The following is a 121,896-nucleotide window of genomic DNA, read 5'->3' on the forward strand; positions in this document are numbered from 1 at the left end:
TGAGGCGGTGGCTTTGGCCCACGGGGGTCCGAGGTGGGGTCCGTCTAGCCTTGAGGCTGGGGTGCGCGGGCAGCGTTGCCCCGACCCCACTACGCTGGCTCTCCTAGATTGCTTCAGGGTTCCCTCTCTGTGCCCTGATTCTCAGCAGAAGTCTCGGGATGCTCTAAAACCGCAGGGCACGAAGCCAAGTTACTTCACGAATAGGAAGGCAGCAGGGCAGGAAGGAGGGTTCTAGAGCGGCCAGACGGGGAGCCCAGCCTGTAGGCATCACCTGACCTCTTGGGGGGCCTGAGGTCTTGATCCTTGAAATGGGCAGGATCACAGGACTGGGGTCACGTGCCTCTTGAAGCGGTTGAATGGGACAACACGCATGTGTCACACGCTTAGTACAGGTGCCTGGCACGTAGGAGAAGTATGTAAGTGTTGGCAGTGACCGTGATGACGGTGAGAGCCAAAGCATTAAAACTGAAGCCAGGAAGTGAACCACGTTGAGAGGGAGAGATCTGTGAAGGAAACCCCGGCCGTGGAAGGCGTTAAAACAGAACCTTCTCTGCAGCACCTTAAAAAATAGAGGAGAAAAGTCCAGAGGGGAGATTTCTGACCGTGGGCAGAGAAGGGGCGAGGCTGAGGGGGTCCGGATGTGGTTATGTCCCTCTTGCTCAGGGACACGGCGTTTGTCCCCGACAGAGCCTGGCTTTGAGAAAGGAAACCTTGAAAGGAATTCACCTACCCTTCCCCGTGCTCCCTGTCCCCTGGGACCGGTGACGAGGAGAGGCACTGGTTTCCCAGGTGGCCCAGGGCACCAGATCTTCCACACCCTGCGCTCTGGTCCTGAGAGCAAAGTCCTGCTCCCGGAGTAGCGCGGGGCGGCGGGATGGGGGGTGGTAGGGGGGTCGCCCATGGCAGGTTGGACCACAAGTGAAGGCACACGAAGAGGCCTCCTTGGCATCTGCCCCGTTGCTTGCCCTGAATCCCTTCCAGCTGATCCGTTTGAAGTGTAGAAAAAGGACATTGACTCCAGCTGGCTCTGAACCTGGGGCTCTGCGCAGCCCAGCCCCAGACAGCTGCAGCTGAAGCGTGCGTTGGATCCTGGTTTGTGCCGAGCAGTGGGAGGCAGAGACCTCACCTTTCCCCTTCCTCCCTCCCTCCCTCCCCTCCTTTCTTCCCTCCCTCCCTTTTTCCTTCCTTCCTTCCTTCCTTCCTTCCTTCCTTCCTTCCTTCCTTCCTTCCTTCCTTCCTTCCTTCCTTTCTCCTTCCTTCCTTCCTTTCTCCTTCCTTCCTTCCTTTCCTCCTTCCTTCCTTCCTTCCTTTCTCCTTCCTTCCTTCCTTCCTTCCTTCCTTCCTTCCTTCCTTCCTTCCTTCCTTCCTTCCTTCCCCCCTCCCTCCCTTCCTTCCTTCCTTTCTCCTTCCTTCCTTCCTTTCTCCTTCCTTCCTTCCTTCCCCCCTCCCTCCCTTCCTTCCTTCCTTTCTCCTTCCTTCCTTTCTCCTTCCTTCCTTCCTTTCTCCTTCCTTCCTTCCTTTCCTCCTTCCTTCCTTCCTTCCTTCCTTCCTTTCTCCTTCCTTCCTTCCTTCCTTCCTTCCTTCCTTCCTTCCTTCCTTCCCCCCTCCCTCCCTTCCTTCCTTTCTCCTTCCTTCCTTCCTTTCTCCTTCCTTCCTTCCTTTCTCCTTCCTTCCTTCCTTCCTTCCTTCCTTCCTTCCTTCCTTTCTTTCTCCTTCCTTCCTTCCTTTCCGGGTGCCCCACAAATTCTTTCTCAAAGGCGGACCTGGGGGCGCCTGGGTGGCTCAGTCGGTTGAGCCCGTGACTCTAGATTTCGGCCTCAGGTCATGATCTTGGAGGTTCATGAGTTCAAGTCCACGTTGGGCTCTCCACGCTGGCAGTGTAGAGCCTGCTTGGGATTCTCTCTCTCCCTCTCTCTGCCCTTCTCCAGCTCCCTCTCTCTCTCTCTCTCTCTCTCTCTCTCTCTCTCTCTCAAAGTAAATAAACTTAAAAAAGAGCAGCACTGGGGGTGGGGGGCGGGAGATGTGACAGAGTACCTGTGTGTCAGCCACACCTTGGGGCAACTGACAAAACATTCACCAGCTCACACGTCCTTTCGGAACAGCCGCGTAACCAGTGGATCTGGACTGCTGTCCACACTGGCAGACTTGAGTGCGGATCGGTGTGGACCCACGTTCCTTCCGTCAGGGGGGCCCCGAGACAGCGGGTTGTTGGTGGAGCCACAAGAGCCCTGGGTACAAGCTGGAAGGCGTAGTGGGGTCGGCCGGTGCCCGAGGAAGACGGCGGGTTTCCAGGAACACGCAGGAACTTCGTGTCATGAGCGCACAGAGGGGATCAGCAAGGCCCCCCGCAAACACAGACCTGGAGCCAAAGGGTGGCCAGGGGAGAAGGGAGTCAGGAGTGTGGACCCGTGTGGCCCCGCCACCCGGAACTGATGGCTGACTGGCTGGGTGAGCGTGGGTGAGCGCACAAAGTGGGGGACAAGGTGGGACAGAGGGTCTGCCTCCCGCCAGCAAGACCCCGGCTGGGAACCGTAGAGTGCTCGCGCGTCCCCGGGTCTCCGGGCTGAGAGCCGCCCGTCCGGAGGGCGCCCGGGGCCTGGCACAGACTGGCCGGTCTTGTCACGTCGCTCTGGCCAGCTTTCCACCTGCCTGCTGTCCTTTCTGCCTTAAGCTCCGTCGCCTTTCTCTTTGGGAAAAGTTTGCAGAACTTTCTGACTTCCAGTGATTTGCATTTCATGATTGTCTAGGGAGCGTCCGGGTGGCTGTGTGCAAAGGAATTACTCTCTTTCTTCCCAGCGGTGAGGGAGGCAGAAATTTTAAGACGGCTTTAAAATGGAGACCGATTATGCAGGAATTTGATCCCCGGGTCATTCGCCTTAAACCCAGACCGCTGCATTTTGTGTGGTGCCTGGTAAACTGCCAGGGAGCTCGCTAATTTACCAGGTAATGACAGTCAGAGAGAATGTTCCTCTTGCCCCTGGAGAGATTTCAGACACAGCCAGGGTGGATTTACCGTTATCAATTATGCACACTTTTCAACAAGAAATGGCCAGCGGGAGCCTCTTTTTTTTTAAGGAGCGGGTAGTGGCGAGCGAGCCCCGCAGCAGCTGCCTGAGGGCAGGAGGGAGGATGCTTGGGGTTTTTTAAATGAGGGGGAGATGTTTGGCCTTTAGTTTTCAAATTGGACACATGTCAGAGGAGAAAAACACACCTAGTAAAAATTTTCCAAGCCTGGCCAGGGCCGTTTCCAGGCTCCGGGGAGGCCTTGTGTCCAAACTGTCTCCAGCACCCGGCTCTCCTGGGCACAGTGTCTCTTGCGACAGCCGTGGAGGGTCCTGTGGCCCAGGGCCAGGGGGGCGGTCCCCGTGATGGGGCGCTTCCCCTTCAGGCCTCCCACGGCTTCACGGTCAACACCCACCGGTTCACCGCGTGTTTATCTGGCCCTTACCACACGTCCTGCGCAAAGAATGCAGACAGGGCAGCCGGGCACCTGTCCTCGGACGGCTAAGGCCCGGTGTGTTCAGGGGTGTGGATCCTTCTGCAGGTGACCTAGTTTTCATTGTTTTTAAATATTTTGATAGTCTGTGCATAATTCACTCGCACCTTCTATGCAGCCCCCAGTGCAGTTGTCTCTAGACACATTTGCTGCCTCTCTCTCTGCCCTCGGACTAGATGGGGTTCTCATCCCGACAAGTTTAGAAAAAATGGTCACTCCTGCTTTGTGCCATACAAGCGTCCCGTGCGTTGCCACTGTATGAGGACTGTTGAGCAACAGCTTCAGTGTTGGCACGACCTCTCTGGGATGTCACGGGCACACATCCCAGTTGAACGTGAGCAGATCAGGGGCACCTGGGTAAGCACCCAACTCTCGGTTCCAGCTCAGGTCGTGATCTCACGGTTCGTGGGGTGGAGCCCCACACCGTTAGCGCGGAGCCTGCATGGGATTCTCTCTCTCCTTCTCTCTCTGCCCCTCCCCCGGCTCATACATGCGCGCTCGGGCACAGACGCCCCCTCTTTCTCTCAAAATAAATACGTAAACATAAAAAAAGATGAGCAGATCATTCAAGTGCTAATCCACGGTGTCGTTTTGCTTTTTCTCCCTGGTTCCCCGCATCAGTGGTGGCCATTGCGAAGTTCCCCTTTAGAGGTGGCCCCTTGATTATACTGACCCGAGAGTCACTACAGCAGACACGGAACAGTGAGCTCTGGGTGTGTGTCAGCCCCTAAAAGAGGCTTCAAATGGCAAAGGCCGGGTCTACACCTAAAGCCGGCGTAGTGTCATTGCCTTCCGGCGGGCTCGGCACAGCCCTCCGGCTCCAAACAAGTTGTGGACGGAGGACACAGTTTGAGCCTTTCTCAGGAAACTGTTTTCCTAGGTCAGATCATCCCAATTGAAGCATCAAATTTGGAAATACAAGGTAGTTCGGGATCTATCTGTGCGTCTTTCCATATGTCATTTGTTGTGCGTGGAATTCACATTTTTACGTATTCTGAGTACAAACCGTTATCGAGTGTACATTTGTCAGATATGTTCTCCCGGTCCATGGCATAGCTGTCATTTTCTTAATGTCTTCTGAAGTGCAGAAATTTTTAGTGAAATCTAACATCAGTTTTTTGGTTTTTTTTTCATTTACGGATCACGGTTTTTTGTGTTTGATTGAGAAATCTTCAGCACAAGATCACAAAGATCCTCTCCTAGAAGTTTAATAGCATTAGGTTTTATATTTGGGTTTATGGTTTGTTATGATTTGAATTTTGTCTATGGTATGAGGTCTGGGTCAAGATTAGTACTAACATTATTTGCATTTGGACGTCTAATAGTTCCAGCACCACTGGGTAAAAAACCACCTTTATCCATTGAATTGTGTTGGCTTTGCTGAAAAGTAATTAGCAAAGGTAAAGTTACCTTTGCTGAAAAGTAATTAGCCATATCTGTGTGAGTCTATTATTACTGGTCTCCATACTGTTTCTTTGATCTGTGTGTCTGACCTTTCACTAACACTCATGCTGTCCTGACTACTGTAGCTTTGTAGTAAGCCTTGAGATCCATTTGTTCTCGTTCAACATTGCTTTAGTGATTATAGTTCTCTTCCAGAAATACTCCCCATATAAACTTGAGAATTGTGTAGAACCTTCAGAAACCTTTGTTGGAATTTTGGATGGAATTGCATCAAATAATGAGGGGAGGATTGACATTTTAACATTATTGAGTGTCTGAGTCCATGAACATGGTATAACTCTCCCATTTAGTTCAATCTGATTTCTTTCATCAGCATTTTGTAGTTTTCAGCACACAGATCTTATTCTGTTAGCTTTATATCTTGAGTATTTCATTTTTATACTGGTGTAAACGGTACTTTAAAATTTAATTTCCAATTGTTTATTGCTAGTATCTTGAAAGTCTGTTTTTTGTACATTGATTTTGTATCCTATGAATTCACTAAATTTACTTATTATTGTAACCTTTTCAAAGATCTTTGGTACTTCTATGCATATGATTACATCATCTACAAATAGAGACAATTTTACTTCCCTTTTAATTTGTATGCACATTATTCCCTTTTCTTGTCATATGGCATTATCCAGGACTTCTGGTATGATGTTGAATAGGAATGCTGAGAATGGACAACCTTGCCTTGTTCCCAGTCTTAGGGTAAAGTATTCAGTCTTCCACTATTAAATATGATGTTAGCTATAGTTTTTTTGTAAATACCATTTATTGGATTGGGGAAGTTACCTTCTATTTCTAGTTTGCTTAGAGTATTTATCATGACTTGATGTATAGTCTTGTTAAATGCTTTTCCCGCATCTTTTGAGATGATTATATGGTTTTTCTCCTTTAATATAATATAGTAGGGTGAACTACATTGATTGTTTTTTGAATGTTGAATGAGACTTTTCTTTCCCAAGCAAAACCCCACTTAGCTATAATTATTACTTTTTTCATGTATTGCTGGATTCAGTTTGTTAACATTTTAGTGAGCATTTTTGCTTCTATATTCATGAGGGCTGTTGGTCTACAGTTTTCTTGTAATGTCTTTGTCTGGTTTTTTGTATCAGGGAGAGGCTGCCTAACAAAATAAATGCTATTCTCTCTTCCTCTATTTTCTTTTTTTTTTTTTAAGTTTATTTATTTTTGACAGAGATAGAGCATGAGCATGAGCTGGGGAGGGCCAAAGAGACAGGGAGACACAGAATGCAAAGCAAGCTCCAGGCTCCGAGCTGTCAGCACAGAGCCGGACATGGGGCTCAAAGTCGCAAACTGTGAGATCATGACCTGGGCTGAAGTCGGACACTTAACCGACTGAGCCACCCAGGTGCCCCTCTCTTCCTCTATTTTCTGAATGTTTTTATAGCATCGGCATCATACCTAGTTCAGAATTAGGACTATTCTATGGTTCATATTCTCTGGTCTGTCCGTTTCTTTGTTCACTGTGTGTATTCAGAGCCTCATTAAACTGTAAGCTTATTCGAGGCCAGAGAACCGCCCCTCACCCTGCCTTCACCATCATGTCTATAAACTACACCACAGACCTTTATGTTTTATTAAGGTAAGATACACGTGAGAGGAAATTTACTGTTTTAGCCGTTTTTAAGGATACACTTCGGTAGCAGTCAGTACATTCACGGTGTTGTGCGACCTTACCACTGCCCGTGTCCTGAGCTTGTTTCATCTTGCTCAGCTGAAACTTTGTCCCTGTCAAACACGACTCCCCACCCCTCTTCCCACACCCTGGCTCCCACCCTCGTTGGGAGCCATCTACTCGTCTCTATGAATTGGATGACTCTAGATACCTCCCGGAAGTGGGCTCATATGACATCCATCCTTCTGCGTCTGACTCATTTCACTTAGTGCAACGGCTTCAAGGTTCACCCATGTTATAGCAGGTGTCAGGATTTCATTCCCTTTTAAGGCTGAATAATATTCTATTGTGTGTATGGACCACATTCTGTGTATCTACTCATCCATCAATGGACGTCTGGGTTATTTCCATCTTTTGGCTACTGTGAGTAATGCAGCTACAAACTTGGGTCTGCAAATACCTGTTCCAGGGTCTGCTTTCCCTCATTTTGGACACACACTCAGTGGAACAGCTGAACCGTATGGTACTGTGTTTACTTTTTCAGGGAACTGCACCCAGCAGATACACCATTTTACCTTCCCGCGAGCAATGCGCTAGGGTTCCACTGTCTCCGTATCCTCGCCAACACCCGTCATTTGCTGGGGGTTTTTTATAATAGCTATCCAAATGAGTATGAGGTGGTATCTCATTGTAATTATACCATGGTGCTTTGCGTAGAGCTTTGCCCCTAGTGGAGTCTCATTGCTTGAAATCAAGAGGCTAACGAGGGGAGGGCCCCGCCTCTGGGCAGTACTGGATGCCATATTTACTTAAAGTCAGTATGGAATGTCACCTCTCTCCATTTACCAAATCTACGCATGGGTCCAGAGAAAGTTCCACCCGTTCAGCTTCCAGTAAATTTAGCTTTGGAGCACGTGGTAAGCTTCAAGATCTTTGAGGAAGAAAGCTTTCTTTGCTCCCCAAACAGAGCCCCAGGCAGGGTGGCCAGAGGAGGTACCCTGAGAGTCAAGAGATCCCAGCTGCCATTGGGTATCTGGCACCAATGCCCTGGGTGACAGAGTACGAGCCCTCACCTCTCTAAGACTCAGTTTCCCCACATTGCGCACTGAGCAGATCCGATCAGAGCAATGGTTCCCAACCTTGACTACATACTACAGTCACCTGGGGAGCCTTTAAAAATCTCCATTCCCAGGCCTCACCTTGGGCCACTTGTAGGTAAACCTCTAGGGATGGGACGCAGGCCTCACTATTCCCAAAGCCCCTTCGATGGTTCCAGGGTGCGGCCAAGGGCGAGACCTGGGATTAGACCGTGGTTCCCTTACCTGCCTGAGCGTGTGAGTCGCCTGAGCTGCTGATCTACAAACACACCCGTCCCGGCCCCTCTCCTGGAGGTTTTGCTTCGGCAGCTCTTGAGGGGGCTGCCCGGAGTCTGTGTTTCAGACACGTTCCCCCCAGTGATTCTCGACATCAGACAAATCCCGGAACCGCGGGATCGGAAACTGCTTCTTCAACCTTGCGGTGCGACCTTCCCCCTCCCTCCCGAGGCCTCCACCAGCCCGAAGCTCTGCACAGCCCCCCCAATCCCCAAAGTAGGTAGTGCCCCCACCCCTCCCCCCCCAGTGAGTGAGTGCTGGCACCCCCATACTACAGCAGGAGCGCTTCTGCCCTGCGCCCCGCTTTGGGTATTCTTGGCCACCTCTGCCGTCCCCGATCCCCGTCCCCGGGCCGTGTGATTATAAACGAGCCACAGAATGCACAACGCAGGCCGGGCGGGCCGCACGCTGGCTTGGGCTCCCCACTCCAGCCCACCACCCCGCTCTGGCGCCGTGGCTCCAGGAGCCTGGCTAATCAGAAGCTTCCAGCATGGAAGCACGGCTCCTTCTCCAGCGAGGCTTCTCCCAGCGACGTGTTTCAAGTACCAATTTGGTGTCCTTGTGCCTCTGATCTCGCCAGCCTTTCAGAAGTCATTCCCTTGAATGACGACAAGCAGTCTTGATACGCTGGGTTAAAAATCTTTCAATTGGGGCTTGTTTGTTTATGAAGCAACATCAATTATCAGGGATTTCCAAACTGGCTCCCTTTCTACTGGCGTCGGCATCCAGAGTGGCACCGTCAGCCGCCAGCCACGGTGACAGCCGTGTTTCGGTGTTGCTGTGGGGCCTCGCAAGTCTCGGGGGTGGGAGGGGGGCCCTGCGTGTTTGGAGCGTAAGGGATAAAAAGCTCGTTGAAACACCTGTGCTCCCGTGTGCAGACGCCCCCCGATCTCGCTTGTTTTATTTGGTGGCTGTTATTTTGCAGCACGTTGTGGATGGAAATCATTATCAAGAACCCGCGCGGGGAAGAGGTGGGCTTGCGAGGCTCCCGGCCCCCCCAGGCTGCAGGGGAAACCACCGCGCTCGCCCTGCGGAGGGCGGGCAACCGCTCTCATCAGGCGCCCGGGAGGGCCTTCTTGGCCAACTGGGCAGGAGCAAACGTAAGCAAACAGCCTGGGCAGAATGAGGGAGAGAGAAGAAAGGCAGTCAGAGAAACTGCCTTGAAGGAGAGAGACTTTTGCTCAGGGACTCACTTTTTTTTTTTTTTTTTTTTTTTTTTTTTTTAAGTTTACACGTTTGGCAGAAGCCAGGGGCGTCGGGGAGACTGGGAGTATTAGGTGTCCTTTGGAGAACAGTTGCAGGAATCCCAGCTCAAACCAGCTTAAGCAAAAGAAGAGATTTATGTATTCGTGTCAGGGAAATATTGAGGGGTGTGTCGGCTTCAGGCACAGCTTGATTCAGGGCCCCAAACGGTGTCTCTGGCCACCTGTCCCCGCTCTCTCTCTCTCAAGTAGGCTTTCTGTGGGCCAGGCCCCAGGCAACCCCGGGTCCCCTATCATCATCTCAGCAGCCCCAGCAAAAAGGAAGCTCCTTTCTGGCAAGCCGTGGTGCAGCCCCTCATTGGCCTGGCTTGGATCGGCTTGCTTGCTGATTGTGCCCAATTGCTCTGGGCACAGGGAGCCCGCGCCCTGACTGGCCACGCCCGGGCCTTCCTGGTGCGTGCGCAGCCCTGCAGCCCCGGGATGAGTTAACTTCAGACAAGTCACAAGGATGAGAAAGGATCAGGGTGGCTCCCCGGGGAGAGTTGGAACAATCAGCAGGCATCTGTGAGCTCAAGGAAGCAGCGAGCGTATCCACCGTGCACAGCAGGAGGAACAGCCCAGCTGTGCCCCTGTCCTCGGTCGGCCACGGCCACGTCCTTCATCTCAGTAAAACGGGAGGCGTGGACGCAGATCAAAGTGACTCATAACCAGTAAAAATACTTTTTTTAATGTTTATTTATTTTTGAGAGAGAAAGAGAGAGCACGAGCAGGAAGGGGCAGAGAGAGGGGGAGAGAGAGAGAGAGAGACAGACCTTGAGGGGGGAAGGGGCAGAGAGAGAAGGAGACACAAGCCGAAGCAGGCTCCAGGCTCTGAGCTGTCGGCACAGAGCCCGACGTGGGGCTCGAACTCACAAACTCACAAACCTGATGGTGACCCCGCTGAATCCCGTGTCGCAGCCCACACAGCGGGCAGGTCAACTTGGGAGCTTACTGTGATGCTTGGCACACAGCGGACGGCCAATAAATGCACGTATGAATTAGAGGATGAGTGAGTCAGCAGGGAGCGAGCAATGGAATGTTCCAGAAGTTCATTTTTTCTCAGCCTTTATTTACTTTTGAGAGAGAGAGACAGAGCGCAAGTGGGGGAAGGGGCAGAGAGAGAGGGAGACACAGAATCCGAAGCAGGCTCCAGGCTCCAAGCTGTCGGCACGGAGCCCCACTCAGGGCTCGAACCCACAAACCGTGAGATCATGACCTGAGCCGAAGCTGGGCGGCTAACCGACTGAGCCCGCCAGGCGCCCCAGAAGTTCATTTTTTAAAAACAAACTGGGATGGTTTCACACCAGAAGACGGGCCCGGATTAGACCTGAGGGCAGGTGCCGTGAACACTTGGCCCTTTGCCAACCCCCCCTCCCTCCCCCCCCAGAGCACCAGCCCTTAGCCCTGTCCCATCTGCCAACCCTGGTGCCATGGCTGTTGGGGCTGGATGAGTCCTCGTGGTGGGGGCTGTCCCCCTTGTCCCAGGATGTTGAGCTGCGTCCCTGGGCCCCACCCTTTAGCTGCTAGTAGCATTTCCTCCCCTGTTGTGACAACCACAAATGTCCCCTGTGTTGCCAAATGTCTTCTCGGGTGAAAATCACCCGGGGTTGAGGACCTCTGTCCTCGGGTTTTATGTAAAGAACGGGTCCCATTGCCAAAAGGGGGGATTGGGCCATCTGCACTAGGGATTTCCGGGAGACCTGGGTTATCAGAAGGGGGCGCCCTGTCTTTCCTGCTGGGCTCTGATCTGGGCTGTTGACTTTCGAAGGCCCTGCTCCCTTGGGTCCAGGGCTCCTTTGTGAAAGAGGGAGGGCACGGGCAGCCAGGGAGCCCGAACTCTCGAGAAGGCTATCCCGCGATCGTAGAGATTACGCTATGGCACCACCTGCCACGTGTGAGCCCCGAGCGTGCGCAAGCCCTGCGCTGAGCTGGGCACACGCTTTGTGTCACCAGATCGTCAGCACCAGGGAGCGATCATTAGCCCCATTTTGCAGCTGAGCAAACGGAGGCTGAGAGGGTGTGTGAGTGGCCCGAGCGTCACACAAAAAAGTCCATGGTGGAGGCAGACTGTAACCAGCTTCCATGGCAGGGGGGCCTCGCCCGTATCTCTCCCTGGTGACGCTGGAGACCTTGGTCCCCGGAGCCCCTGAGAGGCGGCTCCTGGGGCTCCACTCGCACGCGGGGAAGGTGCCGACCCCGCTCTCAGGTGCCGTGAGGCCAGCCGGGGTCCTCCCCAGCTGACCGTGCTGTCGTTCTCTCCCCGCAGGGTGTTTTTCCTGAACGTGCCATTAGATTCTATCATCGAGCGGCTGACCCTGAGAAGAATGGATCCCGTCACGGGAGAAAGGTTTGTGCCAGGCTCCCGGTGGTTGGCCGTCTGAGGGCTCAGCCGAGACCACTGCAGGATGGGTCTGGGGCTGCCGCTGACAGAAGACTCTAGAAGGAGGGTTCATCCAGCCAGTTCCTCTGGGCAGTGCCTGTGGACCCTGTGCCAGGAAATGCATGTCCGACGCGAAATACCCTCCCCGTCCCAAGTAACAGTTCTGACCCCGGCATGGGAAGTGGCTGGATTGGGCAGGTGTCCCCGGGACGCTTCCGAAGGCCTCTTCTCGCCAAGACGCACTGCAGATGTGACTGCAAACCAGTTCATCTGGGGGCCGACCCACGGTCACGGGAGGTGAATTGTGAGCCTTATTCTGCGGTCCGGCCAAGTGCAATGACTGTGTTTGCGTTGAGACGCAGTTGAAAGTCCCCGCGATCACTAAGAGCTAGAAGCATCCATCCTCCCTGGTACGCAGGCCACATTTCTTAGTCCCCCGGCCACGTTTCTGGGTCGGGACTCCGGAGTGGGGTGGGGGGGGGGGCAGGAAAGAAATACCAGGAATTTTCTACACCATAGGCTGATGTCTTATCCTTGGTGCCGAGGGACGGTCTCGCCGACCCAAGTCAAGCACAGTGGCCTTCATGTTGCCCTGCCCCTGGGTCCCACCCAGCAGTGACTGTCTGTGGCCCTTGCTGTCCCCCGCACTCACATTTGTTGTCACAGTGCCCCTCTCCCCCACTCGGCCACGAGCGCTATGCGCACGGAGCCAGCGATCGTCCCGCTTGCCCCTCTGTGCCAGGAGCAGACATGATGCCAGAGGGGCAGCAGACGCTTGGTAAATACTGTTTGGAGGGAAGAAGGAAAAGGAGGAAAGAAGAGAAGGAAGGAAAGAAAGGAATTTGGGGGGTAATATATTCTACTCTGTCCGCCGGTCACCGACCTGCACCCTCACCCCCGGGGCAGGGACCACTCTTCGGGTGCTCCAGGGGGAGCACCTGGGCCCCACCACGGGTGTGCACCCAGCTGGTGTGCCGTAAATGTTTGGTGGCGGTGATGGAGACTGATTGGGTCAACGGTGGGACAGAAGGCCCGTTCTCCCCCCCACCCCCCGCCCTCTGGGCGGGGCCACAGGTCACCTGCTTCCCTCCTCTGTCGTAGGTACCACCTCATGTACAAGCCGCCCCCGACCGTAGAAATCCAGGCCCGCCTCCTGCAGCACCCAAAAGATACCAAAGAGCAGGTCAAGCTCAAAATGGATCTGTTCTACAGGCATTCCTCGGACCTGGAGGAGTTCTACAGGCAGGCCATCGCCATCAACGGGGACCAGGACCCGTACACGGTCTTTGAATACATAGAGAGTGGGATCATTAACCCCCTGCCCAGGAAAGTCCCCTGATGGCTTCCCAGGGAGACAAAGTCAGCCCCCACCCCAACCTCCCGAAACCTCAGCCAAGCCAATAAAGTGTGCTGGGTGCAGTCTCGGGTGTCCTGGAGGTGAGGACGCTGGAAGGCTGCCCTGTTTCGGGGCCTGGGAACACAGGGCGGACAAAGCCCAGGGAGGCAGTGGAGCACAGCAGGGCTCCGGGCTGTGCGCCCTCGGACGAGGCACCGAACCCTCGGAGCCTCGCTTACAGCCAAAGCCGGGGTGGTGACCGTCCCTGCGGGAGGGGTGCCCGGAAAGCCCTCAGCCAAGTCCCTGGCACACGACAAGCTCTCAATAAATGGAGTTTTAAAGAGCCACCACCTCGGGGGCCCCTGGGTGGCTCAGTCCGCTAAGTGTGTGACTTAGCCGACGGCGCCCCGCCTGCCCCCCGGCGCCCCGCGAGGAGATGGTTTTTAAATTTCACCTGCCCTTTGCTAACTTAAACAGGAACAGCCACGGGTGGCTTCGTGGCTGCTGTGCTGGACTTTGCAGTTCCAGGCACACGGGACTGTTTCTGAGGATGGGCTAGAGCCGCTTAGAAGGCCTGCTTTCAGGCAGCGCCTCTGGGGCCGGCACGGCTTACAGCGCACGGGTGTAGACAGCAGGCGGACGGCACCGTGCACTCCTCTTGCATGGGCTCCCCCTCCTCCCATTATTCCCTCTCCTCGTCACGTAGGCGATGTGCCCATCAACAGAAAAGCACGCTGAAGCCACAGAGGGGAAGGGACTTGCTTAAGGTCCCCTGGACCCACGGCCACACCCGAACCTGGTGTTCTGGAGCTCTCTGCCTGTGGGGCCTCAGCGGGCCGGGCCAGCCGGGCTCTGGGGATGCTCGCTCGGGTGCTCCGGGCCTCACCGGTGAGGCCCCTTCTAGCCTGGGGTGGCCCGAGTCCCTCCGGCAACGATCCGATCCTGGTACTGGCCGTGGTAGCCAGTAACCAGGACGGCCAGTAGCTGGTACGCAGGGGGCCGAGCCCTGCCCCCTCGCCCCTGCCTGCTCCCCTGCTTCTGTGGGCAGGGCGTGCCCCAGACCTGCCCCTGTCGGGCCTCCCGGGGCTGGGCCCTGTCCCAGAGGTGGCCTGTCTCCTCACCTCCGCACCTTCCCTTCGGCTGGGCAGCTCAGCCCTCAACCCTCTGTCCTTGCCCTGTTCAGGCACCAGGTACCGCCTCCTGAAACTCCAGTCGGGGGCCTTCCCTTCCCTTCCCAGTCCCCACAGGAAAGAGGGTGTCTACCCTGAGAGTCCCCCCCCCCCCCCCCCCCCCAGGCAGCGGGCCCCTGCCCATTGTTCCAGTTCCAGACCACGGGGCCGGGTTGCGAACACTAACCCTTACGCCTACTCTAGCCCTCTGCCTGCCGGATCCCAGAGAATGTGGTCTCACTTTACCTGAACTCCCCACAAAACACCATTTGGACATAAACCCTTAGCCAAAGACTTCATAAAACATTCGCTTCTTTAGCTTATGTAGTAATGCGCATTTTGCCGATGACCTCCTCTCTGGGCCCGGCCACACCGTTTCCTCTCCGCTTCCTCCACCCGCCGTCTGCCCCATCAGAGCAGTTCTGTGCGCTCTGAGCCTGCTCTGGGAGGCAGGTGATGTCGCCACGGGTATGGGCCGTGTACCGAGCAGCCTGGGTCCCCGGGCAAGTTCTTTCACCTCTCTGAGTCCTTGTGAAATGACAGCAAAATAGTCATTGCCTCCTAGGCAATGCTGAGCGAGAATCGCGGGACCAGCTAATGCATATTAAGGCCAAAAATAGGGCAGGACACACAGTGCGTGCTGTCACTCTGTCTCACCTAATTCACAGCTCCCCCCAGAAGTCAGAACTATTTTTATCCGTAGGCGAGGATACTGGGGCTCAGACAACTTAAAAGACTTGCCCAAGGCTGCACGTGGCAAGGAGGGCTCAGCCCTCCAAGTGCGCTCGGCGGAGGTCGTGGGCACCTGCTTTCTCGGCTGTCTGTAGGGGTGGCTCGGGGAGGAGCTCCACGTGGACCAGTGTCGCCGAGCGGCTGGGCCGCGGGCGGCCGTAGACCCGGGGATGGCGCGGGCTACGTGGAGATGCTTCGTTGAGATGCACGCGCGCGCGGGTCACGGGCGCGCCCCTCGGGTGTCCGGCGGCCTGGGGAGCACCGCCAGGGTTGGCCCAACACGCTCCGGCTGCTGTAGATCGTGTAGGTCGCTTCCCCCGGAAACTGGAGCAAATGGCATTCATCGCCTCCCGGCCACCGCAGCCCCTCCCCCGTCGCTTTGCACAGCAAGGCTTCCCTGCCCCTCGCTGGGCTGCGGACCGGCTCCTCTTTGGATTGCAGCCCTCTGCCCCCTCTGGCTGGAGTTTATTAGCATCCAGTTCCAGCCCAGGCCATGCTGGTTCTCGGGCCGCGGGGCCCAGAGAGGCCCAGTCCCAGGCTTGGAGGGCAAACGTCCCGCTAATTTCTAGATCCCCCCGCTGCCCTTGAAGCTAACCACTGAGGTCTGACAAAGGGTAACTTGGAGGGAACAGCTCGCTTTCCGCCCTGTCACTAAAGGAGCGCCTCGGTTCCTTTCCAAGCGCGTTTATCGGAAGTTGTCACCACAAACTGTCCCCTCCGCTAGCGCGGGCCCCCTGGCTTACGGGGCTGTCTCTGTGCCTGTCCCTTCCCCCCACGACTCCCCAGGCAGCGGAAATCCAGGTGGTGCCTGCCGGAGGTACCCTGCCGCCTCCACAGGTGTTTCTGCTGCGGGACTGGGGTTACACCTGCTGGTCACCCTGAGCCGGGCCAGCCAGCTTCTCTGTCCCAGGAATCTGGGGAGAGAACCGAGGGTAGATGCCTACTCTCTCCTCTTGCTCCTTGTAGGAAGCAGAGGATACCTGGGGTCTGCCCGGCCCGTGCACAGCACAGCCACAGAGAGAGAAGCAGGCACAGGTCACCTCGGGCACTCAGCGGGCACAGCGTGCCTCCTGTGTGCCTGGCACCGGGGATGGAGCAGAGGAGGGAGGAGGACGGCATGTCTGCCCTCGTGAAGCTTCTGTGTTGCAAAGATGAAGGAGAGAGAGATGAGAGAAAAAGAGAGACCATCTGATTTCCGATGGTTCCTGACTCCCATCTCTGCCCTCGGGTCCCACGTCTTCCCAGCATGCTCCCCTTCTTTTGCATCAGGGGTCAGACCAGGTTCTGTGGCCCAGTGGTGTGGTTAGGAGCAGACTAGCTGTGCGCCCAGGAGGCAGGGGAGGCAGGAGAGGCTCCGAGGCCAGGACTCACGGCAATATCCTTGGGGGAGGTGAAGGTGACCCGGAATCTGGGCTGTGAGGCACAGGTGAGGATTCAGAGGCACAGGAAAAGTGACGTATTAGCTGGTCGTGGAACATGCTTCCATTTTTAAAAATAGAAAAAATAACCGTATTTGTATCATTGCAATGTTACCTGTAAGATACCCAAACGGTGTCACATAGGACGCGGAACTCCTATCCTTGCCACAGTAAAACCCTTGAGTGCCATTCACTAGAGGTGAGTAGAGGCAGAAGTTTGGGGTGGATGGATGGATGGACGGACAGACGGACGGACAGACAGGCGGCAGTGGGGCGGGGGGAGGTGGGCAGATGGATAGATAGGTGGGTATGAGCACCAACGAGACTGTATTGTGTTTACTGCCCTGTAAGCTCCCTTTAAAACAAAAATGTGGTAAGAACACTAAGCCTGATGACATCTACCCTCTTAGGAAAATTTTCAGTGCACAATACAGTATAGGTAGCTGTAGGCACGATGCTGTCTGGCAGCTCTCCAGAACTTTCTTACTGCGCAGCTGAAACTTCACACCGGTGAACAGTAATGCCCCACTGCCCCTTCCCCAGCCCCGCCCCTGCCATTCTGTCTCGAGAGGTTTGACCGGTTCAGGGAGCTCCTGTAAAGGAGATCATGCGGTCATCTGTCCTTCCGCAACTGGCCATTTCTCTTAGCGCAGGGCCCTTCCATGTTGTCGCGTCCGGTGCCTTGCTTTAGCAAAACAGCTCCTGGTTTTTTTCGCCAGTAAAGCTCTGACCTGCTGGTTTCGTTGGTCATTCCTTCCCCCGAGGGCAAGAGGGGCCAGCTCAGGTTTCACAGCTGCCGGGTCACTTCCATTTAACCGCAAACTGGGTTTCGGTGAGGCCCCAGGCGGTAGGGTCCGGTTTTTCCTATCAAGCTCCTATTTCCTGTGCAAATCTTTTCCAGCCGATACTGGGCCCGGAGGCCAGAACGAGGACATGGCAGCTAACCTCCATGTCACTAGCCAGTGACGCGCCAGCCCAGGACACTCCACTGGTCTCCAGGTACAGAGGCGGGACCCCCACGTGCGGACCCGTTCACGGGCCCAGGCCGGAGGTACCGGGGCCACTGCACCTGCTGCTTCGCGTTCATGGGGAGGTCGCACCTGCAGATAGGCGGGCATGAGGACCTCATCTGCAGTGACAACTTTATGCTGTCTGCAAGGCCACTAGACGGCAGAAATTCCGTCATCACAGGCAGTGGGGGGCAGAGGCGCGAAAATGAACCTTCCAGCCACTAAAAAAGCAACTTTATTGAGATAGAATTCACATACCTTAGAATTCATCCACTCAAAGCGGATAACTGGTCTTTACTATATTCACACAGTCGTGCAACCATTCCCCCTAGTTTTAGAACGTTTTGTCAGTCCCAAAGAAACCCTGCGCCCATGAGCGGTCACCCCCTTCCCCCACGCCCAGCCCCTGGCAACCACTAGGGTCCTTTGTGTCTCTCTCTGCATGTGTCTGTTTTGGACATCTACAAATGGAATCCCACAGCACGTAGCCTTCTGTGTCTGGCTTCCTTTGCTCAGCATATTTTCAAGGTGCAGCCGTGGCGTAGCGGGGGTCAGCTACTCAAGTGGAGCGTCTTCTCGTGTGCTTACTGGCCATCTCTAGACCTTATTTTGAGAAACTGTTCAGGTCCTTCGCCCATTTAAAAACTGAGTCTTTTTATTACTCAGTTAGGAGTTCCTCATATATCCTAAGGTTTTTTGGTTTTTTTTTTTAACGTTTATTCATTTTTGCTCGAACCCACGACCGCGAGATCATGACCTGAGCCAAGGTCGGACACTTTACCACCTGAGCCACCCAGGCGCCCCAACCCTATATATTTTAGATAGAAGTCCTTGATCAGGTGTACAACTTGCAACGATTTTCTCCTGTTCTTGTTGCCTTTTCCCTTCTTTTTTTTTTTTAATTTTTTTTACATTTATTTATTTTTGAGAGACAGAGAGAGAGAGAGAGATCACAAGTGGGGGAGGGGCAGAGAGAGGAGGAGACACAGAATCGGAAGCAGGCTCCAGGCTCTGAGCTGTCACCGCAGAGCCCGATGCGGGGCTCAAACCCACGGACTGCGAGATCATGACCCGAGCCGAAGTCGGATGCTCAACTGACCGAGCCACCCAGGCGCCCCACCTTTTCCCTTTCTTGATGGACATTGGTTGTGGCACAGAAGTTGTTCTTTTTTTTTTTTTTTAAAGTTTATTCTTGAGAGAGAGAGAGAGAACACAAGCAGGGGAAGGGCAGAAAGAGAGAGGGGGAGACACAGAATCAGAAGCAGGCTCCAGGCTCTGAGCTGTCAGCACAGAGCCCGACGCGGGGCTCAAACTCACGAACCGTGAGATCACGACCTGAGCCAGTCTGACTCCCAACCGACGGGGCCACCCAGGTGCCCCAGCAGCTGTTCGTTTTGATGAAGTCCCATTTATTTTTCTCTCTTGCCCCTCGTAGTTTTGGCACTGCATCTAAGACTTCACCGGATCCAAAGTCACAAAGACTCTCCTATTTTCTCCTGGGAATTCTGTAGTTTGGGCTCTTAACATTTAGGTCAGTGGTCTGTTGGGAGTTAATTTTGTTGTCGGGTGTGAGGCTGGAGCCACCTTCATTCTTTTACGGGTGGGGATATTCTAGCCACTGAAGAATGTAACTTGTCCCTCAGCAGCCCGCTGGGTGAGGCGGATCTGTCCAGGGCAGCCGTTCAGCAGGGGTGGATCATGGGAAATGCTGACTAAAACGAAGAGTCCTGGGCTTCTTCCCTACAGATCCAGAATCAGCAAGTTTGTGTCGGCCTGGAGATCTGTTTTGCTAGCAAACATCCCTTGTCGATCCAGGGTCTGTGGGCCTGAACCTTGAGGTGCGCCGCGTTGTTTTTGTGGAAGATCCTCGCGGTGGGAACACAAAAATCCAAACGTAACCGGAGACTTCCATATCTGGCAACGTGGCAGATGAGATATCCTGATGACCCCTCTGGACACAAAGCCCTAGTGGTGATACTCTGAATGAAATAGGGGGAAAAAAAAAAAACAAAAAAAAAGCCTTCTAAAATTATAACCGAGGTGGCAAGAAAAAGTGGAAATACACAGAGGCGGAAAACGACAAGAAAGTACCAGTCCAGAGACGGGTGAGCCCGGCAGACGCCCAGAGCTTCAGGGACAAAGGTCTCTGCTGGGAGAAGGGCCAGCGCGGCGTCCCCACAGGTCTGAGAGACCCTGGGAAGAAAGATTTGTGACGCGTTGAATACACCAGGCAGGGGTCGGGGCCCAGAATAGGTGAAGGACTGCCACGGATTACCAAAACCCAAGCGGCCAAGTAGAAAAGAGGAAACAGGGGCGCCTGGGTGGCGCAGTCGGTTAAGCGTCCGACTTCAGCCAGGTCACGATCTCGCGGTCTGTGAGTTCGAGCCCCGCGTCAGGCTCTGGGCTGATGGCTCGGAGCCTGGAGCCTGTTTCTGGTTCTGTGTCTCCCTCTCTCTCTGCCCCTCCCCCGTTCATGCTATGTCTCTCTCTGTCCCAAAAATAAATAAAAAACGTTGAAAAAAAAAATTAAAAAAAAAAAAAAACAAAAGAGGAAACAGACAGGAGCAGGTGTTTCACACAAGAAAACGGGAACGGTTAATGAAACGTGAAAAACGCTTCCCCTTGTCAGTCATCAGAGACCTGCCGATCGATCACAAAGTCACAGTCACAGCCACAGCGAGGCCTGCTCTGCCCGTCGTGCACACACCCCCCACTAGGTTTCGACACACAGAGCAAGGAGGGGACTCTCTCCCACCTGCCCGGCCGGGGTGGGGAGGTGGGGGAGGGAAAACCCGTCTCCCCACTCTGAAGACACCACTGTGGAGCCCTGCGAAGTAGCTTCTACGCCCGCCACCCTGGGACCTGGCGGTTCCTCCCTCCCCACGGCATTTCCAGGAGAACCGCACAACAAAGACGGGTGCCCGGAAGCTCGTGGTTCTAATCGTCGGAGCCCCGAGCTGGAAACAGCACACGTCTCCCATCAATTGTGGTTTGTTTTTGTTTTTGTTTTTTTTTGGTTTTTGCTTTTTTTTCATTTAAATCCCAGTGTAGTTAGCACGCAGTGTATTAATATTGGTTTCGGGTGTACCACCTATCGACCCAGCACTTCCCTGCGTCACCGGGTGCCCGTCACAAGCGCCCGCCTTCATCCCCGACACCTGTCCCCTCATGGCCCACCCACCTCCCCCCTGGTCGCCACCTGCGTGTCCTCTTCAGTCTGTTTCTTGGTCTGCCTCTCTTTTCCCTTTGCTCTTTTCTGTTTCTTAAATTCCACGCGAGGGCGATCACATGGTATTCGTCTCTCTGCCTTATTCCACTTGACATCACAGCCTCCAGCTCCACCCATTGGTGACAAATCATACGCGACGAGGTCAGCTGTGGGGGGGCCCCTGGCCGATGACGGGCGCGGGGACCCTCTGGGCCGAGGCACCCATCCCCTGTCCGCCCGCATGGTGGGCACGCTCACAGCTCCACACCGATGGTTTGTGGCCTCTGTTGTACGTATTCTGTGTTGATCTCTAAAACTGAATACGTTTGAAACAGGCTTAAGTGGCAACACCCACAGGTGACCCACGAGAAACAAATGAGAAAGGCACGACGGGGCATTTTGCACAAGGAAACGCAAACAGCCAATCTGCGCCAAGAAAGCTCAGCCGTGTTGGTGGCCAGGAAATGCTCACTGTCGGGGGGATAGTGTCACCCGCTCCTTCGCTGGCAGCAGTCGAAACACCTGCCTGTTCCTGTTCCCGAGAGGACGTGAGCAGTGGGGGTGGCGGGGAAGGCGCGGTGGTGTGGGACAGCGTGGGGGCCCCTGGAGAAGTGGGGTCAGTAGCCTGGGTGGCGTGAGTTGATAAGCTGAGAACCCTTCCTGCCGCCCCTGTGCGACCCGGGCCGGGCCCCACTTTGGGGGGCAGTTTTGCGCCTCCGGGGACACGTGTGGCTGCCAGCCTGCGGATGAGGTCGACGAGCAGAGAGGACAGAGTCGGAGAAGCAGAGCTGAAGTCACCCCTGACTCAGGGTTCTGCCGCCGCCATGATCTGTACGTTGTCGGGGTGACGGTAACCCCCACAGCCCACCTGAGCCACAGGACTGCTTCTGGTGAGTCTCACCGGGGCAAGTGGCAGGCGGGGTGGGGGGCGGGGGGAGGCTTCTGCTGAGAGTGATGCTGAGATCCATCTGGAAGGGGAACCCCGGGATTGGGGACATGACCACAGAACGGGGTTCCAGCCTGCTGCCTCGGCATTTTTGGTTAAAATCAAACGGTCCCCTCATTGTCTGCTGGGCCGTCCCACTGGTAAGGACCTCCTGGTTCATCAGCCGTTGTCACGGAGCCCCGGGTGACAAGGCTGCCGGGTGTGGTGGGTAGAGCACCTGACCTTCAGCAGCTCGGTGCCCCCATGGCTGGGCCTCTGCTCTGTCCTGATCTTGTCACCTTTGACGCCTGGAAGGCCAATCGCTTGGCAGGAACTCTGACCTCACGCCCGGCCTAAAGGGGACGGTCACCACCGAGCTGCTCGCTGACCCCAGCGCCCACCCCTTGTCGTTAGCCTGAGGGGCGTCCTCTGGCCTCACGGAGCCCGTTCCCGAGTGCTGCCCATCTGTCCCTTGCGCTGTCATGGAGGCCGTGCTGGCACTGAGCACCAAAGGCTACTGCGGCCTGAGGCGTCAATCGGCCACCATCGTCGTACAGGACGGCGTCTAGGTGTCCTCGCCAGGGTCCCCCAGCGGGCTCCCACGCCCGCAGGCTTCCCTGCAAGGCCTCTGGTCTCCCCCCCTCTCAGCCCAAACTCCCTGATTTCCGCAGCCCTTTGGGGAGGCCGCCGTGTCCCCCCATGGCAGTGACTGTGACTCCCCACGTGGGCAAGGCCGAAATCAACCCCAGTGTTGACCTAGAGAGGATGAGGGGGCTGAAGACAGATCTGGATGAGGGAAAATTCCGTCTTGTGAGGCTGCGGGTGACCTTAGCAAGGCCTCCTGGCCATCAGAGATGCTCCCCCTTAGCGAGGGGGACGGAACCAGTCTGCTGGCCGACGGGATTCCAGGGAATCTGGGGATTCAGGTCTTTTCGGGTCCTCCTCCCGGATCTGAGTTACCAGGAGCCCGGCTTGAGGCCGGGAGATCTTGCTCTGCGTGCACACTTGTCGGCAGCTCCCGGGACGTCCCACCAGCGCTGTGCTACCTCTTGCCGACTGACCGGCAAGTGAACCGATTCCGGAATCCCATCTCGAGCGGCTGCTCTGTAGGGCTGCCTCTGGGACCGATCGCTTTGCTTTCACTGCCCCCAGAACAGGCCGTGAGAATGACCTGTGATCTCAGGTCCCTGCTCCCCGAGGGGGTGTTCATTTCCCCCGCACCTCTGGGTGCGGCCAGGCGAGCCCCCTGTGCTGGAGAAAGGCCTCAGACCCACAGAGAGCCATCGATCTCGAGGCAGGAAGCTCAAATCCCAGCCTCGGCACCCGGAGCACGGTTACCGAAGCTGCGGACAAATTGAACAAAGATAGGAGAAGCAGAGAGAACAAAAGACATTACATTTAGGGGGGAGATTGCTTAAAACCATGGAGGCCAGAAAACAGTGGAACCAGAATTTTAATGTGCTGGGGAGCTGGGGAGAAGAAGCAGAAAATTTTCTCCCTTGCTATATCCTGTGAAAATCTTCTCCAAAGATGGGAGTGGGGAAAAAAAAGAAAAAAAAAAAACCAAAAGAACCATACATATGAACCACTTTAAAAAAGAAAAAAAAAAAGAATTAAATACATTTATCAGGCAAACACAAGCTGAGCAAATTGGTCACCCTCAGGGCTGCACCAGGGTCGTTGCTAAAGGAGCCATGGGCACGGGGGCAGGGAATGCTTCCTGGATGTGCAGGAAGGGACACCAGCACTGCGCACTGAAGGTTTGTGACCCTCCAGACTCCTGTGCCCAAGCCCCGAGAAGATACAGCAGGGACCTCCCGCCCTCCCGCCGTTCACCCACACGGAGGCCGCCCGCAAGCCCAGGAATGAAACCCATCCTGTGGGCACCTCCGCCGTGCACTTCCCAGACCCCTGAACCCACTCCCCAGATTGCCAGAGCCAAGATGAGCCACGGTTTCAAAGTACCGTGTGCCGGGCTGATCGCCTGTGTAGAAGGAAAATCTATGGCAAGGGGCCTGAGGGCCGGGGGGGCAGAGACAGAGTGGAACCTCAGCTACCTTTTCCATCCCTTAAAAGCTTCTGTACTTTATAAACTTTTAAATATTTTCCACTTTAAATATTTATCACTTCTTTTTTTTTTTTTTTTTTAAATTTTTTTTTTTAATGTTTTTTATTTATTTTTGGGACAGAGAGAGACAGAGCATGAACGGGGGAGGGGCAGAGAGAGAGGGAGACACAGAATCGGAAACAGGCTCCAGGCTCCGAGCCATCAGCCCAGAGCCTGACGCGGGGCTCGAACTCACGGACCGCGAGATCGTGACCTGGCTGAAGTCGGACGCTTAACCGACTGCGCCACCCAGGCGCCCCAATATTTATCACTTCTGAGCAACATGGTTTGTTTTTCTGTCAACCCTTGCTTTATTTGGATCCCTTGTTCATTTACATTTCATGTAATTAGTGCTGTACTGGGTGTAAATCGATGATCTTAATTGCTTTTCATTTTCCCAGCCTAGTCCATCTTAGGTTTCTGTCTCCTGTTTTGGGTTATTTAAAAAAAGTTCTAGTTTTCCCCTGTTTGTTAGCTGAATCATACACCTTCTTATTATTCTTCAGGTGGTTACTCCTGCCTCGTCTCAGAACCTCGGGACTTGGTACTTTGTACCTGGTGTCCGCCCGCCCCTTGCCCTCCAGCTCTCCAGTCCTTGCAGCTTCTTGGATCTTCCTTCCACCCCCCACTCACCACCACCCCCCCCCCCCCGCCCTTTAGCATTTCCTTTAGTGCTGATCTGGCGGTGATGCGTTATTTCCCGTTTTTGCCTGAAAACATCTGACTTTTCATTTCTTTAAAAATTTTTTTAAAATTTTTAAAAATGTTTTTACTTATTTTTGAGACAGAGAGAGACAGAGCATGAGCAGGGGAGAGGCAGAGAGAGAGGGAGACACGGAATCTGAGGCAGGCTCCGGGCTCTGAGCTGTCAGCACAGAGCCTGACGTGGGTTCGAACTCACAGAGTGTGGTATCATGACCTGAGCTGAAGTCGGACGCTCAACCGATTGAGCCACCCAGGTGCCCCTCTTTAATAAAAACTTTAATGTTAATTTATTTGTGAGACAAAGAGTGTGAGCGGGGGAGGAACAGAGAGAGAAGGAGACACAGAATCGGAAGCAGGCTCCAGGCTCCGAGCTGTCAGCACAGAGCCCAACACGGGGCTCGAACTCACGAACTGTGAGATCATGACCTGAGCCGAAGTCGGGAGCTTAACCGACAGAACCCCCCAGGCGCCCCTGTACTTTTCATTTAAAGGGCATTTTCATGGAGTTGTGGATTCTAGGTTGGTAGCTGCAGTCTTCCCGCCCCTCTGCAGCCCTCCCACTTTCCCGTCCGCATCCGGAATTCTTCTTGAAGCCTTACTACTGCCCCTTTTAAGGTACCTTCTCTTTCTGCTCCTTTTAAAGTGATGTCTTTTTCTTTGGCTGCTTCAAAGCCTTCTCTTTGCCTTTGATTTTCAGCAGTTTTACTCTTACTTTGAGGAGGGTCATTCATTTGCTCATCCTGTTCCGTCTCTCGCTTTGCTCTCGGCAGGGCTCCGAGTTACGAGGTCTCTCGCTTTGCTCTCGGCAGGGCTCCGAGTTACGAGTTTGTCGCTGCCGAAATCCTGCAATCAGAACTTCGTTTGCAAACTCACCAGGTCCTACGTAGCTGACGTCGCCGAGGACATACGGTGTCCCACGCCACACCGAAGCTCTGATTGCTTCCTCTTACGTTCCTCGTACCTTTTTCTGGAATAAACCAAAGGCACACTGAATGGATTCTGCCGTACTTGCTACCGGCGTTTCTTTAACACCCACGGCTCTTTCCTCCTCCTCTGCTCGTGCCTGGGCATCACTTACCGCTGCTGGGGATGGTGCTGGGCCTGAGGAGGTTTCTAGACTTTGCTACAAACCATGTGAACCTGACAAAGTATGCACACGATATACAAACAATTCTTTTATTTATTTATTTTGAATAAAAAAGTGGCCAAGATAATACTGCGGCTCTGCATACAAAACACCACATGTTCGAGGTCGTTCCACATTTACAAAACTGCCGTTATGTACAGCACCGGATATTCACAGCAACTTTACTAGAAGCATACGAGCAACTGAGGGGCGTCCAAAGTGGGGAAAAAGCTAAAAACCAACCATCTTTCATTAACTGCAAAACCAGCCAACCAGCTGACCGGTAAAGGAAACGAGTACCTGTTAGGTTTTCCTTCTTCAGCAGTGACTAAAGAAAGACTGCCCCGCAGGGCTGTATGCCGACAACACACCCTCCACAACCTCCTCTTTGTTTTTTCTCCGCTCTTCTCCACTTCAAACTTGTCCCGGCAACCTTTGCCCTAGTATTAAATCAAAGCTCAGGACACTGGGATATGATCTTCAGGAAAAGGCGGCCAACGAGTGCTGATGATACGGCGTGGCCTGGTTCAACCCAGGAAGCCCAGTTCGAACCCAAGCGGGACTGTGGCCCTCTTCGGGTTGGCAGTCTTTGCAGTTTTGAACGCGCTGGAAAAAGGGAACCATGCTCCGTCTTGAAGGTGGCAGGAAGTGACTCATCCTACGCATCAGGAGCACCTACTCCGTGCAAGGCACTTGACATTAGGTGCTGCAGGAACTACAAGATGAAGCAGACGGTCCCTGCCCTTGAGGAGCTTACAATCTAATCATGAACACTATGTACATATATACAGTGCAGAGAAGCAACTAATGTTTCTGGATGCGGGGTATTCCAGGCCAAAGGTGTTCCTGTTCTTAAAGTTTCCTTTAAATGCCAAAAGTCGAAACCACACCACCCAACCAGATGGTAAGCACTGAGAAACTCTCTCTATATAACCTGAAGATTTTAGATGCCTGTTCTTTTCATTAAAAAAAAAAAAAAAAAGTCCTATGTGAACATACATATAATTCAAAGCTGAGCACGAAGATTAGCACAGGCATTGGGTAAACATAAACTATGTATCACTATACACAACGCACTAATTTTTCTATGCGGTCTTGTTTCTGTATAAACAGGTTTGATATTCATGTTCCTTTCGTAAAGTACAAATCTGAGTCAAAGTCCTGAAGAAGCCCTCATAACCCATTTTTGCTTTTAATTTTGCATTAGCACCCAGACCAAAGCGCGTGACACCCCAGCAGTCTGGTCGCCAAACGTAAAACCGATAAAGCACGAAAAAGTGTCTCGTGGCCATTTTGCCACCTCTTCCGGGGTCCAGCCTGACCACCTTACGGGATCTTTCTGCGAGAGTAAGGGGATGTCGTGAAGGCTAGGGAAGCAGATTTTTCCCATGGAAACGGACAAGATTTAGAGTGCCGAACTTTAAATGAACCTCCCCGGCCCAGTTACGGCAGCTCACCTGGACGGGCTCCGCCTGTACCGCGTCGGGAGGCGGGCATCATCTTGCCGCCTTTTCAGCTCCCGCCCAGCCTGGAACGAATGGCACCGCCGTGTCGGCCATCTGAACAATCCTGCCCTGAATAAACTCATTCACCGACTGGGACCTCAGGTTGTGTATTAAGACCCGCCCCCCCCCCCCCCCCCCGCCCCGAGTATAATTATAACTCAAAAAAAAAAGCAAGGTAAGAAAAGCTGAGTCACCTAATCAGATAAAGACACTGGGGGAGAAGCAGTCATATTCTAAAAGGAATAACTTCTTTATAGCATATTTTTTTTAACAGCCATTCGCCCCTTAAACTGATTGGTTTCCACAGCAAGTTTTCAGAAGCAGCCCTGCTCTAACACACAGTACATTTGCAGAGGGAGGCCGCAGCCTGCCTGCCAGACTCAGCCTGGCTAGAAGGCTTGATACTGATCTACAGCAGCACCTGGGAAACGAGTGCCCAGTCGCCTGAAAAACCCCGCTGTTTCATCAGGACAGTGACGCTATAGTATTTCAGACCATTGGAAACAACTCTGTATTTTGCAAATTTGACTTGATTCCGCTTAAGGACAGTCAGGTTTCACATGCTCTGTAATCACTTAAAAAGTTTTTTTTAACGTTTTTTATTTTGAGAGAGAGAGAGGAAGAGACAGCGGGGAAGGGAAAGAGAGGGAGACAGAATCCCAAGCAGGCTCCGCGCTGTTGGTACAGGGCCCGATGTGGGGCTCGATCCTATGAACCGTCAGATCATGGCCTGAGCGGAAATCAGAGAGCCGGACACTAAACCGACTGAGCCACCCAGGCGCCCCGTGATCACTTTAAATAGCAGGTATCATCTTAGCATATGTGAAGATCGTAACTCCCCAAACCTTTCTTAGCCTCAAGAAAGAGCGGTTTGAAGTTTAATAACTATCAGACCTGAGACACACGCCTACTCCTCTCGAAGCTGTGCATGCTTCCACTAAGGACTAACATGAAAACAAGTCACCGCAGTTAGATCTTTTAGAGGCACCCGTAAAACCGACAACCTTGAGGGACGAGGTTAGATTCTTGAGACACGCCGGAGCCTCACCAAACTGTGCAACTCCACGGACACACTTGGGAGCGTGTGAGCAGAAAGGTGTGTTCGTGATTGATCACGGGAGCCACGCGGACGCCCTCAAGGGTCCACGAGGGGCTAACATTAAGACATTCATTCATTTCTCTGCCTATTGGCTGTTTTCGCCACCCAATCTCTTTAAAAAAAAAAAAAGGGCAGAATAGATCTTTCCCTTGGAAAAACATAGGCCGGCTGACTTCTCATACAACCCATTCAGCTTGGCGTCACCAGAAGTTCTGCTTGTCAGGACAATGCTGGCTTGGGGACGGGGGTGGGTAGAGTAAGGAGCTAACATTTAGCAGACTCTACCCCAAAGCCCAGCCAGGAGCTGCTGAGCACTCTGCCATGGAAATAACCAAGAGTTTCGAAGAAAACCAGATACGGTTTACCAAGCTAACAACTAACACTGTTACCCTTAGAAAGAAGTCACCGTGTGATGCCGTCTCTTCTGGGAAGGGAGACCTACCGTGTGATTTAATTTGTACAGATTTTACCACTGATCTGTCGTTCTTTCAAGCATGAAATCTGCTAGCTCTGGACGTGTCCTAAAGCTGAGAAAACCAGAGGAAGGGAAATCAAGAGGAAGGACAGGCAAGAGAGAGGAATCAGGAACAAGAAGGCTCTGGACCTGGACCGGTGGCGTGAATTCCTGCGGTAAAGTCACTAAACTCGGAAGCGGTTTGACTGTTGCAAGCGGAGCAGGTGTTCCATAAAACTCCCCGTGACAAGCACCAATAACCACCAACTTCTTCTGCTTCTTAGCTGATAGTGTTGTAGTTACAACAGAATACATTTCAATATTCCATTACTACCCTTTAACATTCCATTCACCTGATTAACCCACGACACTCGCTAACAGGTCCAACCCGCACGTTTCAACATTAACATTCCCAAAAACTTCTTAGAGAGAGGCAGAAAAATGTCACACTCAACCACACGCTTCGCCAGTGGTTCTGATAAGTCCTGACACTGAAAAATAATTGGTAGTTCTGGCAGATATAATAGTAGGCAGAGGCTGCGTGAAGTCTGGGTGGTGGACACATGAGGATTTCAGAATGAATCTCGAGCATAACAAGCTATCAATTTCTTATCTAGAGTAATGGGGACAAATTAACCCCGGGCGGAAAGAGCGCGATCCAGGTGTGGCTATCAGACTCCCGAATGCAACGTGTTGTAGCTGAAAAGGCCTAACTGCACACAGTCTTTGCCCCCGTGCTCCCAAGCAGTGCAACACCGTGGCCTCTACCGTTTCTGCCACTTCTGAAACGGTTGTTACAGTGACAGCCGAGAGAAACTCAAAATCCACTAACCAGATCAGGCAGATGTGAGGAAGCACGGAGGGCATGACAAGTTTAAGCCGCGAGAGACAATGAGCCGGAAGATTCCAGGGGTCACCCCTGTGTTCCCAAGGTCCCACTGACCGGCGCTCTGTCATCAGGTGCTCTCTTTGTGAAGTCGGAAGCGGACTGCGTTTGTGATGCTGCCACGAGCTCACACCAGCCTCCGTGGCTGAGGGGGTGGGCGTGGAAGAGGGGGAGACCGCCCAGCTCCACGCAGAAACGCGGGCCGAGCAGGGGTCGGGTGGGCTTCAGAATCTGAAGAATGCCCCCAGGCCTACTTGCGCGCAGAGACAAGCCAGGTTCTAGCCCAACAGTTGCCATGCTTATTCCTACATAGACACACAAAATAATTTGGGAGACCCTTCTAGTTAACTCCCAAGAGTTAAATTCCCCCCAAATGTACAACTGTTTTAAATGAAAACTTAATGTAAGTTTTAAAAGGCAGCAGCACAGAAGTCCCCAATCGGAACAAATTGAACACTGACCCTGGTTGGAACCAAAAATATGCGAAACTAAGCATCCCAGGATTATGAAAACTGCAATAATTCCTTGACATGATCTCAATTTTTACCCTCCTATTTGCTGTCATGTCAAACAGCTACAGGCACAAACGACCACAGCCACACCGCCTTCTGAGCTGTGTCACCCACCCATGACCTTAATGCCGCCTGATTCTTTCCTGAAAATCAACTTAACATGCCGGACGCTGGCATCTGGATCAACACTATTCTTGAAGTCACCAAGAGGAGAAAGATAAGCAGAAGACTCCAGAAAATACAGATTTGAACACAGGAGACAAAGCTAGAACAGGAAACAAAAGACATTTCAAAGCAGACTGGAAGCGTCTCTGGAGGGCTCTTGGCTCTCAACATGCGAGCGGAGGGGCAAGAATGCAGTGGTGTGGGGGGCGTCCGGGGGCATCTCGTCCAAACAGCAAGTGTTTCTGAAGCGAGGACAAGAGGTCTTTCTCTGAGCAATCACAAGAAAGGCAGGAATAAATGTCAGAATAAAGGCCAGACAGCATGTGACAGAAGTGACAATTTCACATTTTGTATTTCCTATCCAACTTCCCAGAAATACGCACCATTTCGAGCTGTGGGCATCGCAGTCCTGTTGATTAGCACCAATCCCTAGGACACTTATTCTGTAAACTGGCAACACTGTGATTCCTGAATGTCCATCTTTAGTTTTAAATTTTAAGGCCAATTAATGTCTAACATCTCCTCTTAACAGCCCAGAGGAAAATACCAGTATTACAAATACCAAGGACCTTTATACCGAGAAGAAATTCCCAGGCTCCCGTCAACTGAGCCGCACACACCTGTGGCACCAGAGCACGTCTGGGCTGCCCACTGCTTTCTGGAAGTTTCCTGGAAGTCTTTAGGTGGACTGCACGTTCTCATACTGGATATCAATGAAATGTCTGGACATGTCAACATTAAAAACACTCCAAGTTTTAAGGAGAAAATATTCTTTTTCTTCTATGTACAAAAATCTCACGTAGGCTGTGACAGTCAGTCTGAAGCAGGGAGGTGTCACGGGTGAACGGGAATACCAGATGTCCTTTACATATTAAGGACAAAGGGAGCTAACATGGGAGCTCACTAAAAATAAGTCACAATTATTAACTTAGGAGAATCACCTGATCTTTTGACACATTAAAGCCAACTTTAGTCTTGGCTTCAACCTCTTAAAAATCCAGTTCTATGAGAATGGTTTCAATATGCACGAGGAACAGGAATCCTCGGGATACAGATCTGTGGCTGTTTGTTCGGAACAAAGCATCAGGACCCTGTGCTGTTTCCGACACTTTTAACGTGTGCCGGAATACCGCGTACCATGCACCACACGCTTAGGCTCTCTGGAGCAGCAGCTCGGCACCAAGGCAAGCGTTAAGCCCAACTTGGTCCAGCGAGGCCCTTACCCCAACTCTCTAGAAGAGATGGTTCTGTTCCCAGAGATGATAGGGCATTCTTGTTGTTCAAACTGCTTCAGTCAAAACACTTGAAAAGTAAGTGTTCCTCACTGGGTGAGGAGGCGGGGGGCTAATGTTCATCTCAGAATGACTTAAAATCTCTGCATTCAGTTGTTTTAAAGAAATCCCTTAGTCCCCGCAGACAGAGACCGTGCTTCAGAAATGAGTTCCCAGGGCCCTATCTACACTCCTGGAGAGAACCTCGCCACCCGAAGGCCGGGATCAGCCAGCGCGTCCTACGTCTTCAAGCCAGAGGGCATTTTCTGTAACAGAGTACGTGCCCTTCCCATCTTCCCACCGCTGACGTTCAGAAGACGGGAGAATCGCAGAAAGGGCAAGGGCTTTGCAGTAACCTCTTAATCCAGTCAGGATCTGCAAAGGAAGACAAGTGGCATTGAGTGTCGGCTTCGGAGCGGGTGGGCTGAGGCCTGGCCGGACAGCGTGAACGCACAAGAGGCCTGGTCCTGGCTCTGCGTCCTCAGAGCACCTCGCGCCAACATCCTACACCAGCTGGACTAGATCTGTGCCTCCCAAAGCTAAGTGTGCGATGAAATTTTCATCCCTCTATGATGGAACAGGAAGAGAAGGGTAATGAATGAATGATTCATACAGCTAAACTTACTCAGTTCAAGGACGGGACTATACTTTGTTCTGGGAACATAGCCTTAGTACACTGTTAATGCTAAATTTTTTTAATGTTTATTTATCTTTGAGAGAGAGAGAGAGAAAGAGCGCACAAGCGAGGGAGGGGCAGAGAGAGAGGGAGACACAGAATCTGAAGCAGGTTCCAGGCTCCGAGCTATCAGTCAGCACAGAGACCGATGCGGGGCTTGAACTCACGAACCTCAAGATCATGACCTGAGCTGAAGTCGGACACTTAAATGACTGAGCCACCCAGATGCCCCTAAGATATCCTTTTATAAAATTACAGTAATGGTATTTTTTTTTAATGTATTACTTGGAAAAAAGCATGACCACACTGGCTCAACACCGTCTCCCCCTTTAAAAACTCCCCTAATCTGTAAGTGCTTTATTGTACGACTGCTCTCCAGACCCACAGATTCTCATTCTTCCTCAAGCTGTATGTAGCTCAACTCAAGGTCAATTTGGCAGGTGTATTTGTTTCTCTGATTTGTCTCAATCTTTTCCTGATTTCCTGTCTAAACATACCAATTCTCAACTGCAGTGAGTGTTTAAAGTTCCCTCTAATTTGTCTCAAAATAACGCAGTAAGAGGAGGAAAGCGAATGGGGGACTACAGATGAAAGAACAAAAAGCCACGAGCTGGGGTGCCTGGGGGGCTCAGTCGGTTAAGCGTCCCACCCTTGATTTGGGTTCAGGTCATGATCTCCCAGTCTGTGAGATCGAGCCCCGCATCGGGCTCTGTGCTGACAGTGTGGAGCCTTGCTTGGGATCCTCCCTCTCTGCACCTCCCTCGCTCACACTTTCTCTGTCTCAAAATAAATAAGCATCAAAAAAAAAAAAAAAAAAAAGGCACAAGCTGACAATTTCTGAATGATGGCTACATGAGGATTTATTATACTCTCTACTTTTGTATGTGGCTACATTTTCCATAGTTGTTCCATAGTAACAACTTAAAAAGAACACAAGCTGCCAGCACACCAACTTCTCAGAATGAGACGTTAGCCAGTTCGGAGTAAAAATCGAGAAAAAGGGCATAGTTTTGTGGAGAATGTTTTGTTTTAGTTCATCGAGACCACAAATTTCCCCCAAACATGTAGATAATGATATACGCTTATGTCTAGTTAGCCTTTTTGGTTAGAGTGCGATGTGACGTGAATGAGCTTTGGGTCATGAATCTGACGTTCGTGTGACTATTTAAGTCACTAATTCCTTGCCCGCTTCTATGATCTTACTTCCAACTCATCATCTCAGAAATGTGGGCTTTGTCACTGGGCCCATCAGGAAAGAGAATACAGGCTAACCAGGAAAATCCCGTCATGGCTTTTAGAAGAATGAGTCCAAGCACATACCGAACATTCTGGCTTGGCAATGCTGTCTTCGTATACCTCATCATTTGTAGAATCTCCCCCCAAATATAATCTACACGTGCCACCTGACACAAGCTCTGACATTTTTCTGAATGAATAATTTGTTTGCAGGAACGGAACAGCAAAGTGCAGCCCTACTCGCACACCAACATGCAGTAACTATGTCCTTCCACATGACATATTCCGGTTATCATTTTTTCACTAGTTGTGGTTTCATGAGAATACTGCAAAGAGCAGAATGAGCCTGCTGACGGTCCCTAGTGGCCTCAGATGCTGCAGGGTGGGGCCCGACCCGAGCTGAGTCAGTGCCACCCTCCCAAGGCTCGGCAAGCACTCACCTTCTGGAGCCGGGTGGCGGGCGATGCTGTCATGGAGCAAACACCTTCTGTAGATCAGACTCTGGCAGGACTGGTAGGTTAAGAAGCACCTGAGAGAATACAGACTGGATCGTCAGGAGCAACTCGCCACACAGTTCCCGTAAAACCATCCGCTAACCAAGTAAAGCACGTAAACGGTGCTCACGCGCACGGCAACAAGGTAGCCCTCTGCACACCTGCGCTGCCCCACCCTTAGTGAGGGTCCCCGCTCAGGGGCAGGTTGCCGAGCCAAGACATACAAAGCTTCCAGTCCGGTCGCTGCCACTTCTTGTTGGCCATTTGCGTCACCGGGAAAGAGTTTACTCTGTCCATACCTGTCCATATTTTGAATTTCTGACATGTTAAAAAAGACGATCAGGTATCATATGGCAAATTATTCTTGTATGTGATTTTGAAGATTAGATCTAAGCACTGTGTTTAAGGACGTGACAGTACAATGGGGAAAACCTGAAAGGTACAGAAGACAAAGTTAATGGTGCAGACAGATGGGACGTGAAGAGACGTCCCCAGGTTCGGCCCTGTCCTGTGACCACTCGCTAAACACCCATCAGGACCAGGCTACAAAGGGCAGGCGGAATGGGTACCTACCAAGGACCAGGCATTGTTCTAGGAACAGCTGTGGACACAAAATTCCCCGTCCTCATGGAGCTTTGTATCCCGGACGAGAGGGAGAAGCAAACAGTAAACATCTATGAAGAGGCGGTGACTGCTAGGGAGGACAACAAGGCAAGGAAGAGCGACAGGCAAACCAGGAGGCAGGGGACGCCAGCAGGGGTCACGGTTCCAGGTAGCGTGGCCAGGAAAAAGGCCTAACCGAGAAAGGAATGCCTGAGGAAGCCACGCGGACACCGGTCAGAAGAGCATTGCCAGGCAGTGGCAGTGCAGACATCCCGGAGGAGGAGGGGTGCCTTGTGTACCTGAGGAGCACTGAGGCCAGTGGGCTGGAGCGAAGCAAGCGAGGCGGAGAAGCACAGGAGAGGAGGTCAGAGAGGGGATGGGGGCCAGGCTGTGCAGTCTTGGTCACTAAAGGGGTTTTGGTGTTTACTCATCCCAAATGGGCAGCCTCTGGAGAGTTCTGAGCGGAGAGAGGGGTGACATGAATGGATGAAGTCTCAGTAGGGTCACAATCATGGCCACACTGACGACAGACCGGAGGGCATGGGAGGAGGCGGGGACACCTGCTGGGAGATAACTATGTCACCCTGGCAAGGGAGGATGGTGTCTTCACCAGGACTGGGGAGGCGGAGGCAGTGAGAACAGGCTGGATGCAAACTGGAAACGCCTGTTAAACGTCCAAACACAGACACTGCACAGGTGGTCGGACACGAAAGTCTGGCTTTCGGGGGAGAGATTCAGGCTAAAGCTCTCTCCGTTTAAGTCACCCGCGGACAGGTGGTGTGTGACCGCCAGGGGAAGTGCTGACAAAGGAGAAGCAGGTCCAGGATGGATCTCCAGGGGACGAAGCAGAATCAGCAAAGACAGTAAGAACGAAGCGTCAGAGGCCGGAAGGAAACCAGGGAGGATGGTGTCCAGGAAGCCGGGAGACGCGGGCGCTTCAAGGAGCAAGCCGGGGAGTGACGCCCGGTGTCGAACGCGGCTCACGGGTCTGTCGGATTTGAGCACGCCAAGATGCCCTCTTCCAGTGAGAGCAGGAAGACTTCCACCTTTCAGCATAAAGTCAGACCCAAACGAGTGCACGACCTCTTTTATATTCCACTAACTTTAACAGATACTACTTTTGTAATACTTCACAATTTTAATGCTCCTTCAAAGGAAAACCGTATCGCCAAAATAAAGAAAGCCCTCTGTATGTCAGGCGGTAAAAACATGGTCTTTAGAGAGCATCTGGCCTTAGGAAGACCGATGAAAAAAGTCTATGCCTGGTTTTTTGGTAGTGGCTTTTCTCCAACCGAGTGGCAGGGGCGACATGTTTTAGACCCACACTTTACCGCGCTCAGTGCGGCACAAACCTGGAAGAGGTGCACAAAGCAGGGGCTGGCTTACAATGGCTTACCGGAGCCAGATGTGGCCATTGGAGCAGACTGCCTGTTTGCGATCTGTGAATGGCAAGATCTCTTTACACAAACTACAGTGCTCAGGGAAGGTCTGTTTGTTCATCTTCTTTGAGATGTGTCCAATCAGCACCTAATGAGACAAAGCAGTCGGCAATGTTTAGTGGGGTGAGTGTAAGACTTGTCAAAGAAAAAGCCTACTGACCCAGTGGAGGAAGGAAAACATATGCCGTATGGACGGGAGATCGGCATTTCCACGCAGGCCGCTCATGGTGTCTGAACGTGACAAAGCCAGGCCTTCTCCACGTGCTGACTAGCTGAGTAAACTAAATTCATTGAGGGACCCTCTGCTAACAGGGTGAACGCTAGCCACTAAAGAGAAAACTGTTCCGAAAATCAAAATCTTACCACTTGCCTTGTTTTAGCAGCTTCTGAAACCAGGAATTCAGAGTTCTGTTAGAAGACAAAGTATTTAGCTATTCTTTATAATGACTTAAGAAGGGAAAGCATAAAGTCTACGGGTGAAGTATTCTGTGAAATGCTAACTTTGTAAGATTGTACAAACGTCCGTTCTTTAAGACAGGCTTACAACGTATAAGCAGGATTAAAAAATAATCATTTCCCTTTCTGATAGCCCCAAGACCCATGACCAATCTGATCTAGCAGCCTGCCATCTGTGAACCACTGGGCCCCCCTGCAGAGGGGCGGTGGGCCCCCCGTGGAGAGGTTGACAGCACAGGCTCTAGAGCTGGTCCCTATTTCGGCTTTTCTCTGCTTCGTTAGGATCACAGCACAGGAAAAATCAAAGTCTAAAAAAAGGTATCTACTTCATTACTTTGTTGAAAAAACCCCTTCAGTGGCTACATCTTTTGCAGGCATGGATACAACGAGCCTTTAGAACTTCCTCGTCTTACTAGGAGATAAGGTCCTTCCGGCTTTTTAATCCATTTACACTTAAGTTCTGGCAGAAGAACTCACATTCAGCCACTCACTAAAACTGGCTCACTGAAGTTCTGAAGGGTATCTTAACAGCTCCAAAGGGTGTCTGACCTACTCAGTACGTAGTTTACAAATCTAAAGCCCGTTACCTTTTGGCTTTCTAGGTTTTTCAGCCTTAAGAATTCTAATTTATGGTCCCTTATGCAGGCGACAACCACCCCTCCCTTCTTTTCTTTTCCGGACAGGTCAAACACGCTGACAGTGGTATGACAAAACGTACTCCGGACTCCTTCAGGAGAGACGCACTCCAGTTGTACACAAGGAAGAAGTGCTTCCACGTTTGTTCCCACTAGCCTTGATTGTGCAAGCCCAACTGTATTAGTGTAACTCCTACATTCCCAGTGGGGGAGATACTGTTCCTTCCAAGGGGCAAATACTTATTCTTGGGAGGACAAGAATTCTTACCCTTTTTATCATAAAGCACATTGATGTATATAATCTGTATCACAAACATACGCACAATGTAGCTGTAGTATTAGTAGGGTACAGGCAAGAACAATTAGGGGGAAAAATACCTAAAAATGCCGGGGGTGGCGGGTGGCAGTGATAGTCTTAACTCCACCAACATATCAGGCTGAGGATCTCAGAAACAATTTGTAATTACTAGATCAATGCGCTAGGTTTGAAAGGTTCGTTTCATGTATATAGTGGGATTTTTTTAAAGACATGAAATGTAGTGTTTAATTTTTTTTAATGCTTATTTACTCTTGAGAGAGAGAGAGAGACAGAGCATGAACGGGGGAGGGGCAGAGAGAGAGGGAGACACAGAATCGGAAGCAGGCTCCAGGCTCCGAGCCGTCCGCACAGAGCCCGACGCGGGGCTCGAACTCACGGACCGCGAGATCGTGACCTGAGCCGAAGTCGGACGCTCAACCGACTGAGCCCCCCGGGTGTCCTGAAATGCAGCGTTTCTAATCAAACTCAGTTTTACCGATAACAGAGGTGCTATCTTCCCTCCTTTCCCCTGGCTCTGTTGGAAACACGTGACTATGCCAGTAGCTTCCTGTGCTCATCGCCCACCTGGACAATTACCTAAACTATGACCACCAACTTCCACCACGTACTTCCCCAAATGTTTTGTTAATCTTTCACCGACTCTTGTAACACTCCTGCTAGGTCCACAAAACTTCCTCGCAATTCGCAATTGGGAGCACAATGGAATACTTTTTAAGAGCGGACTTTCGGAGATGAAAAATCAGTTACATGAACAGTACATTGTAACTACTCTTGAGATTTTACTGTAGGTATCCTAGGCGTAATAATTTCAGGGTGGATATGCACACTTTCCAACAAGAAAATGCAGCAAGTAATTTGTGAGTGGTTTAACATTAGGCATGAAGATACCTGAATTTACTACCTTCGATTTTATTTTATTTAAGTTTATTTATTTATTTCGAGAGAAACCGTGCACGCAAGGGGCGCAGAGGGAGAGAGAAGATCCCAGGCAGGCTCCGTGCTGATGCGGGGTGTGAACTCACTAACCGTGAGATCATGACCTGAGCTGACATCAAGAGTCAGGTGCTTAACCGACTGAGCCACCTGGGTGCCCCTACTGCCTTCAATTTTAAGACTCTGGGCAGTGAGAAGAAGTGTCGGTCTAAAGAGTAAAAAGGAGCACGGGCTTTTGTAGTTCTGAATACGTTCGTATAAAGTATATTCCTTGAAACACAAGTTCTTCAGGATTTTAGCAGCTATTACTTCACAAAGAAAGGTTCCCTGATGTCAGGGTAACAATGAAGTACACAAAGTCAAAGGGTTTCTTCTCTGCAGGAATTCCCAGAACCATCAAAAGGATAAGGTACACTGGGAGCCTCTAAGTGGAGGACAGAATGTAACCCTATCGTTCTATCAGGGAACTTGAATTCTGTGGAATACGTTTCGGATAAGGCTCTAAGATGCTTCTAAACCAACATACAGATTAAGCCCAGTTTTTGTAAAAGTAAACATTATGAGCAATAATTTGCTTACTTGACATGCGCTTCTTGACTACATCAAAAGGCCTCGTCAAGTCTTCCCAAATGTGCGCAGTCCCTGTGTGGCCACCGCCGCCCCGTCTCCCAACCCCAGAACCTTCTGCAAACAGGGAGGGAAGCAAGCAGGGTGTCACATTTGCCCTGCTGTCACTGCCCAGTCACATACGACTCGCTAAACGAAGCCTCCTCCGGCTCATCCACAGCCGGGGGATCTCAGCCCGCAAACCTTGCTTATCCATCAGGCTGCGGTGGGAGGAAGCATCGAAATGTTTTTTGTATGATTTGCAAATGTCCTCTGCATTAATCCACGTTTCCTATTTATTCTCCTGCACCTCACGCCAATCAACTCCTTACAAAATACCGAAGTCAAAGTTGGGTTAGGAATTGGTTTAGACCACTTCTCCCTCATGCAGAAAGTAGACCTCTTACCGTTCTCGTGCTTCCGCTAGAAACACCTACCCGTGCCGTGCGGTCATCGTACTCCTCGTCAGACATCAGAAAGTTGCAGAGGCCCCTGGTGGGGATGCTCGTGTTCTCTGTGATCCAGGTGTGCAGGTACACTTCTCCTAAGACCCGCTTCATGTGCTCCCTGGTCAAGTGCATTTCCACACCTTCGATCTTCCCTTGGATCTCCAGGAGCTTCTCTTCCATCGGCTCCCGGCCCCCGGCGTCTCCAGGGGTCAGCGAGTCGTCGATGGGGTCCTCGGGATCGCCCTCTCTGCTCCTCTCCTGAAGGCCCTGCCTACTGGCCTGTCTGGAAGTGCCTTCCTCTTGTTCCTCCTCGGCATTGCCCATCCCAGGGGAGTCAACGAGTAAGATTTTGGAGTCCTCGTGGGACGGTTTCCATAATGCTTCTGAAGGGGTTTTCTGCATCGACTGATACAAAATCCTCAAGAGGAACAGTTTGAAACGCCAAAAATACGTGGCCCCACTGCTTTCGATCTTTTTTTCCAAAGCTTCTTGTAAAAACTGCGGGATGTGTTTATCTTTTAAAATCTTCCAGCGAACCAGATCTATTAAATCAACCTGCTTGAAGAGATTCTGAACGGAAGACTCCAGGAGCTGAGCAGCTGCCTCTTCAAAGGTTTTGAGAGTTACGAACTGGACCTGGTAGTTTTTGTTAACGGGGTGGAGGCCGTTGACCATGCCCTCGGTCGTAATGACGGCCAGGTACGCGCCGCAGGGGCTCACCGCTATCCCGTGCGTCCTCACGGAGCCAAACACATCCGAGAGTTTAATTAGCTGGTGTTCAAACTTTAACGCCACATCTGTGAAAATGGGAATCAGCTGCCTCACCTTCCCGTCACTGGAACACGTGTACACCGTCCCGTTCTGCTTGTCCGCAGTCATGGAGACGATCGGCAGCGAGTGAAGGCCTGTGACGTGGGAATTGTGAACATTGAGGCCTGCTTTGGAGATCAGAAGAAGACACCAAAACACGTAGGATCCTCTTGCTGCCACCACCAAGCTACAACTACACTTCTGGTAAGGGTGATAGAGCGGGACACATTTAATGCTGTGCACTGGCAACTGGTCCATCTCTTTCCACAAGACAACAGGCTGCCTTAGAGTGAAATAGCCTTTAACTGCTTTGAGATTGACGGGCAGGATTTTTACGGGTCCAAAAGCGCTCCCCACGATAAGGCCGCTCATTTTCCGATTATTGTGCTCATATTCCCACCAAAACAAAACACTAGGAGAGTTGATTCCGGACTCGATCGTGTTGCACGATGAGATGGATTCCTTCCCTATGAAGGGCAGCTGAAACTGCCACACGGCAATGTCACCGTTCTCGAAGAGGACCGCCAGGAGCACGCTGCCTACGTCCCGGCACTCGTTGTTATGCTTGACCTGCTGAGTGGTGCAGATGCCCGACCACTCCATCCTGACCGGAGTCTGCATGCTGTGTCTCCTCTGAAACTCTGCGAAGTCCCCGAGATTCCCTTCCGGAGCCTCATTTTTAGAGAGCCTGTAACTGGTCTCGTAGAGACGTTCTCCATAAATCTCTGTCAGATCGACCAGCTGGACCCACTGGAGTCTGTTGAGGTTAGCCTGGATGGTCAGGCGATTGTCCATGGTCAGTGCCGCCAAGAGGCACCTGCCATTTGCATCACAGCCCATGGGGGACCAGCTAGTATATTTGAATCCCCTCATCGGCGGCAAAGCCTTCCCCTCAGGGTTGAACACCCTATCCAACATGAAAGTCTGACTGACTGTGGGGTCTTTCGAGGTGGCAAACTTCTCCTTACACTCAGCAACTTCTGCTTTAGAGCCAACCTGAAAGTAAGAGATATAAAAACTATCAGATAAATATTTCACTCTAAGAGGAATATATTTACATTACTTAGGGTACTGAGTGATTCATCGGCGTCGACTAGGTCACGTTCGCATATACAGAATTTTGTATCAATTCTCTTAATTTTGAAAGACATACGTTTAAAAGATCAAGTGCGTGTCTGAAAGTGAGTACTTACTCAAGAAATAAAGATTTTTGTTTTAAGAGTCAGAATAAATGTTGCCATGATTCATAGCCTGGCTCCCACATTCTTTTTAGAACTGCCATAAATAACGGCCATAACAGCAACGTACTTGATCTTTAAAGCATTTAGAGCACGCAGCTGAACTACTCACAAAACCATAAACACGTTACATATTCGTGAAAACACATACCCATATACATCTTTGATACAATTGGATATTTGGGTTTTTACAATTTTTTTGTGATACAAACGCCAGCTTTAGGTTCTATCTAAAATTTCATCCAGAAACTATGCCGAAAGCCAACTCCAACTGCTACATCCACTGTTTCTATAGAATAATGTCCACTCTGGTTAGACTACTTGCCACTCCTTGAATATTCCGTCCTCTGCCTCCCTTGGCCCCTTCTCTGGAATGCTGTTTTCCTATCTAAATCCCATCCATCCCACCAGATCTAATTCTCTCTCTGAAGCCTTCTGAGATCATTCTGGCTTTCACCCATCACTCCCTTCTCCGAGTTTGTGACATATATCAGTGGTGCTATTTATTTAGTGCTTAGCTGTTTGACTACAAGTTCTTAACAGAGATTTTAAAGGGACATTAAAGACAAAGGAAGAGATAAATGACCAAAAGAGAGTGGTTCAGAGCCAGGAAGGCTAGAACAAAACAAAGCAGGAGTCAACTGAACTGTGCTTTCTGTGGATATGTGAGGCAGGAAGAGGAAAGGACTTGACCCCACTGTCTTCAGGGAAATGGATCCAGAGAAAGAAAGAAGAATCTTTCAGATTTAGTGACAATCTCCTTTTACCTAGAGGCTGATCTTCAAATTGGAAAGGGTAGTTATTAGATGATTACAAAGGAATTAAAGCCTAAGACATACATAGACCTAATAAAAGTCACTTTAAATGAGTTTAAGTCCCCAAACCCAGAGGAATTACACTCCAGGACACAGGAAAAACTTGGAAGATGTTGCACTCCAAACCACTAACTAGTCCTCGGTCAAGTTTGAACTGGGAACGTGTCAGAAAACCAGAGTGCAATTAACAGTTTTAAAGTATCCCCTAAACAGTAAATGGGTAACAATCGCAGACCATTCAGTCTGCTGGGGAATAAAATTCTTCAATTACTAACAAATAAAAGGTTTGTGTAGACAGAAGGGATCATTAGAAACCAGCACTGGAGAACCAGAAAAATCTAATCTTATTTTCTGTCGAAACTGCTACATGACACAATAAATAAGCATAGAAAGGTAGATACCACGTTGTCCACCAAATGAATTAGACGACTAACTTCCTAAAGTGTGTTACGAACAACACCACCCCCTAAACTGTCCCTTGAAGTACGGCTGTGTGGCCAAGTCCTGGGAACGCTGTTTGCTACACAGCATCTCACTCTGAAGAGTCTCAGGAGCATGTTAGATGCCTTGGCCAAGGAGCTACTGAGAGCCTTACCTAGACTTTTTGTTTTGTTTTTAAAAATTTTTTTTTAATGTTTATTTATTTTTGAGACAGAGAGAGAGAGAGAGAGAGAGAAAGAGACAGACAGACAGAGCTCGAGAGGGGAAGGGCCAGAGAGAGAGGGAGACACAGAATCTGTAGCAGGCTCCAGGCTCCGAGCTGTCAGCACAGAGCCCGATGCGGGGCTGGAACCCATGAACCACGAGATCATGACCTGAGCTGAAGTCAGACGCTTAACCGACTGAGCCACCTGGGCACCCCATTGTTTTATTTTTTTTTAAACAACAGAACTTTTTTTGGGTGATGTCCTCCTTTATTATCCTAAAGAATACTCTGGAATCATGATTTAGAAAGGCATTTAAGGTAGCCTCTTGGACACATTTACGAACATGCTGGAGAAATGCAGACTGGAAACTCCAATTAAACGGAAGTGTAGCTGGCTAGCCTGTTGATAAAATAATGCTAGCCAGAGCCCAGAGCTTTGTATGGGTAAATAAAATTTGAAATATGGCAGAATGAAGCACAACATAATGATTGAAAAATCTGTGCTATGAGGCCAAGACTACCTGGGTTCAAATCCTGGCTCTATCACATAGCTTTGTGACCTTGCACAAATTGCTTAAAACTTCTGGCCCTAATTTTCTCATTTATAAACAGAGAACAATAATACGAGTCTCACAGAGTTAGGAAGTACAAATAAAGATGTAAAGCGCCTTTTTTTTTTTTTTTTTTTTTTTTTTTTGGTGATCAAGAGTCTCTACTGACTGGGGCAACGGGCGGCACAGTTAATCCTGACTCATGATCTCACAGTTGTGGGTATGGAATCTCTGTAAGATTCTCTCCCTCCCTCTCTCTGAATCAGTCAATCAAAAGAATCTGTACTGACTGAGCCAATCAGGTGCCCATAAAGCATCTACTAACCAATGCTCAATAAATGTTAGCTATGATGACGACAAATACTCTCTCAGGATTAAGTGTTAGTGAGACCTAATAAAAGGATGCAAAATGCAGATATAAAGTCGTCCACCAAATGAAGGGAAGAGATAAAGTCATTCACAAACCTTGTAATACTGTAAGCGAAGCAATAACTGTTAGAGTAGGTAGATTTGCTACAAATAAAAGCCACTGAAGAACTAAAAGTAAGCTTAGCAGCAGAGGATGGAATCAAAGCACCTCTTGGTCCCACTCACTGTAGGAAGAACTCTTGAGAGGAGAGAGAGCAGCTTGGTTCTCAACCAATGGAGAAAGCCCGTGCGGTTTCGTGTATGCGTTTGAATGAGTACGCTGTCCCTCCGAGGAAGTCTCCAACTCACAACACCAGCCATCAAATGAAAACAGCAGCCAGATGCTCAAGGAACACACACCACAGAGAGGAGCCCAGCTCCCGGGGGACCACACCCAGCCAATCATTTAATTATATACCATCCTGTTCCCAGCTGGCCACTATTACTGCTAATAGCTAATTCCTTTGTAAGTACCTAATGAATAGAAATTCACTTGAAGTTACTCAACAGGAGGCTTCTTGAAGGCAAGAATAGGATCCCAAAGACAGCCAATAGTTACTTAATGTGGAGTTAATACTTTCTCATACTTGTAATGATTCATACAGAATAAAATTAGTTATACAAACATTAGAATTTGCAATTGTATCCAACTAGATGATGATTCACTAACTCAGCAGTCTAATGGGAAGAGAAATTGCAAATCGTTCTTTTTGTAAAGTTTATCTTGAGAGACCGAGAAAGCAAGAGTGGGGGAAGGGGGGGAGGGGGAGGGGGAGGGGGAGAATCCCAAGCAAGCTCCACGCTGTCAGCACAGAGCCTGACAGGAGGTTCAAACCTATGAAACTGCAAGATCGTGAAAACCAAGGGTCGGACGCTTAACCAACTGATCCACCCAGGCAGCCCGCAAATTATTCTTAAATCCCAGTTCTATTTTTTCAGATCATTCACTTCTAGCATTTTCCTTTATATCATACAACCTCGGTGCCCAGGACAGTAACTTGCAAATAGCAGGTAGTATTTGTACTATTATGTAACTGCATACGTTCCTGAAAGAAATTCATAATCTAAATAAAGGGTCATAGAGCAAAAGGTCCAGAGTGGCTCAGGATCTAGCCTTGCAGCAGTGCCATACCTTAAACTGATCCAGGCTGCAGACTGGCCCACCTTTTGAATCAGAGCAAAGGCAAGCTGGACAGCACTGAGCAATTTAAATTTTTTTTTAATGTTTATTTTTGAGACAGAGAGACAGAGCATGACTGGGGGAGAGTCAGAGAGAGGGAGACACAGAATCCAAAGCAGGCTCCGGGCTCTGAGCTGTCAGCACAGAGCCCGACGTGGGGCTTGAACTCACGGACCGTGAGATCATGACCTGAGCCGAAGTCGGCTGCTGAACCGACTGAGCCACCCAGGCGCCCCAGCACTGAGCAATTTAAATCCTTAGGCACTGCCAATGGGTAGAGCCATCAAAGTACTGATACCATCAGAATTAGAATTAGAATCCTACCATCATACCCCAGGGATTTACCCTACAGAAGCCTCTTTCAGAATTTCAGGGACAACTCAGCATTCATTCACCAAATGGTCGTAGTCTAATAAGACTGCTGACGGATGGTTTGTGTGATGTGCATTCCAAAGAACAGCACAGGAGGAGAAGACGCCACTAATTAACTTTGGACAACCCATCAATTACAAGAGGAACACAAAAGATTTGCTCTTACTTGTTAGACAGTTGTGCAACCAACGAGAGTCTAATTTTTATCAGAATGTTCTGGATATCTTCATGTCCATAGCTACAGCATTAATCCAGACCTGTATTCCTTCATACCTGTATGACTGCATTTATTACTTTAAGTACAGCATGTCGGGACCTGTACTAAGTGATTGTACGTGTGTGTGTGCATATATGTGTATCCACATATACATATGTACATAGATGTATTTAATTTAATCTGCCAAAAAATCTAAACAACACAGGTTTTAGCAACCCCCTTGTTGAGAGTGTCCTATCTTGCTATTTTGTACCAAAGCCCAATCTCTTCACCTCTATTTTATACTGACCCCAACAATAATTTTCTGCATTCTGGGCCCACCAGATTCATATTCCTGAACCATCCCAGGTCAGTCCATGTTTATGAAACCGTTACAGCCCTTCAGGCTTCTTAGAGTGAAGCCAACTTCTTCAGACCGTCAAACTTCCCTAATGGGCTTCACCTCAATTTCCCTCCCTAGGAGAGCTCGGTCGACCCACCATTACTTACACAAACAATTAAGTACATGCACGACTTAATTATGTGTGTAACACGGACAGCTCATTCTGTTGTTTGGAGGCCCCTCTCCCATGTTCCTCTTTTGAACCAAATCCTACGTTCTTTCAGGACTGCTTCAGACTCACCAGCAGATAACACTCCCTGACGTACATGCCTCCCTATTTCTTCCAGTCTTTAAATTCTCTCTGCTAAAGTATTCAATCTGTGTCACGCTGGACACACACACTTAAGGTTTTCTCTAGTTCATGTGCACATGAACATCCTTAGAAACAGTAGGGATGTACCTTTTAAAGCCCCTTTCTTCTGCCTCCCTCCCTGTTTCTCAATTTCACAGTAGTACCAGGGTCTACCTGATTTGTTTACACTCGAACTAATTTGTTCGTATCTTCTCCAAGATCTTACAGGGTTTAGTCATCCCAGTTTACCAATGATCTAACTCGATGACATGTTGTTTGCTTAAAACTTTCAAGTACGCTAAAAAAAAAAAAAAAAAAAAAAGGGGTGTGGGCTCCCTGCACCCTACCCACAGTGACTGATTCATATTTAAAATTGGTGGTGCAGGGGCGCCTGGGTGGCTCAGTCGGTTAAGCATCCGACTTCGGCTCAGGTCATGATCTCGCAGTCTGTGAGCTCGAGCCCCGCATCGGGCTCCGTGCTGACAGCTCGGAGCCCAGAGCCTGCTTCGGATTCTGTGTCTCCCTCTTTCTCTCTGCCCCTCCCCTGCTCATGCTCTGTCTCTCTGTCTCAAGAATAAATAAAACATTAAAAAAGTGTTTTTAATTGGTGGTGCAGAGAAAGCTTCCAAACCCTGTATGCGAAAGTCACATAAATACATTCTCTGGGCATAGACACAGATCTTTACAGTGCGTATCACTCTCTGTAATTACAGTAGTTCCTGTTCACAACTTGCCAAAGAACGTAAGCTCCATGAAGGCAGGGACCTTGTTTTGTACACAGCTTTATTTCCAGAACCTAGATAGCACTAGGCCAATACATGGTGCTATTCAAACATCTGCTCAATGAGGGAATACACGTTTTATAGACCACATCTAGGCATAAAGATCTATAAAGGAAACAGGGCAAGTTTTTGTACTTGAAACCACTAATGAACGATAAGACTTCCTATTTGGGGAATAAAAAACAAAAACAAAAACAAAAACAAATTGGAAAACAGTGATCTCCCAACAGTAAAACTAGGAACCCGAAAGTTCTGCAGGCAAACTTAGTTGGTATGAAGCTGAAAGCACTAAATCTACAGAGACCTTGAAGTTTAAGAACTGCATTTACTTCCAGAGGCTTTTCATGCTACATCCCAAAGATGTTCAGCTACAAAAAAAACCGAAAGTGCTCAGCGGCTCAAGGTGAGAAGGACCATCCATATAAAAAGTCGGCTAAGACAGCCGAGACCCTGAAAAGGACCAAATTTTCTTCAGAGCTGAAGAGGCACCAGAGGAGGGCACGTCACCGTAAACAAAGCGAGCGGAGGGCCTCGGGGGAGTCGATTCCAGACAATGGGAGCAACTGTGGAGGCAAGGTCTGGGGTTGGGTCAAAGGGGGTGGAGTCTCAGAAAGCACCAGAGAGTAATCTGCGCCAGCAGTGGGGCAGACGCAGGGCCGCAGGCAGGACCTGGCTCGGAGGAGAGCTCCCGGGATACGAGAGTGTGTGTCGGAAGGGGGTGGGCGATCTGGAAAGCCGGGAGCAAACGGCCGCGAGGTTTTTTGTTTGTTTTCCAAAAAACGGAGACCCCAGCCACTCTGGACGCGACGAGGGGAATCCCCGGAATAGGCGCAGGCCGAGATTCCCCCAGGGACCCGTAACGCGGCCGCGGGAGCGCGGCAGGAGGAGACCCCGGGGCTGGGGCCCAGGGGGTGACTTACTTTGAGGAGGCAGCTGTTGAGAGGAGCGGGCACCGAGGTGCGGTGGATAACCAGGTCCTGGCCCGGGTTGTGCACGTCGCAGATGAGCTCCAGCACAGCGATGCTGCGGGCCGTGGACACGGACACGCGGTGGTCCTCGGACCAGGCCAGCGGCTCCAAGCCGCTCACCGCATACTGCAGCTTCACGGCCGGCTCCCGCCGAGTCACCAGGAAGCGGAACGCGGCACTGGGCCCGGGGGCCGCGTCTGCAGCCGGCTCCTTCCCGCCCGCCTCGCCGCCCCCCTCGCCCTCCTCCTCCTCGGGCGGCGCAGGCCCGTCGGCCGCGAGCCCCACCCGGGCCTTGTCAGCCGAGCTCATCTCCCCTCAAGTGCAGAGGCCGGATCCCGGGGCGCGCCAACCTCGCGCCGCCGTCCCGTTGCCGCCTCTTGCGCCGCCGCCGCCGCCGCCGCCGGCCCCCAGCGCCCTCCGCAGCGGCTTTCTCCCCTCAGGCCCAGAGCGCCGCCGAGCCAGGAAGGACCCCGCCGTTGCTAGGCGACCCAGCCCTGCCAGGTGGCCAAGGCGCTGCCTGTCTGGAAAGCGCGCCTCCTCGGCGGGCCGGACCGAGAAGCGCCCTGACTCGGCCGCAGTGGCCGAAGGGCAGGGAGCCTCGAGGGCAGCCGAGCCCCAGGCCCCTGTGGAGGCCTCCTGCACCACTGAAGTGCTGAGGGAGCGGTAGCGCGGCGGCAAACGAAGGAAACGTTGGCAAGATGGCACACGGCCTCTGGTCTCTCAGAGACGCTCAAAGAACTTCACAAGCGCGAACGCCAGAGTGTTCGGTGGCATCGCCCGCCACGGGCCGAGCCGCGAGGGACTCCCCGCGCAGCGGCCGCCGCGGCACCCGGAAGGAACGCGGCCGCAGGAGCCGGCGGGGCAGCTGCGCGGGGTCCTCGCGCGCCGCCCACGTGGGCCCGGGCCGAGCCCGGTTCTCCCGGTCCCGCCGCGCCCGGCCGTGCCCGCGCCTCGCCGCGCGCCATGGCCGCCGCCGGCGGGCTGCTCCTCCGCGCTGCCGAGTCCCCGGCCGCCGCCGCCCCCGAGGCGCTCTCGGGACCCCGCCGGGCCCAGGCGAGGCGGGTGAGTTCTGCCCCGGCTTCGGAGCCGTCCGCACCTGAGGCCCGGCCCGCCGCACCTCGCGAGCGGCCGCCTCGCCGCTGGGTAGGGTTTGGAACTGCCGCCGGAGTCCGGGGCGGTGGTTGGGAAGCGGGTTATCTGGCAGATTCTGGAGGAGTCGCACAGGGGCACGTGTCTGAGACCGAACATCACCCCGCGGGGATGTCCCAGGAGGGAGCGGCGCGGGCGTGGAGGGACGCCCGCAGGCTCTCGGGCTGCGGGTGGCAGGGGTGAGCGGCGGATCCCGTCGCCCCCCCCCCCTCCAAGTTAGGACCTGACACCCGGGCGAGTGCCCGCCCGGCCTCTTGCCAGCCTCGCCTCTTTGTAACTTGTCTCAGCCACCGTTGCCTCAACCAGGGGTCGTTTGTTGCAGGAACGAGGACTGGAGACTAGAGATTTTCTTCATGAACTTGCAAAAGTGGCCTAGATTCTCATCCACGGGCAGTGGGGAGAGAGAATAACGGAGCATCAGTGTACTCCGCTCACTAGGGAGGGGAAAGGTGCCTTCAATTTCAACCAAGCCAGAGCTGGAAACTGGTTTCTGGGTCGGTTGACTTCTCTCCTGGAAAGGAGGAGGGCTGCAGGGCAGAAAGTCCCTTGTAGAGTCGGAAGTTACAGGACCTTGGGCCAAGGAAGGTGTGTGTTTTCTCCAAAAAGCAACAGGTGATTCCGTTGACGGATTGGTTGCTGAAGGTCAGTTCATCCAACGTGTTGAAGCTGAAATTCCTCGAGTTGGTATTAGGGTTTCTCTTTGGTGATTTTTCAGTGATAATCAAGCTTTAGGATTTAGACGTTTGGGAATTGGAGTTTTCAGCTAGCCAGTGGGGTAGCCACTTTTCTGGGAGGAGGAAGGGGAAATACCGAAGAGCCCCTGGGACCCTGGGGTCTGGGTAGGACAGACCTGAGATTAGAAGCCAGCTTTGCAGCAGGCTGATGTTGTAACCTTGCAGGGAGGTCTGATCCTCACTTTTTCTACCCGTAAAATGGGAACAGTAGTTTCTACCTCGTATGAAGTTATTTATGAGGAGTAAATGAAATCATATACATAAAGATCCTATGTATTTTCTTGCCCACAAAAGCACTTGATAAATGCCAATGATAGGTAAAGTCGTATTGGCACCATTTTGAGTCATGGAATTGCTACATCCAGAGGCCAGTGGGGGGATTTGCTTGTGCCATACAGGAGCCTAGTGACAAGTGGGAAGCACTGTTGAAACTGTCGAGCGCCTGGCTGGCTCAGTCAGTGGAGTGTGTGACCCTTGATCTTGGGGTTGTAAATTCGAACCCCACATTGGGTGTAGAGATGACTTAAAAATAAAATCTTAAAAAAAAAATTCCCAAACTTTTTTTTTTTAATGATTGTTTATTTTTGAGAGACAGAGTGCAAGCGGGGGAGGGGCAGAGAGAGAGAGGGAGACCCAGAATCCGAAGCAAGCTCCAGGCTCCGAGCTGTCAGCACAGAGCCTGATGCGGGGCTCGAACTCACAGACCGTGAGATCATGACCTGAGCTGAAGTCGGATGCTCAACCGACTGGGTCCCCCAGGCGCCCCCCAAATCCCCAAACTTTGTTGAGTGAGTTGAATAAATAAAAATAGGGTGTCTGGTTTTATGATTGCCTGGACCACTGCGTCAAAGGATATGTATTAATAAGGTCATGACAAGGGTCTGCGGTGCCCTTGTCTGCATCTACATTTTTTATGTCTTGAATGAGAATTATAGATACGTTGATCAAATTTGCCAGTGGCCTGAATTTGGGATGAGTAGCTAATATTCTGAACTTGGAAAGGCCTCAACAACGTAAGTTATGCTATTTATAACACCATGTAGAATGTTTTCTTTCTAAAAATGTTTTTTGATGATTCAATTAATACAAGTTTATTGTAGGAAATTTGGGAAGTGTGTTAAAGAAAAAAAAAAAAAATCCCCATAATTGCCATACTCCGATATAACTCCGGTTAACATTTTGGTGTATATCCTTCTAGAAAACAACTCAAAAGAGGGACCAAGCTGTATATGATGTTTTCTAACCCAGCTGGAATTAAAAAATGGTATTATAGCACAACGCTCAGGAGTCCTGGCTGTGGAATCAGTGCCTGAGCAAAGCCTGTATCGCTTGGTGACCCTGGGACAAGTCGCCTCCTGTTGCTGCCTCAGTGATCTCATCTTAAAATGGGATGATAGCAGTACCCACCTAAGTACTTAGCGTCTTGCCTGAGCTGTAGTGTATTTGTTAATGTCAGAGGTGTAGTAGTAGGCTTTTAGGCCCAGGTGGGCTCCTAAAGGTCATCTGCCACAACCCCCCTCGTTTTACGGGTGCAGGACCGGAGACTCAGAGGAAGGTGATTTGCTTAATGTTGTCGAGCAGATGTTTTAGTAGATTCAGGTATGTTCTTTGCTCAGATGCCACCTCCTGAAGCACTTCTGTCTCCTGGCCGCCTTTCCCTTTGCCACAGGCCGTGGGAAGCTTATTTTGTGCTTTCACGACCCTTTGTGTGTATATTTTTTCTGAGTACAAACAGATTTGAGTTTGTGGTTTTATATGTTGATCTCTTCCACTAATCTGTGAGTTCTTCAAGGGCTTGGCTACTTGTCCAGCCTTGTGTTCAGAATCAAGCTGCTTGATAGCCACTATGTACTGGGGTGTTTTAAGTGAACGTGTTGTGGATGTGGGGCAGAAAAGCTAACAAGTAGTGGAATGGTGTCCGGCCTATGGAGAGGGATAATTCTATTGGGTGTTGTTCATCTTGTAAGTATTTATTGAGCACTTACTTTGTGCAGACATGAGTTCATACAGGGGATTCAATGCTCTACTGGACAGACTTGTCCGTTTCCTTATAGAGTTTGTGGTTTAATGGGAAGATGGACACCACATAACAAATTACATTTTGTGCTTGTTGTTGTATTGAGTGCTATAGAGAAGAATAAGGGTGCCAGGAGAGCCAAGAGTAGGAGCCCTGGCTTGACTACGTGGAGAGAAGAGGTCAGGAAAGGTTCTTCTGAGGACCCAGTAAGCCTCAGTCTGAAGGATGAGTATGTGTTAACCAGCCAAAGTGAGGGTTGGAGACATGGGTATGGGAATAGCATGTGCAAAGGCCCTGAGGGAGGAAGGAACATGGTGCCTTCTAGGAATTAAGGAAGATCAGGACAGCTGAGACTGGTGAGATGGGCAGAGGCCAGCTTCTAGAGGGCTTTGTAGATCATATTACAGGTTTTTTAATTTTAGCCTAAGAGCAGTGGAAACCCTGTGAAATACCGTGCTTGATTCTGAATACTTGCTTTTATTTTTTAAATTTTTTTCTTTAACGTTTATTTATTTTTGAGACAGAGAGAGACAGAGCATGAACGGGGGAGGGTCAGAGAGAGAGAGGGAGACACAGAATCTGAAACAGGCTCCAGGCTCTGAGCCGTCAGCACAGAGCCCGACGCGGGGCTTGAACTCACGAACCGCGAGATCATGACCTGAGCCAAAGTCGGACGCTTAACTGACTGAGCCACCCAGGTGCCCCTCTGAATACTTGCTTTTAAAGAAAAGTTGACCTGAGCATAATAGGTGACTGGGATGATAAAGGATTGAAAGTTCATGTCCTGTTTGGGATATTTATTCCAAAGAAGAAAGTAAAAGATTTACACGATGTGTGAAGGAATGTTATGTCCCAGAGGAAATAAGCTTGTTTTGTGTTGCTGCAGAAAGCAAACCTCAGACCAGTAGAGAAATGATCAAGGGGCGGCTCTTGTCTGAACGTCAGAAGCCGCTTCCTAACCCCTAGAATTCGGTCTGCCTTGGTGGATGGAGAGCAGTAAGAGGAGGTGTGTAGGCAAAGCCTACTGCAAGGCCATCTGGGGGACGGTGGTAGAAAGTCTGTTCATGGTGGGAGTGGCCTTCAGGCCTTTTTATGCTCTGAGAGTCCCTAGTTCCATAAATCAAGGAAAGTCTGCACATTTCAGTCTGCCTTGCAAATGATTCAGCAGACCCGGAACTTGACTTCATCTGTTTCTTTACTCTGAACATTCATGAACTTGGGACTTTGTAAAAATAAATTTGTAAGATGAAGGTTATTTTTAACCTAATTAGTAATACTTAACTTTATCAACATTAAATACTCAAAGTTGTATTTATTGAATTATTTGGGTCCAGGAGTCCTGTGGTGCCAGGAACAAACAGCTATGTTATTGGTAGGTTAGCCTGAAGCTGACAGTCATGGCTAAAGCAAGCTGATGTGTAAATGGAATTCATCATTTCGAGCTAAGGGGAGAATAACATTCCAAGAGAAATGAAAACACCAGGATAATAAGCACTAGCTACTCACGGGATGTTTTTGTATTCGTGTGTAAATTGGAAGAGAAGGCAGAAAGAAAACAAATTTTTTTCCAAAGAAAATTGGATGCTGCTTCTCTTAGGAGAAGTTTGGACATGGTGCAGGTAGCCAGATTCATGTTATGGAAATGAGAAGCAACAGGCAAAAAAAAAATATCGAGCGTTGTAGCCTGCAGCCGACTATCAGATGGGGAACTGAAAGGCAAAGAGAATTGGAAATAATTGTGGTAGAAGTGATGGATGGAGTAGAATTCTCATTTGGAATGGAAACGGCGAGTAGGAAACGTCTCCAAGCCATCTGAATCTGGGGGAGCAGCGTGAGGGGAGAGAGTGACAGCGATCCAAGCACTCTGGCTGGGGTAGAGCGGTAATGAAGGTTTCTGCTTCCTGGGCATGAGCTGGGATGCAGCCTCCCACGTATAGTCACCAACAGGCTTTGTTGGTGGAGAGAGAGGATGCGCTCCCCTCCCCTGTTCTTGTTGTGTAGATGGACATCCAGGGAAACGGATTGATCTAGCGGGCACACTTCACAAGGTGGGTTCTCTCTTCCCTTAACGGAGACTCCCATTTGGTAATGTTCAGCCCCCAAAAGGTTTCTCCCTTCTCTATCCTTACCCTCATCTTGGTTGAGTTGATAGTTAAGATGGATGGTGAGGTCTAGGGGATGAATGAGCTGAGATGTTTGGGGGTTTGGTTTCTTTTTTTTTCTTTTTGGGGGGGAAAAAAGCTGAGTCAAAGAATCTGATTGCAGACCCTAAACTGTTGCTCGACATATGGGGCGTAATGATCTCTGCAGGGAGAGAGGCAATTCTGTGGGCAGTCAGGCTTCACTGTGAGGTCTGTCTTCATGGACTGATGCATCTCTTGTCGCTCTTTCCTTTTGGGAACAACGCAGCAAGCAGAGGCTACCAAAAGAAAGTACCGAGCATCCAGTGAGGCTCCCCCAGCGAAGCGGAGGAACGCGGCGGTGTTTCTCCCAGCCAAGAAAGCTGCTGCTGAAGAAGCACAAAGGACTTCTAAGGGGAAGGCACAGAAAACATTTTCTCCGAATGAATCTTTGGTTGGTGTGAGCGGTAAAAACCGAGAGCAGAAACCATGCATTAGGACTTCTTCGTTATTTAAAAATAACCCCGAAATTCCAGAGCTCCACAGGTATGTTCAGGCACAGATGCACTTCGGGAATAAGAGGAGTGAAGTGTATTCCGCCTTTTGCTCTGTTGATTGGAACTGATGCCCGGGTTTTGTTCGTCATTTGCAGACCTGTAGTAAAGCAGGTGCAAGAACAGGTGTTCACCTCAGACGCTTTTCACCAACTGGACCTCCACCCACATTTAGTAAGTAGCTCTCAGTGTCTCGTGTGGTCGGTTTTTTCGATGTGGTTATTCATTCGGAATGTCTAGAGAGAAAAAGAGTGGTTATCTCTGCTCCCAGCTACCTGAGTGAAGTCAGACTGATGAGATGCTCTTCTGGGATAATCCCAGTGAGCTTACGTTACTCTTCACTGTCCCAACCTCCGTCCCCACCCACTTTTTAAGGAACCAAACACTCCCCTCACCTAATTCAAATTAGGCCAGACAGTTCACCTAATGTGCCTAGGACAGGCTCCCAGTCATGGGTAGATGCGACGCGGAGGCTGATCTGGATGGGAGAGGGGACTGAGCTGGCATCTGTGTCTCAAGGGTAGCCTGTTACAAAGAATTGAAGAAGACGGGGCTGTTTTAACACACGTTTTCTACAAACAGATGGGCCCTTTTTTTTTTTTTTTTTTTTTTTAATTTAACCATGAGTGAAGTTTCTGCTCTTATTTATGAGTAAGGAGAGAAAAATGCGTTAACTTTTAGGGAATCTGGTTTTCCTTTGCTCCTGTAGTCACAGCTCACTTAGTCCTTCAGGGTGCCTTACGTAAGCTGTTTTCGCACCTACGGGTTTGAGCAGGGACATCGAGCAGGGTCGTGCTGTGGGCATTTGGGGATGGATAACTCTTTGTCATGAGCACTGTCCTGTGCGTGATAGGATGTCCAGCAACACCCGTGCCTCTACTCACTTGATTCCAGTGGTGTCCCTGGCCCCACTTGTAGCCACCGAAAATCTCTCTAGATGTTGCCACCTGTGTGGGCGCAGGGGTGGAGCGGAACCACCCCCAGGCGAGACTCACTGGGTTGGAAGAACTTGACTTGAACATAGTCATCAGTTTTTTCCCAGTATCTTCTTTTTTCATTAAATGGGTTTTTACCAAAAAGTCAGAAGTTAAAAATATTTATTTTTTGTGTTCTCTTTTAGATTTCCACAATAAATACGGTCTTAAACATGACTAGCATGACCAGGTAAGGAAGGGTTCGAGGCCAGTCTTGATTTTCTTAAAACTTGGATGGCTATAACCAGATGAGATCTGAATTATCTGTGGCATACAGAGCACATTTTTGTCTTGGTGTTAGAGAACACTGCCAGATTGCTGCCTATCGAGGGCCTGACGCATCACTTAGCCACTCAGTTCCCTCACTTGTTAAATGGAGAGACTGAGTCCCCATCTACTCCTGTTCTCAGCTCTAAACTTGTCCAGATGATGGTCTCCATGTGATCCTGCTGCCGTCCATGCTTCCCTGAGAATAACATGTCCACGATGCAAAATTTCTCATGTCATTGTTTACTAGTAAGAATTAGAGGCAACCAAAAAGACAGGAGTAGGTATTTGATTGGATAGAGCGGGATATTGAAAAAATTTTTTGAATGTTTAATAATGACGGTTCTGGAAAACGGAATAATAAAAGGTGTAGAGCAGAGGTGAACTTCCTTTTTGTGAGCACCTATGCGTGTTTACGTTTTATTAGTCATCACATTTTACTTATAGGTGCAAATTGATGAGTATTGAGGAGTGAAATAAGGAGCCCCCTCCCCAATTTTTTTATTCAGTTTCATCGACCAAATTTAAATGAATTCTGTGCCCTTTTTGTTGTTTGTTTTTAAGTACACATGTGGACACATCCTAGTGCACCTTGGTGTTCTGGAGAGTGCGAAGAGCTCCAGGCTATCAGGATGGCTCACGAGATTTCTTGTACCCTTTGGCGTGGGTCTCTTTCCACAACGTCTGCCACGGGAGGCAGGTGCATGTGTGCTATGCTCTCGTGGTAGCTCCAGCTTGTCATCACGCCTGTCCCTTTGTTTTTTGTTTTTTTTTAAATCAGTCTGCCAGAATGGCCAGGCTCTGGCTTGCCTCAGCATTTTCAACTGAGTTCCAGAAATTTAATTGAGGTTTTACTCCTCCAGCCGTCAGAAGCTCCTCAGCAACTTCGCTCGAATGTCTCGATACTCCAGGGTGGCAGTTGGCAGACAAGCGACGCGTGGGGGCGGTTGCGATCTGTGTGTCCTGCTTCTCTGCCTGTAAACACGACAGAGTAAAACATTACAGACAAGCGTGTGTTCTCTCTTTTGGGTGGCCCAAGCGTTCAGAAGCAAAGTATTCCCGTGTTGCTGGAGGGCAGAGATGCTCTGGTGAGGTCTCAGACGGGCTCAGGTCAGTCATCATTTAACTTCTGTCCTTCTTCCCCCGCTACCAAGGCCACAGTCACCTTGTAGGTCACGTCGCGAGATGGCTATCTGTGGTGGCGGCTGCTTTGCTTTTTGGGGGGAGGAGGGGAGGCCATGCTTGCTCTCGATTAGGGCCCTGAATTTGTTCTTGCGGCGAAAGGAAGGGGGTGGCTGGTGGTGCTGTGATCAGGAGTGATCCGGACCTGGCCAGGTTCTGCTCTCGCTCTGCCCAGTCCACCGTCTGTGGCTCGAGCTGCCCGTCCTCCCTCCAGTGGGGGATAAATAGTTTCTTAGAATAAAGCATGGTTCAACATGAGCACGCACTGATTGGATGCTAGTTGTTTTGCTGCAACGTGGAGCACAGATTTTGCTTGTTCCACATCGTCTGTAGACGTGTTCTTGTGAGCCTCTTGTGCCCTGCATGGGGCTAATCAGCTGTTCTCCACTTCCCCCCAGCTCAGCCACCCACCTGGTGGCTTTTGCCATTCCTTGGTTTCTTCCTGGTCTTTAGAGGCTAGCTCTGGGGTTCAGACTGGCTTCTAAACACCTCGAGCTAACTTCTAAACACCAGACTGCCCACATCATTCACTTGACCAGGAGGCTCATTGGAGTGATTAAGGATGACTTTAGAGGAGGAGTTTTCTGGCTTTGAAGGATAGTCATCCAGTTGAGCTTTTGTGTAACTTGGGAAATGTGTCATTGTCTCCCTTCTTGGCTGGAGAAAGGAGCTGAAGCTGCGGGGTGTTTTTGGAAGTAGTGCGTTCACAGAGCAAAATTGGGAGTCATGGCAGGGGGGCAGATGCTGCCTTTACCGCTCTTGGATGTAGGACTTAACACTTTTCCTGTCCCTGGCTTTTAGTGCTGCCCAAAGATAGCAGAGACCGTTTTCTTTACTGCCTTCGTCCTCCCTCCATCTTCTGGGGCCTGTGATTTTAATTGCTTCTGTACTTTTTTAAAAGGTAAAACGCTTGCCTACTGTATCCCTGTGGTCCAGTCTCTTCAAGCAATGAAATCAAAAATACAGGTGAGTATAGTGTGTTTCTTTTACTGCTCATGGTACGTAAGCAACCATGGAACTGAACCAAAGCAGTACCACTGGGACCAAAAGACTGTTTTCATTTAGCGTTGTTTTCTTGCCTCTTTTTTAATTCATTCATTGATGTTTATGTCCTATAAACATGTTGCATCTGAAGACTGTGCCCAGAGTAGAATAACTGTATTTTGTAATCATCACAGCACATCCAACAGGGAGCGTTTGTAGAATCAATGCTCCTTGTGTGTCATACACTGTGCCGGATGCTTTGCCAAAGTGTCATCTTCTCAAATCCTAGCTGCCGCCGCCCCTCCCCCCACCTCCCCAGGCCCAACAAGTTACAGGTATTTCTGTTCATCTAATTTTACAGAAAGAGAGGCTCGGGAACAATGGTGGAGTCTTGTCTTTAGTTGGGAGGCACATTTAGTTAGCGTTGGGCCAAAGGGGCCAGAATTGGGTTCCCTAGGAGGCCAGTTAACTGCCAGGCTCCGGAGGCACAGGCATCATCTCAAAACCCCGCCCAGAGTCCCACAGATATGTCCCTGGTTATCCTCAGTAGGAAGGACAGGGCGAGATCTGAAATAGGAGGTGAGGTGGGTGCCCAAGCAGCTGAGAAGAGCTGATTGGTTACTTTTCTTCTCCGTGTGAACACACAGAGTTAGGCGTGGACCAAGCCTGCCTGATACTGAGGGACTACACAAGTAGCGATAGCATTGGGTTGCAGCCCAGGGGCTAAAACCTATGCCCACGGGACAAATGGATACAAATAAGTTACTGAATGAATAGAGAAACGGGAGAAGGAAAGGCCTTCCTTCCAGGAGACTTCCTCCGGACATCCACAGAAGTGACGGAAGTAGAATGTCGCCATCTGGCAGATGCCTTAGTTGTACCGCCCCCACAGGGATCGGCATGCGCTGAAAGGAGTGGATGAAAGCGGCATGAAAACTGGGATATTTACTGGGTCTCCAAGCATCTCCCTACAAGACCCCTCTTAATCCCAAAGGGGAAGACAGCAGTTCTATGATGGGGAAGATGGGGAAGCCTGGCTGTCACCGCCTTCACCCCGGTGGTCAGCGTGGGCATCACCACTGCGCAGATGTGCTGACCTCACGCACCTCCCTCCAGAGAGGTGCCCAGAGGGCACGACGTCCCTTCTGTGGCTTTCTGGCCCAAATTTAATCATGAGCAAGCATCAGACGAACCCGAGTCAAGAGACATTCTGCAAAGTGACTGGCCATTACTCTTCAAAAGTATTACTGTCACAGAAAAACAAAACAAAACAAACACAAAGAAATGCTGAAGAACTGCCCCTGGTTAAAAGCGGTGAAGGAGACGTAGTGGCTAAATGCAACCATGTGGTTCTGAATCGGATCCTAGTCTGGGGAAAGGACGTTAATAAGTCAGTCAGTGAGATCGGAGTACAGTTTGTAGATAAATTCACTCATAATAGCTTATCAGCGTTGATTTCCTGGGTTTGATCCTTGTACTGGGATTTTGGGAATCGATACTGCCTAAGGAAGCTGGGAGCAGGATAGAAGAGCGTTCTTTGTATAATCTGTGTAATTTTTTTGTAAGCTTAAATTCATTTCAAAGTGAATATTTAAATTTTACTTAAAATTTATTTACATAATTTTAAATCAATAAAACCAAAGTCCGGGGCGCCAGGGTGGCTCAGTCGGTTGAGCATCCGATTTCCGCTCAGGTCATGATCTCGCGGTCTGAGTTCGAGCCCCAGGTCGGGCTCTGTGCTGACAGCTCAGAGCCTGGAGCCTGCTCCGGATTCTGTGTCTCCCTCTCTCTGTTCCTTTTCCACTCATGCTTGCTCGCTCGCTCGCTCTTGAAAAAAAAGTAAAGATTAAAAAGAAATTTTAAAAAAAACCCTGAAATCCTACACAACATCCAAGTGATGGAACCTTACATAGCCATTAAAACTGGTATTTTTTTCAGTTACCGTTTGTGAACTTGACAGGTGTTTTTAGACGTTAATCAAAAAAGGGCAGAGGAGGGGCGCGTAGGTGGCTCTGTCGGTTGAGCGTCCGACTTCGGCTCAGGTCACCATCTCACCATCCGTGAGTTCAAGCCCCGCATCAGGCTCTGGGCTGACAGCTGGGAGCCTGGAGCCTGCTTCGGAATCTGTGTCTCCCTCTCTCTCTGCCCCTCCCCTATTCACGCTCTGTCTCTCTCTGTCTCAAAAATAAATAAACGTTAAAAAAAAAATTTTTTTTTTAAAAAAAGGGCAGAAGGGGGCGCCTGGGTGGCTCAGTCGGTTGAACGTCCGACTTCGGCTCAGGTCGCGATCTCGCGGTCCGTGGGTTCGAGCCCAGCGTCGGGCTCTGGGCTGATGGCTCAGAGCCTGGAGCCTGCTTCCGATTCTGTGTCTCCCTCTCTCTCTGCCCTTCCCCCGTTCGTGCTCTGTCTCTCTCTGTCTCAAAAATAAATAAACGTTAAAAAAATAAATAAATGAATGTAAAAAAAAAATTTAAAAAAAAAAGGTGGTAGATTCAAACCCAATCATATCAATAACAACAGTAGATACGAGTGGTTTAAACATCCCAATTAAAAGGTAGAGATGGGGGGCGCCTGGGTGGCTCAGTCGGTTGAGCGGCCGACTTCGGCTCAGGTCATGATCTCGCGGTCCGTGAGTTCGAGCCCCGCGTCGGGCTCTGTGCTGACAGCTCGGAGCCTGGAGCCCGCTTCGGATCTGTGTCTCCCTCTCTCTGACCCTCCCCCATTCGTGCTCTGTCTCTCTCTGTCTCAAAAATAAATAAACATTAAAAAAAAAAAAGGGCAGAGGATAAAACAGTATGTACTGGGTGATCTGGCTGCATAAATAGTACTGTGTGTGTGCGCGCGTGTGAAGAGACAAGAAAGATACTTGAACTGCTGATACCGATTTCCTCTGACGTGGACGAGTGAGGAATGTATTTCCTACAGGGGACCGATGTTTTCTTCCCATTGGGCACCTCACAGTAAGATCATTTGTACAAAGGACTTGGCGTTGTACCGCTACCCAGCTGGAGAGGAAAGGCCAAGTATTGCAACGATGTGGTAAAGTGTCATCCGTTTATACGTGTTAGGACAGTTCCCTGAGAGCAGCGGGTTGTTATTTCCACACGTATCGTTGAAGAGCTTGGGACTATTTGAGCCGGAACGGGTCCTGTGGTTCCAGCCCCACCGTCTCGTCTCATAGGCCCGTGGACCGAGGACGAGAGAGGTGGGATCACGGACCTGAGGCAGGCGGCGTCCTGGGTCTGAGCGTGTCCTCGGGCAAATCGTTCCATCCCTCTGTGCCTCAGTGACGTCACCGGTGGGGTGGAGCCGACGGCAGCGCGTGTCCGCCGGGGTTGCCGCGAGCTTCTGAGCGGACGCACGCGGACGCTTGGGAAGCATCACCACGTGGGCGCGGGGCTGGTTTGCAAGGCAGTGATGTTCTCTGCTGCTCTACAGAGACGTTCACAAGCCACGTGGTGGTTTTTCTTTACCGCGTGTATTTTAATGTCAGTAACGGCTCATTCTATTCAAGATTGAAGTTTTCTGTACGAAGAGTTCTCTAAGCCCAAATTTAATTCACTCGTTTCAAGGAATATTCAATAGGGACCCTTGGAGTTCATTGTGAAATGATTTGACCCGTAAAAAACCGATCTGGAGGGAGCAGGAAGCTCAAGGCCCCCAGCAGAGTCTTAAATTACTTTGGCGATGGAATGAGAACGGATTGCCTTTCTGTGTTTTCGCTCTTTTCGGTTATTTGGGCTCTGATTTCTTTTTTTTTTTTAAACAACACAACCATCCTTCTTTGCTCACTTCTGCCCTGAGAGGAATTGATTTTTCTTTCTTCTTCTGCGTGTAACACCTTTTGAAATGTCAGAATCTCGTAACGTCACACTGTGGCACGCTGATACCGTTGTACTAACATGTTTACCGTTCTTGCCTGGGCCTCAGCACAGCCTCGCAGACTTGACGTCGAGGACAGGCGGCTCGAGTTTGAATTCCAAATCCTTTCCTCCTTGTGGGTAAATGTTTCCAATGCAAAACATGAAATCCATACTTGTAATTGAACCTGTTCTAAATCCACACTTAGCTTCTGCCCTGACACGGTTTTGATTAAGTCCTGAGTGTCTGTGAGCACTTTGGAGGTGCAAGTCACCACTGACTTTGGGGCCTTTCTCAGGGTACTTTTTGGGTTTTTTTACACGTATATTTTTAGATACAGTGTACGCGTTACAAGATCAAAAGAGTACCAGAAAATACACGGTGAGAAGTCAGTCCTCACCGTCCCTGTCGCCCGCATGGCAGGGCTCTCTGGGGACGCGATGCCCTTGTGCTCGTCTGGTGGCCCTCCCAGGGCTGGTCTCTGCAGAGAGAGCGAGTGCGGGGGCGCACAGGCCCCTTCCCCCTCAGCCAGAGCTTCTGTGTTTCTTTCTGTTGTGTTTGGGGGATAACACAGGAGGTTGCTTGCTGTACATGATGTTTGTGCCTTGCTGGTTGGTGCTCACTTAACACGCTTTGGGATGGCTTCTTAGCAGTACTGTGCCCACGTGCCTTGTTTTTTCACGGCCGTCTGGTGTCCCACTGCATGGGGGTACCCCGAGTTAGGGCGTCAGCCCCTCACTGGTAGCACTTCCCTTCCATCCAGTATTTCACTACAAACGAGACTGTTACAAATACAGTCTGTAAAATAGTTTGCTTTTTTACGTACACTTACGGGTGTATCTTTTAAAGAAACCCCTGACGGTGGGAGCGGCATTTTTATTCGGTGGATGACGCCACAATTGAACTTTTTTTTTTTTTTAATTTTTTTTTTTTTGAGAGAGAGGGTGCAAGTGAGTGAGGGGCAGAGAGAGAAGTGGGGCTCAAGCTCATGAACCTCACCCTGTGTGGGGCTCGAACTCACGAACTGTGAGATCATGACCTGAGCTGAAGCCAGATGCTTAACCAGCCGAGCCACCCCGGCGCCCCGCCCCCCGCACTGAACTCCAAATGGGTTAAGCCACTTTGCGCTCTTCCCACGGCGGAACAGGAGTCCCTGCTCACCCGTGCCCTAGTGACACCATCGGCTGCTTTGTTTTGCTCATTTGACAGTGGAGTTGAGCATCTCTTTGCATGTGTAAAAGCCATGTCTTGAATTCTCACGTCCATAAATTAGCTACTTGTGTCCTGCCTCCATTTTTCTATGTAAGTCGTTGTGGTCTTTTTGTTTTCATTTTTTCATTGAATTATAGGCCTTATGTGAACTAAGGAAAGTGGCCCTTTCTCTCCCTTCATTTTGTCGTTTATTACTTGATTTTATTTAGTCACTGTTTGCCCATTCTAAAGTTAAAAGTTTTTAAGTTATAAAATGTATTGATGTTGTATAGTTTCTGAGATTTATGTCAGCTGTAAAATGGCCAACTTAATTCCAACTTCTCTAACTTTGTTTGCTTGTGAAGTCTCTGAACAATTTATCTTTTCTCTACTGATGCAAAATGCACCTTATTTCATACAATTCTGCGTGTATTTGATTCTGTTCTAGACTCGGTTTGCTGCTGTGATCTCTGTATGCTGCTGTCCATTATTTATATTATGGTAGTTCTAAATCGTTTTAACATCTGTTGTTTTTCGGACATGTTTTGGTTATTCTTGCACGTTGATTTTTCATAGGAACTTTGAAGTCAGCTTGTGCATATGTGTTATTTTATATGCGCGTGTGTATATGTGCAGACTTGTGGCAGCTTTCTTAGGGTCGAGTTACGTTAATGGGTTGACTTACAATTGGCGCATTTGTGATAAGGAGCCATCTTATCCAAGAATAGGATATGGTTTCCCATTTATTCACATTTTACTTTATGCTCCTCAGAAGGGTTTTACAGTTTCTGTCACAAGCATTTTGTACATTTTTTGTCAGCCTTCCTGTTGTTCCCGCTGCTGCTCTTGGGTGATTCCCCCCTCCATTGTATTTTCTAACTTTTTTACGTCAGAAGGCTGTAATTTGTGTGTGTTAAGTTTGCATTCAGCTACTTGACTGAGTTGTCTTTTCTTGTGGTAGATTTTTGTTTTGTTTTGTTTCTTAGGATAAACTGTCATTATTAGATGACAGTTTTGTCATCTAATTGTCTCCTACTTTCCAGTTTTATACGTATTTTCTTTCTCTTGTCTGACCGCATGGGGCAGAGTCTTTAAAAAAAATTTTTGTTAATGTTTATTTATTTCTGAGAGAAACAGAGACAGAATGCGAGTGGGTTAGGGGCAGAGAGAGGGAGACACAGAATCCGAAGCGGGCTCCAGGCTCCGAGCAGTCAGCACAGAGCCCGACATGGGGCTCGAACTCACAGACTGCGAGATCGTGACCCGAGCTGAAGTCGGACGCTCAACCAACTGAGCCACCCAGGCGCCCCAAGGCAGAACCTTTAGAACAAGGTTGCATGAGAAGAGTAGTGGGCATCGTAGTCCCCTTCTCTCATGAGACGCTTCTGATGTTTGCGAGTGGCCGCCCTCGGGTTCTGTCCACCAGAGTCCCGTGACCTTCGTTCATTGACTCATGGTGTTTCTTTCCTTCTGTGTCCACAGCGCAGTGATGGCCCCTATGCCCTGGTGCTGGTGCCAACGAGAGAGGTAAGCAGCCTCACTGTCAGGACGCCTTTTAAGCAAGTGCTTTCCTTCTGAGAGTGAGACCCGTTCGAATTTAAAAGTGGGTTTTACCATTTTTCTCCCTGTGCACCCTTACCTTGGCCTGGGACCATCCCTCTGGTTCCTGTTAAGAAGAAAAATTCAAAGACTCTGTGAAAATCATAAGCTAAGTATGGAAAAGCATTTCCCTGGTGTCTAAAAACTAATGACACGATAAGCCTCTGTCCTTTTAAAAGGAATTAAAATAATGACATTGTTAGACTTTTTTGTTTCTTTTATAGCTTAATTAAAAATTAGAGCGGTCAGCCCTAACGTGAACTGTTTTTAAAGAGGCCATGGTACCAAGAATTTTACTTGTTCTTGCAAGTTAAGCTTCTAGACATTTTTCTTCGGTCTTGGTGGGAATCTCTTCTGTCTGATCTAGTTTATTTGCCTACGGAGGCAAGTGCAGATTAGGGCACCGGTTTTCTCTATCAAATGCTAATCACTTCCTTGCGGAGAGTTGATCGTGGAGATGGAGGTTTCCAGTCAGCCTGTTAACACAGCCTTACACAGCCTGCAGTGCCCTTTCTCAGCTCAGTCCTGGGAAGGAGCAGGCGTGGAGCTATTTAAATTTTCACAGCGGCAAACTTGCTACTTCCCTGGGACGCGTCGTGAATACTAAGCATGTGGGAACTCTGTACATGCGCTTGGATAAAGGGATTGTGTTGAGGCTTTCTTATGGTGGTTAATGGTTATAACCTACGTTAATTTTCACTTCCTCTGGTCTCCACTGGGCTTGTTAGATTCTGTTCCTTTAATAAACTCGGGAGTGACCGTCTCTCGGTGCTCCGTGAGGCGTACTTGAAGGATACCTGACGCCACCTTGAAAGCAAGGTGCCCAGAGGCTCGCCTGTCGATTGCTCCTTCAGGGGACTCCTTCCTGCACGTTCTGTTTTCCTCTCTTCCTAAAGAGAGGCACATCCAGGGCGATGCTGCACGCTTCCCCATCCACGTGCACCGTAGGCTTGTGGTTCTCTGTGAGGCACTCTGGGAATTTGAGCCAGCAGAGGGAGCACACAACACTGTTTCTGTGTGTGTCCAAGGAATGGACGCGGCCTCTCTGCCCAAGTCTCCAAACTGGCAGCTTTCAGACGTAGTCTGAGAGCGAGGTATATTCTCTGAGAAGATTCTGTGGATCAGATTTTTTTTTTTTTTCCTGAAATCTTAACTTAAGGTCCAGGTTGGGATCTGATCACTTCATGTTGTCTAAATTTTTTTTAAAAGATTGGGGAGGTGGGGGCGGAGGGGGGGGGGGGCGGGTGGGAACAACCTTGCTCAGTATCTGTAACTGCTCACTCCTCACAGCTGGCTCTGCAAAGCTTTAACACTGTCCAGAAACTGCTTAAGGTAAGGCGGGCCACGAGTCCAGTTTTCTACCTTTTTTTCCTGACTTTTTGAGAAAAGAGAAGTCTGCCAGTCTTACCTTTGTTTTCAAAAAGCAAGGAATTATTTTAATTTCTCTTTGTTGCTTGGGCGGGCGTCTCTGCTCTCCCCAGGTATAGTTTGTAGGTTTTGACTGATCCGAAGTTGACCAACTGCCGATTTCTAGCTTAGATTACTGGGGTTTCCTGGTGCTTGGAGTCCTGTAATCTGTTCACCATAGTCCCTAACAAGGCACGCGTGGAGACTCACAGGTATAACCGAAGTGAGCACGTGGGAAGCTACCAGAAAGCTGCACGTCGGGTTTAAGAAAGGAGAGCCAGCGCCTGCCAAGCCGAGAATTGATCTGTCCTTCTTTCTGTCAGGGGTGGGGAGTAAGGAAGGGCTGTGCTTAGGTCAAATGTGTTCTCCACTCGGCCTCGACGGGGCAAGGCAGAGAAGCTGTTTGAATCCCTGAGAAAGCCTCTGTTCCTCTCACAGCACCGGGAGCCAGTTCCGGAGCTGTGACTTAAGTGGCTGTTGCCCGTCACTGGGGCGGGCGATGCCCGGGAACGGCGTCTGCAGTGAAGCCTAGGTCTTCCCTCCCAGCGTCTTTAGGGGAGAAGACCTTGGATTCGGTCTCTGTGTCTGCAGGGAAGGGGGCTCTGCTCTGATTCTCATCTGGTGTCTTCCTGTAGCCGTTCACCTGGATCGTGCCTGGGGTGCTCATGGGCGGAGAGAGGAAGAAATCCGAAAAGGCCAGGTATGCGGAGGCTGGTTTATGGTCCGTTCCTGTCTGAGTCTGTCTGTTCTGCCTTCCTATTCAATGAGACCTGGTCCTTCTAAACCTGGAGAGAGTCTTGTTTCCTCCTGTGCTTCCTAGTCCCAGAGCGGAGGGACAGATTGAGGCAGTGGGGACCTGTCACCTGTAGGCGGTGCTGTCTTAGGAAATACCGATGAGCCCACAGGGGTTCCCTTCCGACGTGGTCGGTAACCATACTCCCCACCTGCTTACCATCCTCTCTCCCCGCCCAGCATCCCTTGGTCCCCCTTGTTTGGTATCCAGCCCCCTCGGTGACTCTCTTTTGTGCACATTGGGAGTCTGGGGGCTTGTCATCTGGCTCTACAAAGGCGAGACACTAAACTCACATGTAATGCTTTACGCTTCGCTTTTTATATCCAAAACACTGATTCCTGATTCTGTATAGGAACTGGTGATGGGTAATTTCAGGAGAAAACGTTGCCACAGATAAATCCCACGTTGTCTGGATTCTTTTTGAAACATTTTTATTGTATTGTAGCTTAACGCCTAGTAGTAACACCCAGCTCTGCCTGTAGTTTGTAACTGAGGAGTAAATACTAAACTTGAAACCTAAAGGTATTGGTTAGATTTGGTTCAGCTGTAAATAACGACAACAACAAACAGCGGTGGCACAAACAATATGGCGGTTGTATTTTCCTTTCACATCTAAGAAGCCTGACGGTAATGCATCCAGGGCCTGCATGAGGCTCTGGAGTCAGGAACCAGGTTCCTTCTGCCTCTTTGTGCCATTAAGTGAGGCTTCCATTTTTAAGTGTACTCCATAGTCTTAGCGAGTTGCTAGAGCTCCAGCCATTACATCTTGTTCCCTGCCAGCGGGAACAAAGATAATCCTCCCTCCTCCCTCCAGAGATATTTGTGGTTTTTGCATATTCCCTTTATCCTTTCATCCCATCGCTTGAACATTAGGCATACGACCAAACTTAACTTCAAGAGAGGCTGGAAAATACACTCAGCTAAAGATTAGAAGCTCGTATTGCTATGGAAATATGGAGTAAAGGGTGTTTGGGAGTAAGAACCGAGATGTATTCTCCCTAGTCTGTGGGACAAAGTTAGGCGCCCGTTGTATGGAGGCCACAAACACAGGTTCAGTGTAAGAAACCATTCTAGCCATTAGACCACATTGGCCTGCGGTAACTCATTTAGACTGGAGTTTCCGTGGCGCAGAAACCTTCAAGAACGAACCGGCTAGGTGACCATCTTTCTGGAATGTCCTAGAAAGGATCCACGAACCAGCTGAAGGGCACCGGATCATACAGTAAAGATTCTTTTCAAAGTTACTGCGTTTATGATTTTAATATGATGTCGGATCTTAATAACCACCTTCTAGACAAGAGAAACTTTGAGGGAAATGGAAACTCAAATGTATCTTCATATCCATTTGTCATCCTGTCTGCCATGACTTCAAGCTGTGCACATTGGTGCCAGAGATGAATCTGCCTCCCGTGCCTTCTTCCTGTGTTTTCTGTTGATACAGCCCCATTGGATTTACTTTCATGATACGTAATTTTAAACAGGCTCCGCAAAGGAATAAATATCCTTATCTCGACTCCTGGGCGACTGGTGGATCATATCAAATCCACAAAGAACATTCATTTTAGTCGGATACGGTGGCTGATTTTGGATGAAGCAGACAGGTGAGCCTCGCCCGGAAGCATGAACGGTAGGAGCAGCGAGCCGTTTGTGCTCTCGTTGCAGCCTTCACTTTGCGTGCGGAGTAAAATCCCTTCTCTTGAAACCACAGAATCCTGGATTTGGGTTTTGAAAAGGATATCACAGTGATACTCAATGCCGTGAATGCCGAGTGCCAGCAACGACAAAACGTGTTGCTGTCGGCCACACTCACAGAAGGTGGGTTGAAAAGACACGCTCTTTGTTCTTAAGAGGAACGATCCAGATGTGATGGGCGTCGTTTGCCCGCGGTGGTTCTCAGCGATGGGGATAGAGGGTCAGGAGGGCGGTGTCCCTGAAGGACTGCCTTTCCGGACCCCTGCCCTGCAGGCCCAGCCTCCCTCTGCCAGTCGTGCAAGGCTCTGCCATGCTTCCCGGGGTGTGGGGGGCAGGGCAGGGCAGGTCCAGAGCTGTCTCTGTAAGGAGAGTGTTCCCGGTGCTCGTGGCGGGGCGAGAGGAAAGGTGACGGCTGACTCCCGTCTATCCAGAGGCTTCGTGAGCTTTTTATTGTGAGTGTTCTCAGCCCACCCTTCTGCTGAAGAGCCCTGAACCCCTTTAAGTTCCTTTCTGTCTTTCCGTCCTCACGAGATGGACGTTCTGAGCTCTCCTTTACAGATGGGGCCCTACGGCTTGGAAAAGTCACAGCCACCAGAGTCACCCACACAACACAGCCCCGCTGTCACGTTCTCAGGTCTGGCTTGTTAAACTGGCCCTGTTGCAGCACACGCATGCCAGTTCGCCAAGTGTATCTTAAGTAACCTTCATTTTAAGAGAAAGTCCGTGATTCTGTGCTCAGAAGTTTGGGAAACGCCACATATTTCTCCCTTGTCTTAGAAATTCATGGTGCATGCGAACACAGTAAAGATCCTAAGAAGCCCTGTAAACCCACAACACCCTGTGATTAAGGAATCCCGTGACACCCTTTTATCAGGGTTTTCATAACTTACTTGAGCGTAGAATCCTTTCAGGGTGGGGAGGAGACAGCTGCTCCTGTCCCTTTCAGTGGCCTGCCTAGGCCAGAGTTTAGAAATGCTGGTGTGGAAGCAGTCCCCTCCACCCCCGCCGATTGACCAGAGGGCAGATCTTGCTGCCCAGGTATTGCCCACAGGAGCTTCTTCATAAGCGTGGGGCGTGGGGTGTGGGGTGCCCACACGGGACTGGTTTCACAGTGTTTGCCTATCTCACCTTTGCTCCAAGGTGTGACTCGGCTGGCTGATATCAGCTTGCTCGATCCGGTCCGGATTTCTGTCCTGGATCAGCACCATGGGCAGTCTGACCCAGAGCGAGGCACACTTCCCGAGGTTTCCCCTCTACCACCTGACGATGAGCTGGACAGCTTCGCGATTCCAGGAAGTCTTGATCAGCATGTGACACTGGTTCCCAGCAAACTGAAGCTCGTCTCCCTGGCGGCCTTCATCCTGCAGAAGTGCAAGGTTGGGACCAGCTCAGTTGAGGGAAGAAGGTCCTGTTCTCTCTGTGTCTGGCGTTGATAGCAGTGAATTGAGGGATGTTCGTGCTTGCTCGCACTCTCTCTCTCTCTCTCTCTCTCTCTCTCTCTCTCTCTCGTGCGCGCACACACACACACACACACACACACACACACACACACACGTTTTCCACTGTAACTGTGTTTGCAAATGCAGACTTTACCAGTCAGCCATCCTGGGGTTGTGGTAAAGACCCAGAGGTCAGTGATAGCTGTCACATTCGACATGAAGTGTACCTGAATCCTCTGCTGGGACGGAGGACCAGGAGCATCACAGGTGGCAGAAACCGGCTGCATACAGGCAGACACGGGAGCCTGTGCTCCTGGTCTCTAAGAATTCCAGCATTTCTGTGCTTACTGGACGCACGTGATAACTTCCTCTGGGGTGTGGGAAAGTAGTGGGTGTAGGGGCTCGAGGAGGAAGCTTCAGAGGTACCGCCTGCGGGGCCCCAGCCAGGCAGGGGCACGTGTGGCGAGCCACGGGTGGGTGGGAAGAAGGGGAGTGCACGGCCTCGGTCCATGGCGCATCTGCGCGGCTCAGATTTGGGAAGCCTGGCCGAAGTCGTAGCCGTGTCACTTTCCTTTCATCTACTCTTTGGAGCGTATGTTGTATCGGTGGTACTTTTTTTTTTTTTTTTTTTTTAATTCAAAGCTGTCCGTCATCTGGGTTTCCAAATCCGGGCCAGCACGACTACGTGTTTTAGAGAAGTACTCCTTTCAGGGTCACCTAACCTTAAACACGTGTGGTGGTTCTTTCCCCCTCGGTACCGATGTAGTTTGAGAAAGACCAGAAGATGATCATCTTTTTCTTGAGCTGTGAGCTGGTGGAGTTCTATTACCGCCTCTTCCTCCAGACCCTGCCAGCCTGCTCAGGGGCCCCCGCGTCACGGCAGCCACCATCTGCCTCCACGAGATTCAAATTCCTGCGGCTGCACGGCAACATGGAGCAGGAGGTGAGCTTCGCGCCCGTCCCCGGGAGCGGGAGCAGGCCCGAGTCTGACGACCGTGAACGTGGCCTTTCGGGGTCGGCTCTGGCTTCCGCCTCGGACTCCGCCGGGCGAGGAGGGGACGAGCCTCGGGCGGGCGGGCGACCCACTGGACCTGGGGACAGATCGCACCGCCGCGTCGGTGCGGGCAAGGGCGTCTTTTGTTCCCGGGTGTTCTTGCTCCGGGAGCTGCCCTCTTCCACCTGAGAGAGCTCGAGGCCTGGCTTGGCCCGAGTCTTCCTCAACCAGCTGTTAAGGCAACAGAGTACCACTAAGTAGCTGGCACCAGGGAAGGGTTTTGCCTTTTTAGTACCCAGTGTGTAATTAGGGCTTGATGTCTTCAAATTAAGAGCATTAATGGAGCTAAATTGTGGATCCCATATGGTACTGCTGAGCGCGACTGCTGTCATTGTCAACAAGATACAGCGCCTTCACTCTTAACACCGTGGTTGGGCGAGGGGCTTCAGGGTCTCAGTTGTGTCTCAGCTCTGAGTAATACTGCCGTTCAGGAGGGAGAGAGTCACGCCTCCCTGGTTTTAGGTTCTGAGCGGCGCAGCCCTCGTTTCGTCCAGGCGGTGGGCAGAGAGCCGGGTGAGGCGCGCGCCGGCGTGGAAGGCGGACGAGCGGGCCCTGCAAGTGGGAGCCATCTTGTCCTGGAAGGAGGTGACCGGGCGCTCAGTCAGGGCAAGGGAAGGACAACCAGGAATCGGAGCAAGGCTTGACTAGCTCCAGTTTGTAAAAAACACACCTTTAGAGCGGAGGGAGACGTTAAAGCCGTCAGGTCCAGCCCCCTTCTCGTGCTCGCTTTTGTCAGTTTAATAATTTAAGAGTGTGCAGGCTCAGAAAAGTGAGCGTGCTCAAGGTCACTCAAGGACCCAGCTGCTTCTTTCCCACGGGACCGGATGGAATTTCCTGAATCGTCCGGCCCTTGTGAATGTTACGAACTTCAGGGTCCCTGATGCGGTGGATTCTGTTGATTCCATAATTTAATGCCATTTACAGCGTTTGGTTTTTTGATAAAGCTTCGTTGCCTCATCCTCTCGGTCTCCTTCACCAGAGGCCTCGTGCCAGGCGGGCGTGAGGACAATGAGGGAGCCGGGTGTGGACTCAGAAGGATCTAGGAATGTGCATCGATCGCGCAAAAGGCTCTGTAGTTAAAGGATCTCAGTCCGATCGACTCACCTTCTGAGGGCGCTGGTCTTGCGGGAGGCTCACAGCCGTGTGCTCTGGGACGCGCTGCTTGCACACTCGTCCTGGCTCTGCCTTTACTGGCGGTGTGACCTCAGGAAAGCGTGTCAACTCTCTGTGCCCCGGTTGGCGCGCCGCGAAAGTGGAGGTGATAGCGGTACTCACTTGATGGGGTCGGCGTGGAGGTTCATCCAGTTAACGCAGACGATGTGCCGAGTACGGGGCCTGGTGCGCGAGCGCTCCACGAACGTAGGTGCCGTCATTACCACTGCCGTCTCTTTCTGGAACGGTTAGCCTTCTGCTTATTTCGTCTGCTGAGTGCTTAGCCCTCCCGGCCTTCTCATGACATGGGCAGAAGGTGGGAAGGAGTATTTCTGTATTTCGACTTACTGGCCAAGCGTCTTGTCCCACGCTAAGCTAAAATAGTCCCGGTCCCGTCTGCCTGGCTCGTCACCCTGGCCACGGCTCTACACGACCTTGGTTTGGTCTCCTTGATGGTCGCAGTGGCCCTGACCACATTTATCAGCATTAGAGAAAAGTTGCTGGGGTCTGTTTTGTTTTAAAACATTTCATCTTTAATGTTTGTTTATTTTGACAGAGTAAGCCCCTCCCCTGCTCCTGCTGTCTCAAAATAAATAAACTTTATTATTTTAAAACAATTTTTTTAACGTTTATTTTTGAGAGAGAGAGGGAGAGAGAGAGACAGGGAGCGTGAGTTGGGGAGGGGCAGAGAGAGAGGGAGACCCAGAATCCAAAGCAGGCTCTAGGCTCCGAGCTGTCAGCACAGAGCCCGACGCGGGGCCGAACTCCCAGGCTGTGAGATCACGACCTGAGCCCAAATCGGACACTCAACCAGCTGAGCCACCTAGGCGCCCCATAAATAAACATAAAAAAGGAAAGAAAAAAAAAAAGCAGCTGCCTGACAGCTGTGAGGAAAGCTCCGGGTTTGGTCGTTTTCTCCTTACCTCAAATCTGAATGTGTTACGTCGTTCGTAGGATGTGTCTTACAGGCTTTTATGAACTTTTCTGATTTGTTTTCTGATTTTGACTCTACAGTGACCCTTACAAAGAGCGTGCAGCACGCTGGGCAAATCCAGCTGTCCTCTCGAGGGTCTGAGCACTGGCTCTGGAACACGACTCCCTGGGTGTGGGTATTGCTGTGTGTCCCTTGGGCAAGAAGTGACTCCACCTTTCTGTGCCTCAGTGTCTCCGTCTGGAAATGGGTGTGGCGATAGTGCGACTGCTAGGGTTGTCGTGCAGAATGGGTGAAGTTCAGGCACGTGGGACGTAGGCCACTCTCCGGGACTTGGTAGCCCTCGGCGTGCTGGTTGTCGTTACCCACTGTCCTAAGTGAGGTGTGCCTGGAGGTTCCAGTTACGTGACGGAATGACATGCAGGTGAAGGACCAGAATGAGGTGTGCCCCAGTGGCACGGTGGCTGGGCCAGACCTCACTGGGAAGGTGAGGCCTCACTTTTTTCTTTTTTCCAAGTTTTAGTGGCTTGGTTATATTCCTTTTCCTGCCCCTGACAGACACGGCCAAGTCTCATCTCGCGGTGCTGTGACTTAACCCACGTCGAGTGTGCCCTCGGCAAGCCTCTCGAGCGGACGCTCTTCGGTGCGGCAAGACTGCCTTTAGGGTTTTAGCCCAAAGGGGTAATTAAATACATACCCAGCAGACGCTCTAGGAAGGTGTTTATCTCAACATTGGGCGCCAGAGCGAACAGTTGGAGACAAACCCAGCTGCCAGGGACGGGGTGTTGGACGACGGTGCCCATTCAGCTGAAGCCTCGGTAGCCACGAGAGGCGATGCGATTCGGGGTGTCGATCGGCACAGGAGGGTGTCCATCGGCACAGGAGGGTGTCCGTATTCTGCTGACACGACAGCGTGGTAGCAGTGGGAGGAGCACGCAGCTTTTTTGAGAGCTCGCAGTGTTTTTTGAGAAAACACGTGTTTACGCGCCTGCGAAGCAGGTGGGGGCCTGCTTTGCTGGGGCGATCTCAGTTTCTTCCTCTGACTTAAAACATATATATAATTTCCGGGATGTCTGGGTGGCTCATTCGGTGAAGCGTCCACCTTTGGCTCAGGACATGATCTCACCGTTCGTGGGTTCGAGCCCCGTGTCAGGCTCTGTGCTGACAGCTCGGAGCCTGGAGTCTGCTTTGGGTTCTATGTTTCCCCGTCTCGCTGCTCCTCCCCTGCTTGTGCTCACTTGTGCGCGTACTCCCTCTGTCTCTCTCTCTCTCTCTCTCTCTCTCTCTCAAAATAAGTAGACATTTAAAAAATTTTTATAAAATATATACAATTTTGTATAGCTAAGATATGTGGTGATTGTAATTTTTAAATTTTCTTTAAAATTAGTTTTTAAGAAAATTTCCCTGTAGGAAAGGTGGTGGTTCTTTATTCCTCTCGACCTCGTGTTTAGAATAAGTTCTGAGTTGGGAACCTGGGGTACCGTAACTTGCGGCCTTTGGCCTTGCCTGCTCTTGGTGTTGGCCGTCCCGAGGGCTGTGCCCACCCTGGCCCTGTCTTACTGAGAGGTGCTGCCCTCAAATAGCCTGAGAAGTCCAGACCTGTAAGGACAGGGTCTTGATGAGGAGATGTGAAGAATCTGCTTCTCTTTCTTGGAAAAGCCTCTCCATGCCTAAAGATAGAGCCCTGGGAAGCGGGGGGTTATGGGAATCCAAGCCTGCCTTGCTGGGACTGACCTCAGAGTTGTAAGCCCCTGTTTTTCCTTGTTTCTGTAGGAAAGAACAGCGGTGTTTGAAGAATTCTCACATTCCAAGACCGGCATCCTCCTCTGCACGGTACGTACCATTGTGTACTCTACGCGGGGGCCGAGAGTCCCCGTAATGGTGGTCGCGGGTTTTCGCCTCTGGACGGTTGGCCTCGCAGCCAGCCCCACGGGGAGCGGGGATATCGAGGCCTCTTGGTGTGGCTGGTCGCCTTGCACTTCTGGTTGTCCCCTGGCCGTGCCACAGACAGCCGGCTGCCACCGTGCAGAAGTCTTGCCGATTTGCTCACTAATAGTGGCAGCTGTTGGTCTGAAAGTGTGTGAATCTTGGCGATTTCTATCCACCAAAAACGTGTAAATTACAGCTATCGGGAGTAATTAGAGCTGAGAAAGTCTTTTCGCAACAGAGTCGCCCCACTTGCCTCTGCTCGAGCCTTCGTTAAAAGGGAGATAGATGTGCTTGGACAGATTTCTTTTGCTCTTGCCTAAAAGCATCGTTAGCCCTGCGGTTTGGGGGCCCGGTCATTCGGCCCCGGCCCTCGGGGTTCCCCCGCCCCCCTCAGTGCAGGGCTGGCCTTTATGATGGGTCCCGTGCTCTTTTGAGATCGAAGACTCTCATCTCCCGTGCCCCCTTCTCTGGGACTTCACGGCACCACCGTTGTCACTGGCTCCTACGATTAAAGCCCCTTCTCTCCTTGTGCCCTCCCGGATGGTGTGCCTTAATCTAGCCCAGCTCATCTGAGAAGTCCCCGTGTGTGCAGTGGTGTGACATCGCACTGCTGACTGGGCGATCCGGTGGGCAGGTGCTGGGCAGGACAAAAACTGTTAGCTGTTTGGATACCTGTCCAGGCCTCACTTTTTAACACAGTTACTTTTTAAGGAACTCCTGCTCTGCATTCAGGTGACAGGTGTTGTTTTCTTTCTAAATTCAGGGTTTCCGAATGGGTACAGCCTGGTTTCTTACGCACAAGGTGGCCACCCAGTCACCCGTTTATCACCGTGTGCCAGTTCTGACACGAGGTGTGGCAGACGGGGGACCCGGGCGTCCGGATCTGGGCATGGTCACTCCTGGCACGCTTGCCTCCTGAGGAGCACTGAGTCTGACCAGGTGGCCCTGCCCTTTGTGGAGCCCATCCATAAATCAGATGCTGGTGTTTGCTCTAAACCATCTCTTAATGCCAGTGCTAAAGTGAGCACGAGTCCAGATCTGCTTGGGAAAGAAGTTTGTCAAAAATCCTTACCGTCTCTAACGATACTCTCTGGAACCTGACCTCTTCCACTTTCCCCCTTGTTGCTGGCCTCGGCCAGATAGGCTCCTGCCTTAGTTCCCCGAATGTGTTGGTCTTCCTTACCTGGCCTTGGGGCCTTTGTACCCACGTCCCCCTACCTGGGGCACCTGGCTTGCACTAGCCCTACTTAGGTCTCTGCTTCAGTTTCAGCTTTTCAGGAAGTGCACTCCCAGGGCCCACTTTTCCCCATTAGGCCCTCCCAGCACCCCGCACAGTACCCACCACACCTGGCCTAGGTGTCCTCCCCTACCCCGAGCACGAGCCCCTAAAGGTGGACTGTGTGGTTTGCCGGTGGCCAGGACAGAGCAGGTATGCCGTAGGCACTCAGGATTTGTGAACCGAGTGGGTGGGTATCTGGGGCCCAAGAAACAGTGTTGAGAACCACCAATATCTGCCTTTTTCTGAAGACTGGAAGAGGCTGAGGTTAGTACCCTTGCTCATCGGGAACAGGTTCACTTTTCATATCCGTGCTGTACCCGAGGGTGAACATTACAGGTTGTCTGTATTGAAACAAAAGACAGTAGGAACCTTTGTGTTGGAGTTTGAGTTGCGATAAGAGCAAAATGTTTTTATCTTTGACCCTTAAGATGTTGGGTTTGTCCCTGGTGGAAAATTCTCAAGTCTCCTGGTGTTTCTTTCAGACGTGGGTGAGCTCTGGGTCTCAAAGAAAATTCCAGGTATTTGAAGTTCAGTGTTTTGGTTGGTTTTGGTCTTGGGTTTTTTTTTGGTTTTTTTTTTTTTTTTTTTTTTTTTTTTTTTTTTTTTTTTCAGTAGGTTTACGTGGAAGTAAAGATCGTTCTTTTTAAAAGGTAATTCTCAGTGGGGTCGGAAGCCTATGATGAGTTTTCTTGTTTGTCTGCCTGATACCTGCAGTGAGGTCGGCCAAACAGAGAGCGCCACTGCCTGGGCAGGGCACGGCATCCCCACCCGTCTGCCCCCCACCAGCCCCGGCACCCCTCTGCCCCCCACCAGTCCCGGCTGCCGCGCGCAAAGCCAACTCGCGCTTGCCCCCAGTCGGATTTCACTCAAGTTTCTTGGCGTGTGCTCATTTGCTTGTCGAGGAACCTTCCAGCGTGCCGATCTTCCGCCAGCCCCATCCCTTCTTCATTCTGCAGCGAAGGTTACCAGAGGAGAGCCGGGCGGGGGCTCACTTCCTGCCATTTGGAAGCCAGGGAGCCAGCGCGCGGTCCCTGGTGACGAGGAGCTGCTCTTTCACCCTCGGAATTCCTCCTGCTTCCACCACATTTGTTTGCTTTGGCCTGAAGCTTCTGGTGTGTGAGAGCTGTAGGCACGTGAGGCCCACTGCAGTAGATCGTGGCCGGGTTGGGCGATGCTGTCACTGCATCCTTGTAAGCAGCCTGTTGCTTGCCAGGCCCTCTGCATGCTCTCCGGGAGTCTCCTTAGTGTTAATGAGGAACGGGGGCCACGTCAGGACAAGGCAGATGGAGAACTGGCTTCTTCTGATAAAGAGGAATCGTGTTGTTAATTGTTGCAGGGGGATTTTCCCTCCCCTTTATACCGTACCTTTTGCCACTTTGATTTATCATCCCGAGATCTTTTACCGAGCCCAGAAGACTGAATGTCTGTATGAAAAGTTGGGAACTGTGTTGTAACCACTCAGAAACTCACAATTATGCTAGTTACTGCTTCAAAATTCACTCCCCCCAATCCATTTTCCTCCCTCCTGTCTTTTCTGTTATTAGGAACAGTCCAGGATGTGTGTGTGTGTGTGTGTGTGTGTGTGTGTGTGTGTGTGTGTGTGTGTTTTCTTTCATCTTAATTATAAACATCTGAAAGCAAGGACCTTTCTAATTTCTTACAACCTTCAGGACCTGGTACCTGGCTTTGTGTACTGTGGGTTCTCAACAAACAAGTGAGACCATCCATGGTGACATGAAATGTAGGCAGAAGCAAAAGGGCAGTTGGGGCAGGGGAGACCAGTTTGTGAGAGAGGTCCTTGCACATTCAGAATGGAATTTTGTGTCCTCTAGAGAAGTAGATGTGAGAAGAAGCCAAGTTAAGGGAGTAGGGATTAGTGGGAAGGAGCTGGTTGAAGGTTCAAAAGCCTTCACTTTCCCGAATGGAATTAAGAAGTCAAAGGAGTCAGATAGGAGATAGATTATCTACAAAATGTTTCCTCCTGCTTGTGGTGCGGAACTCCTGATAAACCAGAGGTGGGGAAGGTGGTTTTCAACACCGTTGTTATGTTGATTGGTCGATAAAGGGATGTACCACGGAGTAACTGGACGATGATATTCCCAAGCTGCCTCTGGTTTTAAGGCCGACGCTGGACTTTTCCATTGTTGTACATGTGGCCCTCCCTGGCCATCCGTGGGTACCATGGATACGGAGCACAGTAACCTTTTCCCCGGCACAGAGAGGCACCCCCCCGCCTCGCTTGGTCTTCTGGCTGCTTCTCCGCTGCACTAGATCTTGGTTGTGGGGCACGTGCTTGCTTCAGAAGACCCCGAACCTGTGCTGCTTTCCTCCACCTTCTCAATTTGTTTTTTGTCTCGAAGCACACCTTTACGTCGGCGCGGTTCTTAATTTCCCTTCCTCCTGGGGAATTTCCACTGTGCCCGGGGTGGGGGCTGGGAGACAAAGGAGGCTAGGAGATGAGGCCAGGAGAGTCACGGGAATGTCACTTCACCACCGACAACACATGTAGACTCTCCTGGTTTTCTCTGGGGCGTGCTTTTGAGGTAAAGTTTAGCTTTTCCACTTTATTTCATTCGTGTTAATGGCAAGATCATTTGGAGATGGTTGGGTGTTTACTCGGTTACGCTAACTCATGTTGCCAGTTTTCTGGCGGCTCCAGCCAAGCTCTCTCGCCTCTGACAGCTTCTGCACTCTCTCCTTCCTCCTCTGATTACGCAGCCCAATCTGTCACCCGGACAACGGGGGCCTGTACCCCGCTGATGGCTTTCCACACACGGCAATAATGACTTTTGGCAGGCCGGGAAGGCGGCGGAGGCGAATTTGCTACGTCCCTTGCTCAGAGAGCCGGCAGGCCCCCTCTCCCTGTTAGTAAAAGCACTTTGTGAGGTTCTTGGGTAAATAAATGAGTCATTTTAATCCAACTGACAGGCTGGCACCTGAGCAAGCTGCCTTCCATCTGTACTCCTCGGTCTCGTGGAGGCGGCCCATTGTCAGGCCCCGGGCCTTCACGGCCTCACCGTTGAGTGTCTTTCAGAGCTGACTTTAGCAATTCTTTTGCCCTAATTAGCTTAAAGGAATACGGTTGGGCTGGGTCTAAGTTCTAAGAGGGGCAGAGAACCGAAGCCTTTGCCGAGACGTAGGTCAGTTTCCTGTGGACCTGGCACCCCCAGCGGACACCGTTGCAGAGGATGGAGCGGATCCCGGCTCTTCTGTGGTCCTCCGCCCGGGTCGGGTGCGCGGCCACACAGATGACCTCCTAATTGCCACCGTGCCGATTCCTCCTTCGTCGTGGAATGAAATGCTTGGATTTGTAATTCTCAACACACTGTGCAAACACGGTCCCGTTCGATCTCCTCAGCCACCCCGTGAGCTGAGATCAACAGGGTGGGTCTTATAGCCATGGGATGGGTGGGTAAACTGAGGGACAGCGAGCCGCGTCGACTTGCCCAGGTGGTGTGACTGCTATGGGGAGGCTGGAGTTCAGTTCTGTCTGTCCCTGGGCCACACAGGTTGTCCCTTTGTCCCGTTCCCTATGGTATCCCGGGTCGAGGATAGGAAGGAGGATTTGCAGGAACAGCTTGAGGGAAGCCTGAGCAGTGGTGGCTGTCAGGGAGGCCCCCCCCCGCCCCAAGACATAAAGCAGTGCTCGATGGGAAGATGGTGTCTCGGCCGGTCCCCCGAGCGGGAAATAGAATGTCGAATGGTCCCGGGAAGGCCGCTGGCATTCTTCCTCCCCATTTCGGTATGTTTGTGCGCAGTGAGCTCCACGAACGTCGCCTGCTGTTTTAGAGTTTCATCTGTGTTTCTTGGTTGAATTTACTCAACCAACGAGCATTACATTTTTTACAAAGTGTCTGTAAAGCTCAGACAGCCACTGTCTACATGCATCTCCCACTGCGGAGCACTTAAATAAAATAAATCATTTCTTAACAAGAGCTTAGCAGATTTAAGAACCCGTCAGTTTTTCTAAAGACATCAACTGTGGTTAGCGTAGAAAGCGATGTCTGCTTCCCTTTAAGATAGAGAACTCTCTAAATTGTGTTCTCAAAGGCATCAGCTCGGGAACATCCGCCTTCAGTTTTCAGGGCAGTGGGAGCTGTGTGCAAACACTTGGTGGGTGGTTGACACGGGTCGGTACGTTAACTTCCGCTTCGTACCTAATAAATGCAGCCTAGCCACCACTCCGAGGAAACTTCCAGCAAGCCCAGGTGTAATCAGAGTGAAGGCGGACAATTCCTGACCTGCCCTCAGCGGTCCTTGCGGGTGGGTGAGATGATGGGGGGACAAGATCTTCCTTGTCTCCTGCCTCTGACCCTGGGCGATACAGGGAATAGTTGGTCGAACGTGCTTTTTACAGAAACTTTGCATAGGACTCGTGGTTTCCAGAAAAGCCTTATGTATGTAAATCCTTAGTGATACTTAAGGGGAGAGGAAGGCCAGCTGTTCCTGACGGAAAAATGGCCCCCGGTAAGTGGAAGAAGGGGACGCCAGCTAGAAAGCCTGCATCTGCTGCCGCCGGAGCAACAGCGAGGCAGACCAGCAGCGTCGCCGGATGCTAAAGCTTGTGGGCAAAGGATGTAGGAAACCGTCTCCAAGTTCCACTCCCCAGTTCACTGATTGGTTACGAAGGAGGAGGGTCCCTTCAGGTGGAGGGAGCTGGTGGGTGGATGCCCCTCCCCAGGGGACCGAGCACAGCATCACCCGTGCAGGACAGATTGCCCTCGCGTGTCTCCCGGTGTCAGCCACTCACCGCCCTTAGGTCTTTCTGCCGGAAGGCTCCACCCGAACCTTCCCGTGGGGACACACAATTAGACAAATACAGATTCTGGGAGGGGCTTCGAGACACGTGGGCTTCTTCAAAACTGAGTTATCAAAAAGCTAAATAAGTAAATACTGAGGGCAGGGACATCATTCTAGATCAGGGAAGTCTAGAGGGATATGAGAAACATAGAATGCCTGATGGATGAATCAGTTCCTGGGTCGGGGAAGAAAACAACTATCAAAGTCAACCTTAGGTGCAGTTAGAGAAATTTGAATATGAAACGATTATCAGGAAACAACATTATTTAATACTAAATTACTTAGGTATGCTAATGGTATTGTGATTCCGTAGAGGAATGCCTTTTTACTTAGGAGGTACGTGCTAAAGTATTTAGGGATAAAATGTCATGGTATTTGCAACTTTCCGATGGCTCGGAAGCGTGTGTGTGTGTGTGTGTGTGTGTGTGTGTGTGTGTGTGTGTAGAAAGAAAGCAGGTGCAGCAGACAGATGAGCGGTGGCTGAACCCACATGAAGGCCGTGCAACTGCTCCTTGGTCTGAGTTTTTCTAAATACAGATTTCGGGGGGAAATAATACGCATTCGTTGTTAAAAGAAAGACAAAGCGAGCAACACAGGAAAATGCAAAAGGAAACGTAAAAACCACCAGAATCCCTCTCCCCAGACATAACCGCGGTTGATAGTTCGGGCGGGCCTCCTTCCAGGTGTGGGCTCCCGGTTGATCTCTCGGTTCATCTCTCCACTTAACTGTCTACCCACTTAATGTCTCGTTTTTGGTACCTGCTTTTTTTTTTTTTTTTTTTTTTTTTTTTGCCCGTGGATTTTTTTCTGGACGAAACCAGACTTGGTGCTTTAGAATACTTTGCATGCGGGATTGTGGCTTCCTGCGCCCTCTGGGTCCGGCCAACGTGCTCCTCTCTCCCCGACGTTTCCTGTAAAATAGGAGCTGGGAGCTGCACACCTGGTTAGATTTGGTTTCGTTTTTGGCGAGAATACATCCTAGGCATCACCGGTACTTCTGGTGCTTGACAGCTCGTTGTCTTTCCAATTATGTCACAACATTTACGTTGTTTCAGAGTCAAAATCGTAACAGTCCGTTAAAGGGAGTCCAGCTTCTGCCCGTGTCGGCGACGCCCAGCCCCTTCCCCTCCCGGTGAACTGTTCTTGTAAGCTTTCGGGGTTTCTCCTCCGCTATTTCTTCTTGAAATGCAAGCAGACGTGTTTGTATTTCCCTCCCCTCGCACACACAAGCCTCCTCCGCACACCCAGAACAGATCGTAGAGGTTCTCCATGCCAGCACGTCCGAACCCCCATCCTGCTTCAGCCGTGCCACACTGCTGCGGAGGGTAGGTGCTGCTGTGTTCTAGTCACCTGGTCTAGCCCTGCTAGACATGGGGGTGTTTTCCAGGCCTGCTACACATACTGCCAAAATCAGGAGCTTTGTGCGTGAAGCGTGTCGTGTTCTTGCCAGTGTATCTCCGGGATGGATTTCTGGAAGTGACGTTGCATCTGGGCCAAAGGGCAAGTGCGTATGTAGTTGTGTGGGATATTCCCAAATTTCCTACTGTAGGGGCTTAGGCCACTTTGCATTCCTACCAGCGGCTTCTGAGGGATGCAGCATCTTTTTGGTGGTGAAACGATAGGCTGCGGCCTTGGAAAAGCAAAGTGGATTCAGAATTTGAGGGCTGCCTCTACGTCTTAACCGTGTGTCTCCAGACAAGCTGCTCGATCTCTCTGAACCTTGCTTTTCTGTCCGTCAAGTGGGGGTAGGAGTTGTTCCGGAGATCGCTCAGGATAACGCAGGTGAAATGCCGCAGAGTCTGGTGTATGGTGAGCGCTCAGTAAGTGTTGACTGGGGATGTTCTTGCCGTGACGGCCGTGCTCGAAGACGAATGCCCAGCGTAAGTTTGTCCCTGAAAACTGAAAGGTGCCCGCACTCTCGTCCCTCTGCCAGAATGGCCAGACACTGGAGAGCAGAAAGCCTTTGCTTTTTGGGCGGCAACCAGCTGAAAAGAAAAGAACTTTGCTTCTTTTCCTTCGCTTTTACGGTTTTCATGTCTGGTGAAGTCTGTGGCTGGGGTTCTAATTTAAGTGTCAGAAGAGGTGGGACATGACTTGATATTCACTGCTGTCTGAGGCTGATGAGCCCTCAGTAAATACTTGGCAGCTGACCTCCACGAGGGAGCACTTTGGGGTGGTCTTGCGGACATGTGCCTCAAAGCCCTGTCGTTGTTGGGCATCGCTGACAGGGGAGGGGTGAGGATAATGACCCACCAATGCATTCATCTACCATAGAGTGGTTTCTCAGATAAAACGTAAAGTAATAAACCATGCTAGAAGTTCTCAGAATTTTTACATGACATACTGATGAAGACTTAAGTTCTTGAGCAAACATGCGGTTTATGTTCTCCTAGTAGGGTGAACATTTTGTGACTACCTCACCAGCATGTTCTGTAGAGCTTACCCCCTAAGTTAGATTTTTTTTTTTTTTTTTTAACGTTTATTTTTTCTTGAGAGAGACAGAGTGCAAGTGGGGGAGGTGCAGAGGGAGGAGACACAGAATCCGAAGCAGGCTCTGAGGTGTCAGCACAGAGCCCGAAGCGGGGCTCGAACTCACAGGCCGTGAGATTATGACCTGAGCCGAAGTCTGACACTTAACTGACTGAGCCACCCAGGTGCCCCCCTCCTAAGTTAGATTTTTTTTTTTTTTTTTTTGGTCTAAGTTAGAATTTTTAACCACAGATGGACTTCAGTGGGTCCCTGAAGTTGTATGTAGGGGTGTGTGTGTGTGTGTGTATGTATACACACCTGTGCACACGGGGGGGTGGTGAGCCCTCATAGTTTGCATTAGATTATCAGATAGATCTATGGCCTTAAAAAGACTCAGAAACTCAGTGGTAAGCCATATTCTTTTCTGTTTTAAAGGATGTTGCAGCTCGGGGTTTGGATCTCCCTCAAGTCACGTGGATTGTTCAGGTAATTTTTCAGTTAAGGTGTGAGCTCAAGGCAGGAATACGCGATTGTGAGTAGATGAGCTGGCTTTAAGTGGAATAATTATTATTAGCCTCTTGGGTGTTGCCCCGGTAACCAGGCAACGACCAGCCTTATCTGCCCAATTCTCCAGGACCTTCCCCTAACCCGGCCCACCTAGCCACTGCGGTGAAACGGCCAGGCTGAGCAGTTGCGGGAGGGAGGGGCAGACTCCCCTGCTCCCAGACTGACGCATGTCACACACAAAGTTTCAGCAATCTGAAAATAACAGGAATTACCCTGGCCCTTGGGAGGCCTCATTGTGTCCGGAAGGAGATGGCTCAGCCTGCCCTGAGAGCCGTGTCCGTGTGCATTGACCTGCAGGGGGCAATTAGGGCCTGACAACATCTTACACACACCTCTAGCCTTAGACGCTTTGCCAGAGGGCACAGGTGTTAGCACTAGAGTCTAGTGGATTCAGTTTTGTTTTTTCTTTTCGTTAGTCTGCAGAATGGTATTTTTAAGCCTTTCTGTGTGGGGGCCAGGGGACACGTGCCCCATTTACGTGAGTCATGGTTTATTCACGTGTTAGTGGAATTGCATGCCTGTCACTGGCTAGGAAATCTGATCTGCTCGCTGCAGAAGACAGCCTCTTTTGGACTAGAGGCATTGTGGTTTCTTGCCTGATGGCCACACAGCAAAATAAAGATAAAAAGCAGGGTAACTTTAACGTGGGGGGTGGGGCAGACACATAAACTTGATCGTTTAGAGCTTTTCTGTATTGTGAGGTGGATTACTTTCGTATGTCTGACATCCTTGTATATTCTGTTCATTTTGGGCCTCTGATCTTTGATTTGTATAGCTGCAAAGAAAAAAACAAGGAAGAACGGAATATGGTCAGTTCCTATTTGTGATGATAAAGTTACTGCCACAGAAAATATGAAATGCTGTGCATAATGCATCCTGCTGAGTTAGAGTCTGCCCCCCACCGCCCCCAGGTCAGGAATGCTGTCCCCGGTAACGGAAGCAAGTCCTGCCAGAGGGGAACCTGCCTCACGGCTGCCCCGCAGCTCTCCCAGTTCCATTGGGATTGGGTGTCGCTGCGGTGAGATGGTGGGCACGGGCTCCCGGTGGCCCAGCAGCAGAGCTGAGCTCTGATTAGATCAGCCAGCCCCTTCCTCCTGACCCCGTCCAGGCCTCTATGGCCTCAGCCTCACCGCCGCGTCTGCCGGCCAAGGTCACTCGGTCATCCTACCCCGCCTGCCTCCGTGTTCACCTTGCACGGTCACCTCTGTGGAAAGATGCAGATAGGAGACTGAAGAGACCTGTGGAGAAGTAAAATTACAAAGGAGATACTGGGACGGGAAGGCGCTCGCTCATCGGGAACTTGGCCGCTGTTCACGCTTCGTGTCTGAGCCTCGTTATTTCCAATGAAGGCAGGGCTTTCAGGCTTGAGTGGCTTCTCCTTGGGGTTGCGTGAGGGTAACCATAGCACCGGGATTTAAATTCTTGGGATACCTGGAGGCAGGTGAGGGGTATTGCACTTCCAATTAATGGCAATGCCTTGATCTGTGAATGCCTTCATTTTTGTTACCCTTTTTAGTACAACGCTCCGTCTTCGCCTGCTGAATACATCCACCGGATTGGGAGAACCGCCCGGATTGGCTGCCATGGGAGCAGCCTGCTCATCTTGGCTCCTTCGGAGGCAGAATATGTCAACTCGTTGGCTTCTCACAAAATCAAGTGAGTCAGAAACCCGAACGCGGTTTCAGCTGATCTCACCTAATTAACTTTCTGTCGCTTTCTACAGCGGATGGGCCTTGTAAGCTGACGAAGAGCCATTAACCCTTGTGATCTCTAAACGGGTCCCAGAATAGCCAGTGGCGAACACTGAGCCCTTCACGCCGTCAGCACATGACAGTTTTCACCACGTTGCCACACAAAGTCACGGAGCGATCTGTTGCGCCGGGTTTTTCTTTAAGATAGAGGTCCGTGTTTCCTATTCCTTTTCTGTACAATTCGTGTGCACGGCCCTCGCAGCCAGCTTCCTGAAGACCTGCTTCGTTCCGTTTTTATTTTTGCGCACAACGTTCTGTGCCTCTAAAGGTGATGTGTCTTAGGAAAAAAAAAAAGGATGCTGGTGACTCATCACGAAGCCCGCCACCACCAGGAAGATGAACCCAGGGAGGAGATCTCTGGGGGCGGCTAAGGTGCCCGCGTGGCCTCGCAGCCGCCGGGCCGTCACTCCATTCGGGGCCCCCGCGGACCCAGACCTCGCTCTGGAAAGGCCAGCAAAGTGAAGACGGAGAGCAGCGTCCCGACCTGGCCGAGCTGAGTATGAGGAAGGCAGGAGGAGCTCGCCTGGGCTGCGGAGACGTGTTCCGAACGGCGTCCAGCACCTGAGATAAGCAGTACTAGTAACAGACTCTGCTAAAGGCGTGGGTCTTTCGCACGGGCCTGCTCTCGAGAATTCCTCCTGCTCACGTAGCGCGGGGATGCGGAGCGTGGCTCGGAAGGCACGGGGACGGTCATGCGCGTGTGCCCAGGAGGGTAGGGCACGACTCGTGCCACGCGCGGGAGCCCCAATGGCCACCCGAGTGCTGCTGGGGACCAGCGCCGTGACACCAGCCAAGCCCAAGGGCCTCCTGTCCCGGTGCTTTGCCTCACGCAGCCCCACGTGTCATGGGAAGCAAGAGGACCACGGTCTCTCGGTCTAAAGTACGGAGCTGGCAGGGTCCTTGCGTTCTGCATGGGCATCGCAGCTCCCAGGCAGGCTGCCTGGGACCTGGCCTGGGGACCAAGTGCAGGCCACCCGCTCAGAGAGCTGCCTGGGGCCACCCCGCCTGCAGAGCTCTCCCTGCTTCTCTCCCTCCCTCCCTCCCTCTCCTTCCTCCCTCCCGCCCTCCCTCCCTCCCTCCCTGTACCCTGGGCAGACCTAGTAGGACTCGGCAGTCTTGGGCCTGCTCGTGGGAACATCTGTGGGCTGGGGCGTCCTCAGGAAATGTGCCTTGTGTACACCCTTCAGTGTTGGGGAGGCAGGAGCCTCATGGTGATTTCTAGTGGGCCCAACTAACACTCGTTTGGGTTTTCCTTTCGTTTAATGTCTCATCTTAAAACAATTCAGCCACCGAAAGAGCGGTTTTATTTGTTTCAGGAAGACCGCATATTTGATGTTACTTGTAAGAGGAATTCTGTTGGTCAGTTGGTCAGTCACGTTTCACCAGTAACAACTTCTCGGGCTGGATTCTGAGTGCCTGGGGCTTCAGGATGGCCAGCCCTTCTCTCCGGTGCTTTCCGGTCCTAGGATGGCACGCCACTGGGCAGCTGTACCCTGGAAGTGGGGGGTTGAATGAAAACCCACAGACGTAACCCCTTTTCCTGTGGTCTCTTACCCCGTTCTCACAGGCTGGGGACCTGTTACGGCACTGCCGCTGTTTTCCTATAGCACAAGGACTTGTCGAGCCTCAGAACACGTTTTCAGAGCTGTGTGCTGTCATCCACGGGAGGACATATAGTCCCTTCACCTTGGCGGCCTCTTATCCCCTGGCTGCTTCCCCCCGCCCTGTGTTCTAGACTTACAAGTTCACGCTCCCTGCGCCCTCTGTTCCTTCCTGTTCCTTCCTGTTCGCGGCTCCTGGATGTTTGCCCGCGCTCATTCACTTTGACGCAATAAGCTCGGAAAAGTGAGTGCCAACGGTCCTGCAGTCACGTGATAATTGTCCAGCCCGGAGTTACCCGCACAGATGCCCCTGCCCTCAGGTTTCCTTAACAAACGCATTCAGGCTGATTGATCTGAAAGATTCAAATGAGAGCCTAAATTTAAAAAGGGAAAAGAGGAGCACTTGGGTGGCTCAGCTGGTTGAGCATGTGACTCTTGGTTTCGGTTCAGGTCCCGACCTCACAGTTCATGAGATCGAGCCCCACGTCAGGCTCTGTGTCGACAGCGTGGAGCCTGTCGGGGTTCTCTGCCCCTCCTTCTCCCTCTCTCTTTCTCTCTCAAAAAATGAATAAATATTAAATTAAAACGGGAAAATGATAGCCACGTGTATTTTGAAGATATAAAAAGTACAGTCGTTCTCTGTGATGGTCTCATCTGGAAAAAACTGTGTCAGCAGCATTGGTGGGAAATCGGGCATCCCATGTTCACATTCAGGAGACCGCTCCGAGATTCCAGTGATTCGCGATCTTTGGACTTGCAGGGGAAGTTCAGAAGCACGAAGACAGAAGTACCCAGAGGAAGAGGTTTGGGTCTCTTGTGGAGTGAACATCTACTCGAGGGGGAAAGAGCCCTGGAGGGGCCCGGCCTTGCTCGTTTCTGCCCTGAGAATGCACCCGCTGAAGCTTCTGTACCTGAACCTGCTTTGTGGGCCTGGTATAACCAACCGCCTCCCTCACCCCCCCCCCCCCCCAAAATATCAGACCTAAGTTACAATGTTGCAGCCATGAATGATGCTTCCAGATTTGTGTCTGAGGAAGAGATCAATGTTGGGTATCTATATATAAGCTGTTTTGTACTTAATTCAAAAAATCACACCTAAGAAGAACTAATTACAAAGTGTGCTGTGGCAACAAGCAGACTTGAACCAAAAGTTACTCTGCTAAATATTCCAAAAAGAGAAAAAAACGAAACCAAAAAGAGAAGGAAGATGTGTGTATGTATTGTGCGTAAGAACCTGGGAGCCGGGCAGCCGGATGCTGGGAAGGCTGATGAATTACAGGGAAGATTCAAGAAGGCAGGCTGAGGCGCTCGGCAGCAAGGGCCATCACAACAAATTGCTGCCTGCCTTCAGACGCCGCCGAGCACTGTGGACCTCGCCCTGACAGTGTAATTTAGCAGACAGGGCAGGAGACAGGCGCCCTGGGCCGCTGCCACCTCAGCCTGAATGCTCAGGACTTTGTTTCTGCATCCTTTGGAGTCCCTTGTATATGCCAATCTCTTAACCGATTTCCGCTTCCCTTTTAAACGCATTTCTAATGAAAGTCGTCATTGGTTTGTTAAAATGTAAATGCAAACTGTGTATCTCTTAGATCAGGCATAGGACAGGTCCCTGAATTTCTCTATCTTCTCGTGGTAAGGCGGGGCGGTTCAGATCTGCCGATAGAACCATAAACAAGCAGAGTAGATTTGCTTTGTTCCTCAGAAGCCACCCGATTTCTGAGAACAGGAGGAAGGCCCTTTTAAACTGTAAATCACTCCAGTTCTTTCTCTGCTGCCGTTCACTTGCGGTGACCGGCCCCCAGCACTGTCACAGGGACACACACGGCAGAGGGGTGCCCGGCCCGGGTGTCAGCCCAGAAAACCGCGCCTCTCTGTGGTGTGTTTAGTTCTTTGTATCCCTGGCTCCAAGTGGCCTTATTCTTGGTTTCTTTCTCCCTGCTTCAGAATCTCACCCCGAGTCCTTCTGTTCCTTTTCCTTTCCTGAAGAAAACGAGTGATGCACAGAGGCAAGTCCGTCAAACAAAGAAAAAGCTAGGACCGTGCTGTGCTGTGCGTTCACCTCCAGATTCTCCCGCGTCAACACGAGGCAAATTCAGTGGCCACGGCATTTCTCTCTCTCATGAAAAATACATTTTCTGTGAAATCACGAGCATTTTCCCCCAAACTCCTACCCTCGCAGTACGTGCTCTGCCTCCTCGGGTTGACTCCTGCTGTAAAAAGATTTCACGGCTCCATGGGGCTGTGAGCTGGCAGCACAGGGGGGGAGAGTGTGGAGGGGCGGGGGCTGGGGGTGTTCAGGGAAGCGGTGACACATTTCAGGTAGATCGCTGTCAGAGACGTGACGTTTTCATTCATAGCTTTGTCAGCGTAACCTTTGGGGGAAAGGGGGAGAATTGTCTTCTCCCACCTGAGAGGTTGCCATTCATGTTTTAATTTGCTGTTACGTTAAAAAAAAAAAAAGAAACAACATACAAGGAAATCATTTATCTTTTTATGATCGGTTTTTCTCCCAGAACTCCTCCTTCCCCTTTCCCCGCCCCCCCTCCCTGGGAAGTATGTTTTCAGCAACTCCTGTTTCTTCCTTAGGCTGTAGTACTTGATTGTGGGCTCACTTGCTGTGTTTGAACGCTGTGGCCCGCAGACTGGTGGGAGCGGAGCCTGGGCCGCGGGGCCGCGAGGCGGGTCGACCTCTTCTCCTGGCTCAGGCTGGCTTCTGTTCACAAGTGAGGCCCAAATTCTGAGCTCAGCCGTTTGCACACAGCTCTGCATGCGTCAGAGGTCCTCTGTTCCTCAAGCCTTCATAACGAAGGTGTAAGAGGGTAGACAGACTTCTGGATCCGTGAGAAGAGAGTTCGGGGGCTGCGGTCACTTGTTGGCCTTCCCTGAGGAGTTGACCCCAACAGTTACGGACCTTTAGCCACACACTCCTCTCCCACCTCCGGCCTGGCTTTTTTTTTTTTTTTTTTGATATAAAACTAAAGGGACTATCTGCGTGGTTCTTTACTTTCTCATGTGCTCATGTCAGGGTGTAGTATATTAATAAGTAGGCCTGCTCTGTAGTGTTTGAGATTCATTAAGAAATAATGGTGGGATGCCCACAGAGGAAATTCTAAACGTAGCCTATTTGAAAGTCGCCAGAGAGGAGGAGAGTGTTGGGAATATGACCCCCTCTGTCCTTGTCATGTCCTAGAGGTTGCTGCCTTCCAAACTCCTGAAGGTTTAGGAAACTGAATTCCTTTCCGTGAAGGTGTAGTTTCTGTTTTACATTGAATTAGCTTGAGAATGGGCCAGTTTTATGCATCGAGATTCCGGATGTTGCTGAAGGTAGCAAGTTTACCTTGACGTGCCCTTCCTTTTACAGCGTGTCTGAGATTCACGTGGAAGACATTTTGTCTGTTCTGACAAGGGACGGTTGTTTGAAAGGGAGCCGACGGGGAACCCAGGTGAGTGTCATTATTTATGATACTTGCGGTGAACAGACACGACTCACTTCTTGATTTGGGGTGGTGGGGCTACTGTGTGTGGGATACTTAGTTCCTCTGTTGAGCAGACGTGTGTATCTCAGGGGCCATGAACGTTAGATGAGGCCACATGTTGATTGTGTTTTCTCCTCTCTGCTCCTGGACACGTTTTCTGGTCTCATCCCGTTAACGGGTGACCGTCCATTCCGGAAGCCCGCTAGGCCGCAGCAGGCTCCCAGCGAGGAGGCCTCGTCCTGGCCCACAGTGAGTTTGGAGGCAGTGTTACCTGCTCAACCCTGGTGCCCCCATCCAGATTCTCAGCAAAGACAGCTGATTGACCCATCCACCCGTGACAGCACGGAAGAAACCGGTGTCTCTGTGTCTCCATGCAGACACACGTAGTGCATCCGTTCTTTAATGTGTGTGCCACACACAGAGGAAGAGCGAAGTTGAGATCATCAAAAGGAGACATTGGTGTCATCCATGTGGTTCCACACGGGGACCCTGGACACCGTATCCTGCGGCCCTCCTGTGACTTTCCCCCTACTGGGTGGCTGTTCCCCACTCCCACTCTAGCCCTGTACCCACTGTGTCACAGATATGTGTGTGTCACGTTGCTGTATGTAGTTTTGTCTATGAAACATTAGTGATTTGGATATTTTACATTTGTTTGTTTACGTCTGAGTGTAGACTAGAAAATGAGACCAAATCAGGCTTAATTAAGAGTTTCTTTTATGCATCAAGAAGCGTCTTTATTTGGATCACTACTGTCCCTGGGGCTGGGACCTGGCTTGACTGGCCCTGACTTAAGCCCTCTTGTTCCAGAAAGAACCTAAGGAAATGTATCAACAGAAAGGCAGGGAAACCGTCACAGCGTGTGTCCTGTGCCCGGGACTGTGCGACACTCTTCATGGTTTGGTCCCGTTTAATCCTCCCGGCAGCCCCACCAGGTGGGTGCTCTCGTCCCACTTCCCAGATGAGGAGACTGAGGTCCGGAGGGGTGAAGAAACGTCCACAGGGACGCCGCCTCCGGTGCGGTGGAAGCAGGCAGCCTGACTTCAAAGCACGTGCTCTTTGCTTCCATTAATACAGACGAGACCACGGCAGTGGCAGCAGCTAGAGCTGCTGGTTAGGTAATGGCAGCCCTCGCTAGCTGAGACGTGGTCAACAGACGACACCACAGCAAATATCCCTGTAAACCAAAGAAGCTGGGAAAGACTCAGTTGATCAACAAGTTGTTTTAAACCATGTTTCGTTAGAAAACCTCCCTGCCGCGCTAGACTTTAGAACATCCCATATTAATAGTTTGTTGTCAAGGGAACGGACCAGTCACCAAACAGACGCTCGTTGGTCCTGCCATGCTGCTGTTCTCCTGGAGCTACTGCAGATTCTAGGAAGGGTTTTTTTCATGTTCCCTCAGACACTTCATGACGGCCCCAGGACCATGGGCAGTGTAGCAGAGGTTAAGGGCATGGCCTCAGGGTCCCCAGCTCTGGCTCTGGGCGAGACTGGACGTCCCTAAGCCGTGGTTTCTTCTTATGTAAAACTGAGATCATGTTAGCATTCTTGTTAAGGAGATTGGAGGACTGAGTAAGAAATAACCCGAGAACCCCAACACAGGCACTGAAGGGTGTTCATCATCATCATCAGCTAGTAGCAGATGTAGAGTTCCAAGTCCAGACTCAGCGACACGAAACCCAGTGCTTGTTGCTGTGGCACCGGCGAACATTAGCCTCTGCCTGCTGGCCAGAGGTAAGGGCAAGCGGTAAAGTTACAAAAAAGTTACAAAGAAAGTAAAGGTTCGGTCAGATCTCCTCTTACACCGTTTCTGGGACTGACTCTGTTGGTGTTTGTCCCTGAGCCGAGCACACATTGTTCGGTCCAGGGAGAGCTGATCATCATGTGGGTCTGCAGAAGGAGCGTCTCCTGCGGATTCCGCCCCCCCCCCCCCCCCCACCGGGGAGGGAGCCAAGCAGCCGTGGTGCCCTCTGCTCTTCCCCGAGCGAGCCACGGCCGTTTCCCAGCCCCCGGCCTTCCAGGGCCTTGCGTATCTACTCCCACGGAAGCAGAGGCTTCCTTGGCATGAGGCCCACCTTGAAGCCTTGCTCGAGGTGGGGGGCTCGGGGACACTTCGTGTAGGGGCCGGGGCCCCAAGGCAGGCAGGCTTGGGTTCCAGACCATGCTTCACGGCTGGTGGTTCTGCAACCAGAGTGCCCGTCACGTGAGTTGCTGTGAAGCTGACCTAAAACGAGGCGGGCGGCGCTCTGTATGCTTCTGGGCCGTGGCGGTTCATCCCAGCCCCAAGCTCCTGCCCTGATGGACGGGAACCAGTAGGATGTTTTTATGTTTTTAAGCAGTGGTGAGCTTTGTTTTTAAAAAGAAGAAACACTCGGTGAGGTGGGCTTTCACTGACCCCAAACTAACAGGTTAGCCTAGAAAACTAATCGTACTACAGGCCCCGGGTGCCGTGTCGATGAAAACCTGGCCTGTTTAATTAACCAAATTTAACTTCAATTCGAAGGCCAAAGGGAAACTCCGTGAAACTGACTCTATTACTAATTGTCAGATCTACAACCCGAAAGAGTGTTTTATGTGTGTGTGATCCGCGTGAGTAGTGAAAAGAATAAAGTAGATGATGGATACAACTTTTAGTTCTGTTCCTCATAAGGAACACGGCGTGTTTTAATTGCTGTTCTCCATGTGGGCGGTTCCGTCTAGCCCGTGAACCAGTGCCGGACAGATAAATGTGAGCTCGGTAAATAGGCCTTTTACACACATAGCCAGACACCTCACTGTAAGGCCTCTCTTCTCACTCGATTGAAGTCCATTGTAGATGTCCCTTTGGCACATACATTTTTGGGCTTCTGTGAACAGAAAGAGAGTGAGTGAAGCATCTGTAAAATGTATATTTCATATTTAGGTATATAAAATATATATAGCTACGTCTGGGTGTGCGAGTGTTCACCCACCTACAAAGAGAATAAATTTGATCTTTCAACTTTACTGGGAAGCACTCAGATGGTTCTAGGGAAGCATGAGGGTGAAACTCAGCTTGGCAATAAAGTGATTAAAACAGTCCTTCCGTTTAGTTTAAAAACACTTTAGAAGTTAGCAATGGGCATGTTTCCAAAAAAAAAAAAAAAAAGAAAGAAAGAAAAAGGCACCTCCCCTACCACTGCCACCACCTAAAACTTTTTACAACCACCATAAAAAATCCAGCCCAAGTATCTTCAACTCATGTGTTGCCTCTCGATAGGTATGAAATTTTCATCTTCAAAGTATGCGTACACCCAAACATGCTTTTTCTACGAGGGGTTTTTTTTTGGTTTTTTGGTTGTTTTTTTTTTTTTTTTTTTTTTTGTCCTATGAAATATGCCTGTAAACGGACCTTAGCAAGAGACTGGTGCAGGGTCAGGTATTCAAATGAGATCAGCAGCCCCCTCGCTCCGTCCTAGTGCTCAGTCCTTGCACTCAGCTGTTCTCTCCAGGGTCGGTAGGGCTTTACGGACCAAGGAATGCTGAGTGTGGGCCGTTGGAGACGTGTTTTCCTAAACTAGCCCCGGCCTGCTAGTCCCAGGTTAGCTTCATTAACCAGCACTGCGTCCGTGTGTCTTTGAGGGGTGGGTGTGCCTCCGGGCTTTGACCCGCTCTCATTACGGGAGTGTTTCACCTGTCGGGGCTGAGACGCTGGCGTGCACACAACTCTGCCCCTGCCTTCAGTTTAAATTTAGACCGTCCTCCCCAGAAGACAACTGAAAAACACCTCATTCTCAAGAGGGGTAATTTTAAAATAAAGTATTTCTGGAAGTGGAGGGGGTAGGGAGAGGAAGACGTGCTTTTTCCTGAGTATATTATGTTTTCTGCCATTAACTTTTCCTTACATTTTACTGAAACTGACCTCATCATTTCAAACGTGTGAACCTAGTTTTATTGCCTTTTCTCCACCTATTTCACTTGTACACACATTATCTATGTGTGTGTATGTATTTTTTTTTGGTTGGGAAGAAAAGATGCCTCATTTTGAAACCTAAAGGGGGAATAAGAAAAGCCCTTTGTAATATATTGCCATATTATCACTAAATCCCCTGACAGTTGTGACACAGAAGTAAGTCACCTGTCACTTAAGCTTGAGGTCTCTTTAATTTTCTCCTGGAATTCGCACCAGGCTGTCTTTAATTTGAGGCCTTTATTGGAATTCTGAAACCTCTCTGCCTCCCTGGCTCTCAGATCTATTCTGAGAGCTGTTACAGAGTGTATACAATAACCAACAGAGGGATTCGAGCGGGCTGGAGCTCTGTTTATCTAACACTCTAGAGGGATTTTTGTGCTTATTCGGGCCTGGCTGCCCGGCTTTCAATATCGCTTTGACAACCATTCTGCCCTTCTCATTAATTTTAAACAGTTAAAACACAGGAAAAAGAGGAAAAAGTTTTCATTATTAAAGTGCTTTACTTTTTAATAACAGAGGATTCTGTCCGCCAGGGGAAAGGGCATCCTCGCTAATTTCACATTCATATTAAAAAAAAAACACACACACACAAGGAAGGTGACAGTTGCGTTGCTGAGGTGGCTTAACGAAAGGAGGGCAGCAAAAAAAGAAAAAAAAAAGTTTGCATTTCACATCAGTTAAGAGGGTAAAAAAAAAAAATCCTTGTTAATGACAATAGCAAATGTCCACTTTCATAACACAGCTCCTGAGTGACTTTTCTCTTGACATTTGAGTGGATAAAACCCTTAGGGGGACCATGTACTGTGAAATCAGCTAGACTGTCATCAACCGAACAGGTAGCAGGAATGATTTGACTAAGCTCAAAACATTTTCAGGTTGTTAAGTCTCTATTAATACAGAGACGGATGCAGACCCAGAGAATGAGGCTTTTTCTCCTCTCCCCTTTGTTCTTCCTCTGGCAGCCTTAAAGGTGAGAGACTCAGGAGCCCCAGTTAGGCACGGTCGGCCTGAGGTCAGCCAGACACAGGCACGAGCCCCTGTCCTCCACGGGGGTGAAGGGAAACACAGACTGGCTGTTTTCTTGGTGACCCATGCCCGCAGTGGGTAGTGGTTACCGTAGAGGCTTTATAGAATCACTGGGACAGTCCGCGTCTTCCAGGAGACCTACTAGCCAAATTGAGTTGGAGAATCTTCGTTCTCTGGCATCTCAGTTTCACATTCAGTGGAAAGCATTCATGTTTGTTTTAAGACGTAGGAGATGGGGGGGGGGGTGCGCCTGGCTGGCTCAGTCAGTGGAGTGTGTGACTCTTCATCTCGGGATCATGAGTTCGAGCGCCATATTGGGTGTAGAGCTTACTTTAAAAAAAAAAAAAAAAAGATACGGGAAACAAAAACCACTCAGTTTTAGGGGAACATAAAGAAAGGAAATCTTGGGGCGCCTGGGTGGCTCAGTCGGTTGAGCGTCCACTTCGGCTCAGGTCATGATCTCACGGTTTGTGAGTTCGAGCCCCTCATCGGGCTCTGTGCTGTCAGGTCAGAGCCTGGAGCCTGCTTTGAATTCTGTGTGTCCCTCTCTCTCTCTTTTCCTCCCCCACTCACGCTCTGTCCCTCTCTGTCTCTCAAAAAATGAATAAACGTTAAAAAAAAATTAAAAAAAAAAAAAGAAAGGAAATCTTTTCTCTGGGATTGTTGAAGAATGAAAAGGATATCATTTTTCTATTTTATTAACGTTTTGCATCCGTAGAACTTGAGTGTGTACAGATGTCGCTCCTGAAACCAGGATGGCCAGCTGCAGAGACCGAGTGGCCTTCTTGGAACGTGGTGTGAAGGGACGGCCCACTCCTCGATAGGTCCCTGGCAGCCAGCACAGTGGCACGGTGGTCCCAGGCTGAAAGAATGGATCCGAAACACAAGTCACAGCCTCCCTAGGAATGAGGGAGCATGCTCTGAATGAAATTCAAGGATAGGCTAAATTTTAGGCAGGCCCCGGGGTAGGGGGGGCACTCCCAAGAGGCTGTTCCCTTGTTCCCCTGAGGAGTGAGAGGGAGGGGGAGGATTTAAGGCCTCCGTGAGACCCAAGTCCTGTGACACCTACCCACCTGTCCACATCCCATGATGTTTTACATGCCTGAATCGGACTCGGAAAATTCCAGAGGGTCTCCGGTGGGCTTTCATTTTGAACGTGAGTGACAAGAGGCCAGGAGGACCAGTCAGTAAACAAGTAAATAAGTAAATAGACCCGATCTGCTCCCTCACAAAGCTGTCTTCATCTTTGCTTGACTTTAACATCTTTATAGCTCCCGTTTTTCCTCTAGTAATATTGAAAGGATTACCCTTGTTGGCCCCTCGGTGGTTACCGAGTGATTTTACTGTTATTAAATCTATTATAAAGTGCTTCATTATTCCTGACTCTGACTCTGTCTCTTCTTTAATCCTTCCGCCACCCTCCCAGAAATCCCGTGCCGCTGGCCCCCAGGAAATCCGACGGCGAGCCACGGTCTTGCAGACGGTATTTGAAGATTACGTGCACTCCAGTGAGAGGCGGGTCTCCTGGGCAAAGAAAGGTGCGTGGATTTCGTAGGTCCTTGTGGATGGAAAGCCCTCAGAGCTCCGTCCCCACCTCCACCTGCGCACCGCCAACGGGCTGAGAGGCCAACCGGTGGGCGGAGGGGGGATGTCTCTGCTCACAAGCTAAAGCCTTCAGCCTCATTCTGCAGGGTCTGGACGCAGGCGTGGAAGGCTTGAAAGTGATATTAAACGTTCACTTCATCCTTCCCCATGTTTTGCACAAATGAGGCTCTATCTTGGCTTACGTAGAACTAGAACTCTGACCCATGGATCTCAGGGATCCATTTTTCTCTTTGAAAACTGAAGAGACGTGACCGCGTCAGCAGAGACTGTTGTAGAGGTGGAAATTAGGGATGAAGGTAAGGACTGGAGGCATCAGACCCGAGCAGTCTCTGTTTGGAAGTACAAAGGAAAGTGAGAAGGAACAGTGAAGAAAGGCCATAGACCTTGAACCCAATTCCTAGGAAATTTACAAAAGACTCAGGTACTTATTTAATATCCAGGCCCTTTATAGGATAAGTTGGCACCTGGGATCACCAGGCATTAGTGGGGACTCAGTAGTTCACTGGAGAACACTGAGAGAGCGCGGCGGGGGGGGGGGGGGGGAGGGTCTTAGAACAGCTGGATGTTTCCTATGGCAGGAAGTCGCGTGTCGTGGCTGGTGATGGTCTTGTGTGTGTGAATGAGACGCAGTCCACGTTGGAGGCCCCTCACTTCTTTTTGATAGTTACTTGCTGTTTTGAGAAGGATGCCAGGCTGTCTTGCCAGTGTGTAAACTCTATAGCATCATCTTTTTCCTTTTATGAATTGAGATTTTTTTTATTTCAAATTTTTTTTTAACGTTTGTTTTTGAGAGAGAAGAAAGCATGAGCGGGAGAGGGGCAGAGAGAGAGGGAGACACAGAATCGGAAGCAGGCTCCAGGCTCTGAGCTGTCAGCAGAGAGCTTGACGTGGGGCTTGAACTCACGAACCGTGAGGTCATGACCTGAGCTGAAGTCAGATGCTAAACTTCACTGAACCACCCAGGTGCCCCAGTTGAAATTTTTTAAAAATCATTTATTTAACAAATACTTATTGAACTGGGCACCGTTCTAGGTGCTTGGGATACATCAGGAATCAAAGCAGATGGAAAACCTTTCTAATATTCTAGGTGGGGCACAGATAATGAGCATAGTTAAAATAGTCTTTTAAAGGGTGTTAAGAACTGTGGGAAAAACAAAGGTAAGAGAAGTGAAGGGGTGTCTGGGCAGACTGCGTTTTACATGGAGGGTCAGCGTGAGCCCTGCTGTGAGGGCAACATGAGCAAGTCGAGGGTCACCAGCTGCTGCGACAGAAAGGGCATTCCCAGAGAGGGCTCGGAGGTGGGCGGGGGGGGGGGGGGGCGGGGTGCAGTGTGTCCACAGGAAGGAAGGGAGGGCTGGCGTAGCAGAGGCAGGCTTGGAAGCTGTCGAGGGCTTTGGGGTCCCCTGAGTGCCATGGGAGCCATTGCAGGACTTGGAGCAGAGATGTGGCGTGGTCTTCAGGGGTCGGAAAAGATGGCCTATGTGAGAATAGAATCTGGGGGGCAAGGGTGAATGCTGGGGGACTGGTTACAGACAGTCTTGGCCATCAGGAAATAGATGACAAGAATGGGCTAGGCAGCAAACGGTTTTGAGTGCCTACCATATACGTTGGCACATCACGAAAGCAGCCCTTGGCTGTTGCCACCACACTGGACCAAATGAGAACGACACAGGAGAAAAGATGAAGTCCCAGCGGTGGCCCCGTCGCCGCTGCTCCGTAGGTAGCGTGCGTCCTGCTGGACTGGTTTCTAACAGCAGGCTGTCCTGACATTTCCCGAAAGTGAATTCAACAATTCCTGAGGGTTTTCCTAAGAACCTGCCTTCAGTGAAGTACTGGCACGTGTCTCCCGAGAGGAACGGATGGCTTGTCACAGTGTAACTGGAGATCGGTCGTTTGTTGACAGGCGAGGTGAGCTTGCTGGGTGGTGCACGTCCAGCTGTGGCGCCGCGGAATTTCTGGCTTCGTAGCGCATCGCGATAAAAAGCAAGAAAGCCCCCCTGTCCTCTTCACCTTTGCTTTTGACGCCAGAGGTGGTTGAGGTGTCTCACTCTAGTGAGACTACAGCCTTCTTAAGGTGTCTGGGTCACCGAAGTAAGGCTGTCGTGGCGTCCTTGGAGAGCGTGGTGACCACTGAAGTCGTTCATACCAAGAAACAAGCGGAGCTCCTGGTTTTCTGTCTTTTTTTTCCTAGTATCACTTTTATTTTTTTTATTTCTACTTACTAAACACGACATGAGACAGAACGTGCAAGTAGGGGGAGGAGCAGAGAGAGAGAATCCCAAGCAGGCTCCACGCTCAGCACGGAGTCCGACGCGGGGCTCGATGCCACAACCCTGGGATCATGACCTGGGCTGAAATCAAGAGTCGGACGCTCAACCGACTGAGCCACCCGGGTGCCCTACTCGCCTTCCTTTTAAAGGGTACCTGAACGGGGCCACTCTGCAATGTTTAGGTACCAAGAAGGAAATAAACCTGCATTTCTCTTCTCTGCTAATTGATTGCCACGTCAGATTGGTGGTGGTCTGGGAGGAAAGTGCCCTGTTCTAGATCTCGACGTCTCCACGCTTTGCTCCCCTGGTGCTTAGCATGGTGAGTTCTGGAGGTCTGGGGGGGGGGGGGGGGCGCGTACGTGCACTTGCTACAGCAGAGGTGTTCAGTTCACAAGGGGACAGCGACCGCACCCCGGAAGTCGAAACTGTCTTCTGCATTTCGTCTGCATATGCAGATTCCCCACTGCTGACTTGCCTCCGTTTTATTTCAGAACCCACCTCATGAATAATTAACAAAGCAGCTGGTTTTTGCCTTTATGGCAGAAAAGTAGTTGGAAACTGGGCCAAGTATGCATTTGTCTTCCTGTTGCATTTTCTGGCCCAGTCGTTGTTAATAACCAGCATTTAATTGTTGTTAGTTTCCAGCAGCAGTCGCCCCTTTTTACCCTCATTTCCTTCCTTTCTTTCTTTTTTTTCCTTTTAGTTTATTTATTTATTTTGAGAGACAGCACGCACAGAAGGGGCGGCAGAGAGAGAGAGAGAGAGAGAGAGAGAGAGGGAATCCCAAGTAGGCTCCATGCTGCCAGCACAGAGCCCAACACAGGGCTTGAACCCACAAACCATGAGATCACGACTCGAGCCAAAACCAAGTCAGATGCTTAACTGACCGAACCACCCAGGCACCCCTTTTCCCTCATTTCTTGCCTCTGTTAGCTAGAGATCCCAGTGGTTAAAAACTGGTTTGAACTTGGGGCGCCTGGGTGGCTCAAGCGGTTAAGCGTCCGACTTTGGCTCAGGTCACGATCTCGCAGTCTGTGAGTTCGAGCCCCGCGTCGGGCTCTGTGCTGACGGCTCAGAGCCTGGAGCCTGCTTTGGATTCAGTGTCTCCCTCTCTCTCTGCCCCTCCCCTGCTCATGCTCTGACTCTCTCTGACTTTCAATAATAAATAAACATTTAAAAAAAATTAAAAAAAAAACTGGTTTGAACTCGAGACTCCCGAACATAAGTTTTGGAAACTGGGGTCCTTTCCACATGGAAGACGGCTTTCCTGTGGTGGCCCTTCAGCCTCCGGTCTCCCTGAAGAGCAGGGACCACGTGCGGAGGAGCCGTGCCTGGCTTGCGGGGCTGTTGCTCAGAGTCCAGAAAACCCAAACCACCGATGACAGATCAGCCGCTCCCTCAGTGCAGTCCCAGGTAGGCAGGTACTCAACCGAGTGTGCCTTTACTCTGTAGAGATGTGTGTTCTTCTGGGGGGGCAGGGCCGAGGTTCCCTCCCAGGCTAGAGTCTCGCTCCTTCCTACCTCCTTGATCCTAAGTATCATCCATAAGATACTACTGTTCTTGGTCAGATGTCCAAGAATAAATCTGATTTTATGAACAAGGATGAGGTGTCCACGTGGGGTATTTTAAAATAGGTTTCCCTTAATGCATCTCCCTTACGGCTGTGAGATAGGAGCCCGCGACTACGGAGCGCATGCTGTAAGTGGCCACGCCTTCTTCCGCCGTCTCAAGCAAATGCCTTCTTTCTCTGCTCTCCACTCCTCCGGGTCCCACAGCCCCCACTTCCGCCACCCGTCCTCGACACCGCCCCTCAGCAGGGTCTGCGAACAGCTTCGGCTGCTCCTGAAATTCCTGCTTCTCTGAATCATCAAAACGTGGGAGTCCATTCAAGGATGTGAGGACAGCCCAGTATCGTTGTCCCTAGTGAGACAGCCTTAAGGACAGGCAGGGTTGGTAAACATATGCAGTGTGAAATGCTGCCTGAGCGCTTGTGGAGGGAGAAGACACGTCTGCCGTTTCTTGGAAAACTTGTTAGCTGGGCACCCACGTCTCTGAGACAGAGGCTGTCCCTCGTTGGCTCCTCGGGTTGGTGCGGGAATGGGAGGTTGATCTGCCTAAGTGGGACAGGGGTGGTCAGGAGGAGGCCTGGGCCAGCGTTCGGGGGACTGAGATTGTAAAAGTGCGAACTCTTTGGCTTGGCCTGACTTGGCATGGTTTCGGTCTGGTTTTTTTAGAGGATAGTAAATATGGAGGGTCTGGAAAGAAAGGGGTGTAGAGAAGAGGTGTAGAGCATCTCCTGGGCGGTAGCCGAGTGGCTTTCTTGAGACTGGAGTGTGTAGCTCCGTGTCTGGAACCTGGTGTCAGAACCTCCGAACAGCGCAGACCATTTGAAGTGCTAGAGATTTCCCTTGGAAAAGCTGGTCCCCGGTTATTAAAAAGGGGAAGCAGGCACAGATTTCAGAGAGGGGTGCAGACAAGTTGCCTTGGTTATTATTTCTCATCGATTGGGAAAAGGAGTTCACTTTACTCAGTAAATAGAGCTTTGATGGATTCCCAGGATCCTTCCAGCAGCTGATCTGCTAAAATGACACTTTTTATTACTGTTCATAAACGCCAATCTCCAGGTGCTGCTGGGATATTACGTCTAAGCTGTGGGCAAACTTGCCAGTCCAGTGGCTCAACAAGCAAGGGCGAGAGAGGCTGGTATTTAGCGCCTGCTCCTCCGTGAGATGCTCGGTGCTGGACTCTGGCTTGGCCGCCAGAAGAGCCGGTATTGGGGTCTTTTCAGAGCCGTCCCCTCCTGCCCTGTTGGAGTGAGGAGAGGTAGACACTTGATTTTCACCGGAATTGCAGTGTATTTGAGGGGAGCTGGGTGGAGGGACAGCTTTCTTTTCTCAGAGGAACGCCGAAAAAAGGTGGAGCCAGGGCTCCAGGCTCCTGGGAACCACGTCTGCCTTTTTTCCAGCCAGTGCTGACTCTAGAACAGGGGCCTTTTTCTCAACTTTAAAACAGGGCTGAAACTTTCACGAAGGTGTGTCTGGGGACATCTCTAAATTGTTGGCAGTTCTCAAGGAATGAACTGTTTTGTGGGCTCTTTTAGAAACTTAATAACTGCCTTTCTCCTTTTTAAAACTGTTTTCATTTCCTTTTTTTTTTTTTTTTCTTTAAAGTTTATTTTGAGAGAGAGTTTGCGCGTGCACAGGGGAGGGGCAGAGAGAGAGAGGTAGAGAGAGAAAATCCCAAGCAGGCTTCGCACTGTCAGCACAGAACCCGACACGGGGCTCAAACACAAACTGTGAGATCATGACCTGAGCCGAAACTAAGAGTCAGACGCTCAATGGACTGAGCCACCCAGGCACCCAGCGTTTCCTTATTTATGCATTTTTCAAATGGGTAAGAAGCCCTTTAGCAGTCAATATCGGGTACTTTGGAATGAATTTGGTTTTAAAATCCCAGGAGTACAGGAAGAAGAGTCACCCCTCTGGATAGGGGCCCTGGAGGCGGGGCTTGTGGTGTGAACATTTATAGCAGGAGTAACAGACTGTGATGGGAAGCACAATAAACCCATGGGAACCTTTTGAATTGTATAACATTTACATGTGTTAGCAATTGAAAAAATAAATTGAATTAGGAAAATTTTTTCCTAATATAAAAGTCTGATGATTTCATTTTTCATGAGAAAATACCACATTGATCATGTCTTAGTTTCTTCACTCATTCTGTCTTTCGTTTCTATGACAAACACTGACCAGCTGCCTGCTGCCGTGTCCCAGCTGCTATGCAAGGCCCCAAGACCATAGTGAGGAGAAAAGAGGGCCGCTGCCCTCTAGGGTTCTTGCACACTACACAGTAAAATCTGAAATTCTATTGGGTTTACTCAAGTGATACTTGTGTCCTGTAGATTTTTTTTTTTTTTTTGATGAATTAAAAAGAAAATACACCAGGATAGATTTAAGTGGTTCATTATGTTGTACTGTCCTGACTGTCTTAGGGTGCGTGGCAAGATAAAGTGTGTAGGACAGCCATTAGGCCCGGGCGCTTCAAGACCCCATCCTGACGGCCTCCCTCACCCTCCTCTTCCTCCCAGCTCTGCAGTCCTTCATTCGAGCCTATGCAACCTACCCCCGGGAGCTGAAGCACATCTTCCACATCCGATCGTTGCACCTTGGTCATGTGGCTAAGAGCTTTGGGCTGAGAGATGCCCCCCAAAATCTTGGTGTCTCAGCTGTAAAGAGAAGAAAAGGAAACCTGAACAGGTAAGATGAGTTGAACTTGCCCTGGGACAGATGGCTGGAAGTGAGGTGGGTTTGGAGAGCTCTGTGCACACAACAGCAGGGCGGTGGTGGGGCAGGCTGCTGCGTGATGGGTGCACACTTGCATCTTTGGGTTTTGTGCTGAATCATCACCAGTGTCCGCCCCGCTCGCAGTGTGATAAGTGCTTGGAACGAGAGGAAAAATACTTAATCTGAATGTTTTTAAGGCACCTGCAGAAATGCAATGGTGTCTTCTGTCAGGTCCAGATGGTGGTGGGGTTTATTGGGGCAGCAAGACAAACCTGTTGGTTGGGTTGCCTCCACTGCCCACCAGCAGAGTAACGTGGGGCCTTGCTGGAGTCGGAGCTTCAGATGTGCTGTGGTTCACCCTGGACAGCCCCCCAGGACTTGTACGAAAACTTCCGGTGTGTTCTGTGAAATCAGTTTGGTCCTGTCCTGGGGAGGCGGGAGGGGCCGCGTGGGGACTCACTGCACCGGTCGCTCTCCTTGGTGCTGACACGTGCGTCTGGTGCCAGGCACACTCAGAGGGCAGAGGCCGGTGCGAGCGTGAGACTCTCACCCTCCCTCAAAGGCACATGGTAAACTGTCCAGAGGTCCTAGTGAGAGTGAAGAGCGCTGCCCTGCAGGTCGGAGGCTGGGCTCTGGGTCCACCTCCACAGTTCCAGGAGGTCCTGAGATGATTCCCCTCAGCAAAAGACATTTGTAAAAGGACCCAGCCCCTTTGCAGGAGCCATGGACTGCTTGCATGGGGACTCAGGGACGGACTGCCATCACCACTTGTGCAGCATGTGAGTGGGAAGGAAACACTGAACAAGCAGAGAATCCTTGAATGCTCTGGACAATTCGTTTGCATTGCACATCCTTTATTTGCTTATGAATTGCAAATGTCAAAGTACACTTGCCCTGACTGTGAGAATCTGGGGGCGTGCCACACTTCCCTGCCAGTTCCCGCCACATGCCCGCTTGCTCATGCACCATCACTTGTCAGGGCCCAGGTTCTCTGGATGCAGTGACAAAAGTCAGAGTGGACCGCCTGGTGTAGGGAAACGATCGCTGGTCTTAGATGCAGGGGACTTGGACTTCAGTTCCAGCTCTGCTCTGATGTGAGCTTCTGAGCTTTGGGCCGTATCTTTGCTTTACTTCTCAGAGCCTCAGTTTCCTCAGCTACAGCAAAGAGAAGGAAATCAATGTTCTGTAGCTATTTCACAAGGTTGTTTTGAGACTCAGCGTTAGGACGGGCTGCACAGATGAATCACCTTAGGACAGAAATCTGGAAACCAGATGGGTTAAGATTCTGGAACATCCAACCTGATCTGTTCAGGGTGTGGCACCTACAAGGCTCTTAGTAATGGATAAAGTTTGCCTAATTCTAGTCCCATTTTTGGAATTTTTAAGATGCTTGATTTTTTTTTTTTTTTCTTGTATTAACACCTCTCCTGTAGGACCGTACCTCAGTAATTCTGTCAGGCAGGTAGTTCACATGCCGCTGTTGATCCGTGCCCAGACAAGGCTAAGACACACCCAGCTCTGGTGTCTTCCAGGCGGTTTTGAGGTGCAGGGTACTGCCTGCTGCCCCTGCTACCTGTCCTGGGCAGGGCTGTGGCTAGAGACTTCTCTGCCCGTCCTCCCGGGAGGTAGAAGACGCCTCAGATGTACGACGGCTGTGCGCCAGAGTCAGGTTGCTGCCCTGGGGTCGGAAGTAGCTGGTGTTTCCGCGTGCCCACTTTGGTTTCAAGTGTGTGAGGGGGACCTCCTAGTGATCTGGAAGCCAGGCCATCCTGCCACCGTCTCTAAAATGTTGGCACTTCGAGAAGATCGGAACACTCCTGCCAGTTGATCACTGGTGAGAAACACAGATCTTGCCGATTCCTATCCCCGCAAATCAGTGCAGTCCCGATACTTCATTGTTAGCGGCTCATCTACCTTTATGAGTGGGAACTTCATTAGCAAGTGTTAATCCAGAGAGCAGCTCTTCAGGCTGGGACGTCCGCAGCTCTTACCCAGATCCTGGAAAGCAGAGCAGCAAGGCAGGGAGGCAGTCGGGAGGGGGACTCGGAGCCAGCCAGCATTGTCCTCACCTTGAGAAGCCACTAGGGAGAGAGCACGCCGCCGCCTCCTGCTTCGGCTGACCCTGCTAGCAGATGGGCACCAGGACTACCATACCCCTGTGAGCAGGGGATTTAACAGGGCTTTATTTAGGGAAGAATGGGCTGATTAGCCCATAAAGAGCATGTAAGATGGTATGGGGCAGCCTTTGATGTCTGGCTGGCGCGGCAGGGAGCCGGGGGGGTGAGTGACAGCAGTGTGTCACAGGATTACTCCGCCCGTGACAACACCGCTCTCTGTTCTGGCCATGTCACCACTCAGTTACAGCTACTTTTTCGGTTGTTATGCCCTTCTTTTGAAGGCATTTCTCGCTGCACTCTTACATCCTCCCACCCCACCCCTGCCTTGCTAACACAGACGGCACTCAAGGATACAGTAGGCACCTTTTTTTTTTTTTTTTTTGGGGGGGGGGGAATCTTGTCACTCCTGGAAGAAGAAGAAGAATGACTTGGCAGCTAATGTGCACACGGACCGTATAATTGTGGTCAGGGTAAGCGGCAGAGAAGACGGGACAGATTTTCCGCACCTCAGTCAGGGCTCAAGCAAATGCCAGTTGCTGCTTTTTGAGGACTGGGAAGAAAAGTCCGTTAAACACCACAAAGTGCAGAGAGTTATGCTGTGGCCACAGTGATTGTTCTGAGCTCAGGCGTCTCCTCTGAAATCCATCTGTCAAGAAAGGGAGTGGTTCCTTCTGCTTTCTTGGGGTGGACCAATTTGGAGCACTGAATTCTCCAAATTATTCTGCATTCTGTGTCATGGGGTTAACTGCCTAGAGTAGCTCTACGTTATGTGCAGACCCCTGATACCTGTGGACCAAATCCATGCCACTGTGAGCAGAATCCTGTCTCACCTCGTCATGCACCAAACAAGGGGTTCGTCTGGGTGTTAAAACATGAAGCAAGGGCACGTTAGCTAAGGAGATGGTTTCCACACAGTGACAAAGGGAAGTTTTATCTCATCCGTATGCCTTTATTCCTTTACTTGACCACTGTTGAGACAAAAAAAGGATAACGTCCCCAAATGAGATCTTTATCACCGGGTCTGTATCCGCTTTTCAGTCCTTAGTTCTGAAAGGGAACACAAAATGCTTCTCCCCTGCACACAGATGCAGTCGTAGTTACAAAACTCCTCTGACACCGACACACAGACCTGCCAAGGCAGCCCCCCGCCCCCCGCCCCCCGCCCCAAACACTGACACAGACGTGCACACAGGGAGTCGGTGCTGTTGGTAAAATATTGAATGGCCCCTTAGCGACATCCATCACAAACACAGCATTTTCCTTCTGTGAAACGCAGTTCTGATTTTGAAGCTCGGTAGATTCCGTGGTTCCTGGGAAGCAAAGATAACATACCTTCCAAAATTTCCGTCTTCCCAGGAGACGGGGGGACCCGGTACCGTCTGCTTCGGGAGGGCAGAGTGGTGTTGTCGGCCAGGGCGTCTGTCTGTCTAGGCAGTGACACACACGAGTAGTGAGCAGGCCCGCCGTGCGGGGCTGCGAGTTCCTCGCCTCCCTTACACGCTGTGGAGACCGGTTCAAGAACAGTGCGTTACGGTGTCAGTGCTACTGCGACAGTACGAGAGAGCGAGTCTGCTGTTTTTAACCAACTATCTCGTGAATTCTGTGCTGTGATCATGAAAGCACTGCTCTGCCCCAACGATGTAATTTGTAGCTACCTGAGACTTGTCTACCCCTGGCTTATGCCACCTGTGTCTTTCTGATGTTTTCCTTTGTGCCTAGAAACATCTTGGACGTCGCCTTTATCAGTAATCCAATAACTATGCTCCTCTGTTCTCGGCTCCCTCCTTTTAGAATTAGTAGAGCAACAACAGTCCAAGTTGTTGGCTGTTCTTAAAAGGAATGCAGTTTTATTTATGCACATTTCCTTTTTCTCTTTCACTTAAATGTTTGCTTATTTTTGAGAGCGTGCCAGTGTGGGAGGGGCGGGCGGGGTGGGGACAGAGGATCTGAAGCAGGCTCCGCACAGACAGCAGGGAGCCCGATGTGGGGCTCGAGCTCACGAACCACAAGATCATGACCTGAGCCGAAGTCAGTTGCTCAACTGACTGAGCGCCCCAGGTGCACCATACACCTTTGCTCAAGCCAGCCCGGTCAAAGTGTGACCACGAAGTTCCTGCTCTTACCAAACAGGTAAGCCATCTAAAATGAAGGATCTCTTAACCCTTAACGACTGGGTCTGGGTGTGCTGGGCCTGTGCTCGGCGGGCCGTGGTCAGTGACAGGAGGGTACACGGGGCTGGCTCCCCTGGGTCCTGGCCTCGGGTCAGAACCCCCGGCACCCGGGCACCGCAGAGCATCTGTACCCCCCGGAGTTCTAGATCCAGTGTTTTCTCTACACCAAGTAGACGTCCTCATGTGGAGGTGCCTGCCGGAGTTTTCTCATCTGAATTGGCATGGATTTGAGCACTAACGTTCAAACTGGAGGTTTTGCACAGCTCTACTCGGGGCATTTTTCCTTTTTGAAGCCTTTGCCCTGTCACTGGTTCTGATTGCCACCGTCGCCTGTCCAGTGGCTGTTCGGTAACTGCGAAGGGCTCCTGTCCTCCCTGGTGCTCTAGGGCCTCCGGTTCTTAGGTGCCGCCCGAGGGAGGGCCACACAGGGGTTGAGCCGGGATCGAGCCTCTTCTGTCTGCCCTGGGACGAGTGACTCCGCGACTCTCTGCCTGGTCCCCTGGCTTCCCAAACGGGCACGGGTGCCTCACGGTGCTGTGTAAGGACCACGCCAGGCGGTGAGTGTCCAGCATCGACACGGGGTCAGACGTGAACGCACGGGAGCGCGTGGCGGTGACAGTGCTGGTGGCTCTTTCTGCCGGCCTTCACCGCACCTGTGAGTATCCTGGGCCAGGGAGTGGGAAGTGCGGTCAGCGGTCAGCCTTTCAGCACCCTTGAGCTTGCCGCATCAGGACCAACCTTGAAAACGTGGAACCGGTCCGCTCCAAGACGGGCATCAAGAAGCTGCAGCTGCACCTCCTGTAAAGCACTATTCTCATCATCAGGAGCAGCTCGCCTGCCAATTTGTATGTGGCATTTGCCACCTCCCTCGTATCACTTAATTAGCTGAAGGCACACCTGGAATCTTGCCCACTGTGAAAATTCTCTCAATCTCATTGAGCCAGTTATCCTGTAAAAGATTGGCCAAACATGAGATCAGAGGCGAGACAAAGCCACGCTAGAGAACGCGGGGATCTCTGTGTGAACCCCCTGCATGCGGGTCAGATCCGGAGCAGCGCTACTGCCTCTGACCCCTCTGGCCACCTCCTGGTCTCTTCCCTTGGCTTCTCGCACCCGGCCCCAGGCCACAGAGCCTCCGCACCCTCACCTGGCGCCCTTGCCGCCAGCCTTTCGGTGCATCTCCTTGCTCTGACGACTAAGGCAAGTGACAACGGCGAGCCCCCTCTTCAGCGGCCCTGCGTGGCACCCATTTTCCCCATTGTCTCAGGGCCTTCGCCGAGTCCCCGGGGGGGCCTGGGCCTCTCCCTGCTTTCCATCTTTGGACTGAGTGCCTCCTGCGAGGAGGTCTTCTCTGGGCCGCCTGCCCGGGTTGGCACCTCAGCCTTCCCTCACCCGACACCACCGTCTGTGTGTGCGGGTGGCTCGTGTCCATCTCTCGAGTGCAGCTTGCGCTGGAGACCCTGTCTGGTTTTTCTCCTCTCATCCCCAGCGGCTCCCGTGGGGCCCGGCACCACGTGGATAGATAAACAGAACCTGCCGGCGGCCTGTAATTCTGAGAGGAAGGGCACAGTGGGAAGGAAAGAAAGATAAGAAAAAGAGGGAAATGCCTCTTGCCTGTCCAGTGGACCCAGCAAACAGCAAATGCTGCGAGGGGGTAGGGGGACACCTGCTTTTCAGAGCACGCTGCACTCAGCCAGGCTGTCCCGGGAGAACAAGACGGGGCCACCTTCCTCTGAACCAGTGTCCCTGACTTCATGGGTGGAGGCGGCTTGGGGATCAGCCCACATAGCATGGGTGCGAGCAGGTTCAGGGCTGGGGCCTCTGCCCTGCCTCCACAGGACCAGAGCAGACGCCCCGCTGGAAGGTCAGATCACCCGGCTTCAGCCTGGAGACCAGGGTTTGAAACAGCTAAGGACCGCCGGAGGTAGCCTCAAGGGCAGAAGGTGTCCTGTGGAGCAAGGGAGCAGAGTCCGCTGTCAGACTCCCCTGGGGAGCTATATATAGTACACGGCCCCAGGCCCCATCCCGGGAGACCGTGGTTCAGTAAAGCCTCAAGTCCTGAAGAGGGGGATGGAGGTGGTCATAAGTTGACTAACAGTTCTCAAAAATGTAGACCCAGGTCCTCGGAGCGAGCGATGGGGCGTCCTCCTTAATGCAGGAGGACAGCCAGATGCTGGCCAAGTGTATGTCTGATTCAAGTTAGGATTAATTAATAATATTTTAACATAGAACCTGGATGAGCTGCATGGATTGTAGACAGGAGCATCTTCTACTGGCCTCTCTGGCAAGGCACACACAGGATGGGTCTCTTTGAAGTCCACACTGCATTATCTCTGTGGGACATTTGTGCGGAGGAGAATATACTCTTGTCCAGACGGGGCCAGGGGACAGGAAAAGTTCTGTGGAACGTGGCCACGTCCCTTCTGGTGGGAAACACAGCACGGCACAGAGTCCTTGCTCAGGGACTGCGTGTCAGCAAGCCGCCTGTAGGTTAGTGAGCTCATCACGGGCACGGGCAGCTCCAGGAAGCGGCGCGATGTGGGCACGGGCTCCCGTGGAGGGCCTGCCTCTTCCACTCGGGTCACGCGGTGCAGATCCAGTTATAATTCCCTTCCCTCCTCTCCGCTCAGGTACCGTGGGCCCTGCCTTTCCGGGCTTTGGCTTAATTATTGCTGTGCACACGCAGCTTTTACATTTGGCCTTTTGCTGCTACCACTATTTCTTTCCCTCTGACACCATGCAATTACCAGCCCTGTGCCTCTTCGTGGAACAAACACACCCTCATCCCCACCCGGCTAATGAGGCGATTAGAGGGATTTCACGGTGACCCTGCTCTTTCTCCACACCTGGGTCACCTGCAGACGGCGGGAACCACAGGGTGTGTTTTCAGTCAAGCGGCCAGGCCGATAACAAAGAACAGGAACCCAGCCGGCCTCTCCTGGGAGGGTGCTAGGGCGGTCACGTTCACTGTTGGAGCCTTCCAGGCACCGGAGGTGGAAGACGCAGCTGGCCCAGTGTGAGTCGGCGGACGGCAGTCGAGGCTGCGGGCAACGGGAGAATGCCCGGCTCTTCGTTACGTTGGCCGTGCTCGGAGCTCTCCTGGTTCGCGCCATCGGAGAGCTAGGAAAGAACGTGACGGTCCCAGCTCTCCCCTTGCTACACGTCACCCGGAACCCCTCCTCACCCCTCCTGGGGTGACCCATGCCTCTGATCTATCCCCGCGGTCCACGGGCCCCTTTTTGAGTAGGAAGGTGTGCGTCCTGCTGTAGCCCATCACGAAATGACTCTACGTCTTCTCCAGATGTCCCTTTCATTCTGGCCCTGGTGTTACAGCCACGGTCTGAAGTGGAGAGTAACATCTTAACTAGTTAGTAATCGAGAGGAGGGATGCAGTTTGAGCACCGCAGTTTGAGCAGTGGCGTGGGACCCTTAAGGGCTTCCGTGCGCCCTCGGCTCTGCTGAGGCCCTGTGTGTGTCTCGCTGAGCCCCAGGCCGGTCCCGCGAACCCAGGGGAAAAGGGGCGTGCCTGCTCCCCTGGCCCCAAGTCTGAGAGAGCCTGGAGCCCACATCCCGGCACTTTGTTGCTGCCTCACATACCCCTTGTAGAAGGTTCCAGTTTCTAGAGTTGGTGTTGGGCAAAGTAAGTATTTGAGCCCCACCGCGGGTATTTTCCCGTGTGAGCAGTTGTTCCTGTAATCAAAGAAACGGACTTAAAGCAGGAGTCCATTTGGTTACGTATGTGGAAGAATTTGATGTGAAACCGTCAGGGTAGCAACCCCAGAGTGGTGGTGGAAGCTTTATGTTTGTTTGCAGGGCAGTTGCCTCGAAAGATCTCTGATAAGAGATGATCGCAGGGAGGATCTGGATCCCGCTTTTTCCCTGGTGTCCTTTCAGGTCCAGAGGGTGCAGGGCCTGGGCCTGAAGTCAGGTGTCCCCAGCTTGATCCCAGCCCTGGCAACAACGAACCTGCGTCGTGCAGCCCTCAGGGCCCTGGAGTGTGCAGAAGGGTTCCGGACATGTAGCCCGGTGCTGAGCCTGGGGTGGCTGCTCGGTAAATGCTGCTTTCTCCCGCCCCCCCCACCCCGGGACTCCCCCTCTCTGAGTCTGTAAGAGGGGTGAGCGCTTATGGGAAATCTTCCCGAGGGCTCCCGCCACAGTCTGCCCTTGACCTGCCTGTTGCATGGCTCCTGGGTCCTGAAGGCCTCTGCTCCAGGCCTCCCAGCCGTGGGTGCTCGCCACCTGCACAGGGGGGACTCGGCTCCCCGTTAGAGCTGCTGAAGTTGAGCCCCCGTGGACCACTTTCATTTTCCACTCTGTGGTCTCTGTGAGATTCTAATGCTGAATGTGCATGATATGCAAACAAAAATACAAGGTGTTGTTATCGTTGATCAAAGCCATCCCTGGTCCACATGACACGTGTCGGGTATCTGATGATGGCTCCTTATCTCCTGCCTCTCCTCTTTTCCATACTGTTAATAACAATAACAGTCAACGCTGGATGGGGGCTTTCACAACAGGCACTGTGAGAAGCACCTCGATTCATTAGTTCCCTGAATCCTTTTGAGAGTGAGCAGACTGGCCCGGGGAGAGATGGGGCCTTGGCCAGACTCAGCCCCACAGCCCGTGCAGGACGGCCCCGGGGTCCTCCCGGTCAGAGGGGCTGGCTCCGCCCTGCGGCGCCAGCATCCCCAGCTGCTCCTCCGTCACCGTCCGTCCTCTGGGCGGCTCTTCTCCCAGCCGGGGTTCTTTTCCAGATCCGGGTCATGGAACTACCCAAACGTGCAGGAGAGACGGACCAGCACAGAAGAGGAGAGCGATCGCATCTATTGGCCTATTAACGGTAGGAGCAGGGACCGCAGCTACCACTCACACGGGGCTCAGCACCGGCCTGGCTCCCTCAGTGCGACGAGCACCCTGGCCTCCTGGCTCCAGGCCTCCCGCATTGTTGGCATCTGGGCCGTCCTGGGGCTCAGGTTGAAACTGGCCAACCGAGTCCCTGTTTGTTTGCACGTGTGAGAGTTCAAACCGCCCAGCTGCTCTGCCTCAAGAGCAGGACGGTGCGCGTGCCCCGGTGTTGTTCGCCCTTTAGCCAAGGCCTGTCCCTTTGGCCTGCCAGGGTGTTGCAGGTGTTCTGTCGTCCAGGGTGTCCGCTGTCCCTGCAGGCTGCTTTTCATCTGCCGATGTGACAAATATGCCTCATAATACCATCCAAGACATCGATCACGTCAAACAGGATGGGCCCACAGGGCTGAGCTCTGGGGTCTGGTGCTGAAATGCTGTCCCCAGCTTATCAGTCTCAGGCAGTGCATTTAGGATGTAGTCAGACCGGTTACAGACACACCTGACTGTTTCCATGCCCACTCGGTATTTCTCCATCGTCATATTTTCACCGAGAATTAAAACGTGTCAAGCACTCGGTCATGCCCGTTAGGCCTGTAGGTGGAGGCACTTTCTGACATGGGGGGGAAACGTAAGCTTGGAGAGAGCTGTTGACTCCATGGGGACATCGGCTAGGCAGGCCACCCTGCCTGGTGATGTCCGGGCCCAAGTCCTGCCAGAGCTGTTCTAACGGTTTCTGCCACTTGGGCAAATAATCTTGAGGTTCCCGTCCAATTCTGGGATTCTCCTTTCTCTCTTCCCTTTTAGGCCTCTGCTACCTCTGAACATTATCTCTGTCCTCTCTTTCATTGTGCGTGCTCTGCCGGGCAGCAAAATCGATCATGACGTCGATGTATTGATTGCCTGTGACCTGCGTGGCCTGGCAGCATGCCTGCCCTCAGCCCGGGGCTCAGAGCTCTTTTCTGCTTTTCACTGGGTCTTGTTCTTGGATGTAAGGCGGAAACCCGCTTTTTATCAATCTCTGTGTCCACAGAGTCACTCTCGGGTACTTTTCTGCAGTGACCGTCCACCACAGCATGGCTCACCTGGGGAAGGGCGTCTTCTGGGGCCCCGGTAGTCTTGCCGAAGCTAACGTTGGTCTGGTCCTAGGAAATCACAAAAAAAAGCGCCCTTGAGACGGTCCGCCCGCCAGCTTACATCTCTGCCGAAACAGAACCCACGGGTTAAAGGAGGCTTGATACAGCTGCTTTTTCCTTCAGTGACCGTGAAAGGCTTGATAGTGTGTGGGCTGAATTACCACCCGCACTAGCGGGTTCCTTCCCTGAGCTGCTCGGTTGCACCGGAGGGACTGCCTGTCAGATTCTCCTTGGAGTTGTGTGCGACTCTGTCATCCGAGAGCCACCAGAACCCCACTCAGACACTGCTGCCTTTCCTTCACCCGTGAGGGCGAGGCGGGAACAGGGAAGCTTTTGAGTCTGCCTCAGGCCTTCTAAAAGCATCGCTGTCTCCTACTGGCATCGCTTAGGACCCAGGCTTTCCTTCCAGTTGGGGGGCTTGCTTCCCTCAGTCCTTGGTGTGTGTGTGGGGGGGGGGGGGCAGGGGGGGTGCTCTCACTGTGTCCCTAGGTCATTTGCTTACATGCAGAAAGAATCCTTCAGATCAGAGAATAAGTACATTTTACTACTCCTCAGTCTGTCTGTTTCTGTCTTAAGAGAAAACTCTCACACAAAATCAAACTAAAAGCGAAAAGCAAACAGGTTTTGATAAGTAAAAGTTAAAAGACTTGGATATTTTGGCATAGGGCAAAATTCGACCGTTTGATTTTTTTCCCTATAACAAATACACTGTTCTTTATGGTCATAAAAATAATACATGTTCATTGTAAAAATTCAGGAAATAGAGAAAAGCTTAAAAATCACCCGTCAGCCCACAATCCAAGTTAACCTTGAGTCATAGTTTTTATACCCTGCAGACTTCCACGGCGAGTATACTTCTATGGGTTTCTTGGTGTCCGTGATGGAATTGAACAAATCGTGTGATTTTCTTTAAACTGCCGTTTCTCGCCTAAGTTAATTCAACCTTCACTTTTCAGTTGCACTCCGTCGGGGCCGCCAAGAGTCTTTGAGATTTTGAGATAACATGAACATTGTCTTGGCATAAAAACGTCTTGTGCAGGAGGCTTGCTTCTGGTTTTGGTGGAAACCTAACAGCACGGCGGTTAAGTGCACGAGTCACGGGGTCAGATTTCCGGGACTGGAGTCCCTGCTCTTCCGTCACTGGTTTGTGACCCTGGGCGCCACCTCCCTCCCCTGTGTCTCTGTTCCTTCACCGGTAACGTGGGGGTGCTAACCGTAGCCGTTTCGTGGGGTTGTGGGTGAAGTAGACGAGTTAAACACCTGTCCAGTGCCGAGAACAGCGCCACGGGAGTGTCGGCAGGAGAATCATCATGGAGGTCGGTGGCCAGTTTGAAAGACTGACTTGTTGTATCTTTAAGTCCCTTCACCGCCCCCGTCAGTGGAATTTGCTCACGTGTTGTTTCGATGTATTTGGTAGATCTCTTCAGTGTTGGCCAGTGTCATTCTCATCATCTCTTCGAGTGTCGCCTACAGGAAGTGTTCTCAGCATCAGAAAGAGTCACAGGGGTGCGTTTCAAGTCCTGGGGAGCAGATTTATGGTCCAGTGACTATTGTGGATAACTGTTGGGAAGGAATAGTTAAACCAGAATAAAATCTAGATGGAATTACGGAAGGCAGTAGCAGACTAAAGAAAAATATGCTTGAACATTTTTTTTAACGTTTATTTATTTGGGGGGGCGGGGGAGGGGGGACGAGCATGAGCAGGGGAGAGGTGGGCAGAGGGGAAGAGAGAGAATCCAAGCAGTCTCCACGCCGTCAGCGCAGAGCCCGATTCAGGGCTCCATGCCGTGAACCGTGAGATCATGACCTGACCTGAAATCAGGAGTCGGACACTTAGCCGACTGAGCCACCCAGGCGCCCCTGCCTGTACGTTTTTAAACGCTAGCATGAGGAAGGCTTCTAAGCGTGATCCTAAAGCTGTAAAACTTAGTAAAAGAAAATACCGATTGACCTGACAGTACATAAATTAAAGAAGGTAAAGTGAAAAACTCTGTCCTGTAAGAGGATGCCATGAGCACAACAATCCTGAGCTGGGGTGGCTTCCTACCTGGGGTAGCCTTCTGTGAATCTGTCCGTAAAGGTGCGAGAAGGTCCTGAGGCCCCTCTTCTGCAGTGGTCAGCCTAGTGGGCGTATTGATTTACTAATTAGGCTGTGATTTCACCTTATTGGCAGTGAAAGTGGCATCTGCCCATCCTGCAGGGTAATCCAGCCTGGTAACCAAGGGGGGTTATTCAGCCTTCACTACAAGGGAGTTCCCTGTGGTTAGATAAACTGATCTGTTGCTTGGTAACTGCGGGATTACTCTGGTGGACTGGGAAGTCCATTTGAGAGGGGTTTGAGTATTTGGAGGGCAAGGAGGGCAAGAAAGTTGGCAAGTCCCTGGGAGAAGTGCAGCTTGGCAGGAGAAGGAGTCGAGAGGCCACATGCGCCCAGCGCGGGCCTGGGTTTAGAACGTTCCACCTTCCCATCTGTACTTTGCCTTCTCGGCACTGGGCCTCAGAACAAAGGAACAGCAGACAGCCAGCTGGGTCCTCTTGCTCCCACAGCAGTGGGGAAAACCCTGCGGGGTCGACCCTGAGGTTCGGGTCCCGGGGAGGTGGTCTGGGTCTGAAAGACGAAACCCCGCTTGCCCTCTGGACCACCAGGAGCCTCGGAGCTTGGGTTTGGGTCCCAGGTCAAAAGTACGTTGCCTAGAAGGAGATGCTAAGATAGGACGTTTTGCGCTCAGAAGCTGAAGGCGGGCAGGACCATCTCCCAGATGCACTTCCAACGAGTCCCCCACCACGGTGTGGACCCGAAGGTCCTTAGTAACCGTGCTGCACCTGCCGGGCAGGGGGGACCTCGCGCTGCCCGGGACCCAGCTGTATGTGTCTGGGGAGGGACGGGGACGGAAGGGCGCCCGTGTGGTGCCCCCGCCGGTGTGGTCTCCCGCACTGTCCCTCCGGCTCCGTCTGCAGGACCGCCAGCCTGCGCCTGAGCCTGCAAGGGTGCCGCTCCGGCTGTCTGTGCCTGCCCTGCCGGCAGTTAGGGTATCAATCGCCCCGATCAGGTTCTGGTTATTTATTTTGCTTTAGCAGTGGCAGGAGCAGTCACAGAGCCGATGCTGGGGAGGATATTTTGACTGAAATTTTGCATATTTTGAAACTCGGGTTGTTAGATTTAAAATTATACACATTGTGAGTGCCTGGCTTCAAACGGGGAAGAGGAAGCATTTCTTCCTGTCAGAACCTTCTCACTCCGTCTGTCATGTAACCCGACTAAAAATAAACTACAAGCACGAGAACTGGCAGCCTTCAGTTTGGAACAAGTTTAGTGCCCTCAGCTGCAGGCCTGGCTCCCACCGCCTCCCAGCCACGCGCCAGCCCCCCCCCCCCCCCCCACCGAGGTTCGGCCCCCTCCACCGGGCCCGGCAGGGTGCACGGTCCACCACCCCGGGGAGTTAGGACGAGTGCCCTGCAGGAGAAGGGGGTGCAGCCCCAAATGCCCCGGCCTGGGCATCAAGGGCCCCCCGGGGTCAGGCCTGGCTCCCGTGTGGCTTTGGAGAGCCTCTCGGTTGGCACCTCCGGACCTCAGTTTCCTCATTTTTAACTGATTGACCGAAATCCACATGCCAGCCACCCACTAGCCGCCTGTGCGTCTCTAATCCTTCCAGCACCTGTGAGCTTTGTTCTAAGTATCTTCCCCTTTGTTCAGGTGAGGAGACCGAGCGGAGAGCCTGAGCTGTGTCATTCGGCCTCCTCCGTCGTCAGCTCTCCTCTTTGTCCCCACTTGCCCCTTACTCCTCTGTCATCCAGGTGCTGCCCCCACCGTCCCCCTGCCACATTCTCATGTGAGCACAGAACTCCCCCGTGTCTGGCCGTGGTTCTCTGCCACCCTGGCTCCTGCCAGATCTTCCTAAGTGTTTGTCCCTGGACCCCGCAGCCTGCTGGGAGGAGCGTAGGCCTGAGTCCATCCGGCCTGTGTTTGCATCTCCGCTGCTGCACCTACGAGCTCGACGGTCTTGGGCAAAGTACTTAACGCTCCTCCAGAATAGTTTCCTTGTCTGTGAAACGAGGGTACTGTCATACCTCCCTTGTCCAGCAGACGGCATGACTGTGGAACCCCGAAAGTACTTCCTTGTTTGCTCCCAATCTCGAAGGGCACTGTCACTGACGCATCCGTGCACCCTTATGACAAAGTCTTACCCTTAACGCACTCTCAGACCTTTGTTCCCAACAAAGGGTGACCGTGTTTTTCCCTGTGCGTCCTGGTAGAAAACCATGCTAGGCCTGCCGCACCGTTGCTTGAGCCCCGCCCTGTGGAGGAATTCGGTGTAACTGCCTTAGCCTGGTCCAGCGCTGTCACGGGACTCCGCCACCTTTCCTGCCAGCTCAGGAGCGCAGTAGTGATCCCGTTGCTAATTCTTGAGTTTTCAAGGAGTTCCGATCTATCTTGAGCACAACTTTAGTCCACTTGAGCTCCGACGATTACCGAGAAAATGCTGTAACTACGTTGCAGAGGGCGACGTGTGCCTTTTGCAAGAACCCTAAGACCCCGCTGTCGGGAGTTGAGGGGATGGCCGGCATAGCAGTGTGGGTTCAGTGGTACGGCTCTCTTGTTCTTATTTGGGTTAAAATCCTGTCCTGGGAAACGTTTGCTCTTAGACGTTCATAATCATTCTTCCTGTGTACAGTTGAACTTCTAGCAATTTCTCCCTCTGATCTTCTGATCAAATGGTGAGGCTGCTGTCTCTTGAAAACAGTTGCTGGTATTCAACGCCTGAAATTGATTTTCAGCCTTTTGCACTTTCCTCGTGGGTTGGGGCAGGGAGCCCTCCGTCTCGCTCCGCACCCATGCCTGTGGTCGGTGGAGAGCGGTGGGTCTGGCAGACGCCGTCCCGTCTGCCCATGCAGACCCTGGGTTTGGGGTTTTCAAGGTCAAAAATATCTACAGGAGGCTCTTCAGTCGGCGAAGAGGTGTCTGCGACCGACACCCCACCCCCGGGCGCTGTGTGGGCCCCGTCAGGAGGAGGCTTTGACCTACACGGGGCTTACTTGCCCAGAGTTGCTGGCCGGCTTTTGCCCGCTGTATGTTGTTGAGTTTCAAGGCGGGTTTCTCCCCCCATCCTTTGGCAAACTGCTGTATCATACGCTTCGTTTGCCATCAGAGTGTGAGTGCGTATCGTTCTTTTTTTTCCGTGAAAACAACACAGAACAAAGCCTCACTTTTAAAAATGCCATGATATTTTGCCACCGTTATGAAAATCTGTCAGCACCGTATCTAATCTTCTGGTGCATAGAATATCAAAACAAGCACTATTGAAGGGATTGTACTTCTGTTAATACAAAAATGTCAGTTCCACAGTCTCGGAACCAGCTGCTACCAGCCTCTTTCCAAATGGGAAAGAAAAAAATAATAAAGTTTCCTTTCCCCCCTCTGCTGTGTTACTTTCTTCAGGCCTGACCTTCATAAGAAGACCCGGGGTAAACACCGCCTTGCTGAAATCCTGCGTTCAGAATACTCAAGTGGGATTGAGGCCAGCGTCGCCAAGGTCAAAAAGCAAAACAAACACGCGGTGCCCGGCAGCCAGCCATGCAGGGCCATCCGCACCGGGCGCCCAGCCTCGGCCGTGGGAAAACAGAAGAAGCGCTCTCCGTGCGACGGAAAAACCCAGAGAGACTGACTGGGGGCCGAGACTTCCCAAAAAAGTTTTTTGCTTTTTTGTTTTCAACTCTGCCTCCACAGGCCTGGGGCTTGGGGTAGATCCCGGAGGCCCGGAGACCCGGGCTGACGGCCCTGTTCTTGTCAGGAGCATTGTGGGAAAGCCTGGTGCCCCACCCGCCTTGCCCTGAAGACAAGCCCCTGACCCAGAGAAGCCAGGCCCTTATCCCGTGGGGGGCGGGGGTCAGCATAGTGTAGACCAGCCAATCAGTGCACCAGAGCCGCACCCTCCCCCCCCACCCGCAGCCTCCAGCAAGAGCCTGGTGGTGTGAGTGGCCGCGGGAGGGCCCCGTCCTGCCTCCTGGTGACAGTGTTCTGAAGGTGTCTCCAAGTTCTACTTTAGTTGCCCCATCAACACATTGCTTAACACGAATTTTATAAAATAGCGTTTTTAAAACTGGGATGCAATTTGCTAAAGAAGAGGGTAAAGATCAACACGTTTTCTCGATGTACAAGTGCTTTGTTCAGAGGGCTGACTGGTTTTGGCGTGGGTCGGAAGCCTCCGGGTCCGTCCGCAGGCAGCTCCAGGCCCCACGTCGCTTTCACGTGCCTGGCCGCCTCCTTTATGTCCACAGAAAACTTCCTGTCTCATGGCTGATGGATTTACTGGTGCCTTTTTTATTCATTTATGCTTTTTACTGTTGCCTTTTTATTCTTTGCCTTTGAAGTCAAAAGGCACCAGTCTCCTGAGCATTTTCTCCCATCGAGTCCCATCTTGCCTTCAAGTCTGGGGTCCGGGGGTCCTTGTAGTGTGGCCCAGGTCACAGCTGACCCCCCCCCCCACTGTGTTGCCCCGGAGGTTTGAAAGGGCCCCCCCCCCCACCCGGGGCGGACAGGTTGCCAGATTTGGATGCGGGGATTCCAGAGGCGTCCGAAGGAGAAGGGCCGGAGCTCAGCACCTCTGCCGGGAGGTGCTTTGTTCTCTACACCTTCTCGGGATTCCTCGTCTTCCAACTCCTGTGATGGATGATGAGGCCCCCACTTCAGTAACCAACCCTCCAGATCCACAGGAACCAAGTGGCCAGGAGCGGATGACAGTGCTGCGAGATGGGCCGTCTGCAGGGTCCACAGAGGGGCCAGCGTCCTTGCCTCCGACCCTCTCTGGCAGTGGAGGGTAGCTCGCACCGACACCAGAGGCCCCAGGGAGAGGGCGAGTGTGAGTCCAGTGAGCACTAATCTTCTGCGGGAGGGAAAATATGACCTTCTCACGAGGGCTGTCACATACGAATTCTTAGGGACGGTTGGTGAAGTTTCTAACAACAACAACAGTAATAATAAAGCCTTGTAGCACTTGTCAAGCGGACTTGGGGAAATCTGCCACCTTTCTTTTATTTCCGTGTGTAATGGGTCACATGATTTGGATGAGAAAAGGAGGGATCAAACTTTACAGACAAAACCCAGCTGTGTGAGAAACAGGATTAAAGGCAGTGATTGGGGAGGATCAAAGAGAAGCCCTGCTTCCCCCACCCCCCATGCACTCATTCCTCCAGAGGTCGACTGGGCCCTGCATTCCTGGGGGGGGGGGGGGGCGCGTGCGGGAACCTTCCCGGCAGAGGGTGTAAGGGACTAGAATTTAGAGATGGAACTTCAGCCTAATTTGCAAACACTTAGGTGAGGGTTTCTTGCCATAGATGCTTTGTGGGCCCCTTTCTAGGTAGAATCAATATATTACCCCCAGTTAATAAAGAAACACGGATTTAACAGATTTAGGGTTAATATTATCTAAATTTAAATAACCTTAAAATAAATCTCTTTCTCCTATTATGGCTCTTGACAGATTATACGTTTCAGGCATCAATTAGGCAAAGCTTTAGCCTAATTCCACTGTACATATTCTAATTTTGTGCGTATTTTTAATCGTCCCTCTTTTTCTGATTTCCCAAACTTTCCCATTTCTCTGTGTCGCAGCCTGATCCCCGCATTGGAAATCACGGAGAATTTGGACATCTCATGGAGTGTTGCAGCCGAAAGCCTTTCCCACCCCCCCCCCCATGGGCTTGTCGGATGCTTGTTCTGCACCCCAAACCCCTTCATGTTTGCAGCTCTTAGCGGGTTGCCATTCTTCAGAGGGGCTTCCGTTCTCACCCACCGAAGGGCAAAGAGCCCTTGGCGAGTGATTAAGTCAGTGC

General features: G+C 51.1%; 3 protein-coding genes and 1 long non-coding RNA gene across 15 annotated transcripts in view; 3 read left to right on the forward strand and 1 right to left on the reverse strand.

Annotated features, from left to right (window-relative positions):
- The window catches only part of AK8 (adenylate kinase 8), a 128,770-nt gene extending 115,773 nt beyond the window's left edge, over positions 1-12,997 (forward strand). For all 3 annotated transcript variants that reach the window (XM_058693692.1, XM_058693691.1, XM_058693693.1), the window contains 2 exons: positions 11,465-11,545; positions 12,680-12,997. In XM_058693692.1, coding sequence (XP_058549675.1) covers positions 11,465-11,545; positions 12,680-12,917 — 319 coding nt within the window. In that variant the 3' untranslated portion in view covers positions 12,918-12,997. The remainder of the gene's footprint in view (positions 1-11,464; positions 11,546-12,679) is intronic.
- A 10,755-nt stretch (positions 12,998-23,752) lies between these two features.
- Positions 23,753-25,402, forward strand: LOC131491153 (uncharacterized). Its single transcript, XR_009251333.1, has 2 exons — positions 23,753-24,935; positions 24,975-25,402. It is a non-coding gene; the product is annotated as an uncharacterized LOC131491153 (long non-coding RNA).
- GTF3C4 (general transcription factor IIIC subunit 4) lies at positions 25,351-48,371 on the reverse strand. Of its 5 annotated transcripts, XR_009251331.1 has the most exons (6): positions 47,666-48,371; positions 39,041-40,858; positions 35,612-35,742; positions 33,559-33,647; positions 30,556-31,581; positions 25,351-26,842 (listed from the first exon to the last, which is right to left on the reverse strand). XR_009251331.1 is itself a non-coding variant. In XM_058693710.1 (5 exons), the coding sequence occupies exons 1-5, from the start codon at positions 48,020-48,022 to the stop codon at positions 26,811-26,813; spliced, it is 2,427 nt and encodes an 808-aa protein (XP_058549693.1). In that variant the 5' UTR covers positions 48,023-48,371; the 3' UTR covers positions 25,351-26,810. The 5 variants fall into 5 exon arrangements, 4 of the variants coding, with proteins under 4 accessions (XP_058549693.1, XP_058549692.1, XP_058549695.1 ...); XM_058693710.1 differs by lacking the exon at positions 30,556-31,581; XM_058693709.1 differs by having other exon boundaries at positions 25,351-31,581.
- On the forward strand, positions 48,371-121,070 carry DDX31 (DEAD-box helicase 31). 6 transcript variants are annotated; one of them, XM_058693715.1, is made up of 21 exons: positions 48,371-48,856; positions 54,023-54,279; positions 54,386-54,461; positions 55,408-55,451; positions 56,568-56,638; positions 57,612-57,676; positions 64,229-64,273; positions 65,636-65,677; positions 66,388-66,452; positions 68,027-68,146; positions 68,254-68,360; positions 69,378-69,613; positions 70,443-70,619; positions 74,587-74,646; positions 83,726-83,776; positions 85,374-85,513; positions 90,571-90,652; positions 92,291-92,422; positions 97,072-97,183; positions 103,608-103,776; positions 119,504-121,070. In XM_058693715.1, the coding sequence occupies exons 1-21, from the start codon at positions 48,677-48,679 to the stop codon at positions 119,727-119,729; spliced, it is 2,457 nt and encodes an 818-aa protein (XP_058549698.1). In that variant the 5' UTR covers positions 48,371-48,676; the 3' UTR covers positions 119,730-121,070. The 6 variants fall into 6 exon arrangements, 5 of the variants coding, with proteins under 5 accessions (XP_058549698.1, XP_058549699.1, XP_058549700.1 ...); XM_058693713.1 differs by having other exon boundaries at positions 48,588-48,775; XM_058693716.1 differs by lacking the exons at positions 92,291-92,422; positions 119,504-121,070 and adding an exon at positions 91,496-91,620 and having other exon boundaries at positions 48,586-48,856; positions 103,608-103,771.
- The last annotated feature ends 826 nt before the right edge of the window (positions 121,071-121,896 follow it).

The sequence above is a fragment of the Neofelis nebulosa genome, chromosome 12, assembly GCF_028018385.1.
Source record: "Neofelis nebulosa isolate mNeoNeb1 chromosome 12, mNeoNeb1.pri, whole genome shotgun sequence".
Classification (NCBI taxonomy): domain Eukaryota; kingdom Metazoa; phylum Chordata; class Mammalia; order Carnivora; family Felidae; genus Neofelis; species Neofelis nebulosa.

Excerpts from the sequence above, each read along its gene's own strand:
- DDX31 (XM_058693715.1), top strand. The coding sequence starts at position 48,677 with ATGGCCGCCGCCGGCGGGCTGCTCCTCCGCGCTGCCGAGTCCCCGGCC. Across the intron at positions 48,857-54,022 it reads AGCGGCCGCCTCGCCGCTGG|CAAGCAGAGGCTACCAAAAG; the intron begins GTAGGGTTTGGA and ends GGAACAACGCAG. Across the intron at positions 54,462-55,407 it reads TGGACCTCCACCCACATTTA|ATTTCCACAATAAATACGGT; the intron begins GTAAGTAGCTCT and ends GTTCTCTTTTAG.
- GTF3C4 (XM_058693709.1), bottom strand. The coding sequence starts at position 48,022 with ATGAGCTCGGCTGACAAGGCCCGGGTGGGGCTCGCGGCCGACGGGCCT. Across the intron at positions 40,859-47,665 it reads TCAACAGCTGCCTCCTCAAA|GTTGGCTCTAAAGCAGAAGT; the intron begins GTAAGTCACCCC and ends TCTTACTTTCAG. Across the intron at positions 35,743-39,040 it reads ACGATGACCGCACGGCACGG|GTGCTGATTGGACACATCTC; the intron begins GTAGGTGTTTCT and ends TTGTCTCATTAG.